Below are 144179 nucleotides of genomic sequence, written 5' to 3' on the forward strand. Positions count from 1 at the left end.
GTAACCACTGATGCCAGGCAGCCAACCTCTGAAACGTACTGATAATGGCTGGGGTCACCCACGTTGTAAAGGCACTGCCCAGAGGAAGGCAATGGGAAACCACTCCTGTAGAAAAACTAGGCAAGAACAACCATGGTCTTGGGACAGCACATAATGTTGACGATGAATACCCTAGCGTGCACTCCCACTTTTCCCATCATATCAGAATGGCCCCTTGCCTTGAGAAAGGGGTATCTGGTGCCATGAGACCAAATGATCGTGTTGGAGTGACAGATTGAAGACCGTAAGTGCTTCATGGGTGCCCAGCTGCTCTGAGTCCATTCTTTTTGGCACAATAGCAGTATCACAACGTACTAGAGCAGACTGCTTGTGTAGAGATAACTCTATGTCATCACAAGCTCTATCGTATGGAAAACAACTTCCATACTTCAATTACTGGAAGCATGCTCTCCTCAATATGAGGAGAGTTTTCTTTTTCACTTTTCTATGGTAGAACTTACCACCAGACGATATATGTTACTTTCACACACCTATCTCAAAGGTATGTATTTTCCACTTCCCTCACAATCCACCTTACAAAACAATGGGCATTCTGTTAAGATCTCTCTAAGGGCAACATCTTTACAATCCAATAGTCATTCTACATCTTATGGAGAAGGAATACACATGGCTGGGCTGGGATTTCTTTAATCTAAACCATGTCATTGGTTAAACATATTTTTAAATTACTTACTCGTACTGTGAGGTGAAAGTAGCCAATTCACAAGATTTAGTATATTCACTTTCTGCTGTCAAGCTCTAGCAGGATCATCCACTTTGAGAAAATCTCAACTAATAAAGGAACACACATCTGTAGTGTAAATTTGCCATGAGGGAATGCTACTTGGATCTGCAGTATTCACATGCAGGCACTTGGAAATACCATCAAATTTGGTTAGGCACCAACTGCCGTATTTAGTTTTCCAATGCCAAATTTGAAAGAAAATCTAATTTTCACTTTGAGTAACAACCTGTAATGACTTCACCATGAGCCACCGTCGGGGAATATAATGCATTTTGGGGACCCAATCTGCTATTCAGGAGCTCCTACTGTGATCTAATTTGCTTATACTGTTCAACTGTAGAGGCAGTTCCTGGCCTGAGTCCTTGTAACATGATGGTTGGTGCATTTGCTTCCAACTAATCTAGTTTTTGCTTTCAGTCACTGCATTGGGTTTGACAGCCATACATATAATGAATTCTGTCAGTTCCTCTGCAGGGATTCAGGAAAGATGTTTTGCAGAATGTTTGTTCCACATTTTAGAACGATAACATTCAAAAGCATTCAGGTTAAATATAACAAAGTAACCCCAGGAGTTAATGTACATGCTATATATTTACACTAGACGTGTATTTCTAAATCTGAATATAATTAAAGCTGGTGGGCTTCTCCATGGTGGTCTCCTCATATTCATTTACCTCAGTGAATCAGTGGAGTGGACAAACTGGAATGACATCAACCAAGGGGGAGAGCATCTGCTTCATTGCATTGACGATGGTGTGCTCAGCATGTTCAGAGATTCTTTAACAAAAATAGCAATAATTCTCTAGGGTTATTGTAACATTGCTTCAAAATCTAATGAGGCTTATGGAAGCAGAGAGCTCTTGGTTTGATGTGATAATGGTAGCAATGTGGGCTGTTAGCTCAGAATATCCTCAAACAGTTGAATGAAGTGTTTTTAATCACCTCAAGGCAAGTTGCTGAACAAATCGGCACACTGCTGCTCCCTCAACTTAACTCCAGCTGGATGGTCTCCTCAATGCACCTCAGTGATGTAATTAGAGAAACTATGTGATGCATCTGGTAACAGATGACCTGGCAACAGGAGAGAAAAGGCACCACTAATTTAGTGTCGCTGCAATTAAAGTGCCTAAAAGTCTCAAATTTCTACCTTTCCACATGAGCACTTAATCCCTCATTTGATGTCGTCTTCAGTCATGAGGTAATTATTTCAGAAGATTGCATGACATCTGAGTTAATTCCTTTGAAATTGCTATTTTATTTAAGATTGTAAAATAATTCATTTATTGAAGCAGAAATTACATAGTACCAGCCTACTATCACAAACTTCACAACAGGGATCAGCTCCCAGAATGGAGAAAGATAGCTTAGGATGCAATCCAAATAAGGCCTGAGCATAACTGTTAACCCACTGACAAAATGGACAGCTTTGCCAAGATGATTGTTTTCTTATCATTTGTTCACAGGTTACAGACATTACAGTCAAGTTGTGACATTTATTCCCATCAATAGTTGTCTCCTGAACTTGAATAGATTGCTACGACACTTCTGAGGACATTTGGGGTGATACATAGATCAGAGTTGAGTAAAGACAGAAAATTTACTTTCCCAACTAGTAGCAGTTCCAAGACGGAGGTTTGAAGTTGGCCACCCAGACAATAACTTGGTAACCAAACCTTGGCAATTTATTTTTCCCAATATGGCGTCCAGCTGCTGTCTGTGCCAAGTTGTGGCTGGTTAGGATGGTTTTGGGAGGAAGGTTAGGGGTCAGTTTAGGGCTTAAGGATAGATATGTGCTAAACTTAGAGGTCAGACCAGAATCCAAGCCGTGACGCAGATGAGGGTCATCCATGGTTGGATGTCAGACTGACAGACCAATGTGGACAAGAGTCAGTGGCCTACCCCGCTGCTAGGGTCAGTGAATTATCACCAGGCTCCAGAGTGATACGGGCAAGAGCAATGAACTCTGGTATCTTACTGAGTATGTGAATCGGTGAGACCGGAGCTCGAGACTTTGTCTTCAGTGATTGGTGGGTCGTGGTTCCATGCCAAGAATCAAGGAACACTGGCAAATCTCTGCATGTGCACTGAGGGAGTCGAAGGCCCAATGTCTGCGAGTCCAAGCCCATTGGAGGCAAATGATGTGTGTATATCTACATGTGCATATGTATGCTTGTACATATGCATGTCTGTGTATATATCTGCACATGTATGTGTGCATGCACATGCATGCATCTGTATGTGTATGTGTATGCGCATCTGTGCATGTATGTGTGTGTGAGTATACTGCACACCTGCTGCCTCACTCTAGAGTCATTTTGAAATTACTTGTGCATATTTAGCAATGGGATCAAATCCTATGAAGACTGGGACAGTTGTTCCACTGCTGAATTTGGGTACTGTTAGGATGTGCACCAAAAAAATGTCAGACCACCTTCTGTTTATCACTAATATGGCTCACCAGCCTTTTACATCTCAACTGCATGTGAGGTAAAAATGGCAAAAATTTATGATTGTGATCCTGGACTTGATCTGAGGCTGTACACCTTGCATTGTTACGTATTCTTTGTTCCACTTTATTGACCACAGGATAAGATGGCAACATAGCAGCAACACCACGCAATGCTTCTATGTGGATAGGCCATGAGTCTGAAAAGAAAATCAATTGTTTCCAGAATGTGGGATGCTCTCCTTAACTTACCACACCACCTTTCCCTGTCAGTGTGGCTTCATCAGGCTTGCACTGCAGTGCTGCCATACGGTACCTTAAGATGCCATTGCAATTTTAAAAATATGATTACATTCACTCTGTTACCTTCCTGAGCTTCCTGAAATTCCTCCCTTCCCCTTTGCAAGGAGCTAGCTGCCATTACATTACAGCCCACCAAAATGCTTCTTACAACAGACACTCAAAACCCACTCACACTCTTTAAAAGCTGCTGGCGCTGGATATCTACTTGCTTCAAGCACAGTGCATTGGGTGGGTAGTGGTAGTGAAAGGAGCTGTACTCTCATTATAATCTGAGAGCAGCTTATATCATTACTGGCCTCGTGCACTATCCAGAACCCACCACAGATTCAGAGCCACAGTATCAGTCCCTAATTAGTGCCAACGTGAGTTGACTCTTTGAGAAAAGTCATTATACCTTTTAGATTGATCTTCCAGGCACTGCCATGTGTTAAAGATCTTCCAATAGTCCATATATTTTGGAGATTAAGGCATCCACTTATTTTGCGTAGGAGAAAAAATAAAAATGAGAAAAAATATACTTGGATGTTAACAATTCCTTTCCAGTGATGTAAGATCATAACACTGAAGTAGAGGAATATTTAGCACCTGGTTTCTTCGTGTATATCGACAGCCAGTCTGACAGAAATTACCTGCTCCGTAATTATTGGCCCAGATGGTCAGAGTGCCTATTCATGTTTTCTTGGACTATTGCCGCATTATTGTGTGCATCTGGAGCCTCAAGCTGTACTAGCTACTGAGTGTTGTAGCCCATTTGGGAATAAGCCTGATCTGCGAGTAACTGGAACTGCGGCAATGCAATGCATTCAATCAGAGATCTGGAGGAGGAGGCAGCTGGAATATTATCCATTTTCAACAAAATAAGTAAGGTAAATGTCCAAATAAAGAACTGAACAAAATTTAACAAAATAACAATAAGCAGCAACTGTGTTTGTGCCACAGTCAGCCAACCTCTGAAACATCACAAAGCACTTCACAGGAACCTTGTTAAAACCAACAGAGCTGGACCATGTAAGATATTAGGGGACTGTATTAAAAGAGGGGAGAAAGGGAAAAGTGCAATGAGTTCTCGAACTAAGAACACAAAGTACAGCCAGTAGTACTGGAGCAGTGACCCGAGACAGAGATGTCAGAATTGAATTTTCTTCAATTCAGATTTGAATTCACTTTTCAAAGTTTGTAGGGATGGAGGAAATGGCAAGGAAGAAATTCTAGACAAAGGTCTTAAAGGTTTGATTTTGCTGGATTGGGGTCAATGCAAATTAAGGAACATGGGTCTGATAAGTGAATGGAATGCTGTGAGTTCCAGGATTGCCTTAGCTTTGCTGATTTTTTTTCTTTATTAGAGGTGTAAACGTAAGGCATACTCAAGCCAGAGACAAAGTAAAGGGAAGGACGAAGGTTTCAGTGCTGATAAGATGAGGAAGTGGTAAAGATAGGCAATGTTATGCAGGTAAGTTGTCACGTAATAGTGTAAATTTGAGGTTGGAAGTTTATCACAGGATAAAATAGTTCAGTTCACTACTCTCTTGCTGATTCAAGTTTCCACAATATCAGATCTAGGATAAGTACACAACTCTGGCCTGGTATTTGTCTGCAGTTATCAGCTGTGCTTCCAGCCAGACACCGTTCTACTTTAAACAAAAGGCAAAACAAGTTGAAGATCTGGAAACAAATCTAAGAACGGTGCCAAAGATTCAGTATTTCTTTTTGATACCTGCAGAAAGTACAACAAGGTTAACATTTTGTAAAAGCTGTTCATGCTTACATTGTTAACTCCTGCCTGACTAAAATTCCAGTTGCAATGGTTACGTGAGAGTTCTGCCTTCTCTGAATACATATGCTGACTCTTTCATTTAGCCGCTGCCGAGAGCGATCAACTCTGACCAGATACAGATGAATTTAGACTCTTATTGTATCTTTTGGATCTTATAGGTGGGGGAAGCAGTTTTGCAGGGTCACATAGACCTGGTTAGTACCAGCAATTCCCAGCAGAAATACTGGCATTTACCCCAAAGCAAGTTTTGGACTCCAACACATACAGTGAAAAATCTGCCATTGGGCTACACATTTAATGAAACTGTTGTTTATCACAGATCCTGCATCAGCTTGGACCCAGCACGGGATCCTCAAGTCCATTAACTTCAAGGGAGATTTTTCAGCCATGTAGGGTTTGGGTAAGAATAAGGTAAGTTACAATCTTTTCATTATTTATGCTACCGTTAACAAATTTTAGTTATTTAAGAATGATTCAAACTACTCCTGGAAGGCTTTTTTTTCCTATTTTTCTAAATTATTTTAATAAATCTAATTTACTTCAATTGTTAATTACATATTTGTAGTTTTTGGAAGCTTTGACTGTCAGAGATCAGAATCAGAATCAGGTTTATTATCATTGGCATGTGACATGAAATTTGTTAACTTAGCAGCAGTGGTTCAATGCAGTACATAATCTAGCAGAGAGAAAAAAATAATAATAATAAATAAGATAAAACTAATAATAAATAAACAAGTAAATCAATTGCGTATATTGAATAGTTTAAAAAATGTGCAAGAACGGAAATACCGTATATTGAAAAAAAGTGAGCTAGCGTCCAAAGATTCAACGTCCATTGACGAATTGGATGGCAGAGGGGAAGAAGCTGTTCCTGAATCGCTGAGTGTGTGCCTTCAGGTTTCTGTACCTCCTACCTGATGGTAACAGTGAGAAAAGGGCATGCCCTGGGTGCTGGAGGTCCTTAATAATGGACACTGCCTTTCTGACACACCCCTCCTTAAAGATGTCCTGGGTACTTTGTAGGCTAGTACCCAAGATGCAGCTGATTAGATTTACAACCCTCTGCAGCTTCCTTCGGTCCTGTGCAGTAGCATCTCCATACCAGACAGCCGGTCAGAACGCTCGCCACAGTACATCTATAGAAGTTTTTGAGTGTATTTGTTGACATGCCAAATCTCTTCAAACTCCTAATAAAGTATAGCCGCTGTCTTGACTTCTTTATAACTACATCGATATGTTGGGACCAAGTTAGATCCTCAGAAATCTTGACACCCAAAGAACTTGAAGCTGCTCACTCTCTTCACTTCTGATCCCTCTATGAGGATTGGTACGTGTTCCTTCGTCTTACTCTTCCTGAAGTCCACAATCAGATCTTTCGTCTTACTGACATTGAAACTCAAAACCTTTAAAGAGCTTGATAGATTTAACAGTCAGGAAAGCTGGAGGTCTATGGTTTTGTTGACACAAATGATTCTTCAATAGTTTTGTGGCCCATCCATGTGGCCAAATTATTCAGAACGTGGCAAAGGTTCCAAGCAAGGCATCGTCATTTGGGTCTAAGGTGCTTTCAGACAGCAAGCTGAACCTTCTGGATTTAAAATAGGTAAGTGTGCAGTAGTGGGGAATCTGAGCAGCAAGTGCAAGCACCAAGACCCACTCAGCAACTTCTGGCCACCCAACATCATCTGGGTCACAGTAAGCAAACAATACATTTGGATTTAATGTACTGCCTTTATATAGTGAATAGTTCATTAATATAGCATGTTTATGCCGTGCCTTACACAAAATAAAATATCCCAATGCACTTAATAGAAATGCTATGAAACAAATCATTTGAATGATCTGTACCGCAAAATGGGGTTTTCTTTTTAAATCTTGAGTGCACTCAAACAGGAGGTTCTAATTTTGTCCAAACCAGAAGCAGCTGCATGAAGTCAATTTCTGTAAAAGTTACTAACCTTTCTGGTCACACTGGCTAGAGATGGGAAGAGGACTGGGGGAGGAATGAACAGAAGTATAACTCCTTACGAAGTTAAGTCCAGCTGCTGCTTATTACTTCCTGGAATACATTTCTCATAAAGAAGCTGTTGTTTCCACATCATACCTTTTAATATTCAGGGGACTAAACTACATGCACTGATAAACAGGTGCTGGTATCACAATTAAGCCAGGCTGCCCAGTGCCCACACAATTCACCTTGATATCTGTTAACACAATCTCAATGGACAAAGAGGGGAAAGAAAGCAAAATCTGCAGACGCTGGGAATCTGAACTTAGAACAGAAAATGCCAGAAATGATCAGTTAGTCAGTGAGTTACTGTGGGTAGAGAAATGGAGTTAATATTTCAGGTTAATGAATTTCATTGGAATTAGATAATGCTGAGGAAATATCCATGTTTTAAGCTGCAGAAAAAAGTTACAAGGTGTAACGACAATGTCTGTGCAGACCAAACCTAGAGAGACCTTATTGTAAATGTAATGGTGCTGATAGAGAGGGCAGTGAATTGCAAATGATCTGACTGCAGGAGATGTAAGAGTCAACAGGAGATAAATGAGGTTGGGGAGAGAAGAAACAGTGCTGGGCCATGAGATGCAGAATACAATCATTGCTGGAAATCTAAAATAAAAGAGAATATTGGAAATAGTCACCAGGCCAGCCAGCAAATCAAGCACAAGTGAGTGATTCTTTGCTGAATACCTCTATCAAGTCCTGAGCTATCAGTGAACTTGCCATCCCGTTCCCACTCGCGTTCTCGCCTACTCCTTATTCCCTGCGAGGCTCACTGTTTGCACACATCACCAGCTATTCAACAACAGCAGCCACATCACTGCAACACATACGGCAGCACTCACAGGCGCACTTGACGGACAAGGTGGCACATGACTAGTGTCAGTAACATTAGACAGACACAGAACAAGCTTTGCCGAACAGCTAACTGTCTTAGAGGACAGAATATTAGGCATTATCTTATAATTACAGACAACAAAAAGGCCATTCAGCCTGTCAGATCCATGCTAAATGCCATTTCCCTGAACACCTCCAATTCATGTTCTTATGCATATCCATTAATTCCTTTATTTCCTTTCATTATTAATGTACAGTATCCTAAGGATAACTTTACAGTAACCTTTTGGCCTGTTTTATTGGCCTTGGGATTATGAATATTGTCATCATAGTGTCTGTGGCCAGCATCACACTAATTCTAAATTCTCTTTGAATATGCGATCTATAGTTGGCGTAAGCAGGCATCTCTTATTTCCTGCCTCTCTCTCTCTCCTCATCATAATTCACATTAAGCAGCAGAAGAATGAAGTAGAAAACTGCCCACTACAGGACACTCACTGCTCGCCGCTCTGATAACAGTATGTGACATGACCTTCCACCCTAACAGTATCTGTAGCATCTAAACAATGGGGACATGAAGCTAGTTTCACTGTCTGAATACCTTACAATAATCCATGAGCCCTTTAGTTAAATAATTGCTGTCTTGAGTTCACAAGCTGACCTACTTTCTGAAACCCGCACACTGGACCATTAGACCATTGGATGCAGGAAGTCTTGGGCTCAATTCCTAGCCTGGCCAGGTTGGTTACATAAAGTGTTAAGTTTTGTAACTTCAAAACATTCAACCAATTCAAAAGAAGATACGGGAGTGTAAAATGTGAGTCTATCTTCGTTCTTTACTTTAAGCAAAGCAGGCACTTATCACATGGTAGCGTGATGATGTATGCAATTCACGGTTTTTTACATATAACCAACAAAAATGCTCAATCGAATAATATATTAACAAGATTACACAAATATTACTGAAATATTAAACACACATCATAATGTAAGAACAATAGTATCACCATGACAATCAACTAGAAAGTAAAACAAGGCAAAGAGCCTTCTCAGTTTTGATGATAATAATCTCTTCCCCTCACAGCAGTACAAAGTAGCCATTCATAATGTTATCTAAGTGGAAGAAAGCAATACACACAAAAAGTCTGACTTCTCTTTCTTTCCAGTCCTGATGAAGGGTCTCAGCCCAAAACATCGTCCGCTTACTCTTTCCTATAAATGCCTCCTGGCCTGCTGAGTTCACGTGTTGCTTTGGATTTCCAGCATCTGCAGGTTTTCTTGCAGGTTTGTAAATGGAAGAAAGTTTCATTTTCCATCCTAATGGTGCAGTATTGTATGCTATGACATCATGAGTGGGCAGATGGGGGGGGGAGACTCAGGAAAGCATTTAGGGAATAGGAGATAGAGGGAAAGTGGACTGAAGTGAAAAGGAGGTGTCAGGAGAGAGGGTAAGCGAGGGAAGGGAATTTAGGAAGAGGGTTTGGGGAAGATCGTGTGTGACTGTGCCTTTATGTATGTGTGAGTGCACCAGTGTGTCCATGTGTGGATGTCTCTTATGTCTATATCTTGAGCTAGATCTCCAATTGTCTCAGATATCTTGACCATTGGACCAAGGTCTCGATCTGTCATCTTCAACTGGTGGCTGCTATGTAAGAGTCATTCACACCCAGGCATCTTTCACCTCTCAGAAACAGAGTGAAAATAAGTCACCATCAACCCTTAGGGACAACCACGAAAGGAGGAACACACACAGGGACAGAATGTTATTTGAGATAACAGAGAAAAATTGTGGAACAGTCTGTGCTCCAAACCTATTCTGGTACTGCTCCCCAACTTTTCCTTCACTACATTGATGACTACATTGGTGCTGCTTCCTGCACCCATGCTGAGCTCGTCAATCTCGACGACTTTACTTCAAACTTCTACCCAGCCCTCAAATTCACTTGGTCTATCTCGGGCACTCCTCTCCCCTTTCTCGATCTCTCGGTCTCCATCTCTGGAGACAGACTATCCACTGACATCTTCTACAAGCCCACTGAGTCTCATAACTACCTCGACTATACCTCTTCCCACCCCGCCACATCCAAAAAATGCCATTCCCTATTCCCAGTTCCTCCGTCTCCGCTACATCTGCTCCGAGGATGAGGCTTTCCATTCCAGGACATCTCAAATGTTCTCTTTCTTTAAGGATCATGGTTTCCCTTCTGCCATCATCAATGATGCCCTCACCCGCATCTCCTCCATTTCCCGCACTTCAGCCCTCACCCCATCCTCCTGCCACCACAACAGGGACAGAGTTCCCCTTGTCCTCACCTACCACCCCACTAGCCTCCGGATCCAACACATTATCCTCTGCAACTTCTGCCACCTTCAACAGGACCCCACCACAAAGCACATCTGTCCCTCTCCACCCCTCTCTGCTTTCTGCAGGGATCGGTCTCTCTGCAACTCCCTGATCCACACGTCCTTCCCCACGGATCTCCCACCCGGCACTTATCCCTGTAAGCATTATGTGCTACACCTGTCCCTACACCTCCTCTCTTGCCACCATTCAGGGCCTCAAACAGTCCTTCCAGGTGAGGCAACACTTCACTTGTGAGTCTGTTGAGGTCATCTATTGCATCCAGTGCTCCCGGTGCAGCCTCCTCTACATCGGTGAAACCCGACACAGATTGGGCAACCGCTTCGTCGATCATCTCCACCACAACAGACAGGATCTCTCAGTAGCCACCCACTTCAACTCTGCTTCCCATTCCCATTCAGATATGTCCATACATGGCCACCTCTACTGCCATGATGAGGCTAAACTCAGGTTGGAGGAGCAACACCGCATATACCATCTAGGTAGTCTCCAGCCCCTTGGTATGAACATAGAATTCTCCAACTTCCGGTAATTCCCTCCCCCTCCCTTCCTCTATCCCTATTTCACTCTGCCCCCTCCCCCAGCTGCCTATCACCTCCCTCATGTTCCTTCTTCACCTTTCCTGCCTATCACGTCCCTGCTTCCCCTCCCCCACCCCTTTATCTTTCCCCTTACTGGTTTTTCACCTGGAACCTACCAGCCTTCTCCTTCCCACCCTCCCCCCACCTTCTTTATAGGGCATCTGCCCCTTCCCTCCATAGTCCTGATGAAGGGTTCCAGCCCGAAACGTCGACTGATCGTTTCCATGGATGCTGCCTGACCTGCTGATTTCCTCCAGCGTGTTGTGAGAGAAAAATTGTACTATTTCCCTTTTATAATATCAGAAGTGGCAAACTATATCGATTGCACCTTCAGACAAAGAAGACAACAAGCTCATCATCCAGCTTTGTCCACTTGAATCCCACCTTCAGCTATCAGCATAGTCCTCATCCTCGCAAATGGAGAAAAATATTGGCCAGTAAGCAGCAAGAAAGAACAGGAATGAAGGAAGCTTGTTTTTCAATGCTTTATGCCAGATTTTGCTCAAGGATGCACAGTTATGTCATGATTACATCATAATAAATGTGAGTTATTCAGGATAAAAGACCTTTGATTTCACCCCTCTCTGGGCAGAAAGCCAATCATCCTTTCAGCACTCCATTAGCAGCCTAACATAACCTTTCGGCAATATAAATTGTTCTGGTCTCTGTGAAGTGAAATTGCAAATACATTTAAAAAGAATTATTCCAGAAAAGCGATGTTGAAGAAGACATAGAGAAATAGAGTACAGCACAGAAACAGACCCTTCGGCCCATCTAGACTATGACAGCTGTTATTCTACCAAGTCCCATTGACCCACACCTGGACCATAGCCCTCCATAACCCTCTCATCCATGTACATATCTAATCTTGCCTGAGGTGTTGCAATCAAACCCACATCCACCACTTCCACTGGATGCTCATTTCACACTCACAACACATTCTGAGTGAAGATGTTCCCTCTCAATGTCCCCTTATATATTTCACCTTTCATCCTTAACCCATAACCTCTAGATCTCGTCTTACTAACCTCAGTGGGAAAAGCCTGCTTGCATTTGTGCTGCCTATACCCCTCATAATTTTGTATAGCTTTATCAAATCTCCCCTCATTCTCCTACACTCCAGGCTATAAAGTCCTAACCTACTTAACCTTTCTCAATAACTCAGATCCTTAAGTTCTAGCAACATCCTTCAAAATTTTATCTGTATTCTTCAAATCTTATTGATATCTTTCCTGTAGGTAGGTCACACAATACTCCAGACTTGGTCTCACCTATGTCTTATACAACTTCAACATCACATCCCAACTCCTGTACTCAATATGAAGAACAAAGTGCTAAAAGCTTTCTTTATGACCCTAGCTACCCATGATGCCAAAACCAAAAATTATAGATCTGTATACCCAGTTCCCTTCGTTCTACTGCACTCCTCAGTTCCCTAGTGTTGACTGTGTAAGTCCTACCCTGGTCTGTCCTCCCAAGGAGCAACACCTCACTTTTGCATGCATTAAATTCCATCTGCCGTTTTTCAGCCCATTTTCCAGCTGGTCCAGATCCCACTACAAACTCTGACAGCAGACACAAAATAATCTGCAGGTGCTGGGGTCAAAGCAACACTCACAACACGCTGGAGGAAGTCAGCAGGTCGGGCAGCATCCATGGAAATGATCAGTCAAGGATTCGGGCCGGGACCCTTCATCAGGACTGTAGAGGGAAGGGGCAGAGGCCCTATAAAGAAGGTGGGGGGAGGGTGGGAAGGAGAAGGCTGGTAGGTTCCAGGTGAAAAACCAGTAAGGGGAAAGATAAAGGGGTGGGGGAGGGGAAGCAAGGAGGGGATAGGCAGGAAAGGTGAAGAAGGAATAGGGGAAAGCACAATGGGTAGTAGAAGGAGGTGGAACCATGAGGGAGATGATAGGCAGCTGGGGGAGGGGGCAGAGTGAAATAGGGATAGAGGAAGGGAGGGGGAGGGGATTACCGGAAGTTGAAGAAATCAATGTTTATACCAAGGGGCTGGAGACTACCCAGAAGGTATATGAGGTGTTGCTCCTCCAACCTGAGTTTAGCCTCATCATGGCAGTAGTGGAGGCCATGTGTGGACAACTCTGATAGCCTTCCTCACGGTCCACTACACTCCTTATCCTGGTGTCTTTCAAATTGCATTATTGTACACATAGGCTCTAAGATGCCATTGTTGATCGAACATGGCTTACAGGAGGACTACATACAAAGACCCTTACTGTACCAACTCTGGCTAGAATCAGCTGGAAACATCAGGGGAGAGAGGCTTTGGGGCATGAGCAGCATCAAGGACTGGCACAGCATCAGGGTCTCCTCAGCCAATAATTTAGTCTGAGCAGCTCAGATCAGTTTGAATTAAAGGATTCAAAATGGAGATACAGATGCTGACATCTGATCTTAGATAGTTTTAGAGTGATCTTTTCAAATTGCAGTTACATTGTTTAGTTAATGCAATGCACTACTATGAGTTCCACAAGACACAATTGCAGTGCTGGTGATGTTGCATTAAATAAGCTCTAGGAGACATGAGGGACTTTGTAAGAACATAAGAAATAGCAGCAAGAGTCAGCCTTCTGGCTGATCTGGCCATGGACTCAGCTCCACTTACCTGCCATTTCCCCAAACCCCTAATTCTCCTGCTTTGAAAAAATCTGTCCATGTCTTAAATATATTTAATGAGGTAGCACCTACTGCTTCCCTGGGCAGAGAACTCCACAGATTCACTGCTCCCTGGGAAAAGTGTTTTCTCTTCATTTCCATCCCAAATCTTTTCCTCCAAATCTTGAAGGCTATGTCCCCTAGTTCTAGTCTTACCTACCAGTGAAAACAATTTTCCTGCCTCTGTCTTATCTATGCTTTTCATAAGTTTATATGTTTCTACAAAGAGCATGGTAGCTTTTTATTGAATATTAATGTCAAGTATCATGTTTCCAGACAACACACATTCATTTGATTCATTTCTATATTTACAAAAAGTGGAAAGTTCTATAAACAATTTCAACGACAAGGTATGCAACTATATTTCCTCAACCCATATTAGAACAAATCACTGCTACTTCTTTATTCATCTCCTCCTGTTGTTGATTTATTTGTACCTTGATCATGAAATGTTGCTGTTTCCTGCCATTTCGACCAGTTGTACTCATTCTGAATCAACCTCTGTGTTCTGCAAACTCTTTCTATGGATTTGCCTTCTTGTCCAACTTCCCTTTCATGAATGAGGTCCTATTTTTCGCACTGTCAATGTTGTTGCTTTGGTTTTGGAGATACGTGTTCTCACTTTTTGCTCAATTTATAATAAATTGTTTCCTTAAAGCAGAACACCTGCAATGAATGTTTGGCATTGCACTGGTTGCTAATGTTGGTCCAGGAACAGGGCCTCTGCTATTGCGTTTTTATTATTGACCATTATCTCATATTTGTACAGTGATGGAAGGGATTCCTTGGCAATTTTCACTACTATTTCCTTCAAAGTTGTATTATTACAAGCCAAATCGAATATAAGACTCTATACTTATTAATCAGACTGAATCTCCTCATTACTTAAGCCATAAATTAATCTGCCCCATGGTCTACAATTGAAGAATTCACCAAGGTAGCAATGTCAGAATAAATCTGTTAATGCAATGTTTTTCAGCCTTTTGTTTCCTTCTGTCATAGTTGTTTTCAGAGGACTCAGAGTCGGACCGTGGTCAGGTATAGCAGGGAGAGTTTTTCTTCCTTCTCTCCGTCTGCGTGAGATGTGGGACATTTGAGAGACTTTGAACTTTTACTGTGCTCATGGACTTCTTCATCAAGTTTTGTTGCACTGTTGTAACTATATGTTATAATTATGTGGTTTTGTTAGTTTTTTTCAGTCTTGGTCTGTCCTGTGTTTTGTGATATCACATCGGAGGAAATATTGTATCATTTCTTAATGTATGCATTACTAAATGACAATAAAAGAGGACTGCGTGTCTTCGTAATCTAAATAAACTTCTTGTTTTTTCAAATGACTGTGGATTGAAAGAATTCTTCGATGTTTGCATTACTTCAGTAAATGAAACATAGAAAATAGGTGCAGGAGTAGGCCATTCGGCCCTACGAGCCTGCACCGCCATTCAGTATGCTCATAGCTGATCATCCAACTCAGAACCCTGTACCAGCCTTCCCCCCATACCCCCTGATCCCTTTAGCCACAAGGGCCATATCTAACTCCCTCTTAAATATAGCCAATGAACTGGCCTCAACTGTTTCCTGTGGCAGAGAATTCCACAGATTCACCACTCTCTGTGTGAAGAAGTTTTTCCTAATCTCAGTCCTAAAAGACTTCCCCTTTATCCTCAAACTGTGACCCCTCGTTCTGGACTTCCTCAACATCGGGAACAATCTTCCTGCATCTAGCCTGTCCAATTCCTTTAGGATTTTATATGTTTCAATAAGATGCCCCCTCAATCTTCTAAATTCCAACGAGTATAAGCCTAGTCGATCCAGTCTTTCATCATATGAAAGTCCTGCCATCCCAGGAATCAATCTGGTGAACCTTCTTTGTACTTCCTCTATGGCAAGGATGTCTTTCCTCAGATTAGGGGACCAAAACTGCACACAATACTCCAGGTCTGGTCTCACCAAGGCCTTGTACAACTGCAGTAGTACCTCCCTGCTCCTGTACTCGAATCCTCTTGCTATGAATGCCAGCATACCATTCCCCTTTTTCACCACCTTCTGTACCTGCATGCCCACTTTCAATGATTGGTGTATAATGACACCCAGGTCTTGTTGCACCTCCCCTTTTCCTAAACGGCCACCATTCAGATAATAATCTGTTTTCCTGTTTTTGCCACCAAAGTGGATAACCTCACATTTATCCACAAATGAAACACCTTTGGTTCTCTATGGAGCAGTCAGATTCATGAGTTTGCAATGGGTATCAGAGACCGTCTCCATCAAAAAGATATCGTACTTATGCTCCCTTAATAAAACCATGTGGCATAGATTAATTCCATTTCCAGAATGATATTCACAATAAAAAATATTGCTACCCTCCTCATATATCATTGCAAATTTGAATGTAAGTTAATCACATGTGCTGATTAACTTCCCACACATGAGAGCATTTGAAGTGTGTGGAAGGCAAGAGTAGTCAACAGCCAAAGCAGGATGCTGAGGATGTTCTATGAGTCTGTGGTGGCCAGTGCAATCATGTTTGCTGTTGTGTGCTGGGGCAGCAGGCTGAGGGTAGCAGACACCAAAAGAATCAACAAACTCATTCGTAAAGCCAGTGATGTTGTGGGGATGGAACTGGACTCTCTGACGGTGGTGTCTGAAAAGAGGATGCTGTCCAAGTTGCATGCCATCTTGGACAATGTCTCCCATCCACTACATAATGTACTGGTTGGGCACAGGAGTACATTCAGCCAGAGACTCATTCCACCGAGATGCAACACTGAGCGTCATAGGAAGTCATTCCTGCCTGTGGCCAGCAAACTTTACAACTCCTCCCTTGGAGGGTCAGACACCCTGAGCCAATAGGCTGGTCCAGGACTTATTTCATGGCATAATTAACATATTACTATTTAACTATTTATGGTTTTATTACTATTTATTATTTATGGTGCAACTGTAACGAAAACCAATTTCCCCCAGGATCAATAAAGTATGACTATGGCTATGATATGGTAGGAGACCACAGCACAGGACTCAGAGGAGAGTTCTGAAAGGGCAGCCCCAATGCTGAAAATACTGAGCAAGCACAGCAAAATACTAAGATAGAAGGATACTCTATTGATCCCAAAAGAAATTACTGTATCATAGTAGCTTCACAAGTGCACAGATATACAAATATTAGAAAAGAAGTAAGAAAGAATAAAAAATAAGTTACCTCAAACAGTTTAACACGAAGGGGTCATCACTTTCCCGGCTACAGGTTGACTCATTATAGAGCCAAATGGCCCAGGGTAAGAATGACCTCATACAGCTCTCTCTGAAACAGTGCTGTTGTCTTAGTCTATTACTAAAAGTGCTCCTCTGTTCAGCCCAGGTGGAAAGCAGAGGGTGAGAAACATTGTCCAGCTTTTCCTTTGGGTCCCTTATTCTACCACAGCCTCCAGCGTGTCCAGTTTGACTCCTATAACAGAGCCAACCTTTCCAATCAGTACATAAAGACATATTCCACAAGGAGTCGTGCTACAAACTTGTACTGAATGTAGGAGTTGTGGTTCACTCTATTCCAAAACCTGCAGACGCAAACATTGTGCAGTAGCTGATGGCTAAGGCCTCAGCAATAACTAACAAAGAAGTATTCCAGTGAAGACCCTGATTTCCCAGCATCCAAACTCCGCTTGTGCTCACGTGAGTTCAGACTGCCGTCATCTGGCTTTGAATCAGTGATCAAAATGGCTGTGAAGGAGTCACAGCACCCCAGTAATTCATTCTCCAATAGGTGACAGGAGATGGAGATGTACCACTCGAGGGTGTGGCTCCGATCTTTTGGAACATTCAGAATAATTCATTGACTTTGACAGGATCAACATATTAACATAGAAATGTGCAACATTAGATTTTTTTAAAAACTGCTGCACTTGACCTTCATTTGTATGAATAGACTACCAAATCAAGATTTTATTGGATTTCAAAAGTGTGCATAACTATGCAGTAAATTTGTGATCATGTAATAGAGAGAAAGTTTTAAAAAGTGTGCAGTGTGTTATGCATTCTGCTTCCTGGTCCTGTACCTTTTGCTAGCCAAGTGCTTCCCCAAGCTTAGCACCTCAAAGATATGCTTGAAAAATGGACAAAGTAAGGCCTAAAAATAACTATGAACATCAGAGTAGAATTTGGTGACTTTGATAATAAATTTACTTTGAACTTTGAACATACAATACACCGTTAAGGGTACTACCACAGTTGCAAATAACCAATGAAAGGGTTAAGTGCTTGGTTAAGTGGCTGAAACTTTTTGCAAAGGGCCTGCAGCAAAGTTATTGCATGACTAACAGTCATCGAGCTTTGTTAAAGGAATCTGGCATGCTTAATACAATTATGTAAAAGTGATGACTTAAACAGGGTGAGTGAAAATATAATTTGTATGATGTCAACCAAGAACATTGCACGCATGGAATTGCTTTTTTTTTAGTAAGTCAAAAACAACTGGAAGCTATTGAAGAAAATCTTGGCACAGTTACTTGATTTAAGTCCAATGGATCTGGAAGGAAATTATTGCAGTTTATTACACATTGTGGCAAATTAAAAATCCCTGTGTCTGCAGAGGATCCATATAGCAACTGACAGTATCTGCCGCAGCACCATAAAACAAAAAAGATAGAAAGTATGACCTGATTGTTGACAGGTCAAAAGAGAAGACAAATTTATTGAAAAGCAGCCTTGACCCCGACGAACACAAAGAGCATGGGTTTTTTCCCCAAAAATGTTCATATTTTTTCATTGATGATTTCCCTATAGCTTCATGTTCAATACAATTACTCACCATTGCATTCCCAGGCAAAAAATTAAATGATATGTCAATCTGATCAATGCATGTCTAAATATTATTTGTTCATGCCACAGGAAAAGTAACAGAAATACAAATGGAATCCTAGAAGCACCATTAAAATAGATGGCTGCATGTTCATTTGAAAGCTACAGAAGGAGACTAATTCGCTCTGAGGTCAATCACATTAATGCCACAGAATTTAGGATGTCTTCAGAGAAACAAGAAACAAAACAGAAGGACATTGCATATAATAGATACAAGAAAACCTTTTTTCCCACAGTGCCCAGGAGGGAAAGCTTTATCAATCCTGTAGGTTTTGCAGGATATCTGTGAACATATGGGTCCACCAGAACCCATACTTTATTCTCTCACCATTTTCATGTAACACATAATCACCCACATTTGCTCTGGTGCTAATATATTCCCAATGAGTTACTTCGTCCATGAGTTGACTGTTGCATTTGTTAACTGAACACAAGAAAGTCCATGGTGAACTAGTGTTGTAATTCGATCCTAGAGCGCCCGGCAAACTTCTGACACTTCAGGAATATCTTAACAGTATTCCTTCTCCTATCGTATTGATCAAACAGAAAACAGAGAAAGGATTCTGTCTTGTGAAATACCAATGGTGAGCAAGATAAAGCTACTATTTCTACCCAAACCAAAATCCTCAACCACCACCCCAGCTTAGATAGAAGCTCTAGACTTTAGATAGAAGAGTTGCTTGGCTTTCCTAGTGCTATCTCTTTATGAGAGTTCTGTCCTAGATCAAGTAACCTTTAGAATGTTGGAAAGAAGAGATAACCTCTCCTGAAGCATCTACTGGCTTTCAGGACAACTCAATAACCACTTAGAAACTACGAACATAAGGCTGCTCTGTGCTTTTTCTTTATATGTATTACATTGAACTGTTGTTGCCAAATGTCATTGATAATAAGCCTGATTCTGATTCTAATTCTTGTAAAGCAATTTCTTAGGAGACACTGGATGCTTACAAATGGCTGTGGATCATCCCCTCTTCCAAGACACCACCTCTGGCTATGAGTTGCCCCCTACAGCATTGCAGCCTTTCCTTTCAACATGGCAGATTGCATTACATCGTGCTTGAAATGGCAGAACAGAATTGTGGCTCTACATGTCTGAACAGAGAGGAAACTTTTATGTTACATGACAAAACACTCATGAGTTTTCCAGTTTTAGGTAACAGTCCCCTCTGGTTGGTTGGTATTTCCCCTATCCATCCCTCTCCCATCCTCCCAAATGTGTACCATTACCTTCAAAACCCCCATCACAACTTCTCCAGGTCTGGCTCCAACTGTCACTCATCTCTCCCCTATTGGCTGCCTTTGTCACCTCCTTTACTTATCAAAGTTCAACACTTTGTATTCCTCATTATCTCCTTCCAGCAACTCTCTGCAACCTTCACACTTGCTTCATTCCACCTCGCTCCATCTGCCTCTCTTTCCTTGTCTGATTCCATTCACTGGCACTTTCTCCCAATTCCACCCCCTCTCCCTGGTGCAACCTGCCCATCAACGTACACCCCTCCTCAGTCCACCAATCATCTTCGATGCCTGTCTTCACCAGTCACTCTCTCCTCTTTATACTAGACATCACCCCTCTCAGTTCTGATGCAGAATTTTGATCCAAACGCTTGACAATTCCTTTTCTTTCACAGGCACCGCTTGATCGACAATATTCCTCCGGCAGACTGCTTGACACTTTCCCTTCCAGCATCAACAGTTTCTTGTGTCTTCATGGCAATACTAGTTAGCCTGTTCTAGCCAAGATTTCACTTCCATGTAAATTCAGTAGATATGCAATTAAATTACGGGACTATCAACTAGATCTCTGGGACATCTAATTCAGAAATATGAGATCAAACCCCAACATGGTGATTCAGGTAATAAGATACAGTAGATTCCAGTTAATTGGGACACATTGGGACCAGTATAGTTTGACCCAATTAAGAGGCTGTCCCAATTAGCTGAAGTTTCATGGAAGTAGCTAAGAAGGTATAAAAAAGAAAAATTATCATTTAACTAAGTAACAAATTCTGTCTTTAAATGAAATACAGAACAAATTAGAATACACCCAATACTACTTGTAGTTGTCATCTTATCCAACAATGACAGGACACTTGTGCGGGAGTGTTTTTAAAGTGGAAAAACCATTGCACTGGTGCAGTACCACTCTCCTGACCTCGGGAGTCCGGGTCCAGTGGTATGAGTAGTTGTCACGACTGGGGTCTTCCCTAGTTGCAGTGGATGTCCATGATGTCTTCTGTGCCTGGCCATGCCCTTCTGTCTTCACAAAACATTGCAGAGCCACCTTCCTAGCCGTTGGATCTCACTGTAGGTATCATCGCCGAGTCCACTGGAACAGACTTCGCATGCCAGGAAGGCATGTCCCTGTCTCAGATACACTGGCTACCCTCACCTAGTTTAGGCTGCCCGTCAAAGAGGTGTACCAGGGTGTGGCCACTGTCGCATGTATACAACTTCTTGGAGCCACAGGTAAGACCTGAATATTCAGTGGAGACCAAAGGTAACATTCAACATGATTGTTGATGCATTCAAATTCTTCATAGTTCCTAACTTACCAAAGCAGTGAAATCACTTCATTTTCACTCCTAGCCATTCCTGGCATTTCCAAGAATGAATACTTGAAATAACAGTAAGCAAAATAGTTCTGAATTATCTTACTGCTTATTTCTCACCAGCTATCAGTGACAAAAATCTTTGTACACAAACACGCAAGTAGCTGTATTTAAAAACCGTTCATTCTCAATATACGGTGTGGCGTCTAACAGCTATATAAATGCGTGCAACTGATACTAGTTAGAAACTGTTCAGCAACAGTCTCCTACTCCAACTAACTGGCATAGTGTGTCAAATAGACAAAGGGAATCCCCGATATTTTCTTGATCAGTTTTTGTTCTCTAAGAGTTGTCTCAAGTAAGCAGCTACCCCAATTAACCGATGACCCAATTAACTGGAATCCACTGTAATTAAATATGTGAAATACGGATCAGATGGGTCTATTGAGGAATATAGGGAAGCAAGAAAGGAGCTTAAGAAGGGTCTGAGAAGAGCAAGAAGGGGGCATGAGAAGGCCTTGGCGAGTAGGGTAAAGGAAAACCCCAAGGCATTCTTCAATTATGTGAAGAAAAAAAGGATGACAGGAGTGAAGGTAGGACCAATTAGAGATAAAGGTAGGAAGATGTGCCTGGAGACTGTGGAAGTGAGCGAGGTCCTCAATGAATACTTCTCTTCGGTATTCACCAATGAGAGGGAACTTGATGATGGTGAGGACAATATGAGCGAGGTTGATGTTCTGGAGCATGCTGATATTACGGGAGAGGAGGTGTTGGAGTTATTAAAATACATTAGGACGGATAAGTCCCCGGGGCCTGACGGAATATTCCCCAGGTTGCTCTACGAGGCAAGAGAAGAGATTGCTGAGCCTTTGGCTAGGATCTTTATGTCCTCGTTGTCCACGGGAATGGCACCGGAGGATTGGAGGGAGGCGAATGTTGTTCCCTTGTTCAAAAAAGGTAGTAGGGATAGTGCGGGTAATTATAGACCAGTGAGCCTTACATCTGTGGTGGGAAAGCTGTTGGAAAAGATTCTTAGAGATAGGATCTATAGGCATTTAGAGAATCATGGTCTGATCAGGGACAGTCAGCATGGCTTTGTGAAGGGCAGATCGTGTCTAACAAGCCTGATAGAGTTCTTTGAGGAGGTGACCAGGCATATAGATGAGGGTAGTGCAGTGGATGTGATCTATATGGATTTTAGTAAGACATTTGACAAGGTTCCACACGGTAGGCTTATTCAGAAAGTTAGAAGGCATGGGATCCAGGGAAGTTTGGCCAGGTGGATTCAGAATTGACTTGCCTGCAGAAGGCAGAGGGTGGTGATGGAGGGAGTACATTCAGACTGGAGGATTGTGACTAGTGGTGTCCCACAAGGATCGGTTCTGGGACCTCTACTTTTCGTGATTTTTATTAACGACCTGGATGTGGGGGTAAAAGGGTGGGTTGGCAAGTTTGCAGACGACACAAAGGTTGGTGGTGTTGTAGATAGTGTAGAGGATTGTAGAGATTGCAGAGAGACATTGATAGGATGCAGAAGTGGGCTGAGAAGTGGCAGATGGAGTTCAACCCGGAGAAGTGTGAGGTGGTACACTTTGGAAGGTCAAACTCCAAGGCAGAGTACAAAGTAAATGGCAGGATACTTGGTAGTGTGGAGGAGCAGAGGGATCTCGGGGTACATGTCCACAAATCCCTGAAAGTTGCCTCACAGGTGGATTGGGTAGTTAAGAAAGCTTATGGGGTGTTAGCTTTCATAAGTTGAGGGATAGAGTTTAAGAGTCGCGATGTAATGATGCAGCTCTATAAAACTCTGGTTAGGCCACACTTAGAGTATTGTGTCCAGTTCTGGTCACCTCACTATAGGAAGGATGTGGAAGCATTGGAAAGGGTACAGAGGAGATTTACCAGGATGCTGCCTGGTTTAGAGAGTATGGATTATGATCAGAGATTAAGGGAGCTAGGGCTTTACTCTTTGGAGAGAAGGAGGATGAGAGGAGACATGATAGAGGTGTACAAGATAATAAGAGGAATAGATAGAGTGGATAGCCAGCACCTCTTCCCCAGGGCACCACTGCTCAATACAAGAGGACATGGCTTTAAGGTAAAGGGTGGGAAGTTCAAGAGGGATATTAGAGGAAGGTTTTTTACTCAGAGAGTGGTTGGTGCGTGGAATGCACTGCCTGAGTCAGTGGTGGAGGCAGATACACTAGTGAAGTTTAAGAGACTACTAGACAGGTATATGGATGCAGGGTTTGAGGGTCGGCACAGCATTGTGGGCCGAAGGGCCTGTACTGTGCTGTACTATTTTATGTTCTATGAAATAAAATTTGGAATTTAAAAGAAAAGTAAATGATTATTGTGTAAACCATCCTGACCTGATCATTCCTACATGGGACTCCAGAGGCACCAATATGAGTGAGTTTTAACCACCATGTCAGGTCAGGCCATGTGATGAGAGTCCTTCACGAGAATGGCTTGGACACCAATGCTGGAGGCTAGGATCGAGACACAGTTTCTAACTGGACTGAGAATCTGAGCACAAAGCAAACATTAGACAAAATCACGAGTAAGCTTATGATTGAGCACCGAACCTCAGTTCAGACTGTTCTGAATCTCTAAAGGGGCCGCGTCAGCTACCCAGACTCCAGAGAATTAGAGCGTCTAAACCTCGGAAGCTGGCATGGATAGGTGCATGTCATAACAGGTTATTTATGGATGGATAGCAAATTCTCCCATTGGGAGTAACAATTTAATTACAAAAAGTAGGTTGTCTACCTAATTTTGTTTTTAAGTTAAAGCTTTGAGATGCCAGGATCTGGACAAGGAACAGTCTTTTTTTTTACCTCCACCTGGAATTCTTTCCCTTATAGACCTACTGAACAGTCTAAAAGCTGTTCCAATGGGTCCTACATCACCTAATATTCCTGGCAAGTACTTTCTTTCTTCAGGTGAGCGTCTTGTGTGGAGTCCAAGCTGGAAATTCCCATTCTCTTGAAAATAAAATAGATTTTTACAATACTGTGAGAAGTATTGACCAGATACAGCAGGGATTTCCAATTCTGCATATAATGTATTCTGTATCAATCACACAAATCCAATATAATGTGAATAATGTTTGGCCTGAAATCTCTCTTGTACTAAAATCTTTTGGCCTTTAAAATTCCTGTAGCCACTTGCAACTTCTTACTTCATCACCACTGCCCACACCTTCAAGAGGAGGCACGCCAAGAAGGTGGCATCCATCGCGAAGGACCCTCACCATATGCGACATGCTTCTATTACTATGAGCAGGGAGGAGGTACAGAAGCCTGAAAACTCTCACTCAGTGATTTAGGAACAGCTTTTTCCCCTCCGCCATCAGATTGCTGAATGGTTCATGAGCATATGAACACTATCTCATTATTTCTGTTTTGTTGCACTGTTATTCATTTTATAATTTATAGTAACCACTGCCACAAAACAAATTTTGTTTCATATAAGATAGTGATAATAAACCTGATTCTGATTCTTGGCTCAAACATATCATTCATTTTCACACATTAGCTCAATGGCCACAGGAAAATAAACTGAAACCTAAAACAATCAAAACACACCAAGCACTTAATGTTAGTCATATAATCTATTTCTTCTTCAACTTAGGCAGGCCTATGATACTGGTGATAAGTTCCTTTCACCCCTATTGTGTGGATTCTGAACTGTCCAAGGAGTACTTTCTGAGATCCACTCACTCTGCCACAGGTGGGGAGAAGGATTGGGTTGCTTAGGAAATTGTGCATTCCTTCCACTGATGTCATATGGCTTCTGCATACTTTCATTGTACAGACTTGGATGCTCTATGCCTTTCCAGATGATACTCCACCATTTTGAATAATCATAGACCTTTTGTGAAGAGGTAAAAGCCCACGCGCTGTGTTTGCATTTGTTGTTCAGATGAAGATGCTGCTCATTGTCCTCCTCGATCACCAGAAACCAAATGTTGACTCTGGAAGAAGTTCTTTGGATGGTTTGGGAGGATCCTTGTGACAACTATCTCCCAGGCAGACAGCATGGTTATCCCACTGCAATTACCACAAGCAGACATTTCATTTCTTGAAGATGATCATGATTACAGAGGCCCTGAGATCCTCACTAGACTGTGTCTTTCTTGTTGGGTTAAGGGTCTCAGCCTTTAAAAGTTCTGTTCCTTCATCAGCTCACACAGTGGAGGGATGATGGCTTCTGTAGCTGACGATTGTCTGCACTGAGAGCTGGCTTCCAGGGAAAGGATTCATGCTTCTAATGGTCTCCTCAGGTATCTTTACTTACAAGGATCAGTTCAATGCCAAGAGGGAGGTTAGTGGAGGACTTTTTGAGCAATTACTTGAGCCATTAACTATTCTATTTGACCTGCTACTAAAGAAGTAGACCCCAATTAAAACACCAAAATATTAATAGCTGCTTGTTCTGAAAACTTGAAACAAGCACATGAAATTACATTTAAATTTAAATTGCCATAGAAATAAATAACTAAAAATGACATTATTTATGCTTCAGTCACTTCCACTAAGGTTGGACTTCATGTTGTCCCTGACTTTCACACTCCAATGGTCTCTCACAGCTCAGTGAGAGATCTTATCAGAGTAGCTTCCTGCTGAAACAGAGATGTAAACTGAGGATAAATTTTATGGATTAGCACTTCACACGATAAAAACATATATTAGGATTTTATAGGTGGAGTTCAAGAGCCCTGGAATATTTCCCATTCTGAGCTAGGAAAGTAAATTTATAAGCTTCATTTGCAGATGCTAGAGCAAAGCAGAATGAACACCAGAGGCATTAAGATCAGGAGGTTACCGTCTGGCTCCTGGCTCAGTGAACACCAGCAAAGAGCGCAGCAGAAAAAACAAGAGCAACACTATTGATTCTGGACATGCGAGTCCAAAAGAAAAACACTGCAGAAACTTTGGGAACTGTATTTTAACAAAGTTATTAATCTATTTTTGATTAAACTTCAAATTCAAATTTTGAGAGTTTTTTTTTCAAAAAATTACATTGAGTAAAGAGAACCTTAGTATTCTTTCTCTACACATATGGCCTGAAGAGAGGTCACTGAATTTTCCATTCCCTCAGTCCCCCGTGATTGAGAATGACTTGTTTCCACTCCAGTTTTGTGGTTTCTGAGGTGAGGCAGGAAGCCAATGTGGTAACAATATGCTCTTCTGCAGTAACATACACAAAACGTGGAGGAACTCAGCAGGTCAGGCAGCATCAATGGAGAGGAATTAACTTATCAATATTGCCAACTGAGACTAAGTGTTTATTCATCTCCATAGATGCTGCCTGACCTGCTGAGTTCCTCCAGCATTTTGTGTGTGGAACTCTGCATTTCCAGCATCCGCAGAATCTCTTGACATGTTCTTCTACAGATGGTATAAGAAAGTGGTTCATGAATAAGAGGATAGGCCTAAGTGAGACAATGTTCTGTTGTTGCACATGCAGGGAGTGCTAGTGATGCATTGTCACAAAGTTTTCAACACCATCCAAAATATTCTTCTCCACCTTGGGAGCCAGAGATTCCCAGGAGTCAGAGGAGGTGATGCACATCTTCAAGTAAGCTTTCAACATAGCCTGGAAACTTCTGGCAATCTCTGCCCAAACCAGAGCTCACAATGGACTGTTTGTCTAGCTTTTCAGTTTTGGGCATATGACAAACATGATCAGCCCAACATAACCGACTAACAATATCTCAGATACTGATACTGGAAAACTTGGCTTGGGCAAGGGTGCATATATTGTTTTCTATATCCTTCAGTTAATTTTCAGAGGCAACATTGATGGTACTTGTTATGTTTTATAACTCCAAAACATAAAACCAATTGAAAGAAAAACATGGGAGAACCAGCGATAAATGTGTGTACTTCTTTGTCTCACTTGTACTTTAAGCGAGGCACACACATATAATCCGGTGGTGTCATGATATATGCCATTCACATAAAATCCTTAATGATTTATTTAAACAAAGAATGCTTAATCAAACAATACATTTATGATATTACTCAAATATTACTGAAATATTAAATTTACAACACTCCTTCCTGCCTAGCTATAAACTCCCTCTCAATATTGAATGTGTCTCAACTTACACACACACACACACACACACACACACACACACACACACACACACACACACATAGTGCGTCCTTTAGACTCTGGACAAACCTTCCCAGCATGCCGTTTGTAACGAATGTAATATGTCTCATCCAGTTCATTTTCAGGAATGACTGAAACTGCTCTCCCTCAAACTTTGGTCCATTGTCACTGACTAAGAGTACTGGAACATCAGTCCTTCAGAAGGTGTCTCTGAACACATCAACAATATGCAAAGCTGTAGTACAGCTATGGGGAACATTTCTGGCCACTTTGTAGCTGCATCCATTAACACCAAAAAATTTGTACTCTTGAATGGTCTGGCAAAATCCACATGATTCTTTCACCAGGGGAATGCATATCATCCCTAGGATGCAGAGGCACTACTCTCGACATCTTCTGGATGTGTTGGCATCCCACACAGTGCATAGCAAGGTGTTAGATCTGCTGATCTATCCCAGGCCACCCAGCGAAGCTTCAAACCAACACTTCCATTTTGACCATGTCTAAATGACTGGCATGTAGCTCCTCTAACACTTTGGCTCTCAGTTTGGATGGTACAACCTCAGGCAATGTGGGGTCTTTTCATGTTTCCCATTGGATCACCTCTGCCGTAATAGAAAAACATACAATTTGTGTTAAAGGGAATACAGCAAGAGGAGTGTCCTCTTTTGAAAAATTTTCAATTGTTTCCCTTTCCAAGGGTGAATGGGACAAGCTATCAGCACTTCCACTTGAATTCGATCTTTTGATCACGACCTCGGAATTCTTGCTGCTGCTGTTAGCGGAACACCCTTCTGTGGATTGAAAATAGACACCAGTGGGTTGATGATCAGTAATGAGGGTAAACTCTCTCTCATACAAATACTGGTTGAAATTTTTTCCACCCCAAACCAGACTCAAGGCTTCTCTGTCAATCTATATATACTTTTTCTCTGCAGTGGTAAGAGAACATGATGCAAAAGCAATGGAGCATTCACTTCCATCACTCATCGCATGTGACATGACTGTAGCTATATCATAAGGTGAGGGGTCACGGGCAAGCTTCACTGGACAATGTGGATCATAATGTGTGAGTACAGTGTCTGACGTCACCATTTCCTTTACCTTTTTGAAAGCCACCTCACACTGCTTTGTCCATTGCCGTGTCTTCCCAATCTGTAGTAATGAGTTCAAGGGGTGGAGCACCATAGTCAGGTTTGGCAGGAATCAGTTATCATAATTAACAAGTCCTCCAAAGCAGCAGCCCCCAACCACTGAGCCACGGACCAGTACCGGGCTGCAAAGCGTGTGCTACCGGGCCACGTGGAAACGATATGAGTCAGCTGCACCTTTCCTCATTCCCTGTCACGCACTGTTGAACTTGCACATAGGGTTATCAACTCTCCCGTATTTGCCAGGACATCCCGTATATTGGGCTAAATTGGTTTGTCCTGTATTTCCCCTGCCAAGGCAGAGCGTTCCTATGAAACCTTTCGTGCCGAAATGACATAAAGCAAAGAAGCAATTACCATTAATTTATGTGGGAAAAATTTTTGAGCGTTCCCAAACCCAAAAATATATCCTACTAAATCATACCAAATAACACATAAAACCAAAAATAACACTAACATATATTAAAAGTAGGAATGACATGATAAATACACAGCCTATATAAAGTAGAAATAATGTATGTACAGTATAGTCCAGAAGATGAAGGGAAAAGTGATTTGTGGGGAGAAAAAAAATCGGCATGTACGCGCATGTGCACATTACATGCGCACGTCATGCATGCGCACACATGTGCCCGCGCAAGGCTTCATGGTGATGGTAGTCTTTCCTGGGGTAAAGTGTTCCGGGATTTGACGGCTACTTTTGTCCCTTATTTGGGAGTGAGAAAGTTGGCAACCCTAACTGTAAAAGATATGCTGAGGTGAGTTTAACTCTACTTGAACACCCACAACCCCCCGGCCCCAGTCGAGCGGTCCGCAAGAATATTGTCAATATTAAACCAGTCCACGGTGCATAAAAGGTTGGGGACCCCTGCTCCAAAGGACAGCAACTGTGACACATCTTTTGGCCATGGGACATCCACCATTGCTTGAATTTACTCAGCGCAGTTGTGTAATCATTGTGCATCAACGGTGTGACCACAGTAAGGAATGCTTCATTTAGAGTACACACATGTTGCATCATGATCTGAGCCCATAATCTTCAACTCTTTTTAACACTGCCTTGAGATTTTGGAGATGTTCCTTGTCATCCTTACTGGTAACAATTATATCATCCAGGTGACACCGAGTGCTTGGGCAGATTTGCAGCACCTGGTCCATGGCTCTCTGCCAGAGTGCAGGTGCAGATGCAATTCCAAATACAAGCCTATTATAGCGATAAGGCCCTTGTGAGTGTTTATAGTGAGAAATACTTTGGACTCTTCTTCCATCTCCATCTGTAGGTAGGACTCAGAAAAGTCCACTTTGATGAAGTGTTTTCCTCCAGAAATGTTTGCAAAGATACCCTCTATCTTGGGTAGAGGGTACTGATTTACTTTCAGTATTGGGTTGATGGTGGCTTTAAATTACCACAGGGCCTGATAGACCCATCTTCTTGGCTGTGGGGACCACTGCATTTGCTAATGGGCTCCACTCAACATTGAAAAGAACTTATTCAGCCTCCATGTGATTTAGCTCACTGGCTATCTTGTCATGGATGGTATAAGGAACCTCGTAAAACTTGAGTATGGCATTTTACTTTAACACTATTTTGCCCTTGATACGTTTGAGTCTTCCAATGCCATCTTGAACACTGTTGTGGCATCGTCCAGTACCTTTCTTAATTTGCTTTCAGTTGACTCTATTGCAGGGGATGTGACATGCAAATGGTGGATGGATCTCCAGTCGAATTATAGTTGTCTCAGCTAATCACAACACCACAGTTCTGGCAATGCTGTTTTTATTATGTACAAAGATTCAAGATTCGAAAATTCAAAGTGTGTTTACAGTATTATCAAAGAATGTATAAATTATACAAGCCCGATGTGGCTTGTTGGTTGTTGTATTTCACTATTATGAATGTCATTCCTGCAAGAGTTTAAATTTAAACCTTAAAATTTCCCCATTTAAATTCTAGAAGAATAGAGTATAGGAGCAGGGATGTGATGTTGAGGCTCTATAAGGCGCTGGTGAGACCTCACTTGGAGTACTGTGGGCAGTTTTGGTCTCCTTATTTAAGAAAGGATGTGCTGACATTGGAGAGGGTACAGAGAAGATTCACTAAAATGATTCTGGGAATGAGAGGGTTAACATATGAGGAACGTTTGTCCGCTCTTGGACTGTATTCTTTGGAGTTTAGAAGAATGAGGGGAGACCTCATAGAAACATTTCGAATGTTGAAAGGCATGGACAGAGTGGATGTGGCAAAGTTGTTTCCCATGACGGGGGAGTTTAGTACGAGAGGGCATGACTTAAGGATTGAAGGGCGCCCATTCAGAACAGAAATGCGAAGAAATTTTTTTAGTCAGAGGGTGGTGAATCTATGGAATTTGTTGCCATGGGCAGCAGTGGAGGCCAAGTCATTGGCTGTATTTAAGGCAGAGATTGATAGGTATCTGTGTAGCCAGGGCATCAAAGGTTATGGTGAGAAGGTGGGGGAATGGGACTAAATGGGAGAATGAATCAGCTCATGATAAAATGATGGAGCAGACCCAATGGGCTGAATGGCTGACTTCTGCTCCTTTGTCTTATGGTCTTATGGTCTTATAGGAGTTATCTTATCTGCAGTATAAGTTCTTAGTTGGACATCTGCAGGCTTCAGTTCAGTATTTTTGAAATGCTTTTGAAACTCATTTTGGGGAATGACTGAAACAGCTGAGTCAGTGTCCAATCGCAGTTTAATTAATTTGACATTCACTTTTGGTGTAAGTCATATTGCTTGTCTCTCGTTAGTTTTCACATTGTAAATCTCAAGACTACACTCTCCTGTGTCACTTTCAGCATTATCAGATTTTTCATCAACAGTGTGCAGATCTGTGCTCTTTTTGAAACTGCAGCTTGACTTTTTACATTTTTCTCTTGCCTGTGCAGTCCATTATTTTTGTCTCCCAACATGCTCTGCATAAGTGTCCTACTTTGTTGCATTTTCTGCAATTTTCACCTTTAAACCTGCATTGGTCTGGTGTATGTGAGCCCCTGCCACAACAGCAACACAATTTGTTCAGCCTGGCAGGTTCCTGCTTAGACATTGCAAATTTTCTCACACTCACTTTCATTCCTGACTGCAACTCAATTGAATCTTTGCCTGCTGTTTCCATTCATACAGCGATTTCAACTGCTCTTTTAAATGTGAGTGGTGCTTCAGTTCAGACATTTTTGAATGCTTTGTTTGTAAGATTCCACAAAACAAGCAATCTCTCAGTGTATCATCAAGCCCATCCCTAAACTGGCAATGCTCAGACAACTTCTTCGATTCAGCCATGTACGCTAAAATGGGCTCCCCTTCTTTTTGATTCCACTTATAAAACTTAAATCATTCCATAATCAATAATGGTTAGGGTTCTAAATGTCCAAAATGTTTTTGCAATACTTTCACAATATCAGCAAAGCTCATCTCGGCTGACTTAGTTGGAGCAGTTAAGCTTCTAAGCAAGCTGTATGCTCTCCCACATAACACACTCAGCATACCTGGCACTAACTTTTGGTTGGCTATTTTATTTGCTTCAAAATGCTGCTCAATTTGCTCAGTATACTGTACATCAACCTGTTATCTTTTATGCAATCAAACATGTCTGTCCAATGTACAAACTATTATCGCTTTATTTATTTATTATTATTATCACCAGGTGCTCACTAATTATGAACCTGTGAATTTGTCCATTTCCTGCCTTTTCCTTTCAATACAAACATCTCACTGCTCTTCTTCTTAACTCAAAGGTCTCGCTGCACCCTAACAGGCAGGCAGTCATCTCGAGTTTGTTTCAAACTTCCTCATCACCATTAGTATGTTTTGTAACTACAGAACATAAAACTAATTAAAAGAAAAATATGGGAGAAACGGGGATAAATCTTTATACTTCCTAGCCTCCTTTTTACTTTAAACAAGACACGCACAGATGACGTGGTGGCATAATGAGATATGCCATTCATGTACTTTTACATTTAACCCGTAATTAATTATTTAAACAAAAATAAATATTTATCAAATAACGTATTTACAATATTACTCAAATATTACTGAAATATTAACTACATAACAGTACCCTTTCAGTGCCTTACAATGCCCACTGTAGGCAGACATCAGTTCATCCATGTCCATGCCTCAGATTTAATAGGTGGTTCACGGCCCAGGAGGAAATCTTCCAGCTTTGGAAAGTTTTGTGTAATCAGAGACAGTAACCAACAAGCAGTCCAGGACTGGGAAACAGTTGTGCAGCCAATTCCCCACAGGAGCTGGTAGCGTCTACAGGTGCCTTACAAATTTTGAAACAATTGATCCCTCCAAGAAAAAATTTGCAGTGACAGGAGTGAAAATGTCACTTTAGTTCTCTAGTTACTATGTTCCTTTGGTTTTTGTTCATAAGTCATGGAGGGCATAAGAATAATTAATAAGTATCCAGTTTACTGATTGGACAAAAGATAACAGAACTTGGGAAGTTTTAAAAATGACAATGTTGCCAATAATGGTGCAGAATAGCAATAATTAGAACTCTACACCAGGCGAAAGATAGTTTGCTGAAAAGAAGACATCTGAAGATAGTATTATAAACGAGATTCAAGATTCAAGATTCAAGATTCAAGAATGTTTAAAGTAATTTCCTGTACACAAGCATAAAGGAGAACAAAATAATCATGGACAGAGTCAGGAAAGACTGGCCACACAGCAGCAAGGATAGCTAATGTTGTTCCATTGTTAAAGAAAGGCTCTAAGAATAAGCCAGGAATTTATAGGCCAGTGAGCCTGACATCAGTAGTGGGAAAGTTATTGGAAAGTATTCTAAGGGACTAGGTATATAAGTATTTGGATTGACAAGGACTGATTAGAGATAGTCAACATGGCTTTGTGTGCAGTAGATCGTGTCTTATCAATCTTATAAAGTTTTCCAAGGAAGTTGCCAGGAAAGTTTGAGTTGTCTACATAGACTTTAGTTAAGCCTTTAACAAGCTCTTGCATAGGAGGTTGGTCAGGAAGGTTCAGTCACCTGGCATTCAAGATAAGATAGTAAATTGGATCAGACATTGGCTTTGTGGGAAAAGACAGAGAATGGTAGTAGATGGTTGCTTCTCTGACTGGAGGACTGTGACTAGTGGTGTGCCACAGGGCTCAGTGCTGGGTCTGTTGTTGTTTATCATCTTTATCAAAGATCTTATAATATGGTAAACTGGATCAGCAAATTTGCAGAAAACAGCAGAGGATGAAGAAGAAAGTTATCAAAGCTTGCAGCGGGATCTGGACCAGCTGGAAAAATGGGCTGAAAAATGGCAGGTGGAATTTAACGCAGACAAGTGTGAGGTGTTGCACTTTAGGAGGATCAACCAGGGTAGGTCTTACATGCTGAGCGGTAGGGCACTGAGGAGTGTGGTAGAACAGAGGGATCTGGAAATACAGATCTGTAATTATTTGAAAGTGGTGTCACAGGTAGATAGTGTCATTAAGAAAACTTTTGGCACATTAGCCTTCATAGATCATTATACTGAGTACAGGAGTTGGGATGTTAGGTTGAAATTGTATAATACATTGGTGAGGCCTAATCTGAAGTATTGTGTGCAGTTTTGGTCACTGACCTATAGGGAACATGTAAATAAGATTGAAAGAATGCAGAGAAAATTTACAAGAATATTGCTAGTACTTGAGGACCTGCAATATAGGAAAAAGTTGAATAGGTTAGGACTTCACTGACTAGAACATAGAAGATTGGGGGGGGATTTGATGGAGATATAAAAAATTATGAGAGGTATAGATGGGGTAAGTACAAGCTAACTTTTTCCATTGAGGTTGGGTGACACTACAACTAGAAGTCATGGGTTAATGGTAAAAGGAGAAATGTTTAACGGGAAGATGAGAGGGAACTTCTTCACTCAGAGGCTGGTGAGAGTGGCAGAAAAGTTGGCAGAATGGTTAACCCCAATGAGGTTTGCAACAAATTATAAGACTATATTAATAATCTTGCAGAATGAGAATACATTGGAAAATGAATTTTAGAGAAGGTAAGAATAGGATATTACACTTTGGTCAGATAAATGGCGAACACAAAAGAATAAATAATTCTAATTTGCAACACAGACGTAAAAGCACAAAAACTAATGTTTATTCTGGATGTGCAGAAATGAATATTAGAAAAGTTCTGTAAAAATCAAATCTCTGTCTGGATACAAAACGTGAAGGCATGCTGGTTTGCAAAGGATAAAGAAGATATCCTTTCTAAAGGTGTGTACCTTTACAATTCTGACAGCATCCTGGCTGGGATTGCATAAACATTTAATCATCATGAAGCACAGGGTGTGCACAGAGAGGAAACATAATTTTTGAGACCACAACTAGAGCAATGAATAAATTTAAGATGGTCATCAAGAAATTAGTGGGGAATTCAAAAGGAAATTCTTCACCCAAAGAGTGACGAGAATGTGGAACATATTTCTTCAGATTGTTGTTAAGACAAATACTTTTCTCAGAGAAAGTGAGGTAAGCATCCAAGGAAAAGAAGAATTATTAGAGAGTTAGAATGGAAGTTTTGGTGAAGAAAATGAATGCAACATGCTTGAATTAATGATACTTTTTCCGAGGTGTATATATTCTGCAAATAGGTACAATTTAAAGAATGGATAATGGAGAAATCTGTACCTAGTAAGAGCCTAGACATAAAAGATCTGCCAGAGCTAGCAGGGATTGCTTTGGTGAAATTATGCACAAAATCTCAGTGAGACAGCAACACACGTAGATTCTATTGCCAAAGTCTCAGCTAAGAACTTTATGGGTTGGGGTACAGAAGAAGGCTGAAGCACACAAACAACAGAGTGTTTGATGTTAACTGATATAGAAAAGAAATTGCTGGTGCTAGAAATCTGAATACTGGAAACACTTAACAGGTCAGACAGCTTCTGAGGAAAAAGAAACAGAGTTAACATTACAACTCAAAGACACTTGGTCAAAACGAGTCAGTTGCTTGACCTGTCAAGTGCTTCCAGCATTTTGTTTTTATTTCAAAATGTTTAATGCATCAGGTGAAGGAGTATAGAAGTGACTAGCTCAAACCAGACTTTGGAATCCATCCTATGCATAATTTGAAGAAATGGACTGAATGCTAATGTCTAAGGGCTAATATTAAACTTTTTTACAGAGCAGTCAGATGCCAGCTAATACTTTAATCTGAATTGGAAGCTTAGCCTGTCCCCCAGCAAAGCTAGCTTGCTGCTATGCTTGTTTGGAGAGCTACCACTCTGGATGTCAACTAAAGAGATTGGCTGAGTGACACATTGGTGGCAGTGGGACAAAGCTGTGTACCCTCTCAAAATGACAATTTTCATCCTCACTCTCTTACTACACATCAACCAGTCAACCTAGACTATTGACATGCACATTGAGAGATTCAGTCTGCGGCCTGTTCTCTATACCAGAGATGCTGAAGTCATCCAGGAGCATCTGCAGTCTCCCCAGCTAAAGTCATGAGCTTCCATCAGACACACTGCAGCCAATGGAGTAATACTGGCTAACACCAGGATCAATGTGAAGTGAAATACAGACACTAGGAGTACACACAGGTGTGATTAGTTCACTATTGTATACAAAATGACAATATCTTGAGATTGAGAGGTTTACTTTCAGAACGATTTTCATTTTTGCATTTTGACTAGGGTAATATTGTGAAGGTCATTGAAAGTGGGAGAATGAGAGGTAGGACTGTCGACAAATGTGGAATTGGGTTTGTAGCTAGCATTACTGTACAAGAATGAGTTCTTCTCACATAAAAGCAAAATAAAGTCTGTCATAGTTACCTTCACCCTTTCTCTTCTCTTCGTCCTTCGTTCTCCTACTCATAGTCCATCTCTGCCACCTTATTCCTATTCTCTTCACTCTCCTGCTCCTCAGCAGATGGACTGATGGCTGATGGAGAACCTTTCCACTGGTGAAATTGCAGTAGACCATCACAAATCCTGACAGCATTTTAGTGGGAAATGGAAATGGGAATGGGTCATACAGCCCCTCAAGCTTACTCGGCCATTGAATAAGATCATGATCAATCCTTCAGTCCATATTCCTGCCCAGACACTAGAGGTTCAGACACTCCTTAAATTGTTGTTCAGGTAGGAGATGGATCTTTCATCAACCAAAATGGGTGTGATCTCATGCAGTGAGCTCTTTCTCCTCCAGCAGCATCTCTGCTCCACTCATTCTCTAGTGATGCTGTACTCCAAGGAGATTGCCTACTGATGCACTTTCATCTTTGCTACAGAAACTTTGAAGCCAGGAAACATCCTCAGCCCCTACCACTATGTTCTCAATGGCAGTTATTAAAATCATCAGCTATACATGTTTGTAGAATCAGGCTGGCAAATGGAAGAACTCAGCCCAGCTACTCCCTTGTGACTAGATGTTGGTCCTATTAAATATTAGATATTTCATCAGAGGAGTATGGGATGGTGGTGGTGCAGTGAGTCCTGCCTGTTACTTGGTGGGTGTTCAGCCATACAAGGAAGTGTATTGGCTTGGTCATTGAGCTCTAATATATAAATAATGAAATCAATCAAGAGCATATGCTACCTGCCCTACACACGTGCCACGGGTACCGATTCTTAGTAACCTTGCACCTGATGAAATTCACTGCAAAGATCTAAGCATGGGAATGGATGTCATTTTGGTCCCCACATGCTACACCAATATTTCAAACAGTAAGCATCACTAACTCCACTTTATACCCTGTTTATGCTCTGTCGCATTCAGTGAGTTACTTAACAGCATCGGTGAAAAGAGGTTTTATAATCAACAAGCAACTCAAAAGTGGATTTAAGGTGCTGGGATTTATTGTCCATGTCATTAATTTCCATGTGGATTGGATAAAAATGTAAAAGATGGGAACAGTAGAAAGTCATTCTGCACCCCAGCCCCTGCCTACGCCAACATTCAATGTTTAAGATTAAAGCCTATTTGATCTTGATTCCAACTCTATTTTCCAGTCTACTCTACTCTTAACTTCCCACTGGACCAAAAGCTTGCTTAGCTTGACCTTGAATATATTAGAAGACACAACCTCCACAACTATCTGGAGTAGAGAATTCCACAGATTCACAATGCTCTGAGAGGAGGAACTTCTTGAGAGTGCAAACACTTATTTTGAAACTACATCCCATTGACCTTGTTTCTGTCTTGTGGATAAATACAGTAGCTTTGCACAGAGCCAAGCATTTATCTTTTCCAGCATGGAAGCAGCTCCATGTCAATGCCTGTAGTTTCAACTATGTTTCGATATCAGACAGCAAAATTATTCACTACCTCTGCAATGAAATCAGAAACCCAGCAGCATGTCCAGACGCCTGCCACACAAGCTCTGATCACTGGCAGCATGGCTCTAGATTTAATTGTTGCTCAGGGTTCTGAGGCATTGCAACTGTGTGTCTTCCAACAGATTGTGGGCATTAGTGCCCTCTGGAATATACAGTATACCCGCCATCATCTCTCAGAGTGGCAGCTTTCAAGCTTCCATCATTGCCATGACAACAGTGCATTAGCCGGTGCCCATCAGCCACTGAGGAGGTGCATAATCAAGTTGTAGGATCATAGAGTGGATACTAGTCCTTCAGCCTAACCCATCCATACCGACCGTGGTGACAACCCCCTAGTCCCAATTTCCAGTATTCAGTCCATGTCCCTCCAGGACCCTCCCATCCATATACCCACCCAAATGTTTCTAAAGTAACATTACTGTTCTTGCCTCTTGCTCTGACAGATTGCTCCATAAACTTCTCACCCTCGGCATGAAAATGTTGCCCCTCAAGTCCATTTTTAATCTTTCTCCTTTCACCCTAAATCTATTGCTCTTAGCTTTGGATTCCCTTAGCCTAGGAAAAAGACTGTTAACGTCCTAGCTATCTATGCTTGACAAGGTGCACAAGCTGACATCACTTGCATACCTTCCACATGCTTTGTGACCAGATACATCACATGCACAAAGGAGCAAATCAAGTGTTCATTGTGCGCTGTGAACACTTGAAGTTCACTATTTTACATCTTTATTCTATCACACACTTGATGGTTAGTTTTTCAGATTGATATATCCAGTTTAAAGCTATCTTATTAAGAAAAAAATTAAAGCCTTTGAATGTTTAAAGAAGTAGTCTATTAGAATAAAAGACAGGAGAGGCTTTAATTATGAGGAAAACTCCAGGAAAACACCTTTTCTCAACTAACAGATAAAGTTGCAAGCAACTGTAATAAAGAACTAAAAAATTTTGGAAATTTTTCAGATAAATCTCATTGGTTGGTGTACAATGCTAGCTTCTGAATACAAATTTAATATTATTATCAAACTAATGTTTAGAAATTACTTTTCTGCACAGTTGTTAGGACATGGAAATCTTACAGCAAATTCTAATCCTTTTGTAATTCTTCTAATCCATGAATGTGGGAAGTGGATGGACATATATCCATTCCCTTTGATTGTTTTGCATGTTGCAAAGTTGCAGTATGGGAGTTATGAGCCCTGATACAGCATTACCTACAATAGAATTGGCTGAAATATAAGGAAAAAATGCGACGACCACATCAGAATTATCAAGCTAAATTTCCTGTTATATGCCTCACTTTCCTCCTAGGCCCAACTTGATCCTACTTCTGCTCAATCTGTCTCAGCATAAGACCATAAGACATAGGAGTAGAATCTGGCCCATTGAGCCTGCTCTGCCATTCAATCATGACTGATCCTTTTTTTCTATCTCCTCCTCAACCCCAGTTCCCAGCCTTCTCCCCATAACCTTTGATACCATGTGCAATCAAGAACCTATCAATCTCTGACTTAAATACACCCAACGACCTGGCCTTCACAGCTGCATGTGGCAACAAATTCCACAAATTCACAACCCTTTGGCTAAAGAAATTTCTCCACATCTCTGTTTTGAAAGGGCGTCCCTCTATCCTGAGGCTGTGCCCTCGTGTACTGGACTCTCCCACCATGAGAAGCATCCTTTCCATATCTACTCTGTCTAGGCCTTTCAACATTCAAAAGGTTTCAATGAGATCCTCCCCCTTATCCTTCTGAATTCCAGTGAGTACAGACCCAGAGCCATCAAAGGTTCCTCATATGATAACCCTTTCATTCCTGGAATCATCCTTGTGAACCTCCTCTGGACCCTCTCCATTGCCAACACATCTTTTCTAAGATGAGAGGTCCAAAATTTTTCATAATACTCAAGGTGGGGCCTCACCAGTGCCTTATAAAGCCTCAGCACCACGTCCTTGCTCTTGTAATCTAGACCTCTTGAAATGAATGCTAGCATGGCATTTGCCTTCCTCACCACTGAGTCTACCTGCAAGTTAACCTTCAGGGTGTTCTGTACAAGAACTCCCAATTCCTTCTGTATCTCAGATTCCTGGATTTTCTCCCCATTTAGAAAAAAGATCACACATTTGTTTCTACTACTAAAGTGCATGACCATGCATTTTCCAACATTGTATTTCATTTGCCACTTTCTTGCCCATCCCCCTAATCTGTCTAAGTCCTTCTGCAATCTGCATCCTATGTGTTTCCTCAACACTACCTGCCCCTCCACCAATCTTTGTATCATCTGCAAACTTGGCAACAAAGCCATCTATTCCATCACCTAAATCATTTATATACAGCATTAAAAGAAGTGGTCATAACACCAACCCCTGTGAAACACCAATAGTCACTGGCAGCCAACCAGAAAGGATCTTTTTATTCCCACTCACTGTCTCCTACCAATCAGCCAATGCTCTAACCATATTAGTAACTTTCCTGTAATACCATGGGCTCTTAACTTGGTAAACAGCCTCATGTGTGGCACCTTGTCAAAGGTCTTCTGAAAGTCCAAATATACAACATCCACTGCAACCCCTTTATTTATCCTGCTTGTAATCTTCTCAAAGAATTCCAACAGGTTCGTCAGGCAGGATTTTCCCTGAAGGAAACTATGCTGACTTTGGACTCTCTAGTTCTGAACATCCGTGTAATACATTCTTTCTGCTTTTCTTGGGTGGTGGGGTGGAGATATGTCTCTACCGAAGGAGACGTAAGGCACTCTTTCCCTCAACTAGCCTACCGGTCACCCTTGGGCAAGGTGTAACTCCTGCTTAGCACCCCAATCAGGATCACGTGAAGCCACGGGAGCAGCTAGCGCATATCACAAGTCCTGGTTATGCCACCACTGACACCAGGCAGACAATCTCTGAAGAATATTGATAATGGCTGGTGTTACCCATCTTGTAAAAACACTGCCCAGAAGAAGACAATGGCAAACCACTTCAGTAGAAAAATTTGCCAAGAACAATGATATTGATGATTCATTCTATTCATTCTTTAAATTCCCCCTTTTCTGCATAATTATGCACACATTTAAGACTATATAACAATGTATTTTTTGTTTTCATTTCATTTGTTCAATATAAGGGAATGGAATCACGACAATCATTTGTACCCGGGAGTACTTTTTCAGTACTTTTTGCTGGCCATTCACATGTTTACAAACATACGTGTTTTTGCTGAAGTGTATGCGAGGAAAGGGAAATATTCTCCCCTTAAGTTTCAGTTAATATCAATGAATAGCCACAATCCATGCAAAATTAAACTACTCTGAACAGCTGACTGAGCTCCACCAAGCAGCATACTTATTACAGTCTATCTTAATTAAAACCATGCTCAGTGAAAACAAAGCATGGCAGGTATGCAACATAATGTACAACCCTGTGTCTGCTTTAGTTTAAAATGAATCCCTGGAGTGTGCAAAGTAACTTTCATAAAACTGAAAGAAAGCTTGCTGATTTATGGCCACCTGTTAGTATAGCACTAACATTGTTCATTCCTGTTTGTAGATATTAAACATGCAATGAGCATTTCATTAGAAGGTGGCTGGAGGGTAAGGCTGATCTGTAAAAGTACAGCTGTTTAATCATTTCTTATTAGCAGAACTTCTCCATCTGTACTTTTTGATGGTTTTTAATAAAAGCTTACGCAACATAGTCAACTGTCATCAGAGAGAGAGACACTTAAAAGGAACAATTTTTGGGATTTGTAAAATTAGGGTAGCTTCCTATCTTTTTATTGAATTGAGTCAACTGAAGATATCAGAACTTTGCTGAGTGTATTGATTGAAGTCACTCCTTAGTAACTCATAGATTCAATCATATATTTGTGGCCTTGTAGAATATATACTGAAAAAGAGCAGGAGATAAGGCAGTCCCTTCTTTCTCAGCTGTATAAACATACCTGGCTGATACCAATTGCCATCCTTTCAAAGCTGGTGGCCTGCATCTCCAAAGGATATTATAAGGTAATCAACAACATGATGACTTCCCCAGATACTGTTCACAGGGTAAATGGGCAGTCACAATCCTGCCAAAATGTTAGAAATCAACAGAAAAGCAAAGCAATTGAAAGTACAGGAACAAACAAGAGAAAATCTACAGATGCTGGAAATCCGAGCAACACACACAAAATGTTAGAGGAACTTGGCAGGCCGGGCAGCATCTGTGGAAAATAGTACAGTCAACGTTTCAGCCCGAGACATCAATTGTACTCTATTCCATAGATGCTGGCTGGCCCATTGAGTTCCTCCAGCATTTTGTGTGTGTTGCTTGGATCTACAGGAATTTGTTTTAGAGAGAGCCTTGCTATGTTTTAGAATAGTCTGTCTCATTTCAAGATTCTGCTGCATACTATAGATTTGCTCACAACAATGATTTATAACTATTGAAATATTTTTCAGATACAATTGGAACCTTACAAACAGTCTATAAATAATGAGGTATTGAAATCAAATGCCATGAAGAATGAGTTAGGTGATAAACTGAGATTTGTAGAACACTAGCAATCAGGGAACAGCAGTTCACCTTTTGACAAGGCACATCAAGTGTTTCAAACTACATGGAATTCAGTGATGTCGGATAATGATTCTGCAGTTGTCATTCTCACTTCCTCTGGATCTACCTTTTGTTGTTATGTTTCTCCCATTACCACCCACATATGACATAAAATATGGAACAGTACAGCACAGTACAAGCACTTAGACTCAGGATGTTTTACGACCTTTCAACCTACTCCAAGATCAATTTAACCCTTCCTTCCTATATAGCCCTCTATTTTTCTTTCATCCATGTGCCAACTATGAGTCTCATAAATGTCCCTGGTGCCTCTACCGCCATGCATGCACTTAACATTCTCAACCTCCTATACTTTCCTCCACACACATTAAAAGATGCCTTCTCATTCTAGCTATTGACCCGCTAGGAAAAAGGTGCTGGCTGTTCACTCTATACAGCATAGACCTTACTTGTTAGCTTTGTCTCCCACTCTCCCCCCCCCCTCCCCAGACAAAAGCACATACTAAATCTGCTGGCAAATTTCTACAGAGAGAATACTGACGGGTTATATCACTTCCTGGAATGAAGGCTCCAATGAGCAGGATTGAAAGAGGCTGCTAAAAGTGGTAGACCCACCCAGCTCCTTCACTCCTCACTGAGAACACCTTCTAGAGCTGGTGACTAGGAAGGTGGCATCCATCACTCAGGATCCTCACCATCCAGGGCATGTTGTCCTCTCATTACTATCATTGGGGAGGAGGGACAGGAACATGAAGGCCCACACTAGGTACAGCTCCTTCTCCTCCATCACTGAATAATCCATGAACCTATGAATACTACACACCATTCCTCTTTAGCAAATTTATTGCAACTTATAGTAAGTTTCTATAGCTTGCTCTGTACTGTCACCACAAAACAACAGATTTCACAACATATGTGAGTGAAAATAAACCTGATTCAGATCCTTATTATGATCTGTCTCGTAAAGCTTATTTCATCCTTGCTATTCCCAGTTGCATAAAAGAAGATTGGCTTGAAAATTTGGTTTGAATTTTGTGGGCAGTGCTGGCAGTTCCCACTTGCACCACCGAGCGCTTCTCCTCAGACGTTCCAGGAAGTCTAGGATAATGGCCTGTGCATATGATGTCTCAACTGCACACCAGTCTATTTTTGACTGTGTGAGCCCAGCATGGTAACCGGAAGCTGCAGAGGTTACCTATCACTTATCAGCAAGAGTTCCTCTCCAGAGTGACGATTTCAATGGAAAAAAGAGTGGCTGCAAGTGACAAAAGTGAGCCAATATTTTTAATATTTTGTTCAATTGTTTTGTTCAATATGATTATTCAAATTACTTGATGTGACTAATATATTAATGTGAAATATAATAATATACAGTATATCAAATAACTTAATAATTCATCATAGTCTTTGAATAACTTTCAGTATCAGGTTCAGAAATATTCAAAGCTTTTTCAACTGTTTTTATCTTAGAGGGGGCTCATTCTTCCCTATTTCTCTCCGACCCCACCCCATCTTCTATCACATCTCACCCAATCCCACCCCCACACAATGCCACTGATATTGCAGAAAACCTTACCACTTAGGAACTGACTCATCATCAAGGCAATTGAGTTGTTTTCTTAAAGCAGCTCCTGCAAGTATTACCACTGACATAATTAATAACATAGGCCATTGGCTAGTGTTAGCAGATCACCATTGATAGTGGGTTCTGGGCCAATAACTCAGTTTCTCTTCTCTGCTTCACAGATGTTGTCTGACCTGCTTAGTACTCCCAGCATTTAGTGTTTCTGACAGCACAATCAACATACTGTAAGCTTGATGCACTGGCTATTAATAAAACATTTCAGTCTATCAGTTCTACTTAAACTCAGAAAAGAAATGAAATACATGAATAGGCTAATTTTGATCAAATACCAGAATGCAGAGCAGACACCTAGTAGCTGGATTAGAAAACTAGGTGAGCATAACTCTCAAGCAGAACTCTTTACTGATATCTATAATAATAATATTCAGATGGACTATGTTTACAATAATAAATCAAAATAATAGTTGTAGTTTTTACAAATTAGCACTTAATACAAACTTTGTATGGTGTGCTGTGTATGGAAACATGAGGGCAGAGATCAAAGTCTCCAGTACATTTTTCTATTCATTAATTGTAACCATAGCTCTAAGTCTGGAGCTCTAAAATTCATAAAATGCAACTAGTACAGCATGCTCATTGGCCTTCTGCATACTTTGCAAGTAGTATAAAGCAAATCTTTCTAAGTATGTACATAATCCTGAATAAGATTCAAAGTTTGATATCGTGAATCCAACATTTTTGTGTCCTTAATTTAAATACAGGCTTGAATATGAAAAGACCAGAAGGCAGGAATTGAATATCACAGGAAAAAATGTGCTTCAATTGAGATGGCGCAGGGCACTACAAAAAAAAATCCTTTCCACTTCGTTACAATGACATTTGTGCGCAGCGGGAAATAGCCCTGCCACTCATTACACCAATGCTTTTGCATGGGGTCCAAACTCATAAGTGGCTAACACCAGTTTAAACTAACTGGCACTGATTCTACCCATGCCTATGTCTGTTAAAGGATGGGGAGGTCCCAGCATCAAGGCTGCTGAAAGTTTTAAGAAACTCGGTTAAAGTAAAGCAGTGTGTGTGTGTACAGTGATTTTCAGTCACAGCTCTGGACACTGGTACCGAGGGGTTCTCTCCACCAGAGGAATGTGGAGGCCATCCAGTCACTCCCAGGCTGCCCAGGCATGGCATGGAAATGACATAAAAGTATTGCAGTACACTCACTATCTCAGCTCCCACCTTCCTGCCGCAGAAGGTCATTCCTCATAGCTGCCAGCTAAAGCACACTAGCAGTGATCAATTCTACGTCCTCAGTTCAGCAGTTGACAGGACAGTGCAGGTCTTTATAGAAGTAACCATCATGGTACATATAGCCAGTATTCATGTGCTGAGGCCAAGAAGATGGAAATATATTGAAGCATGATCAGGCTCATCTTACTCCACTTCTACCTCATCCCAATAACTTTCTGATTTACAAACTTAATGTGGTTATAGAGCACCTTCTATGTTTCCCCTGACCTCACCATCACCCATTCTGACAAGTAAGAACTCCAAACAGCCCAGGGACCAGCTGTTCAAGAACAAGAAGCAATTAAAAGGTACTGCATTATTTGATATGACTTTCACTTCCAATAGCTTTGTTATTGGTATTGCATTTACTCTCGAGGTGAGCTTAGAAAAGAAATAAAGACTTGTTTTGCTGTGGATCTTTCCAGAGAGCATGCATGAAGTGTAATCACAGCAGCAATGTGGAAAACATGGCAGCAAGTGCTCAAAATGTGAATATGATAACAGTCAGATGAAGTGTTTTACAAAAGTTGATTGAAGGACAAATATTGGCCGGGAAGCTGACCTACTCTTTCAAAGTCGTGTCATGGGATCATTACATTTACCTGACGCTGCATTTAACTTCAGCTCCAGAGCATTCAGTTGATGATCCTGTTAGGTATCAATAAATGACAGCTGATGGGCAGAGGCAACTGAACACTTGGAGCCTGCCCGAAAGGACAGGGGTGGCAGTTAACTCCGTCCAGTCACCTGTGGATCCAACTAACACAGTTTCTGATGGCATGGGTCCTCCTGCCATTGTAACATTGGCAGAGCCACCCAGAATCTGGGTGCTGCAGCACCAGCTCAGGCTGCTGCCAAATAAGCTCAGCTTGTTCTCTTGCATGCACAGGCGCAAGGCTCGGGATGCCTGTCTCCAGCAGAGCGATGAAGGTGTCATCGTATTCGAGCAATGCATCCTCCATCAGAGTACTGGAATTCTCAAGTCAAAACAGCTCAAGGCAGCTGTCCTCTCTGTGATCTTACCTTACTCCTGTGCTGATATCCTCTATCTTGCCTTAGTCACTCATGATAGACAATAGACAATAGGTGCAGGAGTAGGCCATTCGGCCCCTCGAGCCAGCACCACCATTCACTGTGATCATGGCTGATCATCCACAATCAGTACCCCGTTCCTGCCTTCTCCCCATATCCCTTGACCCCTCCTGATAAGAGAGCTGGGCCATTAAACAGAATTCCTCAAGCCCATCCTTGAAGGTCATCTGCAGCTTCCTCTGTAGGCAGGACATTCCAACAGCATAACACAAGAAGCAAGAGCAGAAGTGGTTCTAAGCCGGTTTCACTATTCAATAAGTTCATGGCTGATCCAGTGATACAGTCACAGGTGCAAACTGAGCATCTCCCTGCTTTCAACATCACTTTCCTGGTCTCTCCTTATATCCATTAATACAATTTACTTTACAAGCCTGAAATAAATATTTACTTATTTTAAAAAAAGGTTGGCTACAGCCATTGCCACATTGAAGCAATAGGGATTATAGTATAATTATTTAGGGTTTATATGGTATTATCTTGACTTGTTGCATAAAATGGTTTAAAATGTTGATTGGTTTGGCCTAGTCCTCAGAAATTCTTGTCAAATGGACACAGTGGTGATCAGCTAGTAATGGAAGGACAGATTGGGATTGTGAGGTAAAGCAAGTACTATTTTTCTATACATTTATTCACTCAAATGATATCATTCATCACCCATCCCTAAATGGCCTTCAGAATGCCTTCTTAAGCCACCGAAGTTTCTCTGGTTCATAGTCCAATAATACTTTAGGTAGATTTTGGGATTTTGACCAAGCCACAAAGGAGAAGTGTCAAAGGTAAGTGTTCTGCAGTTGAGAGCATGTAGTTGCTGCCATTGGAAGTGAGTTTGAGTGGTGGTATGTCCTAGATGATATCTAGCTTGATCAATTCTATCAGAACTGCATCGGCTAAGGTTACAAGAACTCATATGGTTGACTGCAGAGAGTTAAATAGTATTAAATTCAATTCGTAAACGTACGTTGAAAAGATCAGATACGAACAAGATTTTAGTTGCATCTTACAAACTACAGAGCCTTGGGAGTATTCAGGCAAACATGGTAATTATACATTTTACCAGGTAAGTGTCTGATCAGTGGTGAATACAGAATATTGCAACAAGAACAATTAGGTTGCAGCTTATCAAAGTGGGGAGATTCTTCCCTGTAGATTGTCATTGTCTATCAAATGTTACTTATGCCATTAAACAATTTGAGCCTCGATGTTGCCCAGTCCCTACAGCATGTCAATGTAGGCCTCTTTATTTTAGAATTTTATTGATGCTACTCAGGCAGCAATGAGAATGATTACCTGAGCAGTTGACAGCATATACGGAAGGGACATCCCCATTATCTTCTAATTCAATCCTTCTCCTCTGCTGTGCAACCATTATCTTCACATTATCTTTCGGTCCCTACCCCGTAATTATTCCACAGAAATTGTTCCTGGACCCAATTTCAAATGAAGAGCCGCTGATTGGAAGCATTGATGGGTTTTTTTTCTCCCTCCACAGATGTAATTTGAACTAGTGAGGATTTACGATATTTCTGTATATGCTTCTGGCAAAGTCATTGACAGAGTTGATGACATCAACCACTCCTGGAGTTTCACAAACACTCTGCCAGAGCCCAGATTTGCAGTCTGATATTTCATGAGATCATTGTCAGTGATTTAGAGCACTTTAATCACCAGGTCTGGATGCACAGATGCATAAAATCAGTATTTTACTGGTATTCAAGGGTATAGTTGCACTCTCTCTCAAATCCAAGGGAGCATTATTGCTCACCAATAAACCAATAGACATTGTAGATAATAAGTAATGCAGATAACATCACCTTGTAGTAGAACAAACAGGTGAAAAAACTTAACAGGTAAGACACCATCTGCAGAGGTGAAGGGATAGTTGATATTTTAGGTTGAGACCCTGCATCAGGACTGAGATTTTAATGGGAAGATAGCCTGTATAAAGAGGGGATGGGTTAATGGTGGGGCAGGAGCTGGCAGGCAATAGGTGGAACCAGATGAAGAAAGATTGATCGGGCAATGAATATACAGTATGTGGGAGAGTCAGGGGTGGAAATAGCAACAGAGACTGGAAGGTGATTAGTGGAGACAACAAAGGACTTCAGATTGTGGAATCTGATATGCCTTCCCTTATTCACTACAATTCAACAAAAACAAATTCCTATTGTGACATAAAATACGAGTTCTATCACAAATGGAAGATTATATCTAATTCTAGATGACATGCAGAAGAAACTTATTAAGATTCTATGAGAAGGTACTTAAGTTGGTTAAATAGAGCAACTGGTTTTTTTTAACAGGGGAAATTGCAAGGGGAAAGAGGAATTTTATATCATTAAGGGTACAGATGAATGGATGAAGAGAAACTGTTCCTCTTGATGGAAGGGACATGAAATGAAGTTGTGTGACAAAATCGCCGAAAGTGACAGGAAGGATTCACTAAGTGGTTGGAGCCTGCAACGCAGGGCTGGTAGTGGAGGTATTCCTGGTTCAAAGGGGTCTAGATGAATATCTGAAAGAAAAGAATGTGTACAGCTTAGGGAGAGCATGGGGTGAATTGAACTAATTGGATTGTTTCCATGTGCGACCAGTATCAGTTCAACAGGCCAAATGAATCTAAAACTGCCCCATAACTATACTGTGACTCTGTGCTTCTATAATATCCAACAAAAAAATTTTAATGTAACAGAATATATCTGGATCTGAAATGTGTGTGTGAAAATTCAAAGGAGTTAGCCAAGAAGTTAGCATCATGATTAACATGTAGTGGAAGTTACCATCTTCATTACCATTCACTTCAAAGATTTCTGTGACATACAGGAAACCCACAAACCTTCTTATGCCCAAGTGACGTTGATAATCTTCTCCATAAACTGGATAACAATAGGTGAATTTTATAATAATTTTTCATCCCTTACTTTGATTCTTTTTCACTTTTTCTGTGTTGATGGTGAGAGAACAGTCCTATTTCTGCAGCCTTACACATACTATACAGGATTGTCTGTGAATGGCAAATGATCTTCATACAAAAATTTTCAAAAGGCCTGCACCACATTTTTTTGTGCACTGTCATTGGATCGGTGTTTGCCCATTGGAATAAAGTCTCGGCAAATATAGGGTACAGAAGAACATCATGGAAGCAAGTGAACTTTACCAGTGGAAAATATCTCTCTGAAGCTTGATGGACCTTATACCCAGCAATGCAAATAGCCAAGATATTATTCCCAATATTAGGCTACATGATTATGCTAGATATCAGAACAAGTCAGGTCATGCACCTAATTCTTTGCCTTCTTTTGTCCCTGACTCTTGCCTGTGTAAAATCGATATCTAGCATCGCAGGAGACTTTTAAAAATTAAAAAGGCCAGCCAGCGTGAATGCACAATCCATTACTGGCATTTTTCACTGGACCAAATGCTTTTCCTTTCCCAGCAGAAGGAAGGCTCAGTAAACAGCTGCAGCCTGTAGACTCCTATAAGTCTGGTGATGTACTGTCCCTTCCTTTCCAACAGTATGCTTGGCACATGTGGAAATCTATCAGCATCCCGTCACAAGTATTCTAGCAAAACTTTTGCCAATCAACTTCATTCCACATCCTCTGGTCCTTGACTCAGACAGTTGGTCAGGGTTATTGGATCAACTGCCAGGACAAAGCTTTGAGCAGAGCAGGGTGGTAACTTGCAGAGATTGTATCTAAAAGCTGTGAAGTTTGAGGAGTAACTCCAAAGAGTTCTGACTCTGAAATAAACTTTTAATGCTGTTTGACAAACTCCCCACTCCAAAGACATAATGATTGATAAGCTTTGCTGCAGGTTGAGCTGCAGCTTCTGTCAACCAGCATCATCACAAGCATGGGTTCAGTCCGAACTGTTGTTCCCAAGGGCAGTGTGACCTTCCATCAGACAGCCAATCCTGCAAAGCACTGTGAGACCCAGCTAGGAAGAAAACACATTTGGAACCAGGATCTGAAGCAAGGGACACTAGGAATGGGAGGCATCCTTTTCTCCACAAGGTGTCCATATTTTTCTACCACCTACTGCTTTGCTTAGAGCTGGGAAACCCACGTTTAAACAGAGATTGCAAACCTCATTGAAATAGCTCATTGAGCCAACCCACTGGCACCTGGCAATAAAATGACTCCTAATCTTCGTTCCCTACTTCCATTATACCTAGGAAAGGACGTATTGGAGGTGATATATGGTTGGGTTTGAGATTTGTTTTTAGGCATTAACATTAGACACATTTGCTTCAAGGGTAAATTTCAGCGCTCATTTTTGTCTGTTTGTCTTGATTCTTCTCAGTTCAGTGAGACGTGACTTGGTGTTCTCTTTTTGGAAGGATAACTTGTATTTGTGAACCTTCCTCAGCAATTTGCTGTCTTGGTAACATTCTACAGTGGTCTTCTGTTACATGAAACACAAGAGAGAGGACACTCCATGGAAAGACAGACCCTGCCCAAATCTACACAGTTAAAGGGACTCATTTTCTTATTCCAGAAGAAAATGGTGCTGCCGGTGAATGTCATATTTCTATGAAGAAGCACATCAGTATGGACAAAGGAACTTTCCCAAATTTGTAAACCGGTATCAGAAACCAATAATCCATAATCATGTGTAAAAGGATTAGATACAGAGTCAAGCTCGCTTGTTTCTGTCCAGTAAACCTGCCTCCACTCCAATCTCAGAAGAGCGTGCTCCGCTGGATTTGTTTCCCACACCAGCGATCCTGTGGTCTCCCTTGGGTGAAGCTGCCAAATGGTGCCAAATTAGAACCTGTGTAACTGGGAACTAGACTGAGGTTGTCTGAAACCATTTCACCTGAAGTTGCTCGCAAGGAGCAGCTGGGGGATATTTTCATTCCATCGGGATTTATATGCAGATCCCACAGGTCAAAGGCTGGCATCTACCTCTCTATAACACCCAGAGCCTCCCACCTACCTTGTGATTTATTCGATGTCGCTTTAAATCCAAGGTTTCAGGAGCTGAAACCCACTAATACACATGCAGCCTGTTAATAATTTAAGTAGATGCAGACACCACAATTTGTTGGTGCTCGTATGCACTTGTACTTACTTCAACATTTTATACCAAGGAAACATGTGGACCTCATTTTCTTTGCCATCCTATCAAATGCAACATGTAGCTCTAAACTCTGAATTGTTGGCTGGATTTCACAAAAATCCCATTATAATGACGTTACTTTGTACTTTAACATCTAAGGAAATCTAACTTTCTGTTTGATTTGGAATGGAAACTTAGAGCTATTTATACAAGCTCTTGACTAAACATACCTGAGAATTGTTCCAGCAAAGATGGCACCGAGTTTTTGTGCTTTAGCGTCAAGGGTTAGTTTGTGCCTGCAGGTCTCCGTTCATGGTTCTCTGACCTCTGTCAGGTTTGCTGCATCACTTGGTTGTAATACCGTTTATTTTCTGCACTCAGGTCTTCACTTGGCCAATACCCGATCTCAGCCAGACTGCCCAAGAGAAACATTTTATTCAAAGAAATTCAGAGGGAAACAAATCTGATTATATATCGCCTACTTTGCTTATACATGAGGAAGGGGAAAGCTGCACAGCTAAAATCTTTAGTGTGTCCATATCTCTAATCTCTGTCAATAATCAGTGGAGTGTTGAAGAAAACATAATGAATGGTTTAGCTACATACTAGCTTTATTGGCACAATAAGCACACATTTATAAGTGCATGTGTATCTGTGTTAATAGTTCTTACTTGGAGTAAAACAGGCAAATAGAGTTTTCTTTTATCCTTAACGATTACGCAGAGAAGTTGGTCTTTTCACACACAATGGCTTTTAAATATAGTGATTGTGTCTGACAGTGTCAGTGACAAATTTGGGAAAATGCCTTTCCCTACCGTTGATGTGCTTTCCTTCTGGCTGTGTGTTCCAGATATCAAGCACTCTTGTTTAAAAATAATTTTCCTCTTAGCTCCCCTGTAACACTCTTTTCTCTCACCTTAAACCTATGACTTCTTGTTTCCGACATACCTACCACAGAATTATGACCCTAACTTCACATGTCTTTATACGTCTCTACAAGATCACCACTCGGCTTTCTTCACTCCATGGAAAATAAGTTCAGCATATACAGTCCCTGCTCATCACTAAATGCCTCCAACCCTTGCAAATCCTCCAACCAGCTGAATCTCTTCTGCACTCACTGCAGCGCAATTATATCCTTCCAATAGGGTAGTGACCAAAACTGCACACAATGCTTCAAGTGCAAACTAACCAGTGTTTTGTAAAGTTGCAGCATAATTTTCCAGCTTTTATATTATATGCCCTGACCTATGAAAGCAGGCATGCCACATGCCTTCTTCATCCCCACCCTCTGTCTCCCTCGGTGTCATTTTCCAGGAGCTGTGGACTTGAACCCCAATGTTCCTGTGTTTACCAAATTCCTTAGCATTCTCCCCTTTACTGTAAATGTCCTACTTCTGTTTGACTTCCTAATGTGCATTATCTCACACTTGTTGGGATTAACTTTCATCTGCTAATGTTCTGCCCAGCTTTCAATCTGGTCTATGTCCAGCTGTAGTACTAGTTAACTTTCCTTGGGTTCTATAATGACACCAAATTTTGGTTCATCCACAGACTTAGTAACCTCACCTCCTACATTCATGTCCAAGTTGTTAATAAAGATTGCAAATAACAGTGATCCCACCACCAATCCCTTTCAATCAAATGAGTGAGAAAGGATATCCCTCACACAAAGCCACACTGACTCTCCCTAATCAATTTCCAAACATACTTAATCCCATCCTTCGAAATTTTCACTGACCTTCAGTTACTGGTTTATCCCTCTGTCCTTCTTGAATAAAGGAACAAGTATTAGCTATTCTCCATTCTTTTGTTTCTCACCTGTGGATTACAAAGATACAAAAAACTCCATCAGGCCCCAGTTATCCTGTCTTTTACTTCACATCCTGAAATAGATCTCATCCAGCCCTTGGAGTTGATACACGCTTAGACATTCCAAGAAGTCTAGTAGCTGCATCTCCCTAATACTAACCTGCTTCAGACTATCAGTATAGCCTCCCCACCCTCAGAAAGCAATATATTTCATGTCCTTTTTCCTGTATTCATTTAGGTGCTTCCCCTATTTCCATACATAGATTACCCCTTAGACTACTAAGCGATCCGTTCTTTCCACTTTGGCTAGCCTCTTGTTCCTGATGTAGTTATAGAATTTTTGAGCTTTCCCTGCCAGTATACTGGGTAGCTTTATCATAATGTAGCTTCTCACAAGATACAAATTTCCTTCAGCATTTAACACTTCCAAAGTCAAAATAAATATAACTGTAACATTAAAATGGAGGCAGCTGATAATTCTCTTGCCCCATTCTAGGTCTTTCACTAGATGACTCTAATTCTCCCTGATGCTCTCTGCAGAGTTTAACACTCCATCCCAAAGCTCTTTTGTGATCATTATTGAGAGACACATAGACTCTTCTCAGTGTCACTTCAAAAGTTTGAAGTTCAAAGTAAGTTTATTTTCGATGTGTATGTCATCTACTACCTCAAGATTAATTTTCTTGCAAGACTCACAACAGAACAAAGAGATACAATACAATCAGTGAAATACTACACACAAAGACTGACAAAGAACCAACATGCAAAAGAAGACAAACTGCAAATATAATTAAAAAATAATGACTAAACAAGTAAATAAGAAACACTGAGAACCGAGATGATCCACATAATGACACAATACTATCTATGAGTATTGCCAGGAAATTGGACTATTGTCATTAAACATATTCCTGGTGCAGCATCCTTTTTGGACAAATGTTACTTTAGTCTTATATTCTGCCTTGATCCTAGTCTGCCCACCTCTAAAAATGGCACTTGGATCAGAATGAGTCAGAGAGTTCTCACTAAAATGAAGGAGAAGAAAGTTTACGTTGAAGAAAGCCTGAAACTGGGATGAGCAACTCTGTTACTCCTGAACCAAGCAAGAACATAAAGGTCTCACGATGGGGTCATAAAAAAAAACAATAGTTCTTGCAAACATTCAAAACTATTTCCAGTAAAGTATTTAAGAAGTGCTGTAGTCTTCAGGGAAGTTCTCAAAGTAGTTGTTTTATTTTAAAATACTGAGACCAGTGTGCCAGCAAATGGAAGTGAGGAAACTGACATAAAACTAGTTAAAGTATGTTTTAATGTTGTTAACTACAATAGGCAGAGGCTGGAGGACTGTGGTTTATAATCAGCTTCATTTGAAAACCTAGCTTGCTGTGCTTGTCACGATAGTTGTCTTCCTGGTTGAGTTTGTATTGCTAACAGATGGGAAACTGGCAGCATTTGTTTTAATTTATGCAGAAGTACTATAAAATGAACAACTGCATAAAGTGATTACAATGTTTGTCTGACATGACCTTCACACAACCGTGATGATAAATGTAACAAGGTTACAACTGGCCATTTTCTTCAGAAGTGCATTCAAAGACAATATCTTCACACTTCAAATTAAAGTTGAAATTTTTTGCCTGACGAGATAGTCTAAGTCAATGCTCACCCTAAACCTGCAGATATTGCAATGTCAGACAAAAGTGGAGCATGACCTATTCATGTCGAGTCTTCAGACCATGTGAGGAATCCTGGGAATTATTGGTGAACTAGAGTTAGGTAGTCCTTCATTCTTCACTAGGATCCATCAGTAGGAAAGATATTTTCCACAAATGATTCTCCCTTGCCTGGATTTGCTGCCACCAGCTTCCTGCAGCTGGACAATATCACAGTTTCTCTGCCTATTCCAGCCCGTGGGCACCCCATTTTGGCATGGATATATCCACTGTATAGTCACAAAATGATATACACTGCAAAATGTTACATATCACCATGCATGAACAGTATTTCTGGCATCAATAAGCCCAGGGAAAGAAATGAAAAAATGGGGTCATCTTCTTCACATCCTTGAGTTCTTGCTCAAGGCAATGGAGGAAATTTTATCCCAGTGAGCCAACTGTGTGGGTGACATAATCAGGAGTAGCACTGAAGGCAGACAAGCCAATAAGAGCAGAGAAAGCCAGTCAGAGTTTAATGCTGACTCTGGAAATGTCCAAAGCTACCTTATGATCCAGTTGCCAAAATTCTAGGGTAATATGGGAAAGGAATAGATCTGACCATGCGGAGTAAGTGTACTTCAAAAATTTATGGCACTGTAAGGTAAGTGCAAAGAAGTAGAACTGTTTGAATATACTTGTCAAAGAGCTGGTAAACATGCTTTTGGTGGGTAGGTCTCCTTCTATTGAGAGTGGGGGAGATTCAAACAAAAGGACATGAGTTGAGAGTTAAAGGGAAAAAGTTTAGGGGTAACATGAGGGGGAACTTCTTTACTCAGAGAGTGGTAGCTGTGTGGAACGAGCTTCCAGAAGTGGTTAAGGCAGGTTCAATGTTGTCGTTTGAAGTTAAATTGGACAGCTATATGGACAGGAAAGGAATGGAGGGTTATGGGCTGAGTGCAGGTCGGTGGGACTAGGTGAGAGTAAGGGTTCAGCACGGACTAGAAGTGCTGAGATGGCCTGTTTCCATGCTGTAATTGTTATATGGTTATATGGTTATAATGTAAAGAGAACCAAGTCGAGAGCAAGAGGTCAGCAAGTGGAGAGATTAAGGGGAAAATAAAGACCACATCAATTAAGGTTGAAAGGAAGAGCAGGCCAGATTGAGTTAATGAACATGGTGAGGCTAATGGGAGGAGGTGGATTTATTTCAATGAAAGCAGTATTAGAGGTAAGGCAGATAAACTTAGGACCTGGACTGTTGCATGGAATCATGATTTTACAGCCTTTACAGAGACTCAGTTGAGAGAAGGGCAGCACTAGCAGCTCAAAGCTCCAGCATGTTTCAATGGGTACTTCACATCAATGAAGAACATGGAGGATAGCCAGATCAGGGGGAGCTATGCTGATCCACCAGGCATGCTGATATCAAGGAGGAGCTGTTGGCTCTCTTGAAGAGCTTTAGGTTCTCTGAGATGTTACTGAGAAAGGCAAACATGGACCTTGGACAGGTGTGTAAAGAAGGCAAGCAGCACATTTACCTTCATGTTTAGTGGTGGTGAGTATAAAAGCCAGAAAATCATGTAGCCTCTGTGTAAAACTTTGGTTAGGTCTCATTTAGGGGTGGGGGGGCATAATGTGCAGTTCTGGTCCCACATTACAGGAAGAATATGGAGATTTTTGAGAGTCTGCGGAATAAGATAACCAGCATGTCGTCTGTCAGGAGAGAATGGACCAACTCAGGTTGTTTTTCTCTGCAGCATCAGAGGTTATGGGTCTCCCTAATAAAAGTATATACAATTTTGAAAACACTGGGTGGATTATCAGAGTATCTTCCCCACAATAAGAGTGTCAAATACTAGATGGCATAGCTTTTCAGATGAGAGGGTGAAAATTTAATCGAGATTTACAAGTTAAGATTTTCAGACAGAGAGTGGTAAATACCTATGATGCACTGTTAGGAGAAATGGCAGGATCAGGTACAACAGTTACACTTCAGAGACATTTAGACAGGCACAGCAACAGGCAGGAAATGGATGGATAGAGGCAGAACCGATTAGTCTCGATTGGCATCATGGTCAGCACCGATAGCATGTGCAAACGAGCCTGTTCCTGTTCCATACTGTTTGATTTTAGTAGTCATAGTCATACTTTATTGATCCCGAGGGAAACTGGTTTTCGTTACAGTTGCACCAACCAAGAATAGAGTATAAATATAGCAATATAAAACCATAAATAATTAAATAGTAATATGTAAATTATGCCAGGAAATAAGTCCAGGACCAGCCTATTGGCTCAGGATGTCTCACCCTCCAAGGGAGGAGTTGTAAGGTTTGATGGCCACAGGCAGGAATGACTTCCTATGACGCTCTGTGTTGCATCTCGGTGGAATGAGTCTGTGGCTGAATGTATTCCTGTGCCCAACCAGTACATTATGTAGTGGATGGGAGACATTGTCCAAGATGACATACAACTTGGACAGCATCCTCTTTTCAGGCACCACCGTCAGAGAGTCCAGTTCCATCCCCACAACACCACTGGCCTTACGAATGAGTTTGTTGATTCTGTTGGTGTCTGCTACCCTCAGCCTGCTGCCCCAGCATACAACAGTATACGTGATAGCACTGGCCACCACAGACTCGTAGGACATCCTCAGCATCGTCCGGCAGATGTTAAAGGACCTCAGTCTCCTCAGGAAATAGAGACGGCTCTGACCCTTCTTGTAGACAGCCTCAGTGTTCTTTGGCCAGTCTAGTTTATTGTCAGTTCGTATCCCCAGCTATTTGTAATCCTGTACCATGTCCACACTGACCCCCTGGATGGAAACAGAGTGACCGGTACCTTAGCTCTCCTCAGGTCTACCACCAGCTCCTTAGTCTTTTTCACATTAAGCTGCAGATAATTCTGCTCACACCATGTGACAAAGTTTCCTACCGTAGCCCTGTACTCAGCCCCATCTTCCTTGCTGAAGCATCCAACTATGGCAGAGTCATCAGAAAACTTCTGAAGATGGCAAGACTCTGTGCAGTAGTTGAAGTCCGAGGTGTAAATGGTGAAGAGAAAGGGAGACAAGACAGTCCCCTGTGGAGCCCCAGTGCTGTTGATCACTCTGTCGGACACACAGTGTTGCAAGCACACGTACTGTGGTCTGCCAGTCAGGTAATCAATAATCCATGACACCAGGAAAGTATCCACCTGCATCGTTGTCAGCTTCTCCCCCAGCAGAGCAGGGCAGATGGTGTTGAATGCACTGGAGAAGTCAAAAAACATGACCCTCACAGTGCTCGCTGGCTTGTCCAGGTGGGTGTTAGACACCGTTCAGCAGGTAGACAATGGCATCCTCAACTCCTAGTTGGGACTGGTAGGTGAACTGGAGGGGATCTCAGTGTGGCCTAACCATAGACCGGAGCGGCTCCAGAACAAGTTTCTCCAGGGTCTTCATGATGTGGGAGGTCAATGCCACCGGTCTGCAGTCATTGAGGCCACTGGGGCACGGCGGCTTCGGCACAGGGATGAGGCAGGACATCTTCCACAGCACAGGAACCCTCTGGAGATTCAGGCTCAGGTTGAAGACATGGCAAAGTACTCCACATAGCTAATTCAGTCAGATGTATAATAGTGGGCCCAGTTGTGAAATAAAATTCTCTCTTTTCTTTGGCAGCAACCTTTGGACCTTTAGCACCCACCTAACAACCCCAAGTCAGAGAGACTGGATAAACATCATATCCTAAAGGTGGTGCCTCTGGCAGAGCAGTGCCCCCTTGTTACACTGCTGGAAAGTCACTGTACTGTAGATTATGCACTCAAGTCCTGAACCTAGCTTCTATTTCAGGCAAAAGAAAATTGCTCAGAGCTGAACTGGCACACAGAACAAAATAGAAATCATGTAACAAGAGCTTATTATTGTACAATGACTTTAATCTCAAAGAACATCTCAAGGCACTTCCAAAAGATAATCCTGAGCCAACCTATTAGAGATTAGAGTCTTGACAAGAGCTCTGTTCAAATAGGTCCTTTTCAAAGAGCGTCTGATAGAAAGGGAGATGAAGAGAAGTTCAGAAAAAATGGAACCTGGAAGCTGGAGTACCGACACAAGCAGATAGGTGAAGGGAGAGAGAGGTCCACAAGCATATGTAGTAGATGGAATGAATCTAAACAGGACTGAAATAGATGGTGAATGAGGAGATGGGGAGGGATCGCTGAGGAATTTAAACAGGGGACTACAAACACAAGATTAAGATATGAGGATTTGGTGTGCCATTGTACTCAGGAAGGATATGTGAAGTGGCTGTAAAAACATTGCAGTTTTTTGTCTTGGCTATTTCAACATCATTATTCCAACCTGAAATCTCCATTACCAAGATGCAAACACCTCCTTCTGCAGCTTCCTATTTATATCACATCCCATCCTAACTTGGAATTATGTTGCCGATCCCTCATCATCACTGTGCCTAAACCCCATAGGACCCTACTCAAAGGCACAGTATGTTCAGTAGAAGCTGTTCCATCCATGAATGCCACCACCTTCTCAAGGGTAATCAGAACAGGGAGATAAATGGTGGCCAGTGATGGCCCCATCCAATAAATGAATTACTCTACCAGATTCCAGCAGATGCTGGAAATCCAAAGCAACATACACAAAATACTGGAGGAACTCAGCAAGTCAGGCAGCACCTAAGGAAATGGATAAGGAGTTGACGATTCAGGCTGAGGCCCTTCTTCAGGATTAAAGGTTGGGAATAGTGCTAACAGGAAGCTCATTTACATTGTGGGGGAGTATTTGTACCCCCATGGCAAACGTTACCACTGGTCTTTAATAATACTGGATATATCCGATGCCAGTTAGAAATTGCTGGCAGAGATTATCTATTAACTGGTAACCAGGACACAATATGGCAACAGTCCAGGTTATTTCAATCCAACCTGATGGGGCTTTATTGTCTGCAATGGCCCTTCTTTATATGTCACTGCAATTATTTTTAAATCTATCTCTGGGCTCCTCTTTGGATGGACTATCTAAAAGCAACAGTCCTAATTGTGATGTTGGACTTCATTTTGAATATTGAAATGCATTACTGTCTGAAAAAGAGTGTGGCCTCCTTGCAAGTGGCAGTTTCATCATTAATGCAATAATAAACTATTTTCAATCCAGTGATATAAATTCAAATCCCTTTGCAGTTGCTGTGAGAAAATTTAAAATGTTAATTAATTTATCCAGAATTTAAAAGAGAAGTCTCAATAATGTAATGATGATGTGTTCAACAATTAAAAGGGCATAAAGTGCTCAAAGATTTCCCTCCTGAATTTGTGTACCGATAATGACATTTTTAACTCGTATTGATGACTGTCTTTAATAAACATGGCTCAGTCAAATAAGCTTGGCTTAGTTATGTTTGAATAAAATACAATGCATCTTTTTATCTGTACTGGCCTTATCGGGGGTGGGGGAACGCTTTTTTGTATAGGCCTTTTAAAACACAGTAAAATTAGCCACAGTTAAAAAAAACTGTAATGCTAGAGAAATTAATGGGATTGTAAAGCATTGAATTCCCAAGACCTCCATATCAACATCTCAAGAAAGCTTGCAATAGTGATGGATGATGCAATAGTCTTCTAAAATTGCATGAATTCTAGAACTGTTACAAAGATTGGAAGGTAGCAAATCTAACTCCACTATTTCAGAAAGGACGACAGCAAACTGTGAACCCTGTCACCAAAAGGAGGTAAAAAGAGGAAGAATATTAGAAATATGATTGGAACAACAAGCACTCAATAACAGTAGGAATGGACAGAGTCAACAATCAAGAACATAGATCTGGGAAGGGAAATCTGTAACTCAGAATACAGGTATGGGCAAACCAGTTGGTGTGCATAATTGGACTTTCAGGCCTTCAATAAGATGCTACACAAAAAGTTATTTAATTAGAGCACATGGTTTGGTGAGCGATATAATACGTTAGGAATTAAGAGAATCTAAGAGTAATAGAAAATTTCATTATAAGGGGTCAGACATTCGGAACAGAGGTGAGAAGAAAGTTCTTCACCAGCAGAGAAGTGAATCTTTGGAATTCTTTATCAGAGATATGCAGCGATGGGGTTGCTGATTACATCCGGTCAAATCTGGGTAAAGTTTTAGTTAATAAGGGATTGAAGGTATATGGGGTTAGTGCAAGAGAGTAACAATGAGGTAAAAGATCAACAATGATCTTATTTGATGGAGATAGCTGGCATGAGAAACAAGACTGCATATTTGTGCTTTGTTTCTTATGCAACAGACATTTGCAACAAAAAAAAAAGAAATTTGCCATTATTTATTCTGAGGAAATTGGGCGACATTTTATTCTTTGAAACATGTCTCCAGGAAATATTTTAAATTTTGTATGGCATAGCAAAAACTTCTTTCATCATTTTGATAGTTCTTTAAAATAAATATGCCTTTCTGGATGAATTTATTTGTTCATAAAGATGAGTATTGGAGTGGATAGACCTCAGCTCCACATTTGTCCAGCCACTGTTCACAGAGAACACTGACAAGTCATAAGAAGGTCAAGGCCTTTGTCTACCTCAGTGTACCTCTACACATACTCGATATGTCTAGTCTAATACTCTACAGCAATGTACGTAAATGTTTCCAATCCCATTCCAATTATCCTTGTGACCATGCTCTAGAGCGCTGAGAATTTCATGCAGATTTATGTTAAGTTATATGTTTTCATACTGTTCACTGCTTCAAAAAGGAAACAGACTTAAGCCACCCAAAATCACTTCATGTACAGTCAGACATATACATCCATCATAGAAAAAAAGGCTAGTATGACAGTGCATTCAAGTCTCAAGAAGAGAAAGGTTTACGAACATACCTAGCAATCCAGTGCTTTGTACAAGAATCCCGAGTGGTTCAAGGAGGAACAGCAACACTTGTTTAATTAAATTGTTAAATTAATTAAATAGATCTTTGAAACTCTTTTTAAAATCTAAACTACTTGTAAAACCCAAGAAGCAGAGTGCTGCTAAAAGTCACAGACATTATACATATTACTTTTCAATAAACAAAGCCATTGTAACTCTAGTCATGTCTTGCCATACACATTCAAGTCTTTACCATTAAACCTTTACCTGTGTGTAAGCTCTCCTTATTTGCTCATCATGTTAAGAAAAGTAAAATAAATAATATTCTTTAGAAAAATAAACCCTGGGCTGTATTACAAAGAAGGGAATAACATAAGGCATGTTGAGGTTCATGAAGAAATTCTATCTCTGAATTCTGTTGACAATGATGAACTGCTTCAGCTTCCTTTTCATGGTTTGTAATATTAACAGAGCTGTTCAGTGCCAACCACCTATTCTCTTTTACTTATTGTTCACTTTATTCCAGTCATTTAATACTTTAAAGTCAAAATAGCGATTTTGTAAAGACAATTTGAATTTTGTTTTCCAAATGTCAAGTAACAGACAAAATAAAAGTTCACTCAAAAAGAAGGTTCTCCAGTGCTACCTTTCCAAAATAATTTGTTAACCTGACACATAGAATAGAGTGCACATGCTGCCAATATAATCTTGATTTACCCCCTGCCACCCCTAACACCACCCAGTCTCATCACTATAGTCCCTGCTTCCCTGCTCATTCTACTCTCAGACAGACATCCAGTAAATTCAGCAAGAACTTAGTGATGAGTAAGTTTCAGGCAGGATACCAGTGTGATCTAAACCTTTCCATGCACTGACAGCTTTAAACAGGAGGTAAAGCTCGAATTGAAACATTGTCCCCGACAAAAGCTGGGAGGCTTTTGTAATAATCTTTAAATGTTTTGACATTCGGAGACATAGAAAACTATTTAAATTGCTGTGAATAATTTTTAAATAATTTTATGGAATAAGAAGAAATATATTGAAATAATAAGAAACAACTAAAAATAATTTTTTAAAAATTAATTAAAAATACACAGCTTATCCTTATCTTCCTAGTAAACATGTTGCAAATTCAATTCAAATAAATAGGTATTCTAGTTTTACAGCAAGTCCAATTCCACAACTGGTAGTCAGGTGGATTCAGTGTAATGCTGGAAAATCCCAGGACTTTTGGACTCCACCACTGGATTCCATGGAAGGTGGCACTGACAGCTTCTTCTGTACATGTATCATATCTACAGATATCCTGGACATACATAACTGGGAACACCAAGTGCCAGTAGAACGAACATCACAGCCAATGTGTTTTGGCCTATGAAGTCTAGGATGCAGTCACTTTTCAAGCAATAGAAACTGATTACTCTAAGAGCTGTGTAATAAACAGAGCCTCTGATGGGATATAAGAATATGTAAGCTCGATATTCCCAGTTTAACTCATCTCTATGTAACGTCCGGCCAACATTCCTCATTTAACTAGGAACAGCACATGACAAACTACATTATTAACTAAATGGTACTAATGTTACAGAATCTCCGCTCCTCCCTGTCCCACCTGAAAAATGGTGCCTCGTATGCCAGGATGCTATTTATCGATTTCAGCTCAGCATTTAATATGATCGTCCCTCAGAAGATGGTAGCTAAATTGTCCTCGTTGGGTGTCAACACCTCTCTCTGTAACTGGATTCTGGACTTCTTGACAGAAAGGCAACAGTCGGTCCATACTTGTAGCAACATCTCGAGCTCCACCACACTGAGCTCTGGCGTCCCCCAGGGCTGTGTGCTCAGCCTGCTGCTGACTCGTGACTGCACTGCTAGATCCAGTTCCGACTGAATCATAAAGTTCACTGATGATACAACAGTGGTTGGTCTCAGCAACAACAACGACGAGACGGAGTACAGAGAGGAGTAGAGCGGTTGGTCAACGGGTGCAAGCACAATCATTTGAATCTCGACATGACATGAACAAGAGCAAAGAGATAATTGTGGGCTTTAAGAAGGTGCCTGATAACTACTCCTCACTGACGTACACATTCATCCATGGAGAGTTAGGAGCAGCAAGTTTCCGGGAATGCACATCATGAACAATCTCACCTGGTCCCTCAACACCACCCCTTTAGTAAGGGAGGCACAGCAGTGTCTCCACTTCCTAAACTGATTGAAGAGAGTGAAGCTCCCTCCTCTATTTTAACCAATTTTTACGGGAACACCTAACGTCAGTATCCTGACGAGCTGCATCACCAACTGGTATGGGAATGGTAAGGCATCCAACTGCAAGTCCCTACAAAGGATTGCGAGGACTGCTGAAAGAATCATCAAGCTCCCTCTTCCATCCATCAGAGATATTTATCAGGAGTGCTACAAACACAGGACCCTTAGCATTGTCAATTATCGTTCCCACCCATACAGCAATCTCTTTGAGCCCCTACCATCAGGTAGTATCTACCATAGCTTTAGGACAAGAACTGTTATGATGGGAAACAGCTTCTTTCTTCAGTCCATATGGTTGCTGAATTCCCTGCCACCACACATGAAGCACAAGTAGCTTTATACTGTTTAGTCTTTAATTTGTATTCATTGACTTTAGTTCGGCATTCAATACTGTGATCCCCTCCAAGCTGATCACCAAACTTCACCAGCTTGGTATCAGCTCATCCCTTTGCAATTGGACCTTGGACTTTCTGACTAACAGACCCCAATCAGTTAAGATAGACAACCTCTCCTCCTCCACTCTCACCCTGAACACCAATGTGCCTCAAGGCTGTGTGCTTAGCCCTCTTCTGTACTCCCTTTTCACCTATGACTGCATTCCTGTACATGGTTCTAACTCCATAATCAAGTTCTCAGGTGACACCGCGGCGGCTGGCCTGATCAGAGGGAATGACAAGACAGCCTACAGGGACGAGGTCCAGCACCTGGCCGCATGGTGTGCCGACAGCAACCTGGCCCTTAACACCCAGAAGACCAAGCAGATCATTGTGGACTTCAGGCATGCTAAGAGCCACACTCACGTTTCCATCTACATCACAGTTAATTTGTAAGTAACACTATTGTTTGCATTTCTGGTTAGATGCTAACTGCATTTCATTGGCTTTGTATCTGTACTCAGCACAATGACAATAAAGTTGAATCTAATCTAATCTAATATAATCTAAATGCAACTTATTAGTTGCTAATTTACTAGTAGTAATATTATTTTATGTGTTATGTGTGTGAGGTGTGTGCTGTGTTGTGCACCTTGGTCCAGAGGAACATTGTTTCATTTGGTGGTATACATGTGTATGGTTGAAAGACAATAAACTTGAACTTGAATTGTTAAAAAAAGACAAGGTTACATTAATTTTAGGAATTTCTGCAGATGCAGGAAATCTTGAGCAGTGCACACAAACTGCTGGATGATCATAGCAGATCAGGAAGCATCTATGGAAGTAAATAAGCAGTTGATATTTTGGGCCAAGATCCAAGCTGTGTAATAATCCCTAAACAGTTTTAAACTATAAATAAATAAATAAACATTTAATGCAAATAATAATTCTTGGGCTTTTCTAGTACTGACAAGGCATGTAATTAATATTAATATCAAAAATTCCAGTAATTCAGATACGATGAAAATGTCTAACTAGAGGAATTGCACACTTAATACCCAAGCTCTGGTAATCCCTGCAATCATGTAATTATTTAGATGACAACCAGCACCAATTGTGCAAAGAAATAGTAGCAGAAGCTGACAGAAGGCACTATTACCTCTTAAGGGATTTCACAGGAATCCAGAACATCTAGTGAAGGGTGCAAAGTCTACAAAGCAAGTACACAGAAGGAGAAAATTCAATATTGTTACTAAACTTAAGCAGAAAATTCGTCAGTGACTTATTTTGCAATTCATTGCACTGTGCAATGTGTGAAAGACTTCAACCAATTTTCTCCTTACAAACACTTGGATGCAGCAATAACATTCAAGGTTGACTACCTGGTTTAATGGTATCAGCAGTGGAATTTGCCTGAATTCCAAGACGGCTTCTGCTTCTTCAAATTTCAAAGTAAATTTATTATCAAACTACATATGTGTCACCATATACAACCCTGATATTCATTTGTGCGGGCATACACAGTAATTACAAGAACCATGATAGAGTCAATGAAAGGCGGCGCCCAACAGGGCAGACAAACAACCAATGAGCAAAAGGCAATAAACTCTGCAAATACAAAAGAGAAATAATAATAATAATAAACAAAGAAAATAGATCAGAGTGTGTTAAAGGGAATATCTACAGCTGGTATCATCCCAAAGACACTACACAATAGCATTAAGCAATTAGCTCTACACAGCAATACCTATGTAAATCTTCAGAAAGCCACAATGCTAAACACCATTAGAATAATCTGTTAGTTCCCAGCAACTGAGAAATTAGCATGCTTGGCTATACCCGTACCTCTGGTTTTACCAGCCTGACCTGAGAAAAATAAACAATAATAATAATATGGACTAGATAAGTGCAGAACATGAAACATAAAGAAAAATACATTGGAGCTGGTAGAATATAAAACAAAGCGGCAAAATACAATGCCACCAATGGATGACTATAAAACATAAAAATATCTGTTAAACAAACAAGCACAGAAAACAGATCAGATTGTGATAAAGAGAAAACTTCCGACGGAAGTTACTGTAGGGCTTAAGACAATCTGCCAAACAGAGCTCAATAGGAAAAATACGGCAAAGACAATAAACACATTTGCTATATGCAAATTAACATATTCTTTTGGCATAATATATTGGTCTGAAACCGATCTGCAACATTTACAAAGAAAAATAAGAAGTGAAATGACAAATTTTAGAAAACACTAAGTACACTGAAGTGTACCTGAATGAACACTGCCTGGGACAGAAGGAGGAAGAGGAAGAACAGACACAGCAGTCAGATAAAACTTCTAAGGATATATTTTCATCAACAAAAACTGGATTCAGCACTCCATGCAAGCATATGCAATTCTGTTAAGATGTACATACCACTAAACTCAAGCGAAAGCACAACCCAGAAAACTGATGAAATGATCACAACAGAAGAAAAAATTAACCTATGGAAGAGCATGAACTTCCATGGAAGGCACCCCCACATCTGAGCAGACCAGGTTTGACAGGGAGGTTTTGAACCCCTGGCTCAGAGTTGGAGACCTCTTCCTAGAAACAGAGGGGTTCCTTGTGGCAATACAGGTTCAATGTTATCAACAGGACCAGGTGGTTAACACAAAACAAAATGTAAAATATATAGTAAAAGACTAACAAATTCAACATGATAATACAGAAAATGCCAAGAGAAACCAGAAACAATCCAACACATTACAGAATCCTGTTAAACTGAACATGATTCAGTTTAACTCAATCTGATTACATACACAGGTACAATCAAGTGGCAAACATCATTCACCAAGTTCCTGCTTTAAAATACAAACTCATAAAATAAACCACAACTTACTATAAATGCTAGCCTGATCCAATTTTAGAGTCAGAATCCCACAAATTATATTATGACTTGTCCATTATTACAGATAGGACGGTCCATAATAACAGTCTGGTTATGATATTATAGGATAAACAAGCAAGAACAACTTACTTAATAGATATAGCCATTCCAAACACACAACATACAGAAATCAATAAGTGAAAAACACTAGAAATATGTTGAATTAAGAGGAAATTGAAAGACTATGGAACATGAACAGGGTATATATTGTCCCAACAGGGTATATATTGTCCCCAAATTGTATCATTCTGGTCATTACACAATAAATAATATTAAATTTATTATTAAATAATAAACAAAAAATATGGAGAAGGTGAGATGAAGACTCCTTGAAAGTGAGTCCCTGGGGTGTGGGAACAGGTCAGTGATGGGGCAAGTTAAGTTGAGTGAAATTACCCCCACTGGTTCAAGAGCTTGATGTTTGAGGGGTAATAACTGAACCTGGTAGTGAACTCACTATCAAGAATGAGGGGAGGGGATGGAATCTCACCGAAACCTGCAAAAGTATTGAAAGGCCTAGACGGAGTGAATGTGAAGAGGATGTTTCCAGTGGTGGGAGTGTCTAGGACCAGAAGGCAGGGCCTCAGAATACAAGGACATCACTTGAGAACAGAAATAAGGAGGAATTTCTTTTGCCAGAGGGTGGTGAATCTGTGGAATTCATTGCCACAGACAGCTGTGGTAGCCAGCTAATTAGGTATATTTAAAGCAGAGGTTGGTAGGTTCTTGATTAATAAGAGGGTCAAAAATTATGGGGAGAAGGCAAGAGTATGGGGTTGAGAAGGAAAATAAATCAGCCATGATAATTATTAGTTTGTCTAGAAATGAATTCCAAAGCTTCAAACACGGTAAAAAAAAATCATTTAGTGGTGTTATCTTAATGCTTTGTTTATATGCTTTTTCAGATTATACAGTTTCTCTGTCCCACTTCTAAGGAGCAGGTGCTCTCCTAGTTCTACAGAAAACCGAACCACTTTACATGCTCCTATATTGAATTTCATTTTGCCAATTATCCACCCAATCTTCAAACCTCTTTAACTCCTTGTGTGTGTGTTTTTTTTGTTAGCGCAGTTTTCTACCTGTGTGGTTATGCTGTCAATTGTGCTGTCACTTAAAAATTTTGAAGCTATTCTACCAATGTCTGACGCCAAAGCAAATGCATGAAGACGGATCCACAATGATCTAAGAAACACTAACAAAAATGCCAGAGGAACTCAGCAGGTCAAGAAGCATCCATGAAACTTGATAAACAGTCAACATTTCAGGCTGAGACCCTTCCCCAGGACTGGAAAAAGGGGATGGGGGAGATGCAGGAACAAGAAGGTGGGGAGAGGGGAAGGAGCATAAGCTAGAAGGGGGATAGGTGATACCTATGGCTCCTATCTCAGTCTCTGCCACATCTCTGGGCCTCTTTCTCCACTGCCTGCATCGGACTCTCTGGTACTTCATCCTTCACCAGATCCACGCCTTTAACCAGCAGTTGACCACAACTTTTTCTTCCATTAATTTTTACCATCACTGCAAGATGTTCGAGCTTCTCGTTCCTCAGTACATATCCCAGAAATTCCAACTGCCGTGGCCTGATTGATGATATCAGCCCTCTTTTTATTTTGTCTATGCAGTACCAGCTCAATAAGCAGTGGTGCAACCAATTTACCTTTTATGATGGATATTAAAGTCCCCCATTCAGAAAATATATTCTTCCTTCCCTCAATGCTTCATCCAAATGATCTCCAAAGTGTGACAGTACAATCAGAGATTATCTGCAACAGCTTAGCTGTTCTGACTTAATATCATGCAATTTTGTGGCGACTGGAGCTACTATGTTTCCCAGGAACAGTATCTGCAGACTCTTAAATGTGCATTCCAATATGACTCCACCTTTGGTGAGTCTAACCAGTCTGTGGGGCAGGCCATGTCTAGAGATATTGATGGTTGAAAGATTTGATTCTGTATGAGACTGTTGTGCTAATCATGCATACCTCCAGATGTTACTGAGGAGGAATTTGTAAGGTTGATTGGCAAGACGTTTCTTTGTTACATCCCAGTCTATTTCCCTGGTCAAAGGATTGTTTGGTTTGATTATTGCAGTTATTGTAACAGTTTTAATACAGCCAGCTGATCCCCTCTTCTCCATACATGTTCTTCTACAAAGCTAGCACAAACTGACCAAATATTCTATAAGTGGCCAACTGAAACTTCCTAAAGGTTCAGCATAAAGAGTCAATTACTCCAAATGTTAACATTGTTTCTCTCAACATAGTTGCAACTGGACCAAATGTGTTTTTCCTTTCAACAGTGCTCAATTTCAAGCCTGGTACAGTAAAGCCCTTCCAGGTCTACTTGAGCTCAAACTTTATGCATTTCTTTCAGATCTCGCTGCGGTCCGCCAGCTCTTTGACATACATGGTACACGCTCGCTTCCCTTTCTCAGCTTGTTCATGCTTCACTCGACCTGGGACATTTATCTGCCTCTCCAGTCACTACAATATTTAAGCAGAATTTTTCATTCTGATGATTATTAAAAATTCTACATATGTATCCACTGAAGATCTGGACACTACAGCACTAGCTGGTACATTTTGCAATTCAGTAAATTTGTTGCTCCTGGACCAATTTAAATTCTGCCCTTTCTATCTGTTACCTCAGTCACTACAATGCACTGCAGATACTTTAAGCCACTTTTTATCATTCTATTTACATTGTAAATGCACACTGGTATTTTATGAAATACACACAAAAAGCTGGATGAACTCAGCAGGTCAGGCAGCATCTATGGAAATCAGTAAATAGTTGACGTTTTGGGCCGAGACCCTTCTTCAAGACTAAGAAGGAAGGGGGAAGATGCCAGAATAAAAATGTGAGGAAAAGGAATAAAGTTTAGCTGGAAGGTGATAGGTGAGGCCAAGTGGGTGAGGAAGGTCAAGGGCTGGAGAAGAAATCATCTAGTAGGATAGGAGAGTGGGCCATAAGAAAAAGGGAAGGAGGAAGAGGCCCAGGGGAAATGATGGGCAGGCTTGAAGAATGGTCAGTGTGTGGAATAGATTGTGTTGGGGGTGGTCTAGGTATATGTCTACCGGAAGGAGATATCAATATTCATGCCATCAGGTTGGAGGGTGCCCAGATGGAATATAAGGTGTTGCTCCTCCACCCTGAGGGTGGTCCCATCTTGGCACAAGAGGAAGACATGGACCAACATGTTGGCACAGGAATGACAATTGAGATTGAAATGTTTGGCCACCAGAAAGTCATGCTTTTTGCGGATGGTGCGGAGATGCAGTATTTGTTTGTGTAGTTTATTCCATATCTGTACTTTAACCTCTAATTTCATTTTTATATAATTCTTTATAATTTTTGTATGTTTTTTCTGTTGCTAGTCGTGCCAACACACCGTAGCAAATTCCTAATAGATGTAAATGTATATGGCGAACAAAGATGATCCTTGATCTGTTTATATTGAGCCACTGAATGCTTGCTTAGATGCTCTTAAATTGTAAAAGTTTAAGGTGATTTAGGAAGAGTGTAACTTGAAGATGGATTTGACTAGGTAATTGAAGTTGTTATTGTATACTGACAATATGTAACTCAATGACTACAGCAGCAATTTCTGCTCTTTAATAGATTGGACATGTATACAAAATAACTGAAGCGCACATTATTGAGGTGCTCTTCTCAGTTACACATTCCACAAATACTTTTCAAAGTGTTAAAGTTTGCCTTTGTTTCTGTGGAAGTCAAAGCAAGCAGCTAAAGTTCATGTACAATGACAAACAAAAGGAAAGCTGTCAAAATGACAACTGGCCACCTAATGCAAATGTAAGTCCTGACCCACCAGCAAGTAAATGTTTTTTCTCAGTACAGTTAATCTGTGTGTGAAAGGAAATGCTAACCTTCCTTAGATTTTCATTTTCTCTTTTGTAGGCTTTATTTTGTCAATTCGACAGCTGACAATCTTCAGCCATGCAAAACTCTAACAAAAATGTTCCCACATTCCAAGGGAATCTTGATAATTACTTTTTTGGGCTTTGCACTATACCTGCACCGTAAAAGACAAGATGGCAGAAATGTTTACGAATGTGTGTGAGGATTCCACATCCCCAATAGTTGTTTGTTTTGTTAAAGAGGTAAATAATTTGCTACTGCATCTGAAAGCAAAAATTGGGGTTTTATAAATTGTACCAATAATTGACAATACCATTATTGTTCAACTTTTACTGTTCAACCCTATCAAATTGCTTAATACTGAGTATTAGGCATTTGTAAATTTGACTCCAAAAGACCTTTGCCATGCTGTTGAAATGGGATTAAATGAGACCAGAACAATTTTGCACAATTTGTTCATGCCTTAAGTTTCAGCAGGCCCTTCTTTCTCTCTTCCCACCATAAATCTTCCCAAATGATTTCAACATTGGTGCAAAACACACAGTTTTTATAGTGAGATTTGCAAGCTCCTTAGAACAACAAATGACAGTTTCTACTTTCTCACAGGACAGCCAGCTTTTGTCTTCTTTTTGCACATGAAACCATGGTTTAGTTATATAGGTTCCTGAGTATCATTATTTCACAGGACCTTGTGGGACAACCATATCCACTTCATTAACAAGAAAGCTTGACAGAGGATGTACAGTGATCACCACCACTGGAATTTTTGGCACTTCCCATCTTCCCCAGAACGTGCTGGTGCAATTCTACACTGCCATTATTTTTTGTGGCTACATACACTTGCAATGTAGTTGGGGGTTGTTGTGATGGTTCCTTTCCAGTTTTGGAGAATACTGAAGATTTGCAATGCATCAATAGGTAATGTGGCACTGAAGTTGTACTGTGAAACAGCCAAACAGACTACAACACTATCTTAAGACTTACTGTTTTGAAGTTCAACCTGCAAAGTAAGTCCTTCCTTTCTCATTTAGTGCTGAATTTGAGTGCAGAGGCACTTATTTCATACTGATCTTCAGCTCCCTATCTAATAGCCGGTGTTGGATGAGGTCTGTATTTTTATATAATCACCTACTTACATGGACTTTTCAGTGAATTTTCCAGCAATTATAGTACAGCAATTATACTTCAACTTCAATATTTTTCTAGAGACGTCTTAGTTTTCAGCAGCAGGTGTCATACCACTTAAATGTGGCTATTTTGTAGGTTAATCACCGCCACTGGAATTTTTGGTTATCTTTAGTCTGAATGTGAGATAGCAACGACTATATTTTCCTTTGTTTGTCTTTTCTTTGTTTTCTTGGTGGTCCTTTTTCTTAACCTTTGCTCTTGTAACACTTATTAAAACAATCATAAGCCACACATTTTATGCCTCATTCTTGATTTCTAAAGGAGCATTGGGTCAGAAGAGAATCAGGATCCAACACTGATTAACTTCTATTAATTGATACCCCATTTGCTCAAATGCATAATTTTTTTTTGAGTTTTTAAAATGTTGCTGATGTACAGAGGAAGCTGTGTTGCAGGTGCTAAAGCAACTTTTCCTGAAATCAGACCTTCCAGCTTCCAAATAAGTCACTGGTAAACATTCACTTTGGAGCACTGCCTGGGAAAAGGAGAAGCATAACATTATATGGTTATATGGTTAAAAGCAGCACAGATCAGAGCTGAAGAGAGAGATGGAGGTAGAAGGTTTCTCAGCAGAGGATATAGTCAGTCAAGCTGTTCAAGCAGTTATTCTGTTACCTGTAATTAAGTGAGAAGCAATATTTTGGATATCTGTGTTTCAGCAAGGGCGTCTTTGGTAAATTCAGCCAAAGCCAAATCTTGAAGCAGGTTAAGCTTCACATTGTGACTAGCTGGCAGGGTCACCACTGCAAGCAATTTGATGTGTCAAGTATGTTCCAGTCTGGAATTGGGGACATTTGCAACATTCTGTTGTTTGGTGTTTATTATTGCCTTATTGACATGCTGTATTATTGACATCACTGGCAATTTTAACCATACTTATTTCTTTGTCATGTGGTGTTATTGATTGCATGCCTTTTGTTTGGTGGGTACTGTGTATTATCTCTGAGATGTAATGTAACTAGAAAGACTTCTAGTCCTTCAATCTGCAAGTCATTTGAGGTGAATAGAAGAAAGTGAAATGCCAGCAAACCGTGAGCACTGATGCATGGTAATAGCATGGTAATAGAAAATGAATATTCTTTAGTCCCATCTCATGTAAAAGCATTCATCCATATTTTACAGCCACATGGAACAAACCTCTGATACTTCAGCTCTAATTCTAGTCAAGAAGCTCCCAGATGGTTGTACTGACTGGCTTGTAGAATGAAAGATGCTTGCACTTCTTGACTAGCATATTGGCAAGGTTAAAACATTTTGATCCGGAGCTGCTGATCTCCCTATTTATGTAGTTATGTGAATATTATTGTGAAGCTTGGCAAACTGCACTGTGGATAAAATATACTGTAGGATTAGAAGGATTTTTGGCAAGATTTTGAGGATTTGCATTGGCAAGACTAGAGACATGTCTTCTAATCCGGCCCTGTGCTTTCACAATTTTGCCAACTCAGACAGGGAGCCCAAAAGAGGCTCATCTTTAAATACAATGGAATATTAAACGAGATTAAGTTCAGAGTTGATGCCTGAAGTCTTCCATTCCATGCATTATGGATTGTTACTGTTGTGCAAACAAAATACATTCCAGGGCAAAGCAGTAGCAACTGCATATTGATTGGCAAATATCAGAAAAAAAACAATGGAAGATTGAGCTCTCAAGCTTATTCTGCCATTCAGTTTGATCATTTGGCATATGAATGTCAACATTTTCTCTGGCAATGTTCCATGGCCATTAACACCCTTGATTAACAAAATCTTATTACCACAGTATTGGAAATTTCACAGCGCCACAGCTTTCATTGCCCTTTATGAGAAGAAAATGTTTCTTGATTTCATTTCTAAATGTGGACTCTTTGATGGCATAAAGATGGATCGCTTCAAAAAAGAATGCCATTGCAATCTCCAAATCTTTCCATCTCTATTTTTCCTGTTTTCTTTTGATGATGATTTCCATACTCATGTATAAAAATATCCATATCCATTGCATGTCCTTCTCTTTCCTTAACCATGACTTTCCAAAGTTCTGCTCTATCCAAACTGTCTGTTTGAAGTCACTCTCCTTCCAGCCAAGGCAAGGATATTGTATCTCTTTCTTTGTGTTTTACCTCATCAGCTTCCATTAGTAACATTTACCCTCCTTTTACATTCACTTCAAAAGCAGTTTATCTTGATTACACAAGCAAAGCCCATATTTTAAAACTTAATGTAAAACATCATTAACTTTAGAGAAAGAAGAGACGAGAGAGTATATAAAGCAATTGTTATTCATTTGTATATATTTGAATTGTGAGATACTTTAAAACTGGTGGCCACAAAATAAGAAAGAACACATACTGCACTAAACACCACAGACAACCGAGCAACTGAAGGTTCAGGATAACTGGTTAGAGAACAAAGACTGTGGATGAGAGCTGTGTTTAAATAGGCTAGAGGTGAATTGGAAATGAGTGGCAGATGATTCCTCTTAATCTGGTGGAGATGGGGAGGTGCCTGCATATGCAGGCCTGGTAGTGGGAAGGTGCTTGGGAGCTGAAAGGTCTGAAGGTAGATAACTTACCTTGACCAAATGGACTTTACCCCAGGGTTCTTGAAGAGTTCACTGAAGATATTGTGGAGGCATTAGTAGCGATATTTCAATAATCAGAATCAGATTTATTGGACAGATAAGACGTTCTGTGGAAGAGATCGAGAATCCCTGAAGGTCTGTTGCCTCCCTGGTGCCAGGGTCCACGATATCTCGGATCGAGTTCTCCGTATTCTCAAGAGGGAGGGTGAGCATCCGGATGTCGTGGTCCATGTAGGGACCAATGACATGGGTAGGAAGAATGAGGAGGTCCTGAAAGCTGAGTTTAGGGAGTTAGGCACCAAGTTAAAGGATTGCTACCAGTGCTACATGCAGGCAGGTTTAGAAATAGTAAGATAGCGCAGATCAACACGTGGCTGAAGACATGGTGCAGGAGGGGGGGCTTCCGATTTATAGATAATTGGGCAGTATTCCAGGGAAGATGGGACCTGTTCAATTCTCTGGATTCTTTCAAGAAAGAGTTAGATAGAGCTCTTAAAGATAGCGGAGTCAAGGTATATGGACAGAAGGCAGGAAAAGGGTACTGATTGTGGATGGTCAGCCATGATCACAGTGAATGGCGGTGCTGGCTCAAAGGGCTGAATAGCCTACTCCTGTACCTATTGTCTATTGTCTATTGTCTATTAAATATTAAATATTTAACTAAATATTCCTGGATTTCGTTGCTTCAGGTGTGATAGAATCGGAGGGACACGAGGGGGAGGTGTTGCATTGCTTGTCAGAGAAAATATTGCAGCGATGCTATGGCAGAATAGATTAGTGGGCTCATCTAGAGAGGCTATTGGGTGGAATTGAGGAATAGGAAAGGTGTAGTAATACTTATAGGGGTGTATTATAGACCACCAAATGGGGAGTGAGAATTGGAGGAGCAAATTTGTAAGGAGATAGCAGATATTTATAGTAAGCATGAGGTTGTGATTGTGGGAGATTTTAATTTTCCACACATAGACTGGGAAGCCCATGCTGTAAAAGGGCTGGATGGTTTGGAGTTTGTAAAATGTGTGCAGGATAGTTTTTTGCAGCAATACATAGAGGTACCAACTAGAGAAGGGGCAGTGTTGGATCTCCTGATGGGGAATGAGATAGGTCAGGTGACGAAGGTTTGTGTTGGGGAGCACTTCGTGTCCAGTGATCACAATGCCATTAGTTTCAATATAATTATGGAGAAGGATAGGTCTGGACCCAGGGTTGAGATTTTTGATTGGAGAAAAGCTAACTTTAAGGAGATGCGTAAGGATTTAGAAGGAGTTGTTTGAGACAATTTGTTTTATGAGAAAGATGTAATAGAGAAATGGAGGTCATTTAAAGGTGAAATTTTGAGGGTACAGAACCTTTATGTTCCTGTTAGGTTGAAAGGAAAGGTTAAAAGTTTGAGAAGGCCATAGTTTTCAAGGGATATTGGAAACTTGCTTCGGAAAAAGAGAAATATCTACAATAAATATAGGCAGCATGGAGTAAATGAGGTGCTCGATGAATATAAAGAATGTAAAAAGAATCTTAAGAAAGAAATTAGAAAAGCTAAAAGAAGATATAAGGTTGCTTTGGCAAGTAAGGTGAAAATAAATCCAAAGGGTTTCTACAGTTATATTAATAGCAAAAGGATAGTGAGGGATAAAATTGGTCCCTTAGAGAATCAGAGTGGATGGCTATGTGTGGAGCCAAAAGAGATGGGGGAGATTTTAAACAATTTCTTTTCTTCAGTATTCACTAAGAAGAAGGATATGAAATTGTGTAAGGTAAAGGAAACAGATAGGGAAGTTATGGAAACTATGATGATTAAAGAGCAAGTACTGGCACTTTTAAGGAATATAAAAGTGGATAAGTCTCCGTGTCCTAGGACCTTGAGGGAAGTTAGTGTGGAAATAGCAGGGGCTCTGACAGAAATATTTCAAATGTCATTAGAAATGGGGATGGTGCCGGAGGATTGGCGTATTGCTCATGTGGTTCCATTGTTTAAAAAGGGTTCTAAGAGTAAACCTAGCAATTATCGGCCTGTGAGTTTGACATCAGTGGGGGGTAAATTGATGGAATGTATTCTTAGAGATGATATATATAATTATCTGGATAGACAGGGTCTGATTAGGAACAGTCAACATGGATTTGTGCGTGGAAAGTCATGTTTGACAAATCTTATTGAATTTTTCGAAGAGATTACTAGGAAAGTTGACGAGGGTAAAGCGGTGGATGTTGTCTATATGGACGTCAGTAAGGCCTTTGACAAGGTTCCACACAGAAGGTTAGTTAGGAAGGTTCAATCATTAGGTATTAATATTGAAGTAGTAAAATGGATTCAGCAGTGGCTGGATGGGAGACGTCAGAGAGTAGTGGTGGATAACTGTTTGTCAGATTGGAGGCCGGTGACTAGTGGTGTGCCTCAGGAATCTGTACTGAGTTCAATGTTCTTTGTCATATACATTAATGATGTGGATGATGGGGTGGTAAATTGGATTAGTAAGTATGCAGATGATGCTAAGATAGGTGGAGTTGTGGATAATGAAATAGGTTTTCAAAGCTTGCAGAGAGCTTTAGGCCAGTTAGAAGAGTGGGTTGAAAGATGGCAGATGGAGTTTAATACTGATAAATGTGAGGTGCTACATTTTGGTAGGACTAATCAAAATAGGACATAGATGATAAATGGTAGAGCATTGAGGAATGCAGTAGAACAGAGGGATCTAGGAATAATGGTGCAAAGTTCCCTGAAGGTGGAATCTCATGCGGATAGGGTGGTAAAGAAAGCTTTTGGTATGCTGACCTTTATAAATCAGAGCATTGAGTATAGGAGTTAGGATGTAATGCTGAAATTGTACAAGGCATTGGTGAAGCCAAATTTGGAGTATTGTGTACAGTTCTGATCACTGAATTATAGGAAAGATGTCAACAAAATAGAGAGAGTACAGAGAAGATTTACTAGAATGCTACCTGGGTTTCATCACCTAAGTTACAGAGAAAGGTTGAACAAGCTGGGTCTTTATTCTTTGGAGCGTAGAAGGTTGAGGGGGGACTTGATAGAGGTATTTAAAATTATGAGGGGAATAGACAGAGTTGATGTGGATAGGCTTTTTCCATTGAGAGTAGGAGAGATTCAAACAAGAGGACATGAGTTGAGAGTTAAAGGGCAAAAGTTTAGGGGTAACATGAGGGGGAACTTCTTTACTCAGAGAGTGATAGCTGTATGGAACGAGCTTCCAGCAGAAGTGGTTGAAACAGGTTCGATATTGTCATTTAAAGTTAAGTTGGATAGATAAATGGACTGGAAAGGAATGGAGGGTTATAGGCTGAGTGCAGGTCGGTGGGACTAGGTGAGAGTAAGCATTCGGCACGGACTAAAAGGGCCAAGATAGTCTTTTTCTGTGCTGTGATTGTTATATGGTTATATGGTTAAATTATCACCTGCATGTGATGTGAAATTTGTTAACTTAGCAGCAGCAGTTCAATGCAGTACATAATCTAGCAGAGAAAGAGAAAAAAATAAATAAATAAAAAATAATAGATAAACAAGTAAATCAATTACGTGTATTGAATAGATTTTTTTTTTAATGTGCAGAAACAGAAATGCTGTATATTTATAAAAAGTGAGGTTGTGTCCAAAGCTTCAAAGTCCATCTAGGAATTGGATGGCAGAAGGGAAGATGCTGTTCCTGAATTGCTGAGTGTGCACTCCCAGGCACTGGATAACCACTGGATTCTGAAATGGTTCTGGAGGACTGGAAAATTGCAACTGTCACGCCACTCTTTAGGAAGGGAGGGAAGCAGAAGATAGGAAGTTATAAGCCAGTTAACCAGACTTCTGTAGTTGGGAAGATGTTGGAGTCCGTTATTAAGGATGAGGTGAGGTCTTGGGTACTTGGAGACACATGATAAAGTAGGCCAAAATCAGCATGGTTTCCTTAAGGTCTGTTGGAATTCTTTGAGCAAATAACAGGCAGGTTGACAAAGGATTTGGATCTTGTACTTGGATTTTCAAAAGGTCTTCGACAAGGTGCCACACATGAGGCTGCTAAACAATTTAAGAGCCCATGGTATTACAGGAAAGATACTTGCATGGATAGAGCACTGGTTGATTGGCAGAAGGCAAAGTGCCTTTTCTGGTTGGATGCAGGTGACCAGTTGTTTTCCACTGGGGTCAGTATTTGGTCTGTATCTTTTCACATTATATGTCAGTGACTTGGATGACAGAATTGATGGCTTTATGACAAGTTTGCAGACAATACCTAGATAGGTGGAGGGGCAGGTAGTGTTGAGGGAGCAGGGAGTCTGCAGAAGGACTTACACACTTGGGAAAATGGACAAAGAAGTGGCAGGCGAAGTATAATATAGGGAAATGTATGGTCATGCACTTTGGTAGAAGAAATAAAAGGCATGGACTATTTTCTAAATGGGGGAATATTAAAAAGTCAGAGGTGCAAAGGGACTTGGGAGTCCTCATGCAGGTTTCTCTAAAGGTAAACTTGCAGGTTGAGTCGGTGGTAAGGAATGCAAGTGCAATGTCGCATTCATTTCAAGAGGACTAGAATATGAAAGCAAGAACGTAATACTGAGGCTTTATAAGGCATTGGTCAGACCGCACTTGGAGTATTGTGAGCAGTTTTGCTCCTTATCTAAGAAAAGACGTGCTGGCATTGGAGAGGGTACAGAAGTGGTTGACGGGAATGATTCTGGAAATAAAGGGGTGTGTGTACAGTATGTGGAGTGTTTGATGGCTCTGGGCCTGTTCTCACTGGAGTTTAGAAGAATGGGGGAGGAACTCATTGAAACATATCAAATATTGGAAGGCCGAGGTAGAGTGGATATGGAAAGGATGTTTCCAATAGTGGGGAGGTCTAGGACTAGAGGGCACAGCCTCAGAAAGATGGTGATCCATTTACTCTGATGGCTGGGAGGCCAAGTCTTTGGGTGTATTTAAAGTGGAGGTTAGCGGGCCAGGCTGCCTGGTCTGCTGAGTTCCTCCAGCGTTTTGTTGCTTGAATTTCCAGCATCTGCAGATTTTCTGTTGCTTTTTAAACTGGAGGTTAATGGTTCACAATTAGTCAGAGTGTCAAATAGTACAGTGAGCTGGCAGGAGAATGGGACTGAGGAGGATAATAATGGAATAGTGGAGCAGACTCAATGGACGAAATGACCTAATGTTGCACTATGTCTTATGGTTTTATTGTCAAGAAATCAATCTTCAATTAAATTTCAGCCAAAGGCTTTGTTTTCTGAGGGCAGCAAGAGTTCAAATGGGGAGATTCAATGAGGAAAATAATGTTGTTATTTCAGATTTATGTTTGGTTATATTAGTGTAGTATTAAAGTTTCATTTCCAGTTTTAATACAAGGTATGGATCATGGAGAATATTAATTGGGGTGTTGACTATAGAAGTTATTCCCTACATCAAGAAGGAACAAATTATATAAAAGCTGTTTGAACTTCTGTTGATCTAATGCCAAACGTTCTGCTCTTTCTAACCTACATTTATCTAAGAAAATTAAAGAGGAATGATGGAACAGAGATAACTTTGCAGTAATTAGTAACTTAATTAAAAAATAACTCTGATCTATTAAAAGATTATGATTAAAATGTAAAGTACTATAAATAAAATGGATAGTAACTTCTCAGTTCTCTTATTTCCTTGGTTGAGAAGTTAGGTCTTTCAGGCATGTTCCAAATAGATTTCTTGCTGTGCCTACATGGAGGAAATGCTGAATGCTTCAAGCACAATACACTTAGAGGGACTGGCAAATGTATGATATGACTATCAACCAAGGCTGCAATACATCTGTCACGGGCATGGTTTGAAGAAGAGCTCCGTGTTCTTCTGATCTGCTTGAGGTAGAAACAGCATTTGCAGCATTATTATAAACACACAGATTCTGCAGATGCTGAAAATCTTGAGCAAAGTAGAAAATGCTGTGTTCCAGGAACTCAGCAGATCAGGCAGCATCTAATGAAAGGACTAAACATACAACATTTCAGTCCGAGGCCTTTCCTTAGGGATGGGAAAGTGAGGCGGAAGAAGCAAGAAAGTGAGGGGAGGGTCAGGAGGGCAGGCTGGTAAGTGATAAGCATTATGCTTTGTTAATTATTGTGCTCTTACCTTCTTAATGCATAGTATTTGAAAAACGGTGCAATGAAATATGTAACGTATATTACATATTATAAATGCTAATTGGAAGACTGAAGCTTGATACAGTCTGAAAACTATTCATCAGAGATTGCAACAAATATTGAAACCTGACACAATGCTGTATTCATATCTTCAGTCTTAGATAAAATGTTCCACTCATCTTTGATTCACTGTCTTGGCTTTCAGCCTCACAAGAATCACAACATAAGATTAATCACTCCTTTTGATGTAGCACGGATGCACCTTTTAGTTTAATGAAGAAGAGAAAGTAATTACAATTTTTGAGCACTTTATTATCAATCCTAAACAAACAATTAATCAACAAGTTACTTTCGATAGCATTAATTATGGAAATAGCTACAAGAATAATTGGAAACTAGGATAATTAAGAAACAAACACTGAGCTGGCCATAATGATAATGTGTTAAAACCATTAAACTCAGTGTTAAATTCTATTCAGGTGAGGTCAAGGTGCAAGGTCAAGTGGATGAGTGTCCTATGATAGAAAAGGTACCGAAATAAAGCAGGCAATTGCATTGTAAGTGACATAAACTGTAAATAGATTAAAACTAATTTTAGAAGGAAGGAACATTTCTCATAGTCTTCAATGGGCTGGAGAAACTTGACTCAAGGTAGCCCCATTAAATAGAGCTTGGAGCTTGTGTTAACTATAACATTTTTAAGTTTGAAACATTATCTCTTAGTTTAGTCCATTTAGAGGTAACAAAGCAACTTGGATATTTGGAAGCATTCCAAGGTAAAGCAATCCCAGTTTTCAGTATCAGCGGCCTCTTCTTCAAACCTACCTCTTATGAAGATTAATACTATTATTCCTTTCTTTCAGAACTACAAACGACTCCTGGTGCACATGCCAAGTCAGGTAAGGTTGAATCTTTTACAAAGACACTGTTCAAGAAATACTTAAAACATGAATATTACTCATTAAAATAGTTTTTGATGCCTGTAACAGTAATCAGTTTGACATACACTCAGTGGCTATATTATTAGGTACACCTGCACATCTGATGTTTTTGCAAATATCTAATCAGCTGATCAGGTGGCAGCAAGTCAATGCATAAAAGCATGCAGACATGGTAAAGCAGTTCAATTGTTGTTCAGACCAAACATCACAATGGAGTAGAAATGTGATCTAAGTGACTTTGACAATGGAATAAATGTTGGTGCCAGACAGGATAGTTTGAGTATCTCAGAAACTGCTGATTTCCTAGGATTTCCGTGCAGCACATTCTCTAGAATTTACAGAGAATGGGGCAAAAAAAACAAACAAAAAAAAACCACATCTAATGAGCAGCAGATCTGTGGGTGAAAGTACCTTGTTAATTAAAGAAGTCATAGGAGAATGTCTAGACTAGTTAAAGCTGACAGGAAGGAGACAGTAACTCAAATAACCACATGTTACAACAGCGGTGTGCAGAAGGGCATCTCTGAATGCACAACATGTCGAACTTCGAAGTGTATGGGCTGCAGCAGCAGAAGACTAGCCCAGGTTCGGTGTGTAGATTGTGTTGTAGATAACATATAGACAGTTTCTTCTTCACACTATGTCATTTATTACAACTCATCCGAAAGCTTAACATGGAAATGATGGGCCTGCTGCCAAAAAGAATGACCCTTGTGCAGATTATTTTTAGCAGAGGTTACTTAATTTTTAATGCTTCAGCTCATCCTCTAGGCACAAACAAACTGGCTGTTGGAACATATTGTCTAATTATACACTGGATTTAAATTTTCTGCATGTAGGCGGAGTTTGAGGGAAGATCAGCGCTGGGAGCTTAATGTTCTGGGATATAGAACAATCAGAAATGAAAGAGTGAAATGTAAAAGGGAAAGGGGAGCCATATTACTGATTAGGGAGAACAGAATGACTGTACACAGAAGGATACCTTGGAGTAATTGACCAAGGAGGAGATCTTTTTCAACAAATTATTCAATAGGCCTCCAAAAATGTAGCAGAAATTAGAGAAACAGATTTGTAACCACACTGCAGAAAGGCTTAAGAGTAATAGGGTTATTGAAATTGGGGTTTCAACTTTCCCAATATCTCCCAATTAATTCTCTCTCAATATTCTCAATTACCTTAATGCAAGGGGCTTAGGTGGGATGAAACATGATGAGTTCTTCCAAGAAGGTTATCTGAGTCAAGTACTGCCCCATTCCTAATAAAATAGGTCCGTATTTGATCTTGGGAAATGAAACTGGGCATCATATGGAAATAATGGTGGTGAAAGGCTGATTTCAATAGCGTAACGGAGCACTTGATGATAGTAGACTGAGAGGAGATTGGTGCTGGGACCATTGTTGTTTGTGATACTATTAATAACTTGGGATCTGAATGTAAGGGGTATGATCTGTGAGTCTGTAGAAGACACAAAAACTGGTGCTGCTGTCGACAGTGAGAAAGGATGCTCTTAACTAAGCAGGATATGGATCAGGTAGAAAGTTGAGTGGAACACTGGCAGATGGAATTTAATCCCTATAAATAAGAGGCAATGCATTTTCTGAAGTCACATAAGGGCAGTACATATACAGTAAATGATAGGTTGCTAAGGAATGTTGTTGAACAGAGGAACCTTGGATTTCAAGTCCACAGGTCCTTGATAATGGCAACACAGGTAAGTATGGTAATGAAGAAGGCATATGACATGTTTGCCTTCATAGTTTAAGGAACAGAATTTAAAACTTGGGGCATTGTGTTGCAATGTTACAAAATATGGCATGTACTGCTCTTCAAGAACTTGTGCAGTTGTTGGCAGCATACTTTAAGAAGGATGTGACTGTGTAAGAAGGAATACAAAGGGGATTCACCAGCATGTAGGGGAGGCCTGCGCTGGAGAACTTGCTTTTCTGCAGGACTTGTCTGGTTTGGAGGACTTTAGTTAAGGGGAAATCTTGTGGTTCATCAAGTTCATTGTTGTCTTGGGCATATATATATATATATATGGTATAAATATATATATATATATATATATATATATATATATATATATATATATATATATATATATATATATATATATATATATATATATATATATATATATATATATATACGGTATAAATACCATGGAAATCAGGCTTTTGGTAGCAGGGCTTCTATCCATGGAGCCGAAGGGGATATGAGAGATCATAAATTATATTTGTGGATCTTTATTTACTCAGTAGATGGACATAGGGCCCATAGTACAGAGACAAATAGTAGTGTGGTCATAGTCCATATCCAGAGGTGCTTGCTGTCTTGAGGAAAACTAGGGTGGATAATTTGTCCCCTTGGATCCTGTTGGAAGCCAGTACAGAAATTGCAGGGGCTCTGGCAGAGATATTTAAAATATCCTTAGCTAAGGACTGGAGGATAGCTAATGTTGTTCTTTTGTTCATGGAAAGCTCTACGAATACGACAGGAAATTATAGGCTGGTGAGCCTGACGTTAGTCATGGATGGCATCCTAAGGGAAACGATACGTAAGTATTTGGATGGATAGGATCTGACTAAGTTATAGTCAACATGGGTTTGTGTGTGGCAGACCATGTCTGACCAATCTTATAGAATTTTTTGAGAATTTAGCAGGCACATTGATGAGGGAAATATGTGGACGTTGTCTACATTGACTTTACTAAGGTTTTTGACAAAGTGTCACATGGGAGGCTGGTCCACTTGGCATTCAGAATGAAGTAGATTGGATTCAGTTTAGCGGAAGAAGCCAGAGCGTGGTAGTAGAGGCTTGCCTCTCTGACTGGAGGCCTGAGTTTAGCAACACACATCAAAGTTGCTGGTGAATGCAGCAGGCCAGGCAGCATCTCTAGGAAGAGGTACAGTCGAAGTTTTGGGCCGAGACCCTTCGTCAGGACTAACTGAAGGAAGAGCTAGTAAGAGATTTGAAAGTTGGAGGGGGAGGGGGAGATCCAAAATGATAGGAGAAGACAGGAGGGGGAGGGATGGAGCCAAGAGCTGGACAGGTGATTGGCAAAGGGGATATGAGAGGATCATGGGACAGGAGGCCCAGGGAGAAGGAAAAGGGGGAAGGGGGGAAAAACCAGAGGATGGGCACGGGGTATAGCCAGAGGGACAGAGGGAGAAAAAGGAGAGAGAAAGAAAGAATGTGTGTATATAAATAAATAACGGATGGGGTACGAGGGGGAGATGGGGCATTAGCAGAAGTTTGAGAAGTCAATGTTCATGCCATCAGGTTGGAGGCTACCCAGACGGAATATAACGTGTTGGTCCTCCAACCTGAGTGTGGCTTCATCTTTACAGTAGAGGAGGCCGTGGATAGACATATCAGAATGGGAATGGGATGTGGAATTAAAATGTGTGGCCACTGGGAGATCCTGCTTTCTCTGGCGGACAGAGCGTAGGTGTTCAGCAAAGCGGTCTCCCAGTCTGCGTCGGGTCTCGCCAATATATAGAAGGTCACATCAGGAGCACCGGACGCAGTATATCACCCCAGACAACTCACAAGTGAAGTGTTGCCTCACCTGGAAGGACTGTCTGGGGCCCTGAATGGTGGTAAGGGAGGAAGTGTAAGGGCATGTGTAGCACTTGTTCCGTTTACACGGATAAGTGCCAGGAGGGAGATCAGTGGGGAGGGATGGGGGGGACAAATGGATAAGGGAGTCGCGTAGGGAGTGATCCCTGTGGAAATCAGAGAGACGGGGGGGGGAGGGAAAGATGTGCTTAGTGGTGGGATCCCGATGGAGGTGGCGGAAGTTACGGAGAATAATATGTTGGACCCGGAGGCTGGTGGGGTGGTAGGTGAGGACCAGGGGAACCCTATTCCTGGTGGGGTGGCAGGAGGCTGGAGTGAGAGCAGATGTGGTGAAATGAGGGAGATGCGTTTGAGAGCAGAGTTGATGGTGGAGGAAGGGAAGCCCCGTTCTTTAAAAATGGAGGACATCTCCCTCATCCTGGAATGAAAAGCCTCATCCTGAGAGCAGATGCGGCGGAGATGGAGGAATTGCGAGAAGGGGATGGCATTTTTGCAAGAGACAGGGTGAGAAGAAGAATAGTCCAGATAGCTGTGAGAGTCAGTAGGCTTATAGTAGACATCAGTAGATAAGCTGTCTCCAGAGATAGAGACAGAAAGATCTAGAAAGGGGAGGGAGGTGTCGGAAATGGACCAGGTAAACTTGAGGGCAGGGTGAAAGTTGGAGGTAAAGTTAATTCAGTCAATGAGCTCAGCATGTGTGCAGGAAGCAGCGCCAATGCAGTCGTCGATGTAGCGAAGGAAAAGTGGGGGACAGATACCAGAATAGGTTTGGAACATAGATTGTTCCACAAACCCAACAAAAAGGCAGGCATAGCTAGGACCCATACGGGTGCCCATAGCTACACCTTTAGTTTGGAGGAAGTGGGAGGAGCCAAAAGAGAAATTATTAAGAGTAAGGACTAATTCCGCTAGACGGAGCAGAGTGGTGGTAGAGGGGAACTGATTAGGTCTGAAATCCAAAAAGAAGCGGAGAGCTTTGAGACCTTTCCAAAAAGAAGCGGAGAGCTTTGAGACCTTCCAAAAAGAAGCAGAGGTTTGGTGTTGTTTACCACCTATATTAATGATTTAGGCGATAATGTGGTAAACTAGATCAGAAAATTTGCAGATGAAACCAAGACTGGCAGCATAGAGGACAGTGAGGAAGGCTATCAAAGCTTGCATTGTGATCTGGTACAGCTAGAAGAATAAACTGAAAATTAGCAGATGGAATTTAAATCAGACAAGTGAGAAGTGTTGCCCTTTGGGAGGACAAACTAGGGTAATACTTACATAATGAATGGTAGGGCAATGAGGTCTGTGGTAGAGCAAAGGGATCTTGGAATGCAGATTGATAATTCCTTAAAAGTGGCATCACAGGAAGAGACAGCAGGGTCCATTGGCCTTCATGAGTCAAAGCATTGAGTTACAGGAGTTGGGTTGTTATGTTGAAGTTGTATAAGACACTGGTGAGGCCAAATTCGGAGTATTGTATGCAGTTATGGTCACAGGAAAGATGTAAATAAGCTTGAAAGAGTATAGAGAAAATTTACAATGGTGCCAGAACTTGAGGAGCTGAGTTTTAGGAAAAATTTAAATATGTTAGGATTATATTCTGTGGAGTGCAGGAGAGTGAAGGGAGGCTGCACAGTAGTATAGTAATTAGTACAATGGGTTACAGCACCAGGAACCCAAGTTCAATTCTCACCGCTGCCTGTAAGGAGTTTGTATGTTCTCCCTATGACCACATGGGTTTCCTCCAGATGCTCCAGTTTCCTCCCACAGTCCAAAGGTGTACTGATCTTGAAAATTGTCCTGTGATTAAGCTAGGGGGATTACTGAGTAACACAGCTCAAAGAGCCAAAGGGTCTTTCTGCACTGTATCTCAATAAATAAATAAATAAATAAATCTTATAGAAATATACAAAAATATGACAGGTATAGATAGGATAAATATGTGCAGAATTTTCCCCTTATGTTGGTAAGACTACAACTAGAAGTCTTAGGTTTAGGGTGAAAAGTGGAATATATGAGAGGAATCTGAGTGGGAACATTCTTACTCAATAGTGTGCAATGAGCTGCCAGTGAAAGTGGAGGATGTTGGTTTAATTACAACATTTAAGAGATGTTTATGTAGATATATGGATGAGAGGGATTTGAAGGCTATGATCCAGTGTGGGATGATGGGACTTGACAGAAAAACAAGTCAGCATGAAATTGATGGGCTGAAGGGCCGTCTTGTGTAGTGTTGTAGTGCTGAAGTGTTCTATGACTCTATGGCTTAACACTTCAAGAGGAGGACGAACACAAGCAAGTCTTGTTTTGGAATGAAGGCGGCTGAGGTCCCCTGATAGAGATTTATAAAATTATAAGAGGCATAGAGAAGGTAGATGGCCCAAATATTTTTACCATAGTAGTGGCATCAAAAAAGGGACATAGATTTAAGGTGACAGAAAGAAATTTTACACAGGATCTGAGAAACATTGTTTTACACATGGATGGCTGATACCTGAAACTTTCTGTCAAAGGAGGTGGTGGGATCAGACATAATCACCAAGTTTAAGGGACAATTAAAAAGGCACTTGAAAAGACAGGACATAGAAGAGCATAGACCCAATACAAGCAAATGGGATTAATGTAGTGGGGCGTGAAGGCTGGTGTGGACAATGTGGGCTGAAGTTTCTGTGCTGTGCAACTCTACGAATCAGCTCTTAGGTAATGAACCAAGAAAAAAAAAACAACAGGGAGTACATTAACTATGCTAGTTCAACATGATAAACCATGTAAAGAAAAGCATATGATCATGTGTATAAATGATAAAAGTAAATACCTTTCTAGGGATAGATTCTCAGTTAAACTTTATTTTTTTTAAATGGTTTGACTTCATTACTACTTACAATCATTTTACAATTTCTAGGAAAGTTAATTCCAATTTAAATGGCATATTTATTTTGAATTAATCAACAGACAATGATAAGCAGATGTTCTTTAGAAGCAGTATAACTGAAATAAATCCTGCTTCCTTCGTTTTGCCCGTTGGTTTCTGCTGTTGAAGGGTTGGCAGGTAGTATATGTAAAGTGTTGTGAAAAGAGGGATAGCTCTGCAGCTGTGCAGAATTCATATTAATATAACATACTTAGAAATGTAAAACAAATATAGAGAATTGTAGACGAATGACATTGATTACTATAGTAATATGATTGAGGAGCCCTTGCAATAATATAAATCACCAGGGCAAAATGTGAGTTTTCTGGACCCCCAAAATGGGATTATTGGTTTGAAATCACTTCAGGGGTACTTATTTTTTTTTCACACTAGTAACAAGATTTTATTTTCTGGCACTGAACAGAGAATAAGGGAAGAATTGTTGCCGTTGTTTCTATTAACAATTGTACCACATTTATGAATTCTATTTGTCGTTTTTGTGCTCACCTAACCAATCCATTGTTACGTCCCTGCAATCTAGAATTTTCTTTTACAATCAACTGTAAAAGTAACTTGCATATCATTGCTAAGCTCCTTAAATGAAACTCATACATGACTCATCCAAGTCATTTACATAGGAGCAAAGTACTGATTCTTTTGGAACCCCGCTTCTCTCAGCTCCTCCATCACTAAAGCTTCTGCTGACTGCTATCTTTTTATTCTTTTCCTCTGAGGTGGTTTTTTTACCCAACTTGCCATTCTCACTTCGATCCAATGGAGGTTTACTTTCTTGTAAAATCTGGATTGGGGACGTTTGCCAAATACATTGCTAAAATCCTGCTTCACCAACACCCATTATTATTTCCTCAAGGTGAGAACACAACCTGGCCTTAACAAGTCCACGGTATTGAGATGGAGATGCAGAATTACATAATTCAAGGGATTTTTGTATTGATTGTATTACATGATGGAATAAAAAACAGTAAAATATTTACAAAAAAATTCAATGTTCCTGCAGATGCCCCAGCTATGATAATTCCAGTCATTTACTACGTCATTGCCCCAACTTGTTGTGGAAATAGTAGAAGGGATTTCAGAGCTGGGCAGGACCATCTGCACCATGATGACTCAGCCACAGGTTATGGATTCAGTATGACAGAAATCCCAGCTCAGCAATCTTCAAATACCTTTACAATTTACAAGAACAACTGCCTGGCATATCTCAGGAGCAGTTACTACACTTTAAAGCTTTATCTGGTAGAATGGAATAAGGACAAAAATATTTTCAACGTACATTTATAACTATCTAACAATACCTGACTGTCTATTTTATTTGCTTAATTAATGCATTGCTTTTTTCAACATTGCTGGATTTGATGTCCTTTCTCGGACTTTGTTTGAAATTCAAATTAATGACTAATATATTATCGACTGATTACTTTATGAATTATTTACTAGTGTCAATTCTAATGCTTAACAGTGTCCAGCTTGGGCCAAATATTTCTGCTGACAACATGTAAGAAAACATTCATGATGGAGAGCAGGGAATGACTGGAGCTTGTCTAAGCGGGACAGTGGACGAGCTGTAGCTTTCTGTTTGATAGGAGGCATGCAGCAGAGTTATGGGCTGCCTGAAGTTTGTGGAGGGAAACAATCAAGGAGGACATTTAGGAAAGTTATAAGATGTAGAAGGCCTGGCTGTGAATTTTTACAAGTTTCAGCCACTTATTTCGATCTTATGCAATGGCACACAACCCCCACCCCTGCATACAAGACGGTGATGCAGCCAGTCAGAATATTCTCTGTGGTACATTTGTAGAAGTTTTCAAGTGTTTTAGTTGACAAACCATATCTCCTCAACTCCAAATGAAATATAGCCACTGACTTGCATTATTAAGTTGTGTCTAGGTTAGATTTTCAAAGATATTAACAGCCAGGAACTTGAAGTTGCTCACTCTCTCCATTTCTGATCCCCCTGTGAGGATTGGTTTGTGTTCCCTCGTCTAACCCTTCTTGAAGTCCACAATCAGCTCTTTGAGTGGAAGGTTGTTGTTGCGACATCATTCAATTAATTGGTATATCTCGTTCCTCTATGCTGTTTCGTCACCATCTGAAATTCAGCCAACAATGGTTGTATCATCAGCAAATTTATAGGGCATTTGAGCTGTGCCTAGCCACACAGTCCTGGGTGTAAAGAGAGCAGAGCAGTGGGCTAAGCACACATCTGTGTGGTGTGCCAATGTTGACTGTCAGCAAGGTGGAGATGTTATTTCCAAAACACACAGATTGTGGTCTGTCAGTTAGGAAGTTGAGGATCCAGGTGCAGAGGGAGGTACAGAGGCCTAGGTTCTGTATCTTTTTGATCAGGTCTATAGGAATGATGTTGTTAAATACTGAACTATAGTCAATAAACAGCATCATGAGTATATTTGCATTGTCCAGGTGATCCAAGGCTGCTTAGAGCCATTGAGGTCGCTTCCACTATAACCTATTGCAGCGCTAGGCAAACTGCAGTGGGTCCAGGTCCTTCCTCAGACAGGAGTTGATTCTAGCCATGACCAACTTCTCAAAGCATTTTATCACCATTGATGAGAGTGAAGAAAATATAACAAAGTAGGATACTTACAAAGAGCATGTTGGGCAATGGGAAGAGAAAAAGCTAAAAGTTTCAAAAGAGCACTAATCTGCATATATTTGATGAAAAATCTAATAATGATAAGAGTGACACAGGACTGAGTAGCCTTGAGATTTACAAAGTAAAAACTAACCAGAGGTAAGCAATGTGGCTTATACCAGAAGTAAACAGCAAATCCAGTGGAACTGGATAATGGCTCAGCTGTTTCAGTCATTCCACAAAATGAGTTTGAAGGCCATTTCAAAGGTGCTAAACTGAAGCCTGCAGATATCTAACTATGAACTTATACTGGAGAAAAGATAACTCCTTTGGGCAAGACAATTATAACAATCAACAGGTCACACTGCACTTGTATGTGGTAAAAACAGGACAGCGAGCATTGTGGGATTGTGATTGACTGCAACTTGATTGGAGATCCAGCCACCATCTGCATGCCACATCCCCTGCAATAGAGTCAACTGAAAGCAAATTCAGAAAGGTACTGGATGATGCCACAACAGTGTTCAAGGATGGCATTGGGAAACTCAAAACATATCAAGGATAAAATAGTGTTAATTGGAAATTCCACATCCAAGTTTTGCAAATCTCATCGGTTCCTTATACCATCCATAATAAAGTAGCCAGTGAACTAGATCACATGGAGGCTGAAGGAAATTCTTTCCAAGGTTAAGTGGAGCCCATGGGCAACATTAGTGGTCCCAGTAGCCAAGAAGAATGGATCTGTCAGGATCTGTTGTGATTTTAAGATCACCATCAACCCAGTAGTGAACGTAGATCTTTACCCTCTGTCCAGGAAAGAGGATATCTTTGCAAACCTATCTGGAGGAAAACACTTCAGCAGAGTTGACTTCAGCTGAGACCCACCTGCAGATGGAGATGGAAGTACAGTCCAAAGTGTTTCTCACCATAAACACATACAAAGGTCTTTATTGCTATACAGTAATAGGCTTATTTTTAGAGTAGCATCCGCACATGCTCTCTGGCAGAAAGCTATGAACCAGGTTCTGCAAGGCTGCCCAGGCATTCAGTGTTACCTGGATGGCATCATTGTACCAGTAAGGATGACAAGGAACATGTCCAAAATCTCAAGACAGTGTTAAAGAGATTAGTAGACCATGGGCTCAGAACACAACATAACAAGTGTGAATTATTTAAACCAAGAATCACTTACTGTGGGCACACCATTGATGCACAAGATTCACATGAACTGAGAAAATTGAAGCAGTGGTGGATGCCCCAAGGCTAAAGTACATGTCACAGATGCAGTCTTTTTCACCTATTTGTCAAAAATATGAGAGGTTCTTGCCAAACCTGGCCACCCCTTGAACTCACTACTACAGATTGGGAAGAAATTACAATGGAAAAAGCAGAATGATGTGGTTTTCCAAAAGGTAAAGGAAATGGTGGCATCAGACCCAGTACTCAGATTATGATCCACTTTGTCCAGTGAAGCTTGCCATGTACAGTTCATGGTGCTGACGCCTCCAGAAGGAAGGAGTCCAGAGCTGTTAGAACCACTTCCTGCAGTCCCAGAGTCAACTCCTACAAGCACCACAGGGGAGGCCGCAGGATCTGAGACTCTTTCACAGCCATTAGTCCAATCAACTTTGGCCAAAGCCTCTCTCATGGCTCTTTAATTCCCTTTACTCCATTGTAATACTGATACATTTTACTTTATCTTCTCCCTCAAACCTCAGGGTGAATTCTATCACATTATGATCACTGCTTCCTAAAGGTTTCTTTACCTTAAGCTCCCTAATCAACTCTGGTTCATTACACACAACCCAATCCAGGAATATCTTACCCCTAGTGAGTTCAACTGCAAACAGCTCTAAAAAAAACCATCTCTCAGGCATTCTACAAACTCCATCTCTTAGGGTCCAGCACCAACCTGATTTTCCTAATTAACTTGAATATTGAAATCCCCAATAACTATTGTAATATTGCCTTTTTGACATGGGTTTTCTATCTCCCATTACAACTTGTAGCCCACATGCTGTCTACAGTTCAGAGGCCTGTATGCACCTCATACCAGGGTGTTATTACCCTTGCTGTTTCTTAACTCTACCCACAATGATTCTACATTTTCTGATCCTATGTCACCTCTTTCTAAGGTTTTGATTTCATTATCGTATCAACAGAGCCACACCACCACTTCTGCCTACCTACCTACCTGACTGTCCTTTTGATGCAATGTATATCCCTCGACAATAAGCTCCCAACTCTGATCTTCTTTCAGCCATAGCTCAGTGATGCCACAACGTCATGTCTGCCAATCACTAACTATGCTACAAGATCATCTGCCTTATTTCTGTATACTACATGCATTCAAATATAACACTGTCAGTCAGGTATTCATCGCCCTTTTCAATTTTGCTCCCATGTGACACTTCAACTCATCCCACTGACTTCAATTTTGCCCTGTCATCTCCTTGTCTTTCCTCATAGTCTCTCTACACATTGTATACAAACTGACCCATATTCTGCCCTATCACTCCAGTTCCCATCCTGCTACCAAATTATTTAAGCCCTCCACAATAGCTCTAGCAAACTTGCACACAAGGATTTTGGTGCCCCTCAGGTTCAGATGTAAACCATCCTTTTTTTTTACCAGTCATACCTTCCTCAGAAGAGATCCCAATGGTACATAAATCTGAAACCCTGACTCCTACACTAATTCCTCAGCCACGCATTCATCTGCCAAATTATCCAATTCTTACCCTCACAGGCACGTGACACAGGCAGCAATCCAGAGATTACGACACTATATTTTCAGTTTTCTGCCTAATTCTCTATATTACCTGTTCAAGACCCCTCCTTTTCCTGCCTGTGATTTTGGTACCAATACGTATCATGACTTCTGGCTGCTCACTCTCCCTCTTTGACCTAGATTCAGACATCCCTGACCCTGGCACCTGGGAGGCAACATACCATCCGGATGTCACTTTCACATCCTCAGAATCTCTTGTCTGCTCCTTTCATTATGGAATCCCTTAGACTACTGCATTTCTCTTCTCCCCAATTCCCTTTTCAGCAACAGAGCCAGATTCAGTGCCAGAGACCAACCACTGTGGCTTTCTTCTGCTAGGTCACCACCACCACCCCCAACAATCGTGGGATACTTGTCATTGAGGGAAACTGCCACAGTGGTTCTCTGCACTGGCTGCCTAACCCCTTTCCCCCTCCTGTAGGTCACCTGTGTCCCTGCACCTTGGGTGTAACTACCTGCCTTTATGGAGAAGCTAAAGTCGGATGTATCAATATTACAGAGGAGTATAGGGAATTACAGAGACATGGGAGAGGAGTTGGCCAGGATTGATTGGAAAAGAACACTACCAGGGATGACGGCAAAGAAGCAATGACCGGAATTTTGGAAGCAATTCGGAAGGCACAGGATATATACATCCCAAAGAGGTAGCAGCATTCTAAAGCCAGGATGTCACAACTGTGGGTGACAAGGGAAGTCAAAGCCAACATAAAAGCCAAAGAGAGGGCACATAATAGAACAAAAATTGGTAGGAAGTTAGAGGATTGGGAAGCTTTCAAATACCAACAGAAGGTGACTAAAAAGGTCATTAAGAAGGTAAAGATGGAATACAAAAGTAAGCTAGCCAATAATAGCCAGAAAGGTAAAAGAGAGGCGAAAGTGGATATTGGACGACTGCAAAGTGATGCTGGATAGATAAAAATGGCAGATAAAGAAATTGCGAACTAAATGAATAAGTATTTTGTATCAGTCTTCACGGTGGAAGACACTAGCAGTATGGTTGAAGTTCGAGGTGTCAAGGGTCCTGAAGTGTGAGCAGTTACTATTACTAGCAAGAAGGTTCTTGGGAAACTGAAAGGTCTGAAGTTAAATAAGTCACCTGGCCCAGATGGTGTAAACCCCTGAGTTTTGAAAGAGGTGACTGAAGAGATCATGGAGGCATTAGTAATGATCTTTAAAGAATTAGTAGATTCTGGAATGGTTCCAGAATGTCACTTCACTCTTCAAGAAAAGAGAGAGGCAGAAGAAAGGAAATTATAGGCCAGTTGGTCTGACCTTAGTGGTTGGGAAGATGCTGGAGTCAATTGTTAAGTACGTGGTTTTGGGGTACTTGGAGGCACATGATAGAATAGATGGTAGTTAGCAAGAGAAAATCTTGCCTGATAAATCTGTTGGAATTCTTTGAAGCAATATACTAATTCTTTAAAGATCATTACTAATACCTCCATGATCTCTTCAGTCACCTCTTTCAAAACTCAGGGGTTTACACCATCTGGGCCAGGTGACTTATTTAACCTCAGACCTTTCAGTTTCCCAAGAACCTTCTTGCTAGTAATAGTAACTTCTCACTAGTAATTGAAAATTGGCTGGCTGACAGAAAACAAAGAATGGCAATTAATGGGTTCCTTTCGGAATGGCAGGTGGTGACCACTGGGGTACCGCAGGGTTCAGTGTTGGGACCGCAGCTGTTTACAATATATATTAATGATTTAGATGAGGGAATTAAAAGTAACATTAGCAAATTTGCCAATGACAAAAAGCTGGGTGGCAGTGTGAATTGTGAGGAGGATGTTATGAGAATGCAGGGTGACTTGGACAGGCTGGGTGAGTGGGCAGATGCACGACATATGCAGTTTAATGTGGATAAATGTGAGGTTATCCACTTTGGTGGTAAGAACAGGAAGGCAGATTATTATCTAAATGGAGTCAAGTTAGGAAAAGGGGAAGTACAACGAGATCTAGGTGTTCTTGTACATCAGTCACTGAAAGCAAGCATGCAAGTACAGCAGGCTGTGAAGAAAGCTAATGGCATGCTGGCCTTCATAACAAGGGGAATTGAGTATAAGAGCAAAGAGGCCCTTCTGCAGCTGTACAGGGCCCTGGTGAGACTACACCTGGAGTACTGTGTGCAGTTTTGGTCTCCAAATTTGAGGAAGGACATTCTTGCTATTAAGGGAGTGCAGTGTAGGTTCACAAGGTTAATTCCCGGGATGGCGGGACTGTCATATGTCAAAAGATTGGAGCAACTGGGCTTGTATACTCTGGAATTTAGAAGGCTGAGAGGGGATCTTATTGAAACATATAAGATTATTAAGGGATTGGACACGCTGGAGGCAGGAAGCATGTTCCCACTGATGGGTGAGTCCAGAAACAGAGGCCACAGTTTAAGAATAAGGGGTAGGTCATTTAGAACAGAGTTGAGGAAAAACTTTTTCACCCAGAGAGTGGTGGATGTATGGAATGCTCTGCCCCAAAAGGCTGTGGAGGCCAAGTCTCTGGATGCTTTCAAGAAAGAGATGGATAGAGCTCTTAAAGGCAGCGGAATCAAAGGTTATGGGGATAAGGCAGGAACTGGATACTGATTGTGGATGATCAGCCATGATTACAGTGAATGACGGTGCTGGCTTGAAGGACCGAATGGCCTACTCCTGCACCTATTGTCTATTGTCAAAAACAAACAGGATAGACAAGGGAGAATCAGTTAATGTTGTGTATTTGGATTTTCACAAGGCCACATATGAGGCTGCTTCACAAGCTATGAGCCCATGGTCTTACAGGGTAGATAGATACTAGCATGAATAAAGCAGTGGCTGACTGGCAGGAGGCAAAGAATGGGAATAAAGTGAGGCACAAAGTGAGGCATAAAGCGAGGAACTTGGGAGTGCTTGTGCAGGATTCCCTAAAGGTTAATTTGCAGGTCAAGTCTGTGGTAAGGAACACAAATGTGATGATAGCATTCAATTCAAGAGGACTAGAATATAAAAGCAAGGATGTAATGTTGAGACTTTATAAGGCACTGGTGAGGTCTCACTTGGAGTATTGTGAGCAGTTTTGGGCCCCATTTTTTAGAAAGGATATGCTGAAACTGGAGAGGGTTCAAAGGAGGTCCGTGAAAATGATTCCAGGTTTGAATGGCTTGTCATATGAAGAGCGTTCGATGGCTCTGGGTCTGTATTCACTGGAATTCAGAAGAATGAGGGATGACCTCATTGAAACCTATCGCATGGTGAAAGGCATTGATAGACTGGAAGTGGAGAGGATGTTCCCTATACTGAATGAATCTAAGACCAGAGGTCACAGCTTCAGAATAGAGGGGTGTCCTTTTAGAATGGAGATGAAGAGAAATTTATTTAAACAGAGAGTGGTGAATCTATGGAATTCGTTGCTACCAGTAGCTGTGGGGGCTAAATCCGTAGATATATTTAAGGCAGAGGTTGATAGATTCTTGATTGGTTGGAGGACTGGCAGGAGGTTGGGCCTGAGAAGAAAACTGGATCAGCCATGATGAAATAGTGGAGCAGACTTGATGGGCCAAATGGCCCCAATGCTCTAATTGTGCAATAAGAAAGAAAGAAAGATTAAATGAAAAAATCCACACACAGCCTTCAGCTCTCCTTGTTGAAGCCTTTATGAGCCAAAGTCTGAGCTCCCCGCTCTAACACTGGCACACTCACACTACGGTCGCTCCCAAAATAGATGATCTATCGAAACCCAACTTCGAACCTTGCTAAGTGCCTAATTATGCACAATCCAACATCTCCTCAGGAACTATGAAGCGCAGAATGTTCTGATTCCCTCCACTTGCTTCATATGATTCATTTAATGCTCTTCTCTGTCTCTAGAGACCTCACACTGGATCACCTGTGCTGTCCCTGACATATACCATGTTTTACTGTGTCACATTAATTATTAAAATTAATGGACATTATCTGTAAAAATAGAAACAACAATTTGCAATACTTCCTCATAAAAACCTCATAAGAGAGGTAAAAGGGTATTTTATTGCTATAATGTGTATCTATACTAGAGAATTGTAAATGATTCTCTAAGTCAGAAAATCTTAGTAGAAAATATTTTCCAATTGGAAAATATAAGCTGTGTATTAATACCAAGTCAGACAAATGCAATCACATTGTTTAATGTGTGCTATTAATCCTAGTTTTGTATAATTTGCATTCTGATTCATGATTGGTGCAGTAAGACTCCGATAATCTGCTATCCAATAGGTCAGAAAACCTGGTGTTTGGCACCTAGCTCAGAGGGTTCTGATTCCCACAGTCCAACAATGGGGTGCTGGTTTGCGGGCTCCCATGTTCCCTCTAACACAACTGGGCCTTTGTTTCCACATAGTCATAGAGTCATAGAAAAGTATAGCACAGAAACAGGCTCTTTGATCCATCTAGTCTGTGCCGAACCATTTAAGCTGCCTAGTCCCATTGACCTTCACCTGAAACATAGCCCTCCATAAACTTGCCATCAAAGTATATATCCAAGCTTCTCTTAAAATTTGAAATTGAACTCTTGCACTGGCAGCTCGCTTCACACTCTCATGACCCTCTGGGTGAAGGTGTTTCCCCTCATAATGCCCTTATACTTTTCACTTTTCACATTTAATTCATGACCTCTAGTATAGTCCCACTCAACTTCAGTGGAAAAAAATCTGCTTGCATTTACCCTATCAATACCACTCATAAATTTGTATATCTCTGTCAAATCTCCCCTCAGTTTTCTATGTTCCAATGAATAAAGTCCTAACCTATTCAACCTTTCCTTATAACTCAAGTCCTCTATATCTGCCAACATCCTTGTAAATTTTCTCTATACACTTTCAACTTTATTTACATCTTTCCTTTAGGTAGGTGACCACAACTGCACACAATACTCCAACTTAAGGCCAATTTATACTTCTGTGCCGAATCTACGCCGTAGGTACAACGTAGCTGCGTACCCTATGCCATACCCTACACGGTAGCCTGAAGTGCACCTCCCCAGAAATGTAACTACACGTCGCAGCGATGCAGACCACAACAACTGTGATTGGTCCGCTTGGTAGCATTGCATTTCCTCCTACGCATTTCCAGTTGCTTCACCCTCCTTCTGCCTCAATCCGTTCAATGGTCGTACACATCTTCTCCTCCGATATCTTCTCTCTTTTCTGCATTGCAGTAATTTCAATGAAAGTAACTCTTGTTCAACATTTATTAGCTCCAACTCCAACATGATGCGCTCAGTTTCAGTCACCATTGTTCGAAGTACACAAAGAAATTCAACACAGTGGCATAGAAACCCCACCGCCAACTAGCGTTTTGGTGGTGAATTGCAGAGCGACACAGACACACCAATGCACAAGTATAAATGCTCACAACGGCATAAGCGACTTGCGTAGGCTATGGCATAGAGCCTACGCAAAAGTATAAATCAGCCTTCAGGCCTCACCAATGTTTTATACAACTTCAATATAACATCCCAACTCCTGTACTCATTAGATTGATTTATGAAGGCCAAAGTGCCAAAAGCTTTCTTTACAATGCAACCTAACTGTGCAACCACTTTCAATGAATTAAAAAGCTGTATTCCCAGACCCCTTTGTTTTACCACAGTCCTCAGTGCCTGTTCACTGTTTAAGAACTACCCTGGTTGGTCTAACCGAAGTGTAACAGCTCTCATTTATCTGCCCATTTTATCAGCTGGTCCAGATCCCACTGCAAGCTCTGACAGTCTTTCTTGTTGTCCACTATACCCCCAATCCTGGTGCCATCTGCAAATTTGCTAATCCAATTAGCCACATTGTCATCCAGTTCATTGATATAGATGACAAACAGCAGAGGACCTAGCACTGATCCCCGTGGCACACCATTAGTCACAGACCTCCAGTCTAGAGAGGCAACCTCTACTACCACCTTCTGGCTTCACCCACAAAGTCAATGTCTAATCCAATTTACTACCTCATCTTGAGTGTCAAGCGACTGAACCTTTTTAACCAACCTTCCATGCGGGACCTTGTCAAAGACCTTGCTAAAGTCCATGTACACAACATACATTGCCTTGTCTTCACCAATGCTCCTAGTAACTTCCTTGAAAAACTATAAGATTAATTAGACATGACCTACCATGTGCGAAGCCATGCTGACTATCCCTAATCAGTCCCTGTCTATCCAAATACTCATATATCCGGTCCCTTGGAATATCTTCCAATATTGATGTCAGGCTCACTGGCCTATAATTTCCTGGTTTATTTTTAGAGCCTTTCTTAAATAGTGGAACAACATTGGCTATCCTCCAATCCTCCAGTACCTTACCTGTCACTAAGAATGATTCAAATATCTCTGCTAGGGCCCCTGCAATTCCTGTACCTGCATCCCACAGGATCGAAAGGAACACCTTGTCAGGCCCTGGGGATTTATCCACCCTAATTTGCCTAAAGACAGCAAAAACTTCCTACTCTCTATTCTATATAGGGTTCATGAAATTGATGTTGCTTTGCCTCACTTCTGTAGACTCTGTGTCCATCTCCTGAGTAAATACAGGTGCAAAAAAATCCATTTACAATCTCCCCATCTCATTTGGCTCCATGCATAGATTAACGTTCTGATCCATTCAGAGGACCAATTTTGTCCCCTGTAATCCTTTTGCTCTTAATATATCAGTAGAATCCCTTAGGATTCTCTTCCACCTGTCTGCTAGGACAACCTCATGCCTTCTTTTAGCCCTTCCGATTCATTTCTTAAGTGCTCTCTTACATTTGTTATACTCCCTAAGCATCTCATTTGTTCCTACCTGCCTATACCTGCTATGCACCTCCTTTTATTTTCTTAACAAGGGCCTCAATATCTCTTGAAAACTCTAGGTTCCCTAAACCTATTATTTTTATCTTTTATTCCAACAGGCATATGCAAGCTTTGTGGTCTCAAAATTACACTTTTGAAGGCCTCCCACTTACCAAGTACACCTTTGCCAGAAAACAGCCTGACCCGATCCACATTTGCCAGATCCTTTCTGAAACCATCAAAATATAGATTCTCAACCCATGGACCAGACCTATCTTTTTGCATACTTATTTTGAAAGTAATGGCATTATGATCACTAAATACAAAGTATTCACCTACATAAACTTCTGTCACATGGTCCGTCTCATTCCAAGTTTCAGGCACTCTCTCATTAGGACTTCTATGTACTGATTAAGGAAACTTACCTAAATACATTTGACAAACTATATCCCATCTAGTCCTTTTACAGTATGGGAGTCCCAGTCAATATGTAGAAAGTTAAAATCACCTACTATAACAACCTTTTGTTTCTTGCAACAGTCTTTGATTGCTCTACAAGTTTGTTCCTCTAAACCCCATGGACTGTTGGATGGGATAGCCCAATTAACATGGTCTTGCTTTCTTATTCCTCATCTCCACTGAATACACCTCATCAGATGAGTTCTGCTGTCCGTCCTGATGGAGCATTGCCGTGACATTTTCCCTGACTAGTAACACCACTCCTCCCCCTTTTATCCCTTCCACTCTGTCACGGAAAACAATGGAACCCAGGAATACTAATCTGCCAGTCCTGTGTCTCCTGCAAACAAGTCTCACTAATGGCTACAATATCATAATTGCATGTGTTGATCCATGCCCTGAGCTCACCTGCCTTTCCTGTGATACTTCATGCATTGAAATACATGCAACTTAGAACATTGGTCGCATCAAGCTTAACCTTTTGATTTCTGACTTTTTCTGAGGTCCTAACAACATTTGTCTCTGCAACCTCTCCCTTATCTGTTCTGGCACTTTGATTCCCATCTCTCTGCAAATCTAATTAAAAATCCCCATGCAGCACCAGCAAACATTTGTGCTAGGATATTAGTCCCCCTCCAGTTTAGGTGCAAACCATCTCTTCGGTAAGGCCTTATCTTCCCTGGAAGAGAGCCCAATGATCCAAAAATCATTGATGTGACATCCTACACAAACTTCTTGGCCACATGTTCAACTGTATAATCTTTCTATTTTTGGCCTCAGTAGCACATGGCACAGGTAGCAATCCTGAGATCACAACCCAGGAGGTCCTGCCCTTTACCTTAACATCTAACTCCCTGAAATCACTTTGCTGAACTCGTCACTCTTCCTACCTATGTCATTGGTACCTGTATGGACCACAACCTCCGGTTGCTCACCCTCCCTCTTAAGAATGCCAAGGCCTCAATCCAAGATTTCCCAGACACTGGCACCCAGGAGGCAACATGCCATCTGGAAATCTCATTCTTGTCCATTGAACCTTCTTTCTGTTCCCATAATTAACAAATCCCCTATCACCACAGCTCACCCCTTCTTTCCTCTTCCCTGCTGAGTTACAGAGCCAGACTCAGTGCCAGAGACCTGACCGCTGTGACTTTCCTCTGCTAGGCCATCCCCCCAACAGCATCCAAAATGTTTTATCTGTTGTTGAGGGGGATGGCCACGGGGGTATTCTGCACTGGATGTTTAAGCCCTTTCCTCTTCCTGACTGTCATCTAGCCCCTTCTGTCCTGCACCTTGCATGTAACTACCCCTCTCTATGTCCAGCCTATCACCTTGCATGTAATAACCCCTCTCTATGTCTAGCCTATCACGTTGCATGTAACTACCTCTCTCTATGTCCAGTCTATCACTTTCTCAGCTTCCCAAATCATTTGGTGTTCATCCGGTTCCAGCTCCAATGTGGATGGTTAGAAGCTGCAGCTGGATGTACTTTTATCAGGTGAAGTCGTCAGGGACACTGGGGGCCTCCCTGCCTTCCCACATCCCTCACGAGGAACATTCAACTATTCTGCCTGGCATCCCTCCTGTTTGAACTGTGCAAATATAAAGAAGGAAAAACATTTAAAAAACTGGGGGAAAATAATCTACCTACAGCTTTTCGCTTTCTCTTACTCAAGCCTTTTCACACTAAAGGCTCGACGAGCTGAAGCCTCAAATAACCACTCTAACACTGTCCACTCCAGCTATGGCCACTCAGCTGTCCACTGCATTATTCTTATTTGTTCTTGCCAATCACTGATTTGCCACTGCTGGAAACACAAACTGCTGCGAATCGATGCCTTACGTACTCAATCAGTGAGTTTTGTCTTTTCACGCTTCTGATTACTGATTGGCCACTGCTCAGAAAAGCAGCCTTTTATATGCACCAGCGTCTTGGAAATTGCATTCCCTCATCGAGGTTCACCCCAGGTTATGGCAGGGTTCCGTTCTATGAACTGTTCAAAACCAAGACAGTTCGCAAGTCAGAAATATGGCCATGACAAGTTCTCAGAATGACGGAAGATGCATGCAGCCTCAGAGCAGCAAGTAAATCACCCTTACTCTCTCCCATATTGTTGTTCATTTATATGGGCCATACATACCTAGGTCGGGTGTGCAGAAACTGGGAAGGACCTGTATTCGCTGAAATCCGCATTCCTGTGCTCCCTTTTATGAAGAGGCATTTGCGTTAACTTGTACAGGCCTAGGTTCTGGTTCTCGTGTTTGCTTGTACAATGCAGAGCCCAGGTCCTCACATTCACATTCTATATTCAGGGGCCCCCATTCTCACATTCACTTATACACACTCAGGTTCTAGCTCGTGCATTCCCTTATGTATACAACACCCTGGTTAGCATGTTCCCTTATACATACAGGCTCCCTGTGTGCATAAAGGAACACACATGCCTTTCCTCATGCATACATGGGCCCTGGTTCATGTGTTCCATTGTATGTACCAAGGCTTTGGTTCTCACATTGCTTTTTAATGTACTAAGTGTCTCACCTGGGCTTGTTTCTCACTGAGCTTGCTGGAAAATTGTGGAACATCTTTAAAAAAGTGAACAAAAGGAGTATTTCCTTATAAGATGGAATATTGTTCAATAATCTGGAAATTCTGTCGGTCTGGTACAGTGCAAGTCCCAGGCATTCTGATGATGTCATTTGCCCTCAGGAACATTTCCATATTTCCACTCATTTCATATACAGGGCAAATAGCTAAGGCAATGAATATCTCAAGGGTAGACTCATATTTATATGTAAAATGTGTCAAATCTCTTGCATTTTTACAGCTAAAATCAGTGTGAGCCATTTACAGAAAATTAGATCTGACTTTAAATTTAGCCACATCTCATCAACATACATACTGTATATACTACATCCAAAGCCTGGATTTATTATTGATCTACCCTAGAGCTCTGTTCTCTGCTGAACCTTGCACTTAATTGCTATTCCCTTGCTACTCCCTCAAATAGCAACATCCCACCCTTGTTACCAATGATGCAGGCTTGTTGGTTTCTACTTACTAAGACAAATAACGGAGGTGGAATTATACTGAAGACTTGACTGTCAGCTAGCAGGAATACTGGCACAACCAAACAGGATAGACTCAAAATCACATATAATGCGTGTATCAAACCGGGTATATTTTCACAGCCAATGCCAGGTGTGCACCGGACACCAAACACAAAAAATCAGATCTGACTTTAAACTTTGCCATATCTCACATCTTGGAGTGCACCATTGTAGTCATTATTTCATAAGGTTTCTTTGCTCAACAGGAGGAGAGGTTAATTTCTTATTTACCCTTTAGTAGAACGTACAATGTGGTAGGCTATCTGTATTTCACCTGGAAGCACCCAGTAAGGAAGTGTAATTCAGAGGAATTACTTTTGCAGAGTGTAATGTGCCATCAACCACCCTGAATATTTAGTTCTGTCCATACAATGCCTGCAGATTGCAGTCCATATAAAATAGATGACAAAGGTCCTTTCTTGGCCAACATACAGACATCAACCAGTTAGAGGAACAAAGGCAGCCATTGCTTGAGGACTCTTAAAAACTGCAAGGTGAAGAAGTAACACTTCACCATACTGACTTGAATCTCCCCTTAAGGTAAAAGTAAAAGTGGCCAAATAGTATTTTCTGATCAATTTTTTGCAAATGATTCAGCAGAATTTTCTTTAGGTGCCACGTAGTATGAGCACAGATTTGAGCTGTGTTGAGATATGAGGTTCCAGCCCTCGGTTATATAAAATAGTGCAACAGAAAGGGATCGAGATTCTCAGCACATTCCTTCCCTGAGCATGAAGCACAATCATGTCTTTTATGGATGAAGAACAGAAGTGTGCTAGAGGGTGGAATTCCTCAATCCTGATGAAAGGTCTCGGCCCAAAATGTCGACTGTTTACTCTTTTCCATAGGTGCTGCCTGACTTGCCATGTTCCTCCAGCATTTTGCGTGTGTTGTGTAGAATTCCTTGATGCATTTCTATTTATGGGAAACCTGTTTCTTATTTTGTCTTCGCTTGAATGATCTCTGCACGTACTGCCTTTATAATCCACTTTTCACACCATACAACACAGCCATCCTCTCTACAAAGTCGCTCTTTCCTATGCCACATTTTCTGCACTGAGGCATTATGTGATGGAGATAGTTTTGTCCACATTGCTGATATAGCAAGCTGAGTGCTAACAAAGCCACAAGTTGCTTCCTTTTGAAAATTCACATCAACAATTGAAGAACTATTTGCTCACCAGATTTTGCAACTGTTATCTCCATAACCCTTTGTCCAAGGAATCTACTACTAAGTTCACCAAAGCAAACTAGACACAGACATGCATGCATTGCAGTCAAATGCAGTCTCAGTGTCATTGATCTATGAAAATGAAGGGTCAAGTTTCCTAGATAATCTATCTACCCTTTCCTGTACTGAATTTAAAAACCCTATTCTTGTAGCTAGACCAGCTTTTGAAATGTTATATATTTATCAGTGGTTGTATATCTTTATGGCTTTATGAGTGTATTTAAATCAATCCTTTTCACATATGGTTGAAATATTTTTTTTACCCACACAAATGAAAACAGTCTTTTTGTCAAGCAGAAATGATTTGTGAATTAGTGTAAGTCTTTGGGACCTTTGACTCAGCGACATTTGAATTTTTTATGAATTTATCTTTTCTTTCCCCTTTCCCCTTTGCTGTCATTGTATATTTGTGTGTTGCTGGATTATATTGAAGGTGGGCTCATTCATTCCTGCTACACCTCACTTATTTTATTTTTCAATCTTCTTGTCAGAAGAATCTGCTCCAGCAAATATCTTCTCAAATAAATTTTCATTTAAATGCTCTTGAATGGTCTGCATAAAAGATTGCTAGATTTTTTTCTAGGTATGATTGTTACATATTTTCTAAATTAGCATGGTTGGCAAAGCAGACTGCTAGGAAGTAAAATGTTTTCTCTGGTACCACTTTATTTATGTTAAATTTGAATATGAGAAACAGCCAAAGTTGCAATGAATGGATAACAGATCCCCAGGAATGATTGGAGCATTATTTGTATTTCTTCACCAATGGATGTTCTGAAGTTCAAAACTCGAAAGTTATTTCCTGGATTTTGGTTTCACTTTCAAGACCAGTATCCTGCCACTGCCTGTAAGGAGTTTGTTCATTCTCCCTGTGACCCCGTGGGTTTCCTCCGGGTGCTCCGGTTTCCTCCCACAGTCCAAAGACGTACCAGTTGGAAGGTTAATTGGTTTAAAGGGCCAGAAAGGCCTTTTCTGTGCTGTATCTCAATAAATAAATTAATTGTCCTTGAGAAGATCTGTCTTCTGGAGAAGGCTGGGGAGGGAGTTCCATGAGTCAGCCCCAACAATGGAGACGTGATGATATGTTTCAGAATAAAGACAGTGTGGTGATTTAGAGGGAAACATATTGATGAAGATGTTTTCATGTGTAGTCCTTGTTCTTCTTGGCACAGAGATAAACGGCTTACAAGGTGTTGTTGGAGATGCTTAGGGGCGCAATTTTACAATGAACAATTAACTTACCCAGTATGTCTTTGGAACCTGGAGCACCTGGGAAAACCCATGCATTCCGGGGGAAGGACACACAGAGACTCCCTACAGAACTGTGCCGGAATTGAACTCTGAAACACTCTGAGCTGTAATAGTGTCACACCAACCGCTACGCTACGTGGTGTGGCATGATGTTAAGTGTCATGGGTTGGTGGTTTTCTGTATAACAGGAGATAGAATGCCAGATGAGCGTCACAGTTACACTGGGAGTAATTTCTACCTCCTCAGTAATCCCGTATCAAGCCAGCATTTTGTTTTATTCATCATACCAAAAGGAGTAATACAAAGGAATGCATTTCTTTTATATCTATAAACTGAGAGATTGGAGACATCTCTCTATCCAACCATTTGCATTTAGAGATACAGCACGACAACAGGGCAATGAGCCCGCAACACCCAGTTACACCCATGTGACCAATTAACCCACAAACCCATACTTCTTTAGACTACGGGGGGAAACTGGAGAACCTGGAACAATCCCACGCGGTCACAGGGAGAATGTACAAACTCCTTACAGACAGTGGGGAAATCGAACCTGGCTTGCTGGCACTGTAATAGCATTACACTAACCACTACACTACCCTCATCTCATCAGTTTGTAACAGTTTCAAAGAATAAAACTTAAGAGTGCAAACCTGGAGAACAATCCACTCATTCATGAGGATTAATTCATTTTGATGTGACTATGGTAGTTTATGACTGTAGTCAGAAAGTTAGTTATGTAAGGCCACATGCACCTAATTGTGCTAAAGATATACAGTATTTCATATAGAATGAATTGCAAGACACAGATTACCATCCTTATGTTTAATTTGCAATGGATTTGTAGGAAAAACATAAAAATCAAGTAAAACTCTTTTACATTATCAAAATGTTATCCTTAGCAAGGGCACATTGACTTTACTTTTAATTAATATTTAATAATGTTGCTTTCAGTGGAGCATTCCATTGAAGTATCCATTTACTAGGTTTCAAATTGAATCCTCTTGGCTAACCTGACTTTTAAGAAAAGATTATCTTAAAACCTGCTTCTATAGGTGTGCTCACTGTTGCAGATTTTATAGCTCCAGGCTTTGTAGGATATGTATTAACAGGGTTGATTTTCTGATCTTACCGACAGGCTGATCTCATGGGATTTTCCAGGATCAGCCTCATTATTTATGCAGAGCAAGCCCCCAGCCTGTTTTACTGGAGTTCACTGTCAGCAGAGGGTAAAATACATCACGCATCTAAAGCTCTTAAAAATTTAAACTTCAATAATGTGGGTGATAGATCCTGTGGATTTGGGGGTTAGCATAGGATCCAGAATTCCGTGTGGGAAATAGAGACAGCTTCGAGCTGAGCATTGAACCAAATTGTAAGTGCATGTTGAAGTTCCACCTGTCCTCATCGTTGTGAAAGATGGGCCTGGCTTGTTAATCATAATGTTCCACCTAGGTAGACCATCCTAGATGAGTTTCTGTGGAAAATACATTTGACCACAAGTCCATCATGCAGTGACCAGCACAAACATCCTGAGGGTCCTGTGGGAGCAAGACATGATTGCTCCTATTGGATGGTATCCCAAGCAAACAAAGTGCCAGAACTTGCCCACTAGCACAAAGACCTACAGAGAGGGGACCCGTCCTATACGGACAGAATCTCTGTTCTAGTGCACACTATCCTTCAGACCGCTACACTAGAGAGCCAATGATCAATCCACCTCTGTGGACTCTCTGTTTGTGAAGAAGGACTGAAAAGGAATGCAAGGGTCTTTGTCATGGTTTGTCCTGTAACAAAGTAATCTCTGATCTATAGGATGTTCGCAGGACGCATACTGAGGCAAACTTTAGGCGCCGCTGAAAGATTTTCAACTCTGTGAAAGATGTACTTTGGTTTGCCAGAAGATTGAGACACAGGTAAATGAATGAATGCTACCAATTGGTGCATTCCAGGCTGTAGGAGTACATTCTGAGCGATGTATTGATCCTTGAGGCAGCCACCACAAAAGTTCAGTTGGGATGGACTGCAGACTAAGGTGCTGTTGCACCAGGTTCTGAGGGGTTGAGTCTAGCTTACCAACCCCTCAAACACTTAAAGGGTTTATTGTTCAAAGAGGTCACACAAATGGCATTGATGCTTTGTGACCGAATATTTTGAGTTGATGATGCTGTAAATGTAAAGAAACCCATGTACTGTTTTGTATTTCCTGTGGCTACTAAATTATCCATAAAGATTATCTTTGAAATAAAGACAAGAGCTGTGAGTTTAAAGGCCGTGAGGGAGACAAAGGGACTGTGAACTTAAAGGCTGCATGGGAGACAGATACCTATGAGTGTGCAAACACATGTATTTACATACATGTGTGTGCAAGGTCCGTGCAGTAGAGCCTGTCTTTAGGTAGACATGAACTTCACTGTCACATCCATGTGATGGCTTGTGCAATAGCTCCCTATGTTACATCAATCTGTGTAGAGGCATCTTCTACTCCTTAGGCCTAGCGTCCAAGGAAGCCATTTTGAACACCTAGAGGCTACTGAAGAAGAAGAGGAAGGATTGCACTTTTTGGAGCATCATGAGGAACAATACAAGTAACTTTGGAGTTTATAGATGCAATAACAGGATGGTTATAAAGATGGTTAGATGTGGTTTGATATTGGATATTATTAACTTTTAGTTTTGTCTCTCTGCTGCAGCACAGGATCACTCCTTCTCAAATTCTACTTCATGGTCCTCAATTCTACTTCATTTTCCATCGATGTAGATTCGAGATATTGACTGTTTCTTGTTTCATAGATGTTCAGATTTTCCAGCAATTTCGGCTTTTATTACAGACTTACAGCATCTGCAGTTTATTGGATTTCTGTTAGCTGTGGTAGAGATTAAATGGTATAAGATAGAATGGAGTTGTAGGGCAGAATGGTCTGAGTTTGCAGGTGCAGAGGCTTTTAAGGATGATAGCATAACCAGATATGGTAATTTAAAAGAAAGAAGTAAATTAAGTTCACCATTTTGCACCACAAGTATATGCCCTGACATTGAGGTCAATCACTCAGGTTCATACTCAGATTTAAGTTAAACACGTACATCAGAACATGCAGTACAGTGAAATGTCTCACTTGCGTTAACAACCAACATGCCCAAGGATGTGCTGGAGGCAGCCCACAAGTGCTGCTACATACTCCTCCATGCGCAGCCAAACACAAGAAAACTGAGCACAACGAGCAACAACAGCAAAACAAGCCTCGTTCCTCTCTGCACCCAACCATTCACACACATACACAGTCCACCAAGCCCAGAATAGGCTACCTTCTTCAGCCTCCAGTCTCCAGCGGACTTGTGGATTCACAGACATTGGATCTTGGACTTCTCCAGCAGTCACAGTGACAATAGCAACAACACTCTGGAGTGTCATTGGCCTAGGACTGTCCGAAGTGCATCTCCAGGTGTGCTTAGCTCACACCTGTAAATGCCGATTACTAGTAAGGCCCTCGGGTAAGCTGTGAGCAGGAGAGAACTGAGAAGGGGATAATGCCAACACAACAAGGAGAATAATGGAGTCTAGAGAAAGTTTTTTAAGGAAGTCACCTTCTGGGGTACCTCCATGATCTAATTAAGAGGCAACTTTGTCTCCCTCTTCATTGGGCAGAGTTAAGATGGCGCTAAACGGCGACTCATTTGCTTGCATCTTTGGAAACAGCTCTATTTCCATCTTTAATATTTTTTTTTCCCTTTCAGGGTTCTTTTGAAGACCCTGACCTGGAGTTACACATTGACTTTGGTTCTTTGCGGGAATGGGACCTGTTCTCAGGGTTTCAGGACTGGCTGTTGTTCGGCATGCCAAGGGTTCGGCCTGAGAGTCTGGCTTGGATTTGGAACTCTAAGATCTCAGGGCTCTGGAGATGGGCAGATTGAGGGTCGGTGTCACAGCAGGAGACCCATGTGTCATCGGGGGAGTTGGAAAATCTACTGCTGTGTGCCCAAAGACCCGGGATCTTTGCGATCTTCAGGCACAGAGCTTGGAAAAAGCGACGAAATGGACTTTTAACATTGTAAACCGGCGAGTTGTTTGTTATGTCTCCCCGCTCGCTGGGAAAACAGAGGCACTAGAGTCATCCCCTTCTCCCTTATTAGGGAGAGAGGGAACCTGTGATATGTCGTATACCAGGTGAAACACAAAGTCTTTGGGGTAACTGCAAGTCTGTGTCTTTGCTATTGCTTTGCTCACGCTTGAGTGCTCACTGGAGGTGCCAATGTTTGCTTTTTTTTGCCGATGGGGGGGAGGGGGGATTGTTGCTAGCTGTCGCTTCCACGCGGGAGGGAGGGGAGCTGGGGGGGACTTTGGGGTTCTTACATTTAACTGTCATTCATTCTTTGGGGCACTTCTCTGTTTTCGTGGATGCTTGCGAAGAAAAAGCATTTCAGGATGTATATTGTATACATTTTTCTGACATTAAATTGGACCTTTGAACCTTTGAGTTGTTGGTATTCCTGAATTCAAGTTTCAGCCAGTAAGCTTGGGGAACGTGTGCAAGGCTTAGTTCTTAATACAGTATTCCTGGGTCTAAAAGACTGAGAGAAAGTAGCAAGTATCTTCTTTCTCTTGGAAAAGTGATATCAAAAGGCTACAAAGTTGACATAGTTATTGAGAAATAATTAAAAGGGAAGGACAGAAGAAAATTCTTTACGCAAATAACAATTGGAATGCAATCGTGCATGTCTACCAGAAAACATTGTTGAAGGGATAACTTCACTGTGTGGTGCGGCTTTCTGTGTTTCTAAGGAGAGTTGCGAAGGCTCTGACAGAAGGAGAATGTTATCTCTTCAATGGTCTCTCAAAATCAGAGATGACTTGCGTCCATTTGATGACAGTGGAAGAAAACTGACTGAACCTTATTATGTTACGGGACTACAGTTGCACACCAGCTGCTACACAAACTTGATAAGACAATGATAAATCATAATTTGCTGCTGCATATATCTTTCAACCCAGATAAGTATGAGGTGGTTCATTTTGGTAGGTCAAATATGATGGCAGAATATAGTATGAATGGTAAGACTCTTGGCTGTGTGGAGGATCAGAGGGATCTTGGGGTCCGAGTCCATTGGACACTCAAAGCTGCTGCGCAGGTTGACTCTGTGGTTAAGAAGGCGTACGGTGTATTGACCTTCATCAATCATGGGATTGAGTTTAAGAGCCAAGAGGTAATGTTGCAGCTATATAGGACCCTGGTCATTGATAGTGTGGATAGTCAGAAGGCTTTCCCCAGGGCTGAAATGGCTGAGACAAGAGGGCACCGTTTTAAGGTGCTTGGAAATAGGTACAGAGGAGATGTCAGGGGTAAGTTTTTTACACAGAGAGTGGCGAGTGCGTGGAATGGGCTGCTGGCGATGGTGGTGGAGGCGGATTTAAGGGGGTTTTTGAAGAGGCTCCTGTATAGGTACATGGAGCTTAGAAAAATATAGGTAACCCTAGGTAATTTCTAAGGTAAGGACATGTTCAGCACAGCATTGTAGGCTGAAGAGCCTTTATTGCGCTGAAGGTTATCTATGTTTCTATCCACCACTACCTGATCTGCTGCCGTTAATTGGTGACGTGTTGCCTAGACCTCTAAAAGGCCTTCACCACTGCTGAGGTGATCTTAGTCACAGATCTCACAACTGCAGCACATCCTGACGGGCCATTCCTTACACATATACTGTATCTATTGCCCAAATTGCATGCTATGGAATATAAAAACAAATAAGGAATGGCAGAAAGTCTGTGATGGAGTTCAGCATCAGCAGCTATTGGCTGAATGGTCCTGGCTAAGGTCTGAGCAGGGTCAGAGGTCAGATGGTAGGTGGAACACCTGTTTTAGCTCTGCAGAGGATGGGTGAGGTAGATCTAAAGCCCAGTCTCATCCTGTTACAGTTATCAAATGAAGTGTAAATGTCAGTCCAGAGCTTAAGGGTAGATGGCTACAAAGAACACTTTGAAAATCAACCTGCCCTTAATTTGAACATATATTAAAGAGAGATTATCCCCTCCCAGTCAGCTTAAATAGAGATGGGGAGGAGAGAGTACTCCACTCTTACATGTACAATGCATGTACAGGGCAATTCATGTTTCAGCCAGACAGGAACCAAGAAGTGTAAAGTGGGTCCTGCCTGGCTGCAAGCCAAACCACAGCTCTTGACTCAGAACCAGTGCACACATGAAATGAAACAAAAGCAGAAGACTGGGAGACAGTCTAGAACAGTCCGATCCTCTTCAAGATTTCCATTTTGAAATGATTTGCCACCACCCTTATTTATTGAAGTACTGTACACAACTAAGTTTGAATTACCAATATTTTGGATGTTGGACTCAGGATAGATTGTTGTTACACTGGTCCTGGCAGGGTTGGTCACGGCTGTGACACACCGAAGGAAAGTGCTGTCCTCTAATTTGAATGTTAAGCTAGGAGGTTCAGCCTCTTGTGTGAGGTTAACGCGAAGGTTCCTACAGCACCATTTTGGAAGGAAGGCAGGGGTATTCCCCCACAGCATTGGGTAATGCATACTCTTCAATCAACACCTACTCCAGGAAAAGAAATACTTGGTCACAGTTCTCATTTCCATCTCTGGGAGCTTGCTGTGTACAAATCAACAGCAGCATTTCCTACTTGAACAAAGGTAAATACACCAGCAAAGGCTTCATTGGCTGTGAAGTACTGTGGGACACCCCGAGCCTGCGAAAGGTGCTCTATGAATGTGAATTGTTTCTTTTATTAGCTGCGAGCTTTTAAAATGACTGGGGAGTTATTTAACCTGCTAATTCTTTTTCATGTTCTAATTAGTATCAACTGGAAGGACCTGCTGGCGCAATGTAAATCCAGTGCAGAGCCATACACTAATGAAGTAGATTATTGAGACGAATGCTTTGCCAGCTCACCCAAAATTATCTTACAGCTGATTAAAACTTACTTTGTGTTTTGCAGCGCCGCTCCATTAAACTCCAAGTACCACAAGAGTAACACGTTATCCTATATACAGCTCTCTTCACTGGTGTGTGGCTGAGGAGAATGCATGTATACTTGTGGACAATGAATCACGTGCACACAAATGGTCTCTAACTAGGCCCAATATCTGATTGTATAATTCCAATAATCTTTAAAATAAGTCATCAAAACAAGCAAATCTTTTACTATTGTACAGCATCCATTAGGAACATTTAAGGAAAGCTAATAATGAATAGTTCTATTATTGTAGAAATCAGAAGAGAAGTCTGTTCATGTGCTTCCCATCTAAGCCAAACATTTCTTTTTTATGAGAAAGTTGATGAAATATCATGTTACTGTTTAATAATAAAACTGGGAATCAAATCCTGATCAAAATGTTAAATTGAGCACTTAACAGACATAATGATTCATGAACACAATGAAGAATATATAGGTCCTGACACATCAAAGCAAGCCTGTAGCTGACAATTGGATGTTACAGAACACAGGTGTTCCTTCCTGAGCAAGCTTTGAAGCCAGAAAATTAAGGAGTGTTTCTGGCATGTAGTAATCACTACTAATAAAGGAATAGATGTGCATTTCCGTTTAAAGTTTAGAAAAATGCTTTCAGATTTTCTCACTCTCAAGGAATGTGGTTAACAAATCAAAACCTTATTAGTTGCACTACAAAAATGTCAGAGAAGGCTGCAGCCCTGTCATTAGCAGGCAAATAATCATGTCAGGTGAAGGGTTCAACCTAAGTTGGTGAGGAAGGGAGGGGGCAGATAATAATGTACACAATTAACAGGTCTCCAATTTGTAAAGAAAGTTTGAAAATATACAGGTAGCTAAGCTTGATAGCTCTTGAAAGCTGGTGCAAGGTTTGCTGAGCCTGCTTATTTCTGAGAACGAGATTGATCTTTTTAAAGATTATTTTTATTTGTCATATGTACATCATAACATAAAGTGAAATGTATCATTTGTGTCAACGACCAGCACAGTCTGAGCATTGTGCTGGGGACAGTTCCCTGGTTGAATAGGTTAGGACTTTATTCCCTGGAGTGTAGAAGAATGAGGGGAGATTTGATAGAGGTATATAAAATTATGATGGGTATAGATAGAGTGAATGCAAGCAGGCTTTTTCCACTGAGGCAAGGGGAGAAAAAAACCAGAGGACATGGGTTAAGGGTGAGGGGAGGGAAAGTTTAAAGGGAACATTAGCGGGGGCTTCTTCACACAGAGAGTGGTGGGAGTATGGAATGAGCTGCCAGACGAGGTGGTAAATGCGGGTTCTTTTTTAACATTTAAGAATAAATTGGACAGATACATGGATGGGAGGTGGATGGTGGGATATGGTCCGTGTGCATGTCAGTGGGACTAGGCAGAATATGGTTCGGCACAGCCAAGAAGGGCCAAAAGGCCTGTTTCTGTGCTGTAGTTTCTATGGTTCTATGTCACCCGGCTTCCAGCGCAGATATAGCACACTCACAGCTCACTAGCCTTAACCCTAATCCATAGGCCTTTGGATCTAACCATCTAACCATCATGAGCTTTATTGTTAATGAGCAGGAAGCATTAAGTGAGGGTCAGTTTTATAAGAGTTTATCACTTGTATGAAACTTGTGCGTCGTTTTTAAAGAAGAGGTGCAGCGCTTCAGGTGTTCCATAACTAAAGATGAGTTGGCAAAATGCGAGAAAAGAAGCAGTGGGCAGCTTGGTTTTCGAAGGCTGCAGTGGATGCTTCAGTGAAGAGGTGGAAAGATGTTGAAACATCTTTCTGTAAAAGTCACAGTATCTTCAAAAAGCAGTGGAATTATATAGTATAGGTTGTTAATGTCAGGAATAAATTCCTGAAGACTTGGAAAGAATTGAGAAGAAACATTGAGGTAAATTCATTAACTACTTGGAATAAGCATTGGGATCAGGGTATGTGATAAATTGTTCCTGTTTTTGCATTGCAAGTAGCCCTGTGGGCTTCTCTGTTTGAATTCAGTGCTCCCATGCTGTCAATAGGCTGCACTTTCCAGCAAAGATCTGTTAGCACACGTGATTGCAATCATAGAATTGGATGTGCACTATGGCAAGTAGTCATCTTAAAATGGTTCTTGAGCTGTGACAGTATCAGCAGTGACTGCTCAAGAGAGAGACTGCACCCTGGAATTTTTCCAATACTGCACAGAGACCTTGGTGGAAGCAGCATAGTGGGGAGATACGTTCTCCACCTGCAGGCTGCAGGGGACCAGTACACTTTCTAGGCACTGCTGCAGGAGCAGTGGGTACAAATAGTAGTTGATGTCAGGACTGGTGCTTCAAGAACATGACTACTTTGCATGAAAATATTTACTGCTTTCTCCTGAGTTACCACGTTCCTCTTCAAATGGCATAGTTTATTATTTTTTTAACTATCTCTTAATTTTTAGATTGTGTAATATATTGTTCATTCTTGCCTGTCCTTGAAAAGATGGTGGGAAATAATCTTCTTGAACCACAGCATAGTTTCTGGTAGAAGTCCTCCCCCAGGGCTGTTAGGAAGGATATTTCAGGATATAGATCCAGCAACAATCGTATCACTAGTCTCATCTACTGCTCCATTCCTTGTACACCCATGACCCCACCAGCAAGAAATTTTATTACACAACTCCACAGTTCCAATGCATTACCTCATTCTTAGACAATCAGCACCGTTGTAAACCCCCATGGTTGGGTTTAAACTAGATTGGTAGGAGATGGGACTCTGAGCAGGAGTAAATGATGCGATAAAGTAGCCAGCAAGAGAAAGTTTAGGAACCAGCACAGTAATGACAGGGAAAATAATACTCAGTTAAAGCATGAGTGTTAACAGGTAAAACAGATGAGCTCAGATTGGCTCTGATGACTAGGACGTTATAGCCATACTAGAAATATGGCTGAGCGGAGGGCACGATGACAGTCAATATTTCAGGATAACAGATGCCAAAGGCGTGACCAGGTACAGGAAGCGAGGACATATTAGATAAGAGAGAGCATAACTGCAGTACTTAGAGACGACATTATTGGGGGATTGTCCACTGAGGGCACCTAGGTAGAACTTAGAATCAAGAACTCAAGGGTCACTCTGATGCAGCTGAATCCCCAATAGTCAGCATGAGTTTGAGAAGCAGGTGTACATGTAGATAAATTGTCCATCATTGTAAGAACAATGGCATTATATTAGTGGGACATTTTAATCTTCCCAGTATTGACTGGTCCACCCAGAGTGTTGAGGGTGGGGAATTTGTGAAATGTGACCCAGAAAGTTTACTGAGTCAATATATAAAGGGATCTACTTGGGACAATACAATACTGGACCTTCTCAGGGCAAGTAACTGATGTGGCAGTGAGGGAGCACCTTGACTCTAGTGATCTATAACTCTACCTAGTTGAAGGTGGTTTGAATGATGAGGCCACTGTGGTTGAATAGCTGCCATAAGCAGTAGAATTACAGAATTATTGAACAATACATTACAGATGCAAGCACTTCCACCCAACAAGTCCAGCCATAATCCGTAACAATACATTAAAGGGTTAATGATTAGGGTGGTTAGATGATTTGTCTATTTGGCCAGAGCTAAATTTATAAATTTTGGACAGAATGAACATTTTGTGGTATTTTTGTTTGCTTTATATCCAAGTGAATGTTGCATTGGCCAGTGACAGAGTAAAGGTCAGACAAGAGACTGTTGCTGAAAGTAGAATTAGCACAGAGCTTATAAAATTTGAATTCCAACCAGTCCTTCACTGAAAGTTCAGACAGAAAAGATGTTAGGCTGTATTCTCCATTTCCTTTTCTCCACTTTCTTCATAAGACCATAAGACAAAGGAGCAGAAGTCGGCCATTCGGCCCATCGAGTCTGCTCTGCCATTTTATCATGAGCTGATCCCTTCTCCCATTTAGTCCCACTCTCCCGCCTTCTCACCATAACCTTTGATGTCCTGGCTACTCAGATATCTATCAATCTCTGCCTTAAATACACCCAATGACTTGGCCTCCACTGCTGCCCGTGGCAACAAATTATCTTCACATCCTTCTCCCACTCTTGCTCCGGCTCTCCAGCTGCATCTGATACAGCTGCCGGCATGATGGAGAGACTGATCAATGTACTTAACACCTTGAACAACCTGTTCTGCCTAGTCTATCAGGGATTGTCCAGAGCACCTTCTGCAAAAAAGCCATTACTTATGCATATGAATGAAGTTTATTTGGTACTCTATTTTATGCTGTTAGTAGGAGCTGTGTTTGTCATACAACTGACAATTATATTATATCATGTCCTGCAGTATCAATGGCTCTCATGTAATCTTAAGAAGAGTTCCTTAGGAGGAGAAATGGGAGATTTACAATGCAAAGAGGGGTGAGATCATGTTATGTTTGACCATAATGTATTTGCTTAACAAGTTCAAAGAGATGTGAATGTGGAAAGAATAACAATGTATGAAGAATACTTGTTAAATGGTGGCATCATGTTTCAACATTGTCAGGAGTTTCGTTTTCTCACAGCTTTATGGCTGAAGAAGGAAAATGCTGCAGTTAAGTTTTGGTGCAGCAAATTTTGCAAGTGTCTTTCCCTGCTGTTTGATTTGTAAGAGAAACTTATCAAGAGGATAACGTACACTTGGGCTTTTAAGCGTGAAAATGCAGAAACAGTCCCAAAATATGAGGGGCAATTCCATTAGTATATAGTGCATGACTGAATCACAGGCTTCAATAAATTTTGCAAGATAATAAGCAGAGCTTTCAGTCCTCATGCTCTGCATCTTTCCTATGCAACATTAGAACATGTGGATACATGCTGAGAAAACAGCAACGTTCTTGACTAAAAATGGCAAGCCTCTCTGAGCAGGAGTTAGAGAGGAAATCCTTGCCTGATCCACAAGGAAATTAATCATTATGGTTGACACTTCACTTTTCTCATTCAAGCTTGTTATCCTCTCATATTCCACATAAGGCTTCTGACTTTCTTTTTAGGTGCATGCTGAGCCTCAACTCATGCTCCTGGATGTCCTTCTCTGACTTTCTGATCTTCAGTTACCTGCTGGAAAAACAAGACATCCATCCTAGCACTTAGATTACGTCAACTGACTTGCCTCCATGACTTGGAGGGGATTTCCTGCTGAGCAATGTTAGCAACCCCATTTGGTGGGAGATTGCACTGGGATTATTAAGCGTTGCACACACATTGACACTGTGTATAACTTCATTGAAGGTCAGGATTTATACTACCTATGCACTTATCTTCTTGCATCTAAAAACCCTTTACCTAGAGCACTGGGGGAAAAGAAAGTGGAGTGAGCTGAGCCCTCCGCAGATGGTTAGGGTTAGGAATATCAAGCTCCCTAACTTCTGTAGCTTCTGCTAACTTCTCTCTCCTCCCCCATCTCTCTTTTTCCATTACTCATTCTGGCTAACCCTTTTCTTTTCCTTGCCTGCACATCACCTTCCTCTGGTGCCCTTTCTCCTTTCCTTCCTCCCATAGCCCATGGTTCACTCTTCTCTCCTATTAGATTCCTCTTCAGCCCTTTACCTCTACCACTGCCCCCCCCAGCTTCTCATTCCATTCTCACTCCCGCACCCACCCACCTTCCCCCTCACATGGCTTCATCTATCATCTTCCAGCCTGTACTCCTTCCCCTTCCCCTCCCCCATCTTTTCCTGGCTTCTGCCCCCTTCCTTCCCAGCTCTGATGAAGGGTCTGCTCTCGAATGTCAGCTGCTCATTCCTCTCCATGGATGCTGCCTGACCTGCTGAGTTCCTCCAGCACTTTGTATGTGTTACTCTGGATTTCCAGAGTCTGCAGAATCTCTTGTGTTTATGACCACTGCAGAGTGCTACTTTAATGCGTATCTCCAAAGGCTGAACAATTTCCAACCCATGGACTTAAGTCTGCACTTTCAATTGATAAATAGCAAATGCAAATTGAAAGTTAGGCAGACATTAACCTGTAATTGCACAGATCTGTTAAACTATTTCTACCATCTCTTCTGCCTTTGCTCTCACAGGTATGTGATCTTCCCTTTGGGAACCTCCCTTTGCTGGACTTTCTCAAAGGTGCAGTATATGCTGGGAGCTTCCGCACTAATGTCATTGCAAGCATGTTGATGGTGATAATCTGCTTGCAATCGATTGTCCTCCCCATTTCTTTTTTCAGGACATTACAGCCTTTTAATGAATTGCTGATAGCCTGAAATCTCTAATAGGCAGACATATGCTTTCTGTTTACAGGTGGCTTGCTGAATTTAAAGGGAGGGACCTGAATCAGAAGATTAATCCAATCCACCCTCCCCTGTTTTTACTGTCTTACTGGAATTAGAAAATCAAATCTGTTATGGAGTCTGTAAAATCTTTGTGTGAAGTACAGAATGTTTCCTCTGATATAGTGCCTGGTTGGATTCATCTATTGTACGAATGCTTCTCCGTATAGCACTTTAAACTGTTTGAGGGGATTCCATTTGGCACTCAGTGGGTGTAATGCTAACAATATCCGTGTTGGCAAGGATCTAATAACTAAGTGAGAATATTCTGCCTTGCTAGCATCTGGTAGCTGAGTGACTATTGCCAGTAAAGCATGACAACACAACATGGTCCTGATGTCAAGTTGAACAGAACCACTGTCATTATGGAGAAGGGCATTTTGTAAGTTTCATAGCACATTAATTTCACTTTGATTATAGCTTTCTGGAGACTTGGGCCCCATTTCAATCAGAATAATATGTGATGCATCTCATTATTATTAATTTTTTTGATTGGTGAGCTGGTCCATTCACTTTGCTGTGAGTGCATGAAGGTAACATCAAATTTAAAAGAAAATCTGGTTCAGTTAAGGACCACACACAAAGAATAGGCCAACAATATTCAAAGCAATAGTTGAGGCAATAAAAATAACATACAAATTCAAGAAGTGTTAAATGAAAGCACAAATTCCTAGATAATCCTGGTAGGTAGTTATAAATGTATTAGCAGTACAGGCAGGGAATCAGAACTTGTTTGATTGACTTCAGTCAAATTGAACTGTGAAATATGATATAACTACCATTGGTGATGAACTTCCAGGCTGAAGTGCTTGAGGTTCTGAGTACTTGGGTCAGTAAAGTGTACGTGCAGCTCCTAAATAGCGACAGGCAGCTTAGGGGAACTGCATCAACAGGGCTGACACAGGTACACACGGAGCTTGAGATAATCGGAGCCATTGTTCGCAGCGAGTAAGCGCCAGACTGAAAAGCAAGCGGGGCCTGTTGGGACTTTCTGTGCGATTGAGATCGCGGGGCATGTTGCTTGTAGAGAGTAGTGTGACAGATGTTAAAAACAGGCGGGGCTTGCTGGGACTTTCTGCACAGCTCGAGATCAATTGGATTATTAGGCACTTGGTAAGGGCCAATAAAAGGAAGTTAGGTTTAAGCAGAGCAGCCAATGTGGGAGTGACCATTGTGTGAACGGGGACATGTTAGAATGGGAAGCTCAGGCTTTGACTCACGAGGTTTCATCCTTGTTCTGTTGCTAATTATTAAGTCTGTTCAAATAGTCATATTTATTTAAGTTTGATTATTGATGTTTGTGCATGTGACTGTTCTGTTCTTTGTTGGCAAGCAGTAGTGAGAGGGGATTCATTGGCAATGGGAACAGACAGAAGGTTCTATGGAGGAGAACGAGATTCATGTTGCCTCCCACGTACGTGCCAGAGCCAGAGATATCTCGACTGAGTCCATAGCACTTTTAATGGGAAGGGTGAGCAGCCAGAGGTCATGGATCCACATGGTACCAATGAAGTAGGCTGAAAATGTGATGAGGACCTGCAAAGTGAGTTCAGGGATATAGGAGCTAAGTTAAAGGACAAGACCTCCAGGGTGGTGATCTCAGGATTGCTACCTGTGCTATATGCTAGTGAGGCTAGAAGTAGGAAGATAATAACAGTTTAACACTTAGCAGCCATTGCAGGAGTAAGGATTTAAGGGTTTTGAATCATTGTATTCTCTTCTAGGGAAGGTGAGTCCTGTAGATACGAGACAGTTTACATCTGAACTGAAGGGGAACCTATATTCTCTGGGAAAGTTTGCTAGAAAATAATGTTTACGAGCAGTGTATGAAGACAACATTGAATGTTCATGGAAGGAATGAGTACTACGGGATCAGATTCCATAGTCAATGCTGCAATAGTACATTAGAACATGAGATTAGCAATTAGCTTTATTTGTCACTTGTGCATTGAAACATCAAACCTTACACTGAAATGTGTCTCTAATGCACAGAGGTGGAAAGTATTCTGAAATTGCTAACTTAAGATTTTCATTATCAAAAGAAAGATATATCTGAGGGGGGTGTCAGCAAGCTTCCGACGCCAGCCTAGCATGCTCACAACTTACCAACACTAACCTGAATGTCTTTGAAATGTGAGAGGAAACCGGAGCACCCAGGGGAAACCAGAGCAATTACAGGGGGATCATACAAAATCCTTACAAACAGTGGCGGAATTGAACCCATTCCGTGAGCAATAGCGTAACACTGTAAGGGATGCAATCTTAGTTGACATTTTTCAACGTCAGCTCAAAACATATTTATTTAATCTTGCTTTTAACTAACATCATTTTTTTCTTTTATTTTTACATTTGCACTTTATTCCATTGTAAAGCTCTTTGAACTACATTACCTGCATGGAAAGTGCTCTATATATAAATTGTTATTATTCATATTCCACTAACCACTATGTTATTCTGCCCTCCAGTTCATTAACAGCCTTCCTGATTCAACCTCGGTTCCTTTGATGTAGGATGCACTGTTCTGCCATGACATCATTTGTTCTGGTCTGTTGGATGTGGTAAGTCACCATTGCCTTTCAATGTGTGCATTGGGTTTCATCCTCATTCATAGTCAGTGGCGAGGAAGGCAAATGCCATGTTAGCATTCTTCACAAGAGGTCTAGAATACAAGAGCAAGGATGTGATGCTGAGGCTTCATGAGGCACCATGAGGCACTGGTGAGGCCTCACCTTGAGTACTGTGAACAGTTTTGTGCCCCTCATCTTAGAAAAGATGTGCTGGCATTGGAGAAGGTCCAGAGGAGGTTCACAAGAATGATTCCAGGAATTAAAGGGTTATCATATGAGGAACGTTTGATGGCTCTGGGTCTGCACGCACTGGAATTCAGAAGGATGATGGGGGGGATCTCATTGAAACCTTTCAAATGTTAAAAAGCCTAGACAGAGCAGATGTGGAAAGGATGTTTCCCATGCTGGGAGAGTCTAGGACAAGAGGGCACAGTCTCAGGATAGAGGGGTGCCCTTTCAAAACAGAATGTGGAGAAATTTCTCTAGCCAAAGGGTGGTGAATTTGTGGAATTTGTTGCCACATGCAGCTGCGGATGCCAGGTCATTATGTGTATTTAAGGCAGAGATTGGACATGGCATCAAAGATTATAGGGAGAAGGCTGGGAAGTGGGGTTGAGAAGATAGAAAAAAAAAAGGATCAGCCATGATTGAATGGCAGAGCAGACTCGATGGGCCAGGTGGCCTAATTCTGCTCCTATGCCTTATGGTCTTAGTGATAGCAGGTGTGTGGCATCATTGTGAGTAGTGTGTTTGTGCCTGTCCTCTTCTTTACCATCTCCAGTTGCTTTTCTATACTATCATGCACTTCTGCTTTCCATGCCTCTACTTCATCTGGGTGTTACTCAACTATAGGACCTCATGATCCTGTAATGGTGTAGTTTTATCAATCACATCACCTGATCTTTAACACTTTCAAACTGAATTATTGTATGAAATCCAGTAGAAATTCAGCAGAACATTGAATTTTTAGTCAACTGGGATAAAACCTGCAGCAAATCTCCTTAGATTCTTTGTGTCTTCAGAGAGCATATTACATAAGGCCCGGATATGGCCCGGTGAAGCCTTATTGTGTATCAGCCATTGTTTTTAACCTCATTTCCTCAAAATTAATGTCTTGGTTTGGAGGTATGCTGCATAGCACTTCTGACTCAGCATTAAACATGACAACTGTCCTTCCACCAATATCTTGGCATTGAGACAACGAGTGGCTATTCCTTTGATAGAGTAGTTTTGTTTGGCCCAAGAGTATTGAATCTGATCCTGTAGAAGTCCATGAACATTCGATGTTGTTATCATACACTGCTTGTAGGCATGACTTTCTAATCCACATTGAGCATAATTTCTTTTTCTATCCAGCACCTTTAGCTTGGCTTTGCACTTTGGGTTGGTAACTATGCAGTTTTCTAGTGTTAGCTCTCTCTCCTGTTTTAGCTGTCCCCTGTGCACAGACAGATTTCAAAAGTAATTCAATATCTGATGAGATTTTATAAATTTAGTTTCAGGACCCTTGCATCATTGGCTAGGCCAATATCTATTGTGTATCCTTAATTGTCTCATGAAAAGACAGTGACAGTGAGTGGCTTGCTGTCCATTTTTAAGAGTCAATCACATGGTGTGGGGCTGGAATCATCGCTCAGCTAAGGATAGCAGATTTATGAGAGGATCAATCAAAAAGATTTTTAAATAATATGGTAGTTTTGTGTTCATTATTTCTAAAACTAGTTGTAAATTCTAGATAGTTAACCAAATTATCTGGAATTCGGTTAATCATTTGTGGTGGGGTTTGAACTGAAGCATCTGAATTGTTAGTCCAAGTTTCTGAATTACTAGTTGGGTAATTTAACCAAGGCACAACACCTAACTGGTGAGTGAGTTTTTCAAATCCAAGAAAATTCAATTATCTGTTAACAATCCTAGCTCTGTCAAAAAGTATCAACGGATTCTCCCTGTTCCTGGTCTCAAGTAAATAAGGATGAGTTGTTTTGTATCGACAGTATGATTGTTCTAAAGCTTTCTCCAACCTTTCATTTGAGTGCATTATATCATAGTATGTTTCTCTCCAATGATCTTCAAATTGGTTGGCACTAGTTTATGGAGTCACATAGCATGGAATCGGGCTTTTTGGCCCAATGTCAATACCAATTTGTAAAGTTAACAATATGGAGAATAAGCAGCTCTTTAGACAAGTCACTTGCTAAGAAATCCAGCAGCTCAGGCATCCTCATCTGTTAAGTAAGAGAGGTGGAACCCTTGTAATGCATGGAACCCTTACTTGATTCCATGATCCACCTTTTTATCAGATTCCATCATCTGTATCCCTTTGTTGCCTCCACCTACCACCTTCCAGCTCCTGTCACTACTTGCACTCTTCCTCCCTCTGTTAAGTTTTGTCAATTGAAAATAAAAACACGAAAGCTGGAGAAAATGTGTCCACTTCAGTTTTACCTTAGTGGGGTACTTATGACGTGACGTAATGATGTATTCCATTCCCGTACTTTTACATATAACCCGTAATGAATTACGTAAACAACAAAGAATGCCTAATCAAACAATATATTTACAATATTACTCAAATGTTACTGAAATATTAAATACACAACACTTTCCATCTGCCTATCACTCCTCCTCACCTGGATCAGCTGTCAGCTCTTGCTCCACACCTTTCCCTCACTTCTTTATATAGGCTACCTCCCCTCTATTCTTTTAATCTAGACTAAACTATCAACCAGAAATATTGACTATCCATTTTCATCTAGCAATTAGTTTTTTTTTTCTCTCTGGGTTTCAACATTTGCAGTCTCCTGTGTCTTACAGTACCTGGACATTTTCTTCCTTTGCTTTTCTTCCACAGAGGTATACAGCTTCTGGCAAGTTTCACATGACACAATTTATCAAATCTGATGAAAGATCATCAGCTTGAAACATCAATTCTGACCCTCTTTCCACCATTCCTGCCTGATCCGATGAGAATTTCTATCCTTTTCTGTTCCCATGCCTCTGAAGTATTGGTTTGGATTGTGCAGTTTGCTGCCTCGTAAAAGCTGAGTTTGGTTTGATAATGATTCAATGCCAGATGCAGCATGCCTCCAAGATTCAAACACACAAACAGTCTGATATGCACAACCTGCATGAAGTTCATATGGTCTTGCAGCAGAGATCATGGACTTGAAACCAGCACGCTCAAAAGAATAGTGAGTTCTTCTGTCTCAAACGTGATATCATTCTCTATGGCTTGCAGATCTGGAACGTACTCCTGAATGCGTAATTTCATTTGAATAGTTATAATATACCTATACAATGTAAGGATGATTAAATTGGACTAAACTATGCTTTCACCGAGTGTTCTGGCACTGAGTTATGTGTGATGAGGTTCTGCTGGCTATGTTTGTAGCCAGATGGTGTTACTGTACTTTCACAGCAAATTAAAATCTGTTTAACATTTTTCCTTGTATTAAGAGTACAAACATAGAGGGCAAGTAAGCACTCTGATTTTGAATGGTTACGATTACACTGTGATGGCTGTGAAATTACATCAGTCAGTAAATGCTGATCCTCAAAATACAATGACTGCCATTCAGGCAACTACTAATAGTGGTCTATAACTTCAGGATAAAATGTGTGGTGTGTGATTATTTTTGTTGACTGAAAATGTCCCAGCTTTTTAAATACTCAAACAACTGTTTACAAGAAGCAGGAAGCAATTCAAACAAAGAATGTAGAAACAAAAATCAGCAAATTATCCTTAAAAAGACTTACCTTGGTGCTGTAAGTCATCTTTGATGTAGAAATTTGTCCTTGGCTGGAACTCCATAGGCAGTGAAGTATTGGCAGTTGAATCCCCTCCTAAAATTCAGTCCTTTTGAAGTCAATACAACTAAACATTGATAGGGATACAGCAAGAAGCCAAGACGATTGCACCAGTTTATTGGTAACAGGCATAGATGAATTCCCATGCTCTAATGCCCTTCTCAAACTTTATTTATTTCTTTTACTTATTTATTGAGATACAGCTTAGCAACCCCAAATTTAACCCTAGCCTAAAAAATAAGACAATTTGCAATGACCAATTAACCTACCAACCAGTATGTCTTTAGACTGTGGGAGGAAGCCAGAGCACCCAAAGGAAACCCACGCAGTCACAGGAGAAACGTACAAACTCCTTACAGACAGTGCCGAGAATTGAACCCAGGTCGCTGTACTGTAAAGTTCTGTGCTGACCACTATGCTACTGTCCTGCCCCGTGCAGGATTCAGCCAACCTTAGTAAAATGCCGAAGGGTCTCGGCCCAAAACGTCAACTGTACTCTTTTCCATAGATGCTGCCTGGCCTGGTGAGTTCCTCCAGCATTTTATGTGTGTTGCTTGGATTTCTAGGCATCTGCAGATTTTGTCTTGTTGGTAAAATGAAATAAAGTAATGTTAAGTAAAAATGGAAAGTCAGAAAATATACCCTGCCTGTCTGTCTGTGGTAAAAACAAATGTTGGTTATATGGACTTATCTTGAGAGCTGACTAACAAGGTGGCCCACTTATCTTTCAGACTGCAGTTTTAATTTTAAATTTTTTACCATTTTATTTATATTGTTTGCTTTCTCAACCTCAAAGAGGCAATTAAACCTTTTCTGGGTGTTTAGAATTCAGCAGCAGGTTACACACAGTGAGTCCGATTTGAGTGACAGAGTCAACTGCATTTGGAATATAGGAACCTTTCAATATGTATGTGAGAAAAAGAGAGAAAAAAAATTAAGTTTGCTTCTGGGAAAGAGGCCTAGAAACTAATTTTCTTTAATGCCTCCTGGTCTGATTTGGTCAGAGTTATGATTGTAAATTGCAATCACAAGAACTGAATGACATGGTTAATATGAGCACCAGTCGACATTGGCCTTACTATACTGGGCTGCATAAATCCACCAAATGCCTTGTGTAAAACAAAAACTGGAGGTGATTTGAGCAAAAGTAAGAGCCAGTCCCCATACTACCCTAAACTTAAAGGAACCATGTTTGTTGAGGATGGACAAACACAGGAAAATTCGCAGATGCTGGAAATCCAAAGCAACATACACAAAAAGCTGGAGGAACTCAGCAACCCTGGCAGCATCTATGGAAAAGAGTACAGTCGACGTTTCGGGCCAAGACCCTTCATCAGGCCCCACTGCTATTGTGGATTGAGATGGGTGGAAGAATTGTGTGCAAGTGTATAGCAATTTCTGGGGATGCCTTGTTTTGGGTTGTTCTGGGTGGAAGAGGATAAGTCCCATTGGCAAGATTTCTTTGCCAGTGGGTGCTATGGGAGAGAGGAGTGAAGATCGATGGTCATAACTCTGAGAGTAATGCTCTTATCTGTCTGAGAGAGTGGTTACTGAATTCCATTGTGGACCATTACTGAACTGTGGCGATGAAGGCCTCTACTCTCCATATCAGTAACACCTGATGAGTGCCATTTGTCCAGTGTGACATTTAAACTTTCACAGTGATCACAAAGAAATAATCATTGAGGTGTCAGTGAGTGGGAGTTGTTCGAATGCTGGAGTAGAGGGCCGGTAGTCAAGTTGGAAAGGTAGGTTATCGCTGGATGGTAATCAAGGGGATGTTGTTCATTGTCTGGTGTGTTAATTAAGAAGGTTAAGTGACTATGAGGGGAGGTAGTCAGTGAACAAAGGTATGCCAGTGAATGTGCCGGTGATGATGGAAAGAATCAGGGATCATGAAGGAATGGTGATCATCAGAAGTGAGTGAGTATTGAGTGGGGAGTAATTTTGGGGGGACTGATGGTAGGAGTCAGTTCAGTATTGATATTTGGTGGGTAGGTTACTGGTTGAGTGGGGCGAGGTGAATGGTTACTCTGTGGGTTCAGAGAATATAGTGTGTGCAGTTGGTGATTAGAACGGGAGATGGTGATCACAGTACGTGATGGTCGAGTGTAATCAGTGTTAGGATTACAGTCAGTGATTGGGGGATATGTAGATAATGCAGAGAATGACAATAGTGGAGGTAGGCAGGACGCTGGGAAATTAACAACTTTGTTTGGCAGACTGGAGTGAAGCCTTTCTGCTCAAATTTGCCACAAACTACGCTGGATAAAACCTGTAGGATTTTCTGGATAAATCATGTAGGATTATTTCCCTCTCTTTAGCTATTGTATTCTCCAAGGCTTGGAACACTAAGAGTTAAGTCTGAATCACAGAAAATCCTCAGCACATATTGATGAGAGTGTGAATTTGACTTTATGTGGGAGTGAGTGAGTTTGATTTTGTATGCGGAATGTGCACTAGTTTATACATGGAGAGAGAGTGGGTCTGACTTTACCCAAAAATTCAATGACATATTGAATGATTTTGCCATAATAAGACTGAATTTCTATGTACCATTGTTTGCTAACTGTGCTGGTACCTAACAGAGCACATTGTGCATTGCAAAATATTGGATGGCATATTTTCATGCCTATGCAGAAAGAACACTGGGTACACAGCAGTAGTGTCAGTTGCTGGGCAACCCACGCTTGATCTTGCTGCCGCATTGGACTGCATCATTAAGAGCAAAGGAGGCTCTAACAGACAGAAGAATGTCAGCCTGAGTAATGTACAGTTAGCTGCATCCATGTCAGGGAGCCCCTTGCAGAAGACATTCAAAAGGCCAGTTGAGCTGTGAAAAAAAATGGCTAGATTTCTGTTCGTTATTCAGGTGGCACCCCATATTTTTAGGGGGCCTCCCTGAACACAGCACTCCTTGTTCAAGTTGCCCACTTCTGTCACTATAATCTCTAGGCAGAGGAGTGGGTCACTTGTTGAGGATGCCCCACTACTTCCAGTAGCAAAGTTGCATTTGAGCTTCTCTGCTATGACACTGCTAGATAGGTAGATTGTTGTATACTCCAGAACAGAGTGCAATGAAGCTCCTTGTTTGCATGAAACACACAGAGTAAAAATTATATGTTGTGTCTGTACAACCACATATCAATTAAAATAAAAGTACGCACACGGGAGAAAGCTTTAACTGGTGTATTCACATTGCAGAGAGAGAGGACAGATCAATGCATATGCGTGACAACAATCTGTTCAGGTAAACCATTTCTGGTGATGATAGTCCTCAGAGCGGAAATAATCTTTTCTGATGTGGTTGACTTCATTGGTATGACCTCCAGCCACTTTTAATGAGCGTCCACAGCAATCAGAAACATGGAGTCCATGCATGGCCCAGCAAAGTCAATATGCACTCTTTGCCATGGTGAAGATGGCCACTCCCACAGATGTAATGGTGGGAATGCATTTTGAACTTTGTATCATCCCAAACAGCTTTTGGTCAAGTCTTCAATCTGTCAATCTATTCCCAGCCACCACACATGAGATTCTTCATCTTGACTGTCCCCAAATGTCCTTCATGCAGAGTTTCTAACACTCTGGTGCACAGTTTAGAGAGAATCACTACATGAGATCCACAAATCAGCATTCTTTGACAAACAGACAGTTGGCCTCATCTCACTGAAAACTCTGGAAACAGAGGATTACCATGAGCTGGCCAACATTGCATGGTGATGTCATAGACTTTTGACAATGTTGGGTCAATCCTCGTTTCTCTTTATATTTCAGAATTCGCTACCGGCAACTGGTCCAGCAGTGCTGTGAGAAACACTTTTTCTTGGTCACAGTAATAAGACTTTTTTCTTCAGTTGCAAACAATGGAAGACGTGACAAGCCATCTGCGTTACAATGCTGTTTAGTACCTATGTCATAAGAGTGGGCTTCTAGGAAAATTGCCCATCATTGCAACCAGGTAATTGACATCTCTGGGATTGCCTTCCTAAGGATCACCATGAAAATGGGCACAAGGGACCGGTGAGCTGCCACTAGTGTAAACTCCTGTCTGTGGAGTTAGTGGTGGAACTTCTTTATTCCCCACACTAGACTAAGGGTCTCTCGGTCAATCTGTGTGTAGTTGCGTTCTGCGCCCATCAGTGATTTTGAAGCAAATGTAATCAGGCATTCGGATCCATCTATCCTAGTGTGTGACAAAGTGACTCCAATGCCTGAAGGGATGCATCGCATGCCAGCCTGATGGGCAGGGATGGGTCATGATGGGTGAGCTGTTCATCTAATGTTACTAGTCTCTTTGTTTCCTTGAATGATTTTTCACATACTTCTCACCATTGCCACTTCGTTCCTGTTTGCAACAGTGCGTTCAATGGGAGCAGCACTGTAGCAATGTTTGGGAGAAATTGGTGGTGATAATTTACAAGGCCCAAGTTTGACCTAAGTTGTGACACATTTTTCAATTTGGGTGTCTGTAGCACTGCTTCAATCTTCTCTTGTGACCTGCTTGTCAATGTTCACAATATGAGATTTCATTGTTGAAGAACTCACATTTCTCTCTCTTTGCGTTCAGACCACACTCACTCAGCCTGGTAAGCTCTTTACCCAGGTTCTAGAGGTGCTCTTCGTCAATCTTGCCAGTCACAATGTTGTCATCAAGGTAACACTGTGTTCCTGGGACACCTTGGAACACTTGGTCCATTGCTCATTGCCAAATCGCTGGGCTGATGTGATGCTAAAGATGAGACAATTATATTGGAACAATCCCTTGTGAATAATGATTGTTAGGAACTTCCCGTTTGACTCTTCAATCTCCACCTCCAGATAGACATGTGACAATCTTTGAAAACCTCTCCCTACCTGCCAAAGATTCAAAAATGTCTTCTATTCATGGCAGGGAACAATGCATAGTAAGCAACACAGGGTTGATGCTCACTTTGAAGTCCCCACATATGCGAACAGCTCCATCCTTCCCTTTCTTGATCACCTGGACAATGGGCATGGCCAATCACTCTGATCAACTTCGGAGAGAATTCCAAACACTTCCAAGCTCGGACCTCCAACATCCACTTTAGGATGTAGTGCATAAGACACTAGATGTGCTTTATGGAATCTTGGTGTTGCTGCTTCATCCAGATCAATTCAGGCCTTCCTATATTTGAGTTTACCAATCCCCTTCTCAAACACTTTATCATTAGCATTAGCTCAAATGCTTTGAGAGGCTGGTCAAGGACTACATTTGCAGCATGCTACCACCCACGATGGACCCCCTACAATTTGCCTACCGACACAACCGATCGATAGATGACTCAATAGCCACAGCTCTATATTCCATCCTTACACATCTAGAGAAGAAGGATGCTTATGTAAGAATGCTGTTCTTGGACTACAGTTCAGTATTCAACACCATAGTTCTATCCAGGCTCAACAAGAAGCTCAGAGACCTCTGCTTTCACCTTGCCTTGTTCAGCTGGATCCCGGACTTCCAGTCAGATCACCGGCAGGTGGTAAGGGTGAGCTCCCTTACCTCTGCCCCTCTGACTCTCGACACAGGTACCCCTCAGGGCTGTATACTACGTCCCCTCCTTTACTCTCTGTATATCCATGACTGTGTCACCATCCACAGCTCCAATCTGCTAATTAAATTTGCTGATGATACTACATTGAGTGGCCTAATCTCAAATAATGAGGCAGCCTACAGAGAAGAAGTCATCACCGACACAGTGGTGTCAAGAAAACAACCTCTCCCTCAATGTTGCAAAAACAAAGGAGATGGTTGTGGACTACAGGAGGAATGGAGACAGGCTGACCCCTATGGACATCAGTGGATCTGGGGTTGAGAGGGTGAACAGCTTTAAGTTCCTTGACACAAACATCACCGAGGATCTCACGTGGTCTGTACATACCAGCTGTGTGCTGAAAAAAGCACAACAGGGCCTCTTTCACCTCAGATGGTTGAAGATTCGTATGGGCTTCCAAATCTTAAGAATTTTATACAGGGGCACAATTAAGAGCATCCTGACTGGCTGCATCACTGTCTGGTATGGGAACTGTACTTCCCTCAATGGCAAGACTCTGCAGAGAGTGGTGCGGACAACCCAGCACATCTGTAGATGTGAACTTCCCACTATTCAGGACATTTACAAAGACAGGTGTGTAAAAAGGGCCCAAAGGATCATTGGGGACCTGAGTCACCCCAACCACAAACTGTTCCAGCTGCCACAATCCAGGAAACAGTACTGCAGCATAAAAGCCAGGACCAACAGACTTCAGGGCAATTTCTTCCACCAGGCCATCAAACTGATTAATTCATTCTGTTACAATTGTATTTCGGTGTTATACTGACTGTCCTGTTGTACATACTATTTATTACAAATTGCTATAAATTGCACATTGCACATTTAGACGGAGATGTAAGGTAAAGATTTTTTTACTCTTGTATGTGAAGAATGTAAGTAATAAAATTAATTCAATTCAATTCATTAAGCAGCTGTGCCAGTCTCTGGTTAGTGCTACCATTTGGGCTGCCATTACCTGTTGATGCTACACTGAGAGCTTTGACTGAGGGCCAGACTAGTTGGATTTTTCTCAACCATTCACGTCTGAAAAGTGCTGGTCCTCAACTTCTCAACACATAAAGCTCTAACTGTTGTGTTTGGCCTCCAAACGTCACATTCACTTTCAGTTTGACTTCAGAAGACACTTTTTCGCCTGTGTAGATCTCTGGCATCACTGAGGTCTTTTCTAATGGTAGCTTAGAAAACAGTCTATTGTCGACAGCCTCTGAAACTATAGACAAAGCTGACCCTGTATCCAGCTCCATTTTCAGTTTTACACCAGACACATCTATTGTGATCTATATTATTTTGTGATCTGCTTCAGTAATGGTAAGTAGTTCTGTGCATGACAACTCACCTTTGTCTGACTCTGTGTTGTCCGATTGTTTCATATTTAGTCACTTTATGCTGTTACATACCTTGTGGGTATCTTGTGACTGTCTTATGACCATGATGTAATTGAGTATCTTGTGAGCATGATGTAATGGTCTTGTGATGGTGGGGTGATGTAATTTTCTCACCAGTGTGAGGTCACGTGATGACATGTTCTCAACAGGTATATAACGGGAAACCCCTGTAGTAACGCAGTTGATTCGTTGCTCAATTCGTCAGTTACTCCGTTATGCTGCGTAATCATTTCGTGACACAGTTTCATTTTAAAGTGGAGTTTTACTTTCTATTGTAAGTCTAGTATTGGAGAGTGAAGACCTTACTAAAGTACAGGAATGTGAAGGATTGAGAAAAGGATCAACCTTATTGAATCTTCATTCAGAAATAGGGGCCTGCATCTGAGACAAACCCTGTAAGAACAGGAAGGTTTGTGCAGTGTTCATTCATCAGTGAAAAGATCAGTTCCTTTAAGCAGTTTTATTTATTTCATTATGAATCCTTTGGACAGAATCAGCAGTAACATCAAGTCTTTGAAGAAATCCGTTTCCAGAGAAGTCTGTCCTTATTGACTGTGTAAATCACTTGGACTTTTGAATTTACCATTTTAAGACTGTATTCAAATTTGCCACTTTAAGAACTGTTCCAGAGTTGCCATATAGCAGTTAACTTCCGGTTAAGTTAGTCGTCTGAATACTTTTTGCTATTTTTGAGCAGAGTTTAATAAATGTTTATGTTTGTTTTTAAAACCTGACTCAATTCTATATTCATTGTTGCTGGTCACTTGACAATGCATTTGTTTAGTTTTGTGTTCAAAACTTTTCAGTCTGTGATTTTTTTCTTTGGTTGTGCTTTCTGTCTGACTTGCATATGCTTTCTATGTGAGCTTGTCTGTGACACTTCCTGCAAACCTTTTCTTTGAACCAACAGTCATTTGCATCATAGGAGGATTTACCACATCAATATCATTTTTGGCTCTTTGCACCATTCTGGGACATTCTATGCATTTCACATTTTCAATTTTTTCTGTAGTTCTGTTGTATCCTTTGCTGCAGTCTCTAATGAAATTGCAATGGTCAATAACCATTCTAAGTTTAGGTCTCTTTCTGACAGTTTTTTTTTTTTTTTTTTTTTTTTTTTGAGTTGCTTAGACTATGCATGCCACATACAAGTCTGTCCCTTAATGCAACAGAAAGTCCATCTCTAAAGCACAGTATTGTGAAAGTTTAAGCAGTTCTGCAATGTATTCAGAAATGCTTTCATCCTTTGACTGGCTCCTTTTGTAAAATCTAAATTTTTCAGCTATTACCAGTGGCTTAGGGCTCAACTGATTTCATAAAATTGTAACAATTTCATCAAATGTCTTGCTTGCTGGATTTCCAAGAGTTACTAAGTTGCATAAAAGATTATATGTTTTAGCACCCATTAAGCTAAGAAGCATGGAGACATAGTTTTCCCCTCATACATATTGTTTGCATTACAGTACAGTTCAACCGTCGTGATATATGATTCCCAGTGCTCATTAGTGTTACCAAATTCATCAATTTTCCTGAATAAGGCCATCATCACATTATTTTGACTTTAACTTTGTTAGTTGTGCATGTTTCACCGTGTATTATGCAGTACCTACGCATTCCTTTGTTAACATCAGTGACCACATTCTCCATACTGTTTAACTCTTTTCTCTCACTGTATCTTCCTCCAAATTCTGTCATCCCGTAACTGTCAGTGTTATTGCTGATATTCATTGCCTTTCAGATTTGTACTCATTGCCAGTTTGTTGTGTCTGTACAACTACATATCAATTAAAATAAAAGCATGCACGCGGTAGATGGCTTTAACTGCTGTATTCACATTGCAGTGAGAGAGCACAGATCAAAGTGCATAGATAAGTTATCAGTCCATGAGTAATGCTAAGGGGAGTCATTGCTCTAAAATAAAGAGATCCGTATATTACAGTATATATGGTAATAATAAATTTAACATTAAATACAATGATGGGCTCAAAACAGTGGAACAAGGCAAAGGTTAGTGAAGTCTGAAGCAGCATGTACTATCTTGATGCACTGTATAATGAAGATGAAAGCTGAGCTTTGTCACACGTACATCAAAACATTGAAACATACAGTGAAATGCATCAAGAACCAACACATTCTGAAGATTGCACTAGGGCAGCCTGCAATAGTCACCATACTTCCGCCACCAATATAATATGCCCACAACTCACTAACCCTAACCATACATCTTTGGAATGTGGGAGGAAACTGGAGCACCTGAAGGAAACCCACATAGTCACAGGGAGAATATACAAACTCCTTACAGACAGCAGCGGGAATCGAACCTCAATTGCTGCAAAAGTGATTGCATTAACTATCATGCCACTGATCTATACAAACGGTATGCAAGACAGGCTTGTCACTGTATATAGGCACCTGCTACAATAATAAACCAATTCTACTCCCACGTCCAAATGCTGAAATAATGATAATAGACAATAGGTGCAGGAGTAGGCCATTCAGCCCTTTGAGCCAGCACCACCATTTACTGTGATTATGGCTGATCATTCACAATCAGTACCCTTTTCCTGCCTTCTCCCCATATCCCTTCACTCCGCTATCAAGAGCTCTATCTAACTCTTTCTTGAAAGAGTCCAGAGAATTGGCCTCCACTGCCTTCTGAGGCAGAGCATTCCACAGAACCACAACCCTCTGTGTGAAAAAGTTTTTCCTCAACTCCGTTCTAAATTGTCTACCCCGTATTCTTAAACTGTGGCCTCTGGTTCTGGACTCCCCCAACATCAGAAAAATGTTTCCTGCCTCTAGCGTGTCCAATCCCTTAATAATCTTATACAGATATGATCACAGAATAACTCAGAAGGGTGGAGTTAGAAGTATAAGAATGAGGAAGCACTCCTGGGAAGGGGATATGAGAAAGTTCACTGGATCATAAGTCTAAAGGCAGTGGGGAAGAAGCTGTTTTTAAGCCTGAACATCTGGGCTTTCAAACTTCTGCATTTTCTCCCAGAGGTTAGAAGAGAGTAAAGGGAATGGCCAAGGAGGCAGGCACCCTTGACAATTCCATTCACTTTCCTAATGCAATGCACCAGGTAGGTGGAGTAGATGACAGGAAGTGATGAGCCTGTGATGGACTCGGCTGTTCTTAGCACTCGTTGCAGCCCTTTTGGTTAAGAGTAGAGCTGTCGTGAGACCGGTCTGGGAAGAAACCCGTCAGGATATAGCACATCTGTAAATGCTTGTGGGCATGCCAAATCTTCTCAGACAATTAACAAATCATTTAACAAGCAACCCTGGTGTGCTTTCTTGATCTCATCAAGAAATGGACCAGTTCAGTTTGCTGATGACACATGTGGTAAGTTAATTTACAGTTTGCTTTTATTTCCACAACATCTATGGGGTCAGTGCAACAAACACAAAATGCTGGAGGAAATCGGCAGATCAGGCAGCATCCATGGAAATGAACAAACAGTCGACATTTTGAGCCAGGACACTTCTTCAAGATTGGAAAGTAAGGGTGGGGTCACATACACATTTGTACAAATCATGCAGAATGCTGTTTATTTATTTATTGAAAGACAGCACAGAATAGGCCCTTGCAGCCCTTCGAGCTGTGCTGCCCAGCCACTCCCGATTTAGCCTTACCCTTATCACAGGATAACTTACAGTGACCAATTAACCTACGAACCAGTACATCTTTGAAATGTGGGAGGAAACCTGAACACCCGGAGAAAACTCACACACTCCATGGAGAGGACGTACAGACTCCTCACAGATGACGTCAGAACTGAACTCCAAGCTCAGGCTCTCCAAGCTGTAAAGGCCTCAAACTAACCACTACACTACTGTGGTGTCCTGTGCTGGTAGAGATATTCCACAGTGGTACCAGGGGCATATCACTAGCACAGAACCTTCTTACTTGGTTTTCACACAAATTGAAAGTTCTTCTGAGTACGTACATCCACTGATGCTTCTGGACACATCTTCAGTGATGTTCCTGGAATCATCGGGTGTTTCGGGTCTTTCAACATCATACAACCTCCTCCAGGTGACCCAGCCGGGGCTGATCAGACCCCAGCTTGTGTCCAGATGGCTAGCTACTTATGACTCCATGGCTCCCCTCTTTTGAGCCACAGCCATCTTGAGGCCCTCTCTGCCACATTGGTTATTTACTTCTAAACTTTGATATTGCTGCAAGTATTTTGTGCAGAACTCATTGATATCAGAAAATTGTGTAATTAATCGTTTCCAAGAAATGTTAATTAGGTTACAAGTGGTCAACTCTAGGATGGCAACATTGTTATACATATTGGTCCTGAAGTGATTTAATTGTAGAGAGATTGAATTGATGTAAATTTCACAGATATACTGCACAGCTATGGGTTTTACTGAATTCGTGCTCCATGTACTGAGCTAAGGTTATGCTGCAAATGGTCATAAGCGAGTTTCACAATACTTGTCAGTCAGCTCAGTGTGGATATCTAATCTGAGGTTTCACAGCCAAGGAATTCCATAGAATGATAAATCCCAACTATTAAACTTTCAATTACTTTGATAAGGTTTAAAGCACAGGCTTTAGAGATAACCCAAATTATTTCACAGGACAAATAAAATACAATGATTTATAAGAATAAATAAGAATATCAATAGGTTATCTATATTGAGGAGTTTTATTGCATTTTGGAAGGTATGTCATCAAAAAGATGATGCACTTTTACTTTACAAAATGGTTTTGCTAAAAGTTTGAACTGAACATTTGGCTTTGATCAGCTTATGGGGCAACTTGGATTCAGAACTTCAGAAATGGCATTGATGAGGTTAAATAGTGTTACTGAAAGCCTTGTCTGGTGGACAGCCCAGCACTACTTCTTCCTCTGGACCATGTAGAAACATGCCAAGAAGTCTACTGGACTTTGTTTGAAAATGAAATGAAGTTCCTAACAATATGCCTTCTATTACATGTAGTATCAGATTGAGAGAATTTGGTTGTATCCACTATTGAGGTTCTCCCATCCAGGCTTCTGGAGATTAACTAAATAACACATTTTATTACAAATAGAGCAACACAATGCTCAAAAATGTTTTGGTAACTAGTGATCATAGTCTTTGCTGTAATGTTGGATGATATGATTATGTAACACAGCATCTCTATTTTCTAGAGACTATTTTCTAAACGGGTAGACAATTCAAAAATCTGAGGTGCAAAGGGACTTGAGAGTCCTTGTGCAGGATTCCCTGAAGGTTAATTTGCAGGTTTAGTCAGTGGTAAGGAAGGCAAATGCAATATTAGCATTCATTTTGAGAGGACTAGAATATAAAAACAAGGATGTAATGCCTAGGTTATATAAGGCACTGGTGAGGCCACACTTGGAATAACGTGAGCAGTTTTGGGCCCTCTATCTAAGAGAAGATGTGCTGACCTTGAAGAGAGTTTAGAGGAGGTTCATGAGCATCATTCCAGAAATGAGAGGCCTATCACATGAGAGGAGTGATTGATGGCTCTGTGCCTTTTACTAGCTGGAATTTAGAAGAACAAGGGGGAATCTAATTGAAATCTATCGAATTTTGAAAGGCCTAGATAGAATGGATGTAGAGAGGATGTTTCCTATGGTGGGGGAGTCTCAGACCAGAGGGCACTGCCACAGAATTGAAGGACATCCATTTAGAACAGAGATTAGGAAGAACTTCTTTAGCTATAGTCTTAGCTATATTTGAATTGTCTACCTGTTTAGAAGTCCATTTGTTCCTCGGATTTTTGAATTGTCCACCCATTTATAAAATAGTCTATAGAAAATAGAGATGCTGTGTTACATAAAGTAATCATCATATTATCCAACACTACAACAAAGACTATAGTGTGGTGAACCTGTAGAATTCTTTGCCACAGGTAGCTGTGGAGGTCAGGTCATAGGTGGTATTTAAGGAGAAGGTTGATAGATTCTCGGTTAGTCGAGGTGTGAAAGGTTACGGGGAGAAGGCCGAGAGGGAAAAAGATCAGCCATAATGAAATGGCGGAGCAAACTCGATGGGCCGAATGGCTTAATTCTGCTCCCTTGTCTTATGGTCTTAACTCATATAGAGCACATCCTACATAGATAATGAGCAGTTATGAATAGTTCTGTCACTGCTGACTGAAGCATAAATATTTGACCAAGGACACCTGATCTCCTCCCTCTTTTTCAAAAATACATTCTAGAATCTTAAAGGGCGCACTAGGCCACACCTGGGTTTAGAAGAATGAAGATTAGGTACACAATATTTCATTTATTTTTTATCTCCAAAATTTACAAATAAATGAGTTGACATCCCCGTTAAAAAAGCACATTGTGCATTAAGTGTCTTTATGTTCACCCTTAAGTGACTTCAGCTATTTAATGAGCTTTTCTTCCAGGTTTGATGGGTCCAGGTTGCTATTATAAGTAAAATTTTACGAAGTTTTGGGGTTAAGTTCAAAGAATTTGCCAAAAATAGCATAGATGTTATGGCAAGAATTGATTCACTGCATTGCAGCCAGGATTTTAAACTCACACCAATTGCTCAGTGCTGCCTACACTATTCATTGTCTGCTGCGTCAGCAAGGGACTGACATTGCAAGTTGTCTGAGCAACTTAAAGGTTGTCTGCATTTCGTAAGTGGAAGCATGCTATCCCTGGAGAATGTGATGGGAGCCTTGGTGAAGTGAATCTGTGCTCTGAAACATTTATAGAAGGACTTGACAAACATGGGTGTATGCAAAAGGAAAATACTGCAAGTGCTGGAAATTTTATAGAAGAGCTGAACAGCATCTCTGGTGAGAGAAATAGAATTAGTATTTTGGGTCAATGATGAAAGGTATGCTTTTCTCTCCATGAAAGCGGTTTTCCAATAACATACTAAGAAGCCTTATAATGTACTCACATGGAAGGGAAAGAGGGCCTTCAGCCTACCAAGACCATCTGGCACCCATTTGTGCAACCCCTACATTGATTCTATTCTACATACATTTCCAACAATGCCAACAGATTCTATCACTCCCCTACACATTAGGAACAAGTTACAGTAGCCAATTAACCTGCCAATCACCTCCCCCTAGTGTTCCTCCTCCTCCCCTTTCTCCCGTGGTCTACTCTCCTCTATCAGATTCCTTCTTCTTCAATCCTTTACCTTCTCCACTTATCACCTCCCAGCTTCTCACTTCATCCGCCCTCCCACTTTCCCCATCACCCGGCTCCACCTATCATCTACCAGCCTGTACTGTTTCCCCTCTCCCCACCTTGTTATTCTGGCTTCTTCCCCTTTCCTATCTTGTCCTCATGGATGTTCTCCATAGATGTGGCCTGTCCTGCTGAGCTCCTCCAACATTTTGTATGTGTTTCTCTGGATTTCCAGCTTCTGCAGAACCTCTTGAGTTTATAACCTACTAACCTGCATGTCTTTGGGTGGAAACAGAGGCACCTAGAGGAAATGCACACATCGTCACAGAAATGATGAACAAACTCCACACAGACAGCACAAAAGGTCAGCATTGAACCTGGCTCCCTGGGGCTGTTAAGCAATAGCTCTACCAGCTACACCATGGTGCCTCCCTGACTCAACTAATGCAAAGAAGAGGCCTTGTTTCCACAAGGTAATGGGAGTTCAGGAGGCAATGGGAAGAAATGATAATAGGAGTTCAAGAGAATGGATGCATTTCAGGAAAATCTTTGACTCTCAGGCACAAGTTACCAGGGTTTAAGAGTTCAGTCACTGTTACTTCAACCTATCCCCTGATCACCTGAATGTTCTGGAAGAACTACGTCTTGCACAGTGACTAACCACTTACCCATGATGCAACATCAAAAGTTCTTGACATCATTCGCAACTAGGCAGTGACTGACTGCAGCACCTCTCAGACATTTTGCGATAAAACCAATTCTCATACAGAAACTGGCATACATCACCTGGGGCCACGGAGTCAACATGCTGTGCACAACACCACTGCTCTTGTTTTCTGAATACAGGAGAGCAGACAATTAACCTGTCTCAGAAGGTGTGCACATAAACATGATATATCCATCTCTGGAAGCCCTGTCGAAAAATCTATCCTATCTATGCCCGTTATAATTTTATAAATCTCCATAAGGTCACACCTCAGCCTATCCAGTAGGAATAAACTCAGTATATCAAATATCTCCTGAAACTACAGGCAACATCCTCAAATGCAATCTGACCATATGATGTCCCAAACTTCAATCTTCTAGAAAAAATCTTGACAAATGTCAATTCCTCAAGGACTGGCCTCCCTATCTTTAAGATTGGGAATAGTCCTCCCTATAGGGAACAACACAAATTCCTCATGTGGTTACTCTAGTCAGAACATTGTCCACATACTGAACTGCAGCTCTGAGAGATCAATTTCTGCTGACTTTGTTCTCATTTACACTGCCTCACGAGACAGACTGCTCAGCTTGGCGTGCTTCCCTGATTGTAGTTGCAGGTCGTCTGACACTCACTTCATACACTGGTACATCAGTCTACCCAGCATGTTGCAGCATCTGCAGACCACCATGTTCTAGCAGTTTCTATCAAAGCCCTGAGCACCACAAAGGGAGCTAAAGCTGTCATCTTGCAGCCATTTGTTCAAATCATGATTTTAGATATCTAAGATGAAAAGCTCTTCTGGGACTATCAGAGACTACTATGACCCAAATTCACAATTCATGTATCGATTTAACCCACTTTTCTAGCGTTACTGATGTTATTGTTAACTGCTACCCATGCCAGAATAGTGCTATTTGAAGCATGCATCTACAGCACAGAGGTGCTCCTAATGCCTCTCCATATCCCTGGTATTACTTATACAGTAATAACCTCCTGCCCTCACTAAAAAACAATCCACTTAACAGTAGTGGAGAAAACACCTTGCAGAGGCAACAAAGAGGACTGTGCTGGATGAGTTCACAAATATTTAACCTTTGATGCCTTACTGAGCAAGAATCGATCAAACTCCACTTTAAATATACCCAACGACTTAGTCCCCACAACCGTCTGTGGCAATGAATTCTCTGGCTAAAGAAATTCCTCCTCATCTCTGTTCTAAAGGGATGTCCTTGTATTCTGAGGCTGTGTACTCTGGTCCTAGACTCCATCATTATAGAAAAACATCCTCTCCACGTCCATTCTATCTCGGCCTTACAATATTCGGCAGGTTTCAATGAGATCCCCTTCTAAACTCGAGCGAGTACAGCCCCAGAGCCATCAAACGTGCCTCGAATGTTATCCCTCTCATTCCCGGGATCATTCTCATGTATCTCCTCAGGACCATCTCCTCTGCCAGTATATCCCCTCTTAGATAAAGGGCCTAAAACTGTTAACACTAATTGCGGATTGAGCAATGCCTTATAAAACCTTAACACTACGATTATCAATGAACTGAAGGTGAAATTCAGCTAAAGCATGTTGTTAAAAATCAATTTGCTTCACTAATATAACTTCAAGAACAGTACGATCTACTGGAGTGAAAATGGGATTTCACCTAATTGGCCCATTTTGGCTCATGAAAACGGTAAAAGCAACAATCCATTATTTTTACTGTACATCTCTGTCAGCAAGGAGAATGGTAGCATTGCAAAGAGCAGCATCTCTCCCAGAGGAGAGAGTGCTAATGCAGTCAGCATTAAATAAGTAATGTACTTTGCAAGCTGTGGGCATGCACAAATATGTAAGTCACATTATGAGAGTACGTTGCACATACTGGGTAAAACATTATATTCGGCAACATGGTCTTACTCACAGTCAACACACAAGCTTCTGACAGAGTGGCAATGTGAAAGCAGGAATGCTGTCAGCTGAAAAAGGAAACGCTTGTGCTCCATGGAGCTATAGTTAGTTACCTGGGTAATCGCACAGCAGCCCTGTTGATGTAGTGAACTTGAAGCCGATGAACCATTCTGATACTTTAAGTTATAGAGGTTATTGCAGGGTCCTTTGCCTGTCCTCCTCTATTTGTACTGAACTTCTATTTTCACGTTCTGTCTTGGCAGCATTGTTTGCAAACACGTTGTTGGTCTCCATCAGTAGACTAAGGTTCACGTCATCGACTCTTTCCCTACATTGTTAGAGCTGCTCTTTTACTTCAACTACTGGATGAACAGAAACTCCCTCCTATCAATTATTGGCAACATTGTCTCTTTGGCCTTTACTTCAAGCCTAGTTTCCTAGATATTAGGCTTGAAATAAGGCTAGTATCTCTCCTTGGAAGCTTTCTAAAACACACACAAAACTCAGCAGGCCAGGCAACATCTATGGAAAAGAGTAAACAGTCAATGTTAAAATTTTAATGTGTTTGCATGGAGCCAGATGAATTCATATCTGAGTCATCATTCATGTGTAAGTGGGTGGGGTGGGGGATGGGTGGGTGGATTGGTGTGGGTGGTAGTGACTTGGGAGTTCTTTGTAGTTATAAATGAGGGAATTTATAGCAGCAAACAAGTAATTAGATTTATACTTTATTCTGCCAGAGATATCAGAGAACAAAATGTCTAGTGAGAGAGAAAAATAAACTAAATGAAATCAGTATTGTATTGAAATGGTGTTAGGGAAATTGAAGGGAATAAAGATCGATAAACTCTAAAGACCTAGTGGCCAGCATCCCTGCTCCTTATTAAAATGGCCTTAGAAATAATATTTGCATTGGGGTTCCTTTTCCAACATTCAATGGGAAAGGGGAAGATGTAATGAGAACATTATTGTCCAGCTTTCCCATGCTTCGGCTGTTCTTCTCCTGAAAATCACATCCACATCAAATCTAGGTCTGATTCTTCAATTGCATCCCCTGGAAGCCTTACCTCATTCTCCTGTCTACAACCCAAACATCATGAAAAACACTGCTGTTCTCACCATCCTATAGACTTATTATCATATCATGTCATGACTCATTATCATAGTGCTCATTCACCAACTAAAGATCACACATATGAAAATCATTGCTTACAATATCACAGAACAGATGTAGCTTTCAAATGACTCTTACCACTCCTTGAAG

The sequence above is a fragment of the Mobula birostris genome, chromosome 7 (assembly GCF_030028105.1).
Source record: "Mobula birostris isolate sMobBir1 chromosome 7, sMobBir1.hap1, whole genome shotgun sequence".
NCBI classification, from domain to species: Eukaryota; Metazoa; Chordata; class Chondrichthyes; order Myliobatiformes; family Myliobatidae; genus Mobula; species Mobula birostris.